The 121,896-nt window shown below is 52.4% G+C and overlaps 1 protein-coding gene and 1 long non-coding RNA gene across 3 annotated transcripts; one reads left to right on the top strand and one right to left on the bottom strand.

Annotated features, from left to right (window-relative positions):
- The first annotated feature begins 3,014 nt into the window (after positions 1-3,014).
- ARMC9 (armadillo repeat containing 9) lies at positions 3,015-109,873 on the top strand. 2 transcript variants are annotated; one of them, XM_037063547.1, is made up of 25 exons: positions 3,015-3,112; positions 6,335-6,422; positions 7,916-8,041; positions 9,528-9,698; positions 11,640-11,795; positions 14,607-14,699; positions 18,295-18,319; positions 23,636-23,793; positions 26,053-26,151; positions 32,357-32,391; positions 33,681-33,792; positions 34,110-34,202; positions 39,934-40,024; positions 41,382-41,505; positions 44,099-44,238; positions 45,499-45,575; positions 46,707-46,781; positions 51,388-51,478; positions 59,799-59,854; positions 83,927-84,031; positions 88,582-88,697; positions 93,710-93,846; positions 97,632-97,758; positions 107,661-107,833; positions 108,984-109,873. In XM_037063547.1, exons 2-25 carry the CDS (start codon positions 6,372-6,374, stop codon positions 109,004-109,006), a joined length of 2,454 nt encoding a protein of 817 aa, XP_036919442.1. In that variant the 5' UTR covers positions 3,015-3,112; positions 6,335-6,371; the 3' UTR covers positions 109,007-109,873. The 2 variants fall into 2 exon arrangements, with proteins under 2 accessions (XP_036919442.1, XP_036919441.1); XM_037063546.1 differs by lacking the exon at positions 108,984-109,873 and having other exon boundaries at positions 107,661-107,987.
- Positions 65,665-77,374, bottom strand: LOC118999159 (uncharacterized). Its single transcript, XR_005069050.1, has 4 exons — positions 77,177-77,374; positions 68,445-68,580; positions 65,950-66,116; positions 65,665-65,741 (listed from the first exon to the last, which is right to left on the bottom strand). It is a non-coding gene; the product is annotated as an uncharacterized LOC118999159 (long non-coding RNA).
- Positions 109,874-121,896: the final 12,023 nt, after the last annotated feature.

The following is a 121,896-nucleotide window of genomic DNA, read 5'->3' as shown; positions in this document are numbered from 1 at the left end:
AGAGTCCCGGCAGAAGGGTACTTGCTTCGAAATGTCTCAGATCCAGATTTGTTCTTCTGGAAGTTCGCTTTCAGGCCTGGGTCTTTTGGTCAACCTCGTTCGGACCTCAGAACTACTGGGGGCTATGATGTGACTCATGTCCCTGGGATGGGATAAGGACAGCACCCAAAGCCCAGTGGAATTCTGGTCTCCCCCGGTTCCAGGCCTCCCTGGGCTGCTGCTGACAGCTCCCTCAGGGGATGTATTCCCCACAGCATGTGTTCTTCTTCCAAGAAATCAAGCAGCTTCCCCCTCCACCTCTATCGTAGACTCTGGGCCAGGAAGACAGATGGATCTGCATCCCCCACGCATCATGAGTTTTGGGCAGTGACCAAAACAAAATTTTCCTGGAAGGAAATTTTTTTTTTCTAAGCAGCATCTTGCAATAGTTCCTCTTTTGACTTGTGCGTCCTATTTCAGTGTGTTCCTCATCCAACCCTCTGATTAAATCCAGACCCTAAGCTCGCTCCGAGACATGCTCTTGGTCTGACATCCCGCTGCAGCAGCTCTGAGACACGCTCATTCCAGCTGGCTGCCAGGTTTGTCTGAGCCGGTCAGCCTTCTAGGCCTTAATGCAGGTGGCCTCCCCCTCTCATCCAACTCAGGAGGCGCTGTTTTCCAGCTCCCACTCTTTAGGGATTTGTACCCTCTTCCTCTGCTTTCATCTCAGCTCTTTGCCCTGCAGTAGAGACGGCGGCCAGGCAGTTAGTCACCTGCCACAGCTGCAAAGATGACTTCATTCAAGGGCTGTGGAACGTTTCTCCGAGACGCATGGCCTCCCACACCCAAGGAGCGCAAGTGCTGGGCCAACGGAGGGCTGTGGGCTGCAGAGGGCTCAGGTTTGGCCTTCCATGAGTGCAGAGAGCTTGGTCGGTTGCTTTCATGTCCAGTGCAAGGCTGGTTAGCCCCCCTGAAGTATTCTGCATATTCCAAGAATTAAATTTAGCACCAAGTCTTTCCCAGCAGCAATGTCATCATAATCCTAGAATGTAAGTGTTGGATTTATGTGGATTCATTAAATGATTCTTTCTACTTTTGCATATGTTCCAAATTCTGGAGAAGTCAAACAAGAACATCCCACTTATAGCCATGGGATGCTTGGCAAGTCTTACAAACTGGGAAGGTTAGGCAGCAAGTTCGGTGTACTGCTCTAAACTCATAAACACACAAAGCAGAGCCAATTTGGGTAGCGCCAGGTGAAGCTTCAGACCTAAGCAGTTTTAAAAAATATATATGTTTATTGATTTGAGAGAGAGGGAGGGAGAGAGAAGCATTGATTGGTTGCCTCCCATACACACCCCCACCAGGGATCAAACCTGCAACCTAGTTATGTGTCCTGACTGGGAATTGAACCCCCAACGTTTTGGTGTATGAGACAATGATCCAACCAATGGAGCCACACTGGCCAGGGAAGGCCTGAGCAGTTTGCCTTTGTGACAAAAGTATTCTTTGTACTCACACCAGGATGAACAGGTTAAGTAACTGAGTGGGCAGTGAGCCTTACCCAGGTAGCATAAGGAAAGGTAGTTCCTTTCAGTAAACCAGTTCCTAGAACAAAAAAGGATTTTTTTTAACCATCACTGTTTTCCACGAGCACAAGGCTCAGATACAGTACAACACTGCTAATCTGTAAAACTGTGAAAACTGTCCACGTTATAGATGTGGTATGAGAATTAAAATAATCTGTGTAATTCCTTATTGCAATGCTTGGCACACACAGTCGCCATATTTTGCAAATATTATACAGGACAATATAATGTTCTGTATGCAAAAAATTAGGCAATCTTTGGGATATAGTTATATCAAAACTTACCTAAAAATAAAAATTAACTGGTTAATTTAAATTAACTGGTTAATTAAATTCTCTACTTTGGCAATGCCAGGCACACAGTGAGTTGACAATAAATGTTAACTTTTATTTGTATTTGTATTTTTATTTATCTTTACAGAGAGGGGAAGGGAGGGAGAAAGAGAGGGAGAGAAACATCAGTGTGTGGTTGCCCCTCGCACATCCCCAAATGGGGACCTGGCCCACAACCCAGGCATGTGCCCTGGCTGGGAATCAACCTGCGACCCTTCAGTTAGCAGGCCGGCACTCAATCCACTGAGCCACACCAGCCAGGGCAAATGTTAACTTTTATTATCATGAACATGAAAATTACTTTCAATACACGTTACCTGCACAGGATGCCTCCTCCTGCTAAATACAGCTCTTCTTTGAAGGCAGTCTCAAAAGGGCTCGGGACTAGGGGCCTGGTGGCCACAGACTATCTTAGGGCTTCTTCAGTAGCAGGCTCACCTACCTTCTCCATGCCCTCTTCCCCGTCTCCACCTTCTCGGATGCATGGACTTGGAAAGACAGAGGCTCCCACAGAGCCTCAGCGTCTGGAAGAGAAGGATTTTCTCCCTCTCTAGCCGCCTCCCCAGCCTCCAACCGAGTTGGGCGACTTCAGTTCAGAAACACCGCGGTGCAAGGAGAGGTAGGACTTGTGTTCGTTTTATTTCTAAAGATCCAAATACCACGTGGGGGTGGGGGGAGAAAGGGTTCCTTTAAAATCCCTGGAAATCGCTGCTGTGGGATGGAACCCTGATGCCTGGAGTTTTAAGGCAGATCTTGGGCAACATTTTTGGTTCTAAAGTGGTCCTGGGTCACTCCAGAAAATGGGAATAACGAATCCCGTCTTTTTCCTTGGGCTACAACTAGCTCCTGGAGCTTAGGCGTTGAGCTGCTCGGGCTCATCCCCAGAGCTGGGAAGAGGGTCGGGAACGGGGCCAAGAGCAATGTCAGTGGAAATGAACGAAGGCAAGACAGTGGAGGGTAGAAGCGAAGACGCTACCGCGCAACGTGCGACCTCCAGCGGACAACTACGCTTTACTTCCTCCCTGAAGAAGGCTCTGCCCGGAGTTCCCAAAGTTCCCGCTTTTCCTCCCAGTATGCTCCGCGCCGGCCGCGTCCCGCCATTGGCTGCTTCTCCCCACGTGATGCCAAGCCGGCGGCAGCGGTTGCCGGGGCGACGACTGGAGAAGTGGCCGCGGGGAGGGGTAGGCGCGGGCCTCAGCAGCCGAGCATCAGGTAAGCACGTCCCACGTCCCTCGGCTGAGCCACCCCCGAGCCCGCCGTCCCCGGGCGGGAGGAGCAGCGGTGGGGCCCGAGGGCCGCGGATATCCTGAGCCCTCGCTTGGAGGAAAACCCCGTTGCGCCAGCCTGGCAGCCGCTGCAGGATGCCTCTGCTTCTCGCCTGCGGTCCAGGGCACTCACTGCGGCGTGGGCCCCAGGCGGCCGCCGGGACCAACCGAGGACAGGCCCAACTTCTTCCCGCCAATAGTTCCTGATCTTTGCTGCAGTGGGCCACACTTGGAGGGATCCTCAAGCCCTCCAGCTCGGTAGTGAAGGCGCGAGCGGGTGGCCCGGGACTTCTCGACCCACCCTCTCTGTTTTGTCCATCAGCTGATCTCCCTTTCCAGACACCCCGGTTAGATCCTGATTTCATCGAATCTAAGCAAAAACAAGATGCTTGCTATGCAAATTCTTCCAGACGCATCCCATAGTCTTATCCGCAGTCACAAACCCTATATATAATATGGAAATTCTGAAGCTGCCACTACAACCCTCCAAAGTGAAGAAGTTTTTTCTAGTTTCCACATAAAGTAGAGCAGCGGTTCTCAAGGTTGAATGTGTATAAAAGTCATCAGGAGAGCTTGTTTAAAATGCTTTGGGGGCATCTTGCCTGCCATTATACTCAGTAAGATTAGGGTGGTGCTAGGAATTCCCATTTGCACAAGCATCGCAGGTGATTCTGATTCAAGCGGTGTGAACTTTGAGTGATACTGTGTAGCAGTTAGATTGGTCTGGATTGAAATTCCCGCGTTGCCACTTACTGGCCGAGTTCTTGGGAGCACTTCTACCTCCCCGAGCCTCATCTGTAAAAGGAGAGCATGAATCATGCTCACCTCTCAGGTTTACTGTGAAAATTACATGTGAACCCCTGTGCACAATGTCTGGCATACATTAAACCCTCAATAAGTGAACCTATTGTAATTTAAGAGTTTAGAGACATTTTTCTAAGAAGGTCAAGGGTCATAGAATACCCGACAGTGGCTCACCTTCCCTGACAGATCACAGCAGAATCCTATTCAAATGATGGTCCCAAAGAGCTTCTCTGAGAAAGTGATGTTTAAGTGCAGGGGTTTGCCAGGTGAAGGAAGAGATGAGAAACTGTCACCCTGCAGTGAGAACAGTATGTGCAAAGGTCCCAAGGGAAGAAGGAGCTTGAGTTCTCAAAAACAAGTTTTCTTTTTCTAGGGCCTTCAAACATGCTATTTCCTCTGCTTGGGCTTCCATTATTTGTTAAATGTCTTGGGTGCCTGTTCTGCCAACTCCGCTAGGTTCTGGAGATACAAAATTCAAATGCAGCTTCCTGTCTTGGTAAACAGGGTGATAAGTATAACCGTATAAGTAGATGTAGGGTGCAGAGGTACCCCAAAGGGGAGAGAATTGCCTTGATGGGGGTAGAAGGGAAGGATTCATGGAAGACTTCCTAAAGGAGGTCAGATCTGAATGCACTTAGTATGATGAATTGAGTTTCCCCAGGAGGTGGGGGGAGTTCACCAATCAGAGGGCTTAGAAAGTGCATGTCATTTGGGGGAGTGACTGGAAGTTCACTACTGGCGGGACCCAACATGGGGCCGTGGTAGAAGGAAGCAGGGAGAGGGACAGCAGGTGGTGGTCTAGAGAAAGGTGAGCCGGGTGGGTGGTCCTCAAACAGTAGCTGTCTTTCTCCTCACACATGTGGATCTGGCAGGCCTGGAGGTGGCAGGTGGGGTCCCTGTCCTCCCTGCTCTTCATTGCTACTTCCAGATCACTGCCCCCCTCCTTTGAAGTACATGCCATGGGCTTTCCCACGGGCCCCCCTCTTTGAGGCAGTCGCCTATGAGGGGCACAGCTGCTTTCCTTAAGGACTGTAGCTCCTGGCTCACTGTCCACCTCTCCACTTCCTCAACTTCTTTTTTGATTTCGGCATCCTGGCCGCACACATTTCTCCATCCTCCTTACTTTTAGGCATCTCTCCCTCCATCCTCCTCATCCGCGCACTGTGTGGTCATGAACTTTTTCTTACTGCACCACCTCCAAGATTTTGATTTGAAGCACCCACCCCCTGCTGACCACCACCTTCTCTCTCCCTCACACTCACTTGAATGTGCCCTCTTGGGAAGGCCTTTGACCTCATAGCTTTTTCACTGGGTGCAGCGCCCTTATGTGCCTCCCCTCCCCCCTTCTTAACGAGGCTTAGCTTCAAAGCTCCATCACTGTTACACTTGTTTTCTCTTTCCCCTGTCTTCTGGAACAACCGCGCTCTGATGAACCTACTCAGACTCGGAATGTGGCTGGAGAAAACTGAAAATCGTGCTGACTTTTTGTCAATGTTTGATATTCTTGCTTGGGGGTAGAGCGAGGGATTAGTGACCATTTATTTACATCAGATTAATTCTAATGCCTGGCCTTCCTTAAAGTAGATGAATTGACCTTATTGTTAACCTCTGTTCTGTTCTAAATACACTTTGTGGTCTTGACAATTACACACGCCGCATCACAGCACATTAGGAAACCCTAAGTACGAAAGTAACCTTCCTCAGTCTCGGCAGCAAGTCTCTCCGACTTTCTCATTCACGCCACCTTCCAGTCCTTGTCCATATCATTGTACGTGTAGAAAGAACCCTGTTACTGATCACGTAGAGGAAAGAACTGCCTTCGACTTTAGCCGCCCTGTTTCCTGGTGCTGCTGTAATAAATTGCCGTGAACATAATGTCTTGAAACAGCACAGGTTTATTATTTTATAGTTCTGGAGGTCAGAAGTCTGACATGGGTCTCGCTGGACACAAGTCAGGGCGTGTGTAGGGCTTGGTCCTTTCTGGAAACTCCAGAGGAGAATCCCCTCTTTGCCTTTTCCAGATTCTAGAAGCTTCCTGCATTCTTTGGCTCCTGGCCCTTCCTCCACTTCCAAAGCCAGCAATGGCTGGCCAAATCTTTCTCCCTGTGCACCACCCCGTCTCTTACCCTCCTGCTCCCCACTTTCTTTGTAAGGACCCCTGGGCTTACAGTGGACCCCCGATGACCCAGGTTACTTTCCCCATGTTAAGGTCCCAGTGGGCAGCCTCAATGCCTTAACTCCCCCTTGCCTTGACAGCTTCCTGGGATGAGGATGGGGCGCCTTCGGAGCCGCTATCCTGCCCAGCACAACTGCCTTTTTGTGATTTCACAGACAGTTAAATGAAAGCTTTTGTTTTGCTCTGTAGAGATTGTTGCTGTGAGAATCAACAGCAACCTTTCAGCATGGGGGATCTCCTGGCTCACGAACCCGAATTACTTGGACTAGTGAAAGAGGTAGGTATGTCACACCCTGGTCACGGAAAAAGACGCTGAAAGCTCGGAAAGCTTGCGTTTGCAATGTGGCCCACTCTGCAGTGCCGCGTTGCGTTAGTTATCTGTGTGGGCCATACAAAATTCTCCATGTGTTTGTATTTTGTTTTCATCACTAAACTGACATCTTACAGCTGTTTTTTTTTTTTTTAAGAACTCTTTTAAAGAGCCCTGGCTGCTGTGGCTCAGTGGATTGAGCACCGGCCTGTGAAACAAAGGGTCACTGGTTCAATTCCCTATCAGGGCATATGCCTGGGTTGCAGGCCAGGTCCCCAGTGGGGGGGTGGCATGTGAGAGGCAACCACACATTGATGTTTCTCTCCCTCTCTCCCCTTCCCCTCTGCTTAAAAATAAGTAAATAATTTTTTTTAAAAACCTCTTAAAGAAAATTGTGAAAGCAACATGTGGTTATGGTAAAAGATCCAAACATCTGGAAGTATAAAACTGAATTTTCCTGCCCCTCCTATAGTGACCACGGCTAATGGCTTAGTGTGTTACGTTTCCAGACTTTGTTCTGTGAATGTTCAAAGCACATCCTTTTGTCTATAGTTAGTTTTACAAAATACGGTGGTGCCATACATGTTGTTCTGTAGCTTGTCTCTTATCTGTCAGTGGTGATGTAGCCTGAACATCTTCCTGTGACCCTAACGCTGTAGTTTTCTCTGAGTGGCAGCATCCCGAGTACTAACTCGTGCCTGTGAATGGACATTTAGGTGTCCATGCTTTTGAAGGACAGGACCCACTCCTGACGCCTTTCAGAGTTCACGGCGTGTAGTGTGCAGTGGGCGTTTGTTGGCAGTATCATGAACGCAGCATTCAGGTTCTGAACGCTGTCCCTGCAGAGGGTTGTGCAAAGGGCCTGGGCTAGTGGCCACAGGCAGGGGAGGCCAAAACAGGGAGGTATGACTGACAGACCAGGAGGCGGCGGAGTGTCATGCACAGCCACACGGAGTGCAGGGTGGGGGACACAGGGGACGGGGGCTCAGTAGTGCTCTCTGCATGAGGACCGCTGATGACACGGCCCATCTTTTAATGACTTCTCTCGGGGACAGGCGTTAGTCTAGTCCCTCTGTTCCCAGTAACAAATTCCCAGAGGTCGACCAGAGCCGAAGCCATCAGGCTGCCTGCCTGCCTGTCACTTACTTTTACAGACTGCCACGCACGTGATTTCTCCCTGTTAACAAGGATAAGGAACCACGGAGCTCACAGTTTCCTTCTGAGAGCGAACTTGGTTCTGTAAAGAAACATATTCTATGTCACTGTCTTTCTAGGCTTTTAGTGTGTGCATGGAGAAGTGAACTCCAAGCTGGGTCCCAAGTTACTTCCACTGAGGCGGCAGCCCCTTAACCCCACCGGAAATCAGGGCCGCTACGGAACCAGCACAGTTGCATCCAAGGCAGTTGCTCTGTGGTTGTTAGAGCAGAGAACTCTGTATGCTTCTGTGTTTTCTTTTATAGTACTTAGATTTCGCTGAATTTGAAGAGACCTCGAAAACATTTTCAAAAGAATGCAAAGTAAAGGGAAAACCTTTATGTAAAACAGCAGGTGGCTCCTTGCGGGACTCCAAGTCGCTGATGATCCAGGTAAGGGTTTCCTTTTTTCCAATCTCTGTTGTAAAAAAAATGCTGCCGTTTGAGAACTTTGGAATCTTTTCTGGGGACCTGGGCACTCTTAGATTTCTCTGTGCCAGGCCGTGGATTAGTAGTGTAGCCTTCAGAGCCCTGCGGCCCTGCTTAAGAAGAGGGTGGTGACAGGTCTTTCACAGACGTTTCTGGGGAAGAAAACAGAGGGGAGACCTGGTGGTCCTTCCACACCAAGACTGACGTGACCCCCGCCCTGGGGCGTTTCAGGTTGTGGATTCCAGTGCCAGGGATGGTGGGGAACAAACCAGAGCCAAACCCCTGCCCTCTGGGGCGGGGCAGGTCCCACCGACGGGGCATGTCCCGGCCTGAGCAGCTCCGTGAACACAATTGGGCTGCAAAGGGCAGGCGTTACACAGTCCTCAGCTCTCAGAGTTAGAAGGACCTTAGAAGTCCTCGCTTCAACCGTTATTTGATGTCACTGTCCCACTTGTAACCTTCTAGCTAAGTTCACCCTGACTACATCCAGTGACAGGAGAACATAGCATTTGCTGAGCCAGCGTATTTCAGCTTTGCATTTCATTATTTCCATAAATTTAATTTGTCTCAATATACCCACTTCCAAGAAAAATTTGAGACTTGTTTTGAGAGGCCCACTGAGTAGATAGAAGTTAGGCCACTGCGACTGCCTGCCTGCCCCTGGTCCCTGGCTTCCTAGTAGCCTGGCACGGGGCACCGCTGAGGGGATTTTTGATGGATCCATTGTCATTCTTGTGAGGCAGCTGACGTGATCACTGCCACCTCCTTTCTCCAAAAGTCTCATTTCGACTACTGCGTGGTGAGCTGGGGAGCTCCCTCCCCTGTTTCCATCCTGTCTCTGTTCGGAAGGCCCCGTCTCTCTCTGGGTGACCGCTTCCCACTGGGCCATCTCAGCTCATTGTGGTTCTAGCAATGGGGCAGATGGCAGCACCGCCGCCCAGCCTGGGTTCGGCAGGTCAGTGTGTGAGCTCCTGCCACAGGGGCACTCGGCACTGTACTGTCAGCAAGCTGCCGACCTAGCAGGTTTGACGTAGCAGCAGCTCTGGGCCGGGCGGTGTTACCTGTTGCAGGCCGAGGGTCAGCAAGCCTGGAGGGCGGCTGCGCGGTGTTCATGCGCCTGTGAGTGCTCTGTCTGCGAGCCTCGGGCTGAGCCTGAGCCCCAGGTTCTATTTCAGGGGCCCTAGATGTCTCGTCGGTTTCCTATAAAGCCCAGGTTTACAATTGCAAAGGGATGGAAAGGCAGGGTGGGTCTGCAGGAACCTCAGCCTACGGAGCTTGAAGCCCCCGGATCTCCGGTTTTCTGTCCCTTGCCTTCGAGAAGGAGGTTTGTTTCCCTCACACCGAAGCCCCGGAGCGATGGGGTCCTCGAGACATCAGGAGGGTTGTGAGAACTCTGCGTGTTGGGGGAACAGGCCCCCTGAGACGGTCGCGTCCGCTGTGTTCTGCGCAGAAGGACCTCCTTGCGGCGTTTGACAGTGGGGACCAGAAGGCGTTCTTCAGCTTGTGGGAGGAGCACCTTCCCAGTTCGCTCCGAGACGGCGATGCCCTCGCCCGCAAGTTGGAATTCTACCTTCACATCCACTTTGCCATCGACCTGCTGAAACGCTCCGCGGGGAGGCCGGTAGGTTCGCCGTGTGGCGCGGGTGGTCCCAGCAGTACGGTGCGGTGCGATGCGGTGCGGTTCGGACGAGTTGGGTGGGGGGTGCTGCTGAGCACTGACTGCTGCAGCCTCGTGGCCGTCTCATCCGCTGGGGAGGGCTCGGGTCTGTGTCCGATGGGCGGTGCTCCACCCCATTCCCAGTGTCTTTTCTAACTTACAGAGTTAACCATTTCTGCATGAGCTATATTGTTTTCCTGAATACCTCAAGTTTTTGAAAACTCAGAATTCATATACATACATATTTTCTAAGAGAACACGTGTGGAGCCCACGTACTAGACCATATATTGGAAGAGAAATTTAGGCATAAACAGTGGGAAAATGTATGCCTCCCTGTGCAAGTCCATTTGAGCGCTGAGTTGAATTTAGCTTCTGCAGTCTTTCCCCGCGCGGGGCTGGAGACGCGCAGCGGGGAGAGGCTTTGAGTGCAGAGCAGATGGCGACAGGGGAGCAGGGCCAAGCTGGCATTTGCCCACGTGCGTTTGGTTAGTGGCTTCTCCATGCCCTGCCTGCCACCCGAGGACCTGAGCTAACTTACTAGACGCTGGGGGGCCGGAGGAGGGCCCAGCAACAGAGGGACCCGCTTTCCAGGGCCTCCTAAGAGCTGTTCCTGGGTAAGAGCTGTTCCTGGGTAAGAGCTGTTCCTGGGCAGCAGCTCTCCGGGCGGTGCTCGCGTGGGCACAGTCGTGGGAGATTCTCATTGTCTTAGCACTGGTTTCTGTATAAAGTGGAAAAGTGAGGCCCTGGCTGGTGGCGCTCAGTGGATTGAGCGCGGGCCTGAGAACCACACAGTCGCGGTTTGATTCCCAGTCAGGGCACACGCCTGGGTTGCAGGCCAGTTCCCAGTAGGGGACCCACGAGGGGCAACCACACATTGATGTTTCTTTCCCTTTCTCCTTCCCTTGTCCTCTAAAGATAAATAAATAAAATCTTTTTTCTAAAAAGTCAGTAAGCATTATATATATATTACATCTGGTGGGCAGAAGAGGACTTCATGAACACAAGTGCAGTGAGAGGCAGTGATTGGAAGAGCAGGCTCCCCAACACTCGAGGCTGCAAGGGTGGCACTGCCGAGGCCAGGGTGGTCTGGGGAGGAAGGCTCCAGATTCAGGGCTGAGGAGGTCTGCGCATCCGACCTGCTCCTGGGGCCCAGGAGGAAGTAGGAACCCTGGGAGGGACTTGTGTCGCCTTGGATTTCACCAGGAATTAGCGCAGCAGGCAAGATCAGTTCTCATATGCCTTAAAAAAAAGATTTTATTTATTTATTTATTTTTAGAGTGAGGGGAAGGGAGGAAGAAAGTGCAAGAGAAACATCAGGCTTCGCATGGGCCCCTAACTGGGGACCTGGCCCGCAACCCAGACATGTGCTCTGCCCAGGAATCGACCTGGCCACCCTTCAGTTCTCAGGCCGGTGCTCAGTCCACTGGGCCATACCAGCCAGGGCCTCAGTCACCTTAATGAAGGAAAAACATGTGATATGGAAATTTCAACTGCAAAAACCTGTTCACTTTAGAAACGTTTCCTAAGAGAATCATGGGACTGCACACAAATATTTAGGACCTCTGAAATATGGAAACGATGCCCATGTGAAATAATGGGGAATTGGTTAAACTGTGACAGACCCACAGTATGAGGTTTTGTGGTGTCATTAACAATGATGTATATGATGAATCAAGGATGTGAGAAATGGTAACAAGATGGAAGACAGCCAAATGAACATGTGTCTGTTCTCGGACATCCCTGACAGTGTCACAAAGGGGTGGGTCGGGGGTGACCGTAGGAGGACGAGACGGCACACTTGCCAGGCCAGGTGGGGAGGCTGCCCGCGACGTGGCTACAGCGAGAGGCTGGGTGGCCTGGGCGTCAAGCAGGGGCCCTCAATGAGTGTCTTTCCTTCCTTGTAGGACAAAGAGGAGCTGGACGGAAGGGTTTCTTATTTCAAAACCTACCTGGAGACCAGAGGGGCAGCGCTGAGCCAGACCACCGAGTTCCTCCCGTTCTATGCCCTGCCTTTTGTCCCCAACCCAGCGGTGCACCCCTCCTTCAGGGAGCTCTTCCAGGTCAGTGACAGCCTGTGACCCCGTGCCACACCCACACAGCAGTGGGCCTTGTTTGCACCGGTGGTTTCTGAATGAAGCGGCAAAAAACTGAAAATGGGCCTCTGTTACAGTTTAAGACTATTTGGATAACTTGCTTTCACAAACTTTTCTTGTGCCGTAAAATGTGATTTGTTTTGCTTCACCAAGACTTGTTAATCCAGACCCACATAATTCTTTTTAATATACAACGTCTTAAGTCATTTCGTGTGAACATGTTCAGTATTGCAAGGATAATTTATTCAGTATATTGGCAATCAGTCACCTAAAATACAACTAGCGTATTTTGCACAATTGCTGGCCATGTATATTTTATTGATAATTTGTATTAAAATTCTCATTTACTTGGCATATATTTGGCTACCTGATTTGTACTGTTATTTCCACCAGACGGTTTGCCTATATCTCTTTTGTTATTCTTTATTATTTTTTAAAGATAACTTTTATTTTTTAACATATCTTTTTTAAAAGATTTATTTATTTTTACACAGAGGGGAAGGGAGGGAGAAAGAGAAGGAGAGAAACATCAATGTGTGGTTGCCTCTCATGCGACCCCTACTGGGGACCTGGCCCAGAACCCAGGCGTGTCCGCTAACCTGGTATCGAACGGGAGACCCTTTGATTCGCAGGCATGCACATAAAATCTTTAAAGAAAAAAAAGGGGGGGTATGGTAGGTGTTCTCAGAGCACAGGGAAGACCTGTGTTGGTGCACGAGCAGCGTGGCTGCAGCCTCGCTCACCGTGAGGTGGAGCCGGCAGCCAGGGAAGGAGGCAGGGGCGCAGCCGAGGCTGCAGCTGCGTTCAGGAATTGAGAGAGTGTCGGCGTTCATGGAGGCGGCTTATTCCATTTCTTCTCTTTGGCTACTTTCCACATGCGTTCTTTTGATGGTCGTCATAGCTACTTCAGTGTGTATGCATCATAACATCTAAAGCTCAATGTCTTCCTTCTTTTCCTGACCATTACAAGGATCTAGAATGCATTAACCTTGTTCATCCAATTTATGTGCTATTATGGTCCAGTGTTTTAGTTAGTCACTTCAATGCCACAAATTAGAATGTTTTGCTGTTTTATGCATTCGGTGTGCTGAGGACCTTCTGTCTGGGATCACTTCCTGCCCCGCCTTCCATACCTTCCTTTAAATCTCCTTTGGCCACAGATCCCTCCCTTCAGTTCTGGTTTGTCTGAACTGCCTCTGCCATGCTCTCGGACAGAGTGGGGCACAGCAGGCTCGGTCTCTCCTGTCCGGCTCACAGGAGGTGCCATCACTGTTCTGTCTCCCAGCTCCCGCCACTGCCACTTCGGAGTGGGCCCCCAGCCTGACTGCCGCCTTCTTCTCTCGCCTTTAGGATCGGGTCATTTCTCTTCAGTGTCCAGGGACACCCGGGTGTTTGTTTGGCTTTGTTTCTTAGTCTGTGTTGATTTGTGGTGGCCAACATCGCTGCCCTTCCCTGAGACTTTTCCCGTGGAGTCAAGTACAGAGAGCCTGACTGTGTGTTGGTTTTCCGCGGCTGCCGCAACGGAGGACCGCAGACACCTCGTCTTAAACCAAGAGAACTGTGTTGCCTCTCAGCGCAGGAGGCCAGAAGTTGGGAACCTGGGCCTCTGCCAGCTGGCTGTGCTCCCTGAAGCCTCCAGGGAAGGACCCTTCCTCCCCTGTTCCAGCTTCTGGAAGCTTCTAGTGTCGCTTGGCTTGTGGCGGCGTGATGCCACAATGCCAGTCTCTGATCTGTCTTCACATGGTGTCTCCTCCGTGTGTGTGTCTGAAACTGCCTTCTCCTTACAAAGACACTGTTCGTGTTGCCTGAAGAGCCCTCCCTTCTCCAGAACAACCTCTTCTGAACTAATCCCATCTGCTAGGACCCTGTCCCCAGCAACCTCACATTCTGGGATGGGGACCTCAGCATACCTATTCAGGGGACACAGTCCAACCCATAACACACATCGTAAATAAAATTATCATGCTGTGTCAGGGAATTACAGAGTCTTTTTAAAATACCAGACTTTGCTTATCTGGCAGTATGTTTTCAAAAGTCTGGGAAGACCCTGGGTAGGCTGGGTGGGGTGGGAGGCGAGGGCGAGGCTGCAGAGCCGGCGGGGGAGGGGAGGGCTGTGAGCTGTGGGGCGGGGTGAGCAGACAGGAATGTTTCGTGTGAACAGCTTCAGTTCAGTGGAACTTCTTCATCCAGGTGGCACGTACCTTCGTGTGAAGACTCTCAGGGAAATGCCCTGAGAAGGGTTGTTGTTTGTCACCCTTTCTTCTCTTACCACTTACGTCATTACTCTTCCTTCTCCATGAGCCTCATTGGAGACAAATTCTTTCTTTTTGAGGGACAACTCAAACTAATGTACCCCTAATTCTTGGCATGGTGGAGTCTTTGAGGCGCTGTCCTTTTTCCTCACCTAGGTGGGGTCCATTGAAGTGGGTCTCTCCAGGAGACCGTCGGTGATTTAGTGACCGTCGTGTGTGCCTGCCAGCAGCGTGCGTGCCTCAGCTGGCCTGAATTCTTCTTGGAATTCGGCCTAATAAGGTTACTTGTCATGCCTGTGTTTAAGTCACACGCAATATTCAAATCACGCACAGGGTTCTTTTTTCCTGTGCATGAAAGAACTCTGTTTCCTTTTCCTGCCGTGAATAAACTGGTCAGTTGTCCTGCATTTCACCACACCAGCCCACTGCCAACGTGTCCTGCTTATATAACCCTAAAGGCACAATTTGATGATGCTGTTGACATTTTGTGATTGAGCTTTTATTTTACTTTCCTTGTTTTCTTCAGGACTCTTGGGCTCCAGAATTGAAGCTGAAGTTGGAAAAGTTTCTGGCTTTAGTTTTTAAAGCCGGCAACACACCGAAGCTTTTAACATTATGTGTATCCTTTGGAAGCTGATGGAGACGGCCGTGGTTAGAGTACCATGCCGGCCCAGACTGCCCCCAAACGGGCAGCTGGGAATGCCGCTTTCAGATGCCCTCGCGGTGCAGAGCACCAGTGGGGGGACGCGCCGAGGCCCGCAGGGCTTGGCCTCTGTGCCATTGCATCTCTGAGACTGGCTGGGGTCTTCGTTTGTGTCACATGTTAGAAGCTTGGTTAGGAGAAAAAAAGTACCTATCTTTTTGGAGGAGAATTCCTTGGAATAACTGTCCCTTCTTAGTAAAAGATGTTCAACCACTTTTAAGGCCTTTAGGCCCAGGCATTTGGATCAAATGACTTGTTGTTCAAATTGGGCCTTTTTAAAAGACAGCTTTATTGAGGTGTAAGTTGCATACCATGAAAATGTACGCGTTAATGATTTTTAGCAAGTGCCTGGAGTTGTACAGCATCTACCTCCACACTCGAGTTCTAGGCGGGATGCTTCTGAGAGTAGATGGGGCATTGGCTGGACTGGAAGGGGGGGCAGCAGTCCCCCACGCCTGGGGGCTGGTTTCTCTGAGCCTGTCGGTCTTCAAGGACGCTTCTCTCCTTTTATTCTGAACAAGAATGGATCAGTTATTTTTTTAAAGATTTTTATTTATCTATTTTTAGACAAAGGGGAAGGGTGGGAGTAATGGAGAGAAACATCAGTGTGTGGTTGCTTCTGGTGTGCCCCCAACTGGGGATTGGGCCTACAGCCCAGGCATGTGCCCTGACTGGGAATCGAACCAGCAACCCTTTGGTTCCAAGGTTGGTGCTCCAGCCACTGAGCCACACCAGCCAGGGCTGTATCAAAAGTTATTTCATAACAAGAATATAACATTTGGAATTGTAACGTGGGTACTTGTTCTGATTTAGTGAACAATTTAGGCCACTTTGCTGTCTAATACCTGCTTCCTCTCTAACTCCGAAGCACAGGACTCCCTTTTCCTGACTGACCTCTTTGTCCCCGTGATCCCGTGACCTGTGTCTTCTCCAGCTTCTGTAGCCTCCAGAGACTCAGTTGCCCGCACTCAGTCCCTGAGCCTCTCCCGAGATGGGCCGGAGCCGGGGCCGGGCTCGGCTGCCGCTCCTCTGTCCGCCTTCATAACCCTAGGGTTTGGTTCAGGCCCTGCCTCTGCTCCCGCACCGTGACGTCTGCGTGGCCGATCTGTTTTCCTCTCCAAGCTCCGTGCAAAGTGACAGTTGTCAGTGAGATGAGGACTTCTCCAGCCTGGCTCACGGTTATTTTCATATTCTTTTAAAAAGCATTTCTCAGCGTGAACGTAATGGTGCTGACGTGTTAAGATTCTAAAAGAAGTTGCTTACCTACTAAATCATATTTTGTTAATAGTAGCACCTGTTTCATAGGAGCAATAGGAGGGTTGAGTTAACACATCAAACTTGCTTACACATCCATCACACTGTAAGTGCTTGACAGCTGTTAGCACTGTAAATGTTTGCAAATACTTGTCACCTCCCATCCTATTCAGCCTGCTTTGAAGCAAGCACAGTTAAATATAGCAGGTAACTGCAAACATTTCTTTCTTTTCCGTGTCCCATGGAAACACTGGCAGTTCGGGCCAACACGTACTGAAATGAGTGCCGTGCTAGGAATTAGGGATCCAACGGCAAGGCCAAGACCTCCTTCTCTTGGCCAGGTTGGAGGTTTTATTTAAATTTTTTAAATTTCATCTTTATTGTATTTTTTCTACTATCATTTAGTCCCCTTGTGCTTCCTCCCCCAAGTTGGAGTTTTAAACAGAATTTAAATTTTTTTAAATTTATTTTTATGGTGGGGGCACGGAAGAGAAGGAGAGAAACATCAGTGTGTGGTTGTCTCCCATGCACCCCCTCCTGGGGACCTGACCCACAACCCTGGCATGTGCCTGGACAGGAAATTGAACCGGTGACCCTTTGGTTTGAGGCCAGTGCCCTAACCACGGAGCCACACCAGCCAGGGCCCAAGTTGGAGCTTTAATCAATAAAGTGGAGTCTATGACACAGACAAGGGGCAGGAGCCCCAGGCAGAGGGAACGGCTGGTGCAGAAGCACTGAGCCTGGAGGTCTGGGAAGCTGGATTCACTGTTGCTGGAGAGCAGAGGCCGGGCGGGGCCTGTGGGTGAAGGGTGCCCTCAGAAGGTTTTCAGGAGAATAACATGCTCACGTCACATTAGAAAGAATCACTCTTTTTCATTCCTGATTGTAAAATCGATCATATTCCCTATAGAAGATTTAGAAAGCACAGAAATGCATTTGCACACATACACCCCCCCCCAAAGGATGCAGTGTTCACGATAAAAAGGGTAAATGCCCGCATATATGTATGTAGTTTTCAGTATTTTTACCAGATGGAGAGAGCATTTCTCTAATATCATTAAATATTCTTTTTGCAGGGGTGTCTAACCCATGGGCTGTATGCAGCTCAAGACGGCTGTGACTGCAGCCCGACACAAAATCTTAAATTTACTTAAAACCCTTTTTTTTGCTCATCAGTTTTTGTTAGTGTTTGTGTATTTACTGTGTGGCCAAGACACCTCTTACTCTTCCAGTGTGGCCCAGAGATGCCCCAAGGTTGGACACCCCCTAGCTATATACCTGAGAGAAATGAAACACATCAGGAGGCCACTGTGCCCGGAGGTTCGCTGCTGCAGCAGTGTTCAGAATGGCAGACAGCGCAAAGAGCCCAGCATCCGCCGACTGATGGGAGGATGAACAAAACTCGGTGTAGCCACAGTGGAGCGTTCTTTGGCTATAAAAAGTGAAGGAATCACTGACACACGTGGCAACCTGTTTGAACCTTGAAAACACTGTGTCAGGTGAAAGAAGCCAGTCACAACAGGCTGCGTATTGTTTGATTCTGTTTGTGTGAAGGGCCCAGAGGAGGGCAGTTGTGGGGACAGTAGATCAGCACTTGCCTAGGGCCTGGGACAGGGAGAATGGCGGTCAGTGCTAATGGTTGCGGTGCTTTTTGGGGGTGACGGAAGTGTCTCGCTGGTCATTGTGGTGACGGCTGCACAACTCTGAGTGTACGGAAGACCAGTGAAATGTACCCTTCAAATGGGTGAATTATACAGTATGTGCATTACATCTCAGTAAAGCTGTCACCAAATAAATTAGGAAAACCCTCACACAGCCGGCTCCAGGGGTCTGTGATCGCCGTGGCTGCGCTATGCAGGTTCCATCCCAATCCCAGCTTCCTTAGGGTGACGCTCTAGGGCTGAAGGTGCGAGTCAAAGGGTATGAGTTCAGATTTGCATTTTTAGTAGAATGTCTCGGTAGAGTGGGGAAGGTCTTTGGAAGGGAGCATGGAGGCCAGTGGGGGCTGCTGAAATAGGACATGACTTGGACGCACACAGAAGAAACTGAGGTGGGGAGGAGAGGGTTTATTTGAGAGCGAGCCATCCAAGTACCGAGAAGTCCGTAACGGTCCTGTAACTGCCCTAGCCATTTAGAGCGGAATTAAGAAGCGGCCTTCGCTGTCCTGAGGGTCCTTTCTCCGACTGGCCACAGAAGGTCAGCACCCTGAGGACTGCATCTCGAGTACCCATTTTCCTGAACTTTCTTCTCACCCCAGAAGGAGAACGGACAAAATCACAAAGGTGAATCATCTAGATTAAACATTTTTTAAGATTTTATTTTATTTATTTTTAAAGCGGGGGAAGGGAGGGAGAACAAGAGGGAGAGAAACCTCCTATGAGAGAGAAACATCAGTTGGTTGCCTCTCACGCGCCCAGACCAGGGACAGAACCTGCAACCCAGACATGTACCCTGACTGGGAATCGAACCAGTGACCTTTCATTTTGTGGGAGATGCTCCAACCAACTGAGCTGCCCCGGTCAGGGCTGGATTAAAATTTTTTAAATATCAGCTTTGCCACCTGAAGTTTTAAGTACCGAGATGGAGAGAATTCCACAGACTTAGAAAAGGAGGCCTTTAGCTGTCTAAATATTTGTGAAGTGTTTTGCAATCATTTTTATCTGAGATTCCTTGAGGCCCACTTCTCAGGAAGGCTGGTATTTTTTAGCTCCGTCTTGCATGTCAGGTACCTGAGATGGGCAGAAGGATGCGGGTTCAAGCACTGTGCCAATGTAACTGCAGCAACACAGTTAGGGCCCTGCAGGGTGTGTGTGGGGGGGGGATTGTTTTGGTGTCTTTATTTTCGCCTCGAACTCACCTTGAACTAGTCTGATAGCAGCATGGAGTGCCCATGCTTTATAAAGCATTTTTGTTTTTTACTACAAAGTAGGAATTCCACTCTTAACTTTTGTAGCAAAAAATGGTGACTTTCCATGACTAGTCATTTTTACCGGAGCTGTTCATTTTGCAGAATGGTGAGAAAAACTGTAGGTAACGTGACATTGGCCAGAATCGGAGGGCTTTGCCCGAGCTTCTTTGACATTTCATTACGAAAACCACTGAAATGATCCGGCCCATCAGGTGCTGGAAGGCGGATGCTTCAGGCTGCGCCTGGGCACCGCTGGCACCGTCCGCAGCTCCCAGCAGGCGGAGTTTCACGACGTGAAATAGCTCGTTTGCCCTTTCCACAGCAGAGGAATGCGAGCGAGGTTGCAAAACTCCCTGCCGTTTTTCTTCATGTTTCTTCTTCGAGAGTTAAAGTTTTCTAAAACAAAGGACACATTGCTACACGAGTTAGCTCTTTGCTTTCCAGGGAGCTGACAAATGACCGATGCTTTAGTAGCTTCAGATGAGAAGAGTTTAAATGTTCGTGTTTGTCCCCAGGAGCCTTGCAGGTCCCAGCCCAGCGGTTCTGGACTCTAGCTCTGCTGCTCTGCCACCCCTTTGGGAGCTCAGAGGGGACAGACCCTGCCAACCCGTCACAGAGGGGCCCTGTTCCCTTGCCTGAGCACAGAGGAGCAGGGGCCAGATGGGGCCTCCCGAGGTTGAGGTGGAATGGGCCCAGGGCCGCCAGGCTGCAGCCTCGGACTGCCTTGGGGCAGCTGTGCCCCCAGCACAGTTCTGTTCCAGGACAGGTCCCAGCCAGGGTCTCTAGCTCCTCAGGCCTGCCCCCTGCCGTGCAGGTACAGTTTCTGCAGCAGCTAGCTCCCCGTGGCTCCCTCACACCAGCCGGCATCTCCCCTCCTGATGGGGAGGAGTGTCAAAGACTGCTGGCTCATTCTGACACTCCAACCCCACCCACACCCTCTGGGTCCCAGAGAACTGCCTTAGTTCTGGACACAGTCTGCTCAGTCCCTGCTCAGATTTGGGATTTCCACTGTCTGGCCCTGGGGGAGGGGTGGCGGTGAGAAACTGCTTCCCGCTTCCTAAGTTTCCCCAGCCCTGCCACCTGCATGCTCTGCAGTGTTGGAGGCCAGCTTTCTGCCCAAACAGTTATGTTTCTGAGAAGTGGCTCAGTTTTGCAGAGAAAATGAGCATGGAATGGAGAGCACCAATAGAAGAGCCTGTGTTTTTCTACAAATCTTTCACATGGAATTTCAGCAAGGAGACCGGGGTTTTCCAAGCGTATTTAAGCTTGATTTTAATTGCGTTTTCTCGGGATAGCCCAGCAGAGCTGAGTCTGGGAGGCACAGTGTTTCTGTGGCTGGATTCATCCTGAGAAGCAGTGCAGGCGACTGGAGACCAGCTCCGCAGAGCACGTGGGCCCTGGGGCTCGGAGCTGGGCCCGGCCAGAGTCAGGACAGCCAGCGATCACCACTCTGTCCCCTCCTCCCGAGCCACCACTGCAGTGCCCACAAGGCACAGGCGTGCCGCCAACTTAAGTTAATTCTAGACTCAGATGGTTTTTTGTAATCCAATGTGTGGGTAATATTGTTATTCTGCATGTCTTGATAAGAAAGTTTCACCGATAAAGCGAGACTTCCAGAAGCTTTCGAAGAAGTCAGGAAGAATTCTTGGAGTGGGGAATTCTCAAAAGGAGTTGCTATACATTAAAAATGGTGTTTAGAATAAAAGCTTAGGTTGGCAGTACAGCATATCGGATCATCTTTTTCACCTAGCCATCTAAAAAAAGATACAGGAGTAGTATTTTTTAGCCTTTCTGACATCAATTGATTGGGCCCCTTCAGAAAATGAACAATGGCTCATGTTTCTAGAGTTCAGGGCCCTAAAAGGTACTTTCTAAAATGATGACCTACATCTGTGGTTGTAAGTCATAAACTTCTTCATCAGTATTTGTGGATTAGCAAAATAACAAGTTGATTTGTATCCGAATATGCAGAAGGAAGCGTGCATTCTGTTGTGACGAGTGGTTAATTTTAGATTTTTACATGAGGTTAGAAAAACAGTCCTGTATTTAAAAAATGTATCATTTTGTCTTGAGCAGCCAACTGGTCTATAAAACAAAATATCACTACTCTTAAAGAAAAAAAGAAAGAAAGCAACACACCCGAGTGGAAGGGGATGTTGACAAAGGGGCTTGGCTGCTGGGCGGCGGGAAGCCCCTCAGCACCTTCGTTAGCTCAGTTCACGCCGGAACAACAGGAACACTGTCTGTGACCTTGACTGGCATTCTTTCAGTGTGTCTGTCTGTTGCTTGTTTAAAAGTTGGGGTGCAGTTCTCTGGACTTTGGAAATACGAAGAATCTCAGTGATCTCCCCTGGCACCACTGAGGCAGTCAGTACAAGAACGCAGACTGAGCTGTCCCCGTTACGGTCGAGAGCTCGCGTGGCCAGGCATCGCGGCCTAGATTTCCGTGTCTCGTAACCCTCGCGACAGCGCCAGAGTCCTGGTGAATGCTCCAGAATAAGGTCGGGGTGCAGAGCTGTGCCTGTGACTCAGGCACAGCCCACAGTAGTGCCTGGCCCTGCTTCTTGCCAGCCGCAGTGTGCGCCGGGCGATGTCTCCAGGCAGCAGGCCATTTGCTAAATGGCATAGTGGAAGTGGCCATAAGCCTGTCGGCCTGTGGCCGCCTGCCCTCCCTGCAGGCTGCTGGCCGTCGGACCTCCTTTCCCTCCGGCGTGCCAGGCTTTTCAGCGGTCCCCAGTCCGGGTCCCAGTCCCAAAGCAACAGTTCCACAAAGTAGTCCCTTATGTGAGTTCTTCACTGTGCTGTGAGTGTCTGAGTTCATGCATTCCCCCGCACGGGGGACTACTATGATGACACGCATTTGCGAGGTCATTTGATCCCGCTACGGGGTTTCGGCACTTCATTCCGTATCTGCCGCTTGGTACGTGCTGAGAAAGTTCACACAAGTACTCTAACACCTGTTACCACAAAATGGGATCATCAGTATCCTGTGGGCTCTTCACTGTTGGAGGGTCTGGGTTATATAATTTTGAATTTTGTGCATATGAAAAGCTTTCATATTATTTAGGGTGGGGAGAAGGTAAGGGGGCTCCTTCTCCCTAGTAATATTTAAGGAGACACTTGATAAATGAACTCCAGGGCTGTTCCTCAGAAGTTCAAGTACTAAATGTGAATTTGTGCTCGATGACTTCTCAGAGTTGTCTTGCAATACTGAGATTTGATGGATGCTAAATAACAATAATAATTGTTATCATGTGATATTTGGAGTTTTAAGAGTTAATATATTTAACTTCTGCACATCAGTAAAAAACTAAAAGCCATTGAAATACCATTTGAATGTGAGTGACCACCCCAGCTAGTTAGGATGGCGGCTCAGACTTGCTTGTGTCCGAGCTGCTGGGCGGGTGGGTTCGCTGACAAATACAGACACTCAGGCCCCATCCACTGTCCCCAGAATCTGTCTGTGCAGATTCTGATGGATTTCACAGTTTGCTCACCACTGCTCTAGGATATGGCCTTTCTGCCACTTTTTCAAGTTGACTACTTGCATAGAAATGCATTTAGTTTTGTGATTGAAAGCTTGTGAGGGAATTTGTCTTTATTTTCTTAATGATTGTCTTTTCAATATTCAGATGGTATCTTAGTGTTTTATTTCAAATTTAGTGGACAGGGCCCCTATTTTAAACAAATGGTTTAAAAGGTTTTAAACAAAACCTTTACCTCTTTCCATGAAAGGAAATAATAATTACAGTTGCCATCCGTGGACCCCCTGCTGTGGGCTGGCATTGTGTTCATCTGAAGTAACCCTTTGAGATTATCATCATTCCCCCATTTTACAGGTTGAGGGGTGAGAGCGGAGAAGTTAAATATCTTGCCTCAGTTTACCCAGCAAGAAAGTGATAGAGTGGGGATTCGAGTCCGGGTCTTTATAATTTTAAAATCTCTCTCTGTATACGTGAAATGCATCCTGAAACAAAGACTTCTAATGTCACACAGAGTCTGGATTGGGACAATAATGAGTTAACTCGGGTTTCTCCCCTCCCAAACCAGCATCCCAGGGAAGGGGGGCAGGAATGGGGCAAGGGAGCGTGGGCATCCCTGGAGATCTGCTTTTCCCGCTGCTTTTCCCACTGCGGCTGCGCCCAGTGTGGGGGAGGAACCCTAGAACCTCCCAAGGCTGCCTGCTCTCAGTGGGTGGCCTGTGCTTTGTCGAACTGGAAGAATGAGCACCCGGAATGTTCTGGATTCTAGTTTTCTCCAGCGTCAGCCAAGCAATGCTAACCTTTACTCAAAGTGAAGAATTTTCTTGCAGTTATGGATTGTCCCCCAAACCACCTCACAGGGCAGAATCAGAGAAAAAGACTCAGGTTTGGTTCAACCATTTTGAGCTTATTGTAGAGAGAGAGAAGAGCTGAAAGAAATTGCATGGGGTTCGGCCCAGGAAATAGATCTTGTTAGGAGAACCAGAGATGATTCAGTTGAACCACCAGAGACAAGAAGGAAAAATCAGTTGATTGCAAAGCACTGTGTAACTAAATGTGGCATGAAATAGAAGCATTAAACACAGTGTCAAGTTCATTGTTATAGAAAAATACGATAGCATGCATGGTACCCCCTTGAGAAGAATGTGATTGTGTTTTACTTTACGGGGTTGTTCATTGTTTTAACTTATATATGAATGCCTTCCTAGAAATGCTGCAGCGCCTCCACCAGCAGCTGGTGGAGGCCGAGCGCAGGTCCATGACGTACCTGAAGCGGTACAACAAGATCCAGGCGGACTACCACAACCTCATCGGCGTCACAGCGGAGCTGGTGGACTCTCTGGAGGCCACGGTCAGCGGCAAGATGGTGAGGAGGCTCCCCAGCTGTCCATGTCTTTTCGAGATAAAGATGCATCACGGCCATGGACCGTGTTGGTACCGATTCCCGGCCTCCCCGGCTATGCCCCTGCCCTGCTCTTCACAAACCAACACGCACACAGGAGCCACGCTATTTATCGTGCGGCTCGCAGTATTTTATACCTTCTTCCCAACACGCTGTCTCCGTGTCTTTATTTCTCTGCCTGATTCTTAATGTCAGCAAAGAATAAATTGGCATCAGGAAAAAACTATGTAGTGGCATAAAAATGAGGGAGCATACCCTGGTGGTAGATAGGAAAGCTGTAGATTTTCTCTTTGTTTAATTTTTTAAATTATTGACTTGAGAAAGTGAGAGAAACATCAATGTGTTGTTCTACTTATGGATGCACTCATTGGTTGCTTGTATGTGCCGTGACCGGGGATCGATCCTGCGACCTTTGTGTATTGAGATGATGCTCTAAGCAACTGAGCTACCTGGCCAGGCCCTAGATTTTCATCTATTGATTTTGTATGCAGCTCTCTTCCCAAAAGCTTGTTAATCTGATAGGTTCTTTTGATCGATCTCCTGTGTTCCGGATTGGCAGTCAGGTTTTCCAATAATGACATTTCTGGTCTGCGGTTTTCACTGTTGGCCGTGACATTTCATTCTACACGTGCTGGCTGAGCCTGCGAGACGTCGTTAAAGGGTGTGGTCGTGGGCGTCTGTGGCCCGTCTCTGCCTCTATGGGGAATGACTAGTGTTCTATGTGACAAACAGTACAAAGTATAATAAAATCTCTTTGTGGAAACATAATTTTTAAAAATGGATGTAATTGGATTTACATTTTAAAAATGTAATCCAGTTTTTAAAGTGGACGGATTGGGCTACAACATGGAGGGCCTTGCGGTCGTTGAAATGGAGGGGCAGGCAAGGCTGGGGGAAAGAAAAGCTCGTGTTCATCGGCTGCCTTCTTTCTCACTAAAAACACCTGCCATCCCCCCGGTGGGCGTCTGCAGCCAGGCCTGACCAGGCGCCAGGTGTGGCGCGCTGACCAGAGGTGGTGTGTGAGCTCCACGGTGGGGGTGGCAGGCAGAGGCCCGCAGACCTACCGGCAGGGCCAGGTGGGCCTCAGGTGTCAGAGAGAGAGAGAGAGATGGGGCAGAGATGGGACTCCAGCTGGCTTGTTTTCAGTGTAACAGAAATACATGCTCACGGTGACAAATTGGAACAATTCAGAGGAGACAACAAGGAGCAAACGCCGCCTCCCACACGCAGTGCCTTGTTCTCCCTTCTTTATCGATAGTCGAGGTTAACGTCTCCTCCTGTATCAATTCTGGGGCATTTCTGTGCGCAGGCCTGTGTGTGCACCCAGAAACCCATGTGCGTGCAGCTCGTGTGCTTACTTGGGCGCCTGCGACCCACCGCTCTTCTGAAACTTGCTAGTTCTCTTCCCATGTGTCTCGGAGATCTCCCCACACCCACCTCACTCTTCGTGATGTTGGGCCGCACCCCACAGTGAGGGTGAGCGGCGATTTGTCAGTGCTCCAGTGATGGGCATTTAGACTCGTTTGCTATAGCAACAACGTGGCCACAAACATTCCTGTATCTGCTGTGTACTTTGGAACACGGGGGAGAGAAGGCCCCAGAGCGGAATCAGTAGGTCAAAGGCCATGGGCACTGATGGGCACCCCAAGGCGTTTCCCCCGACGCCGCGGTGCCTGCCCACCCTTGCCAGTCCCAGTGCCGGTCTCTCCACACTCTGCCAGCACAGACCGATTGTCCCGTGAGATCTCTGCCCATTGGGCAAGCGAAGCTTAGTGTTCTGCCTGCTCCAGCCTGCATGTCTTCACTGTGGAGGAGGCGAGTGTTTCCCTGTGTTGGCTGCCTGTTTGTATTTTGTTCTGCCGTCCGTTGTTTGTATTTTTCCCTCAGTCACCTGTCCCAAGTGAGAAGGCAGCACAGTCCCTTGTGAGAGAAGCAGCTCTGGAAGCCAAAGGAGGAAGCAGTGTCAGGAGTGAGGGGTTGGTCCAAAGTCCCAAAAGCCACAGAAAACTCTAGAAAACTTGTAGGACTGAAAAGTGTCCAAGGTTGTTAACGTTGAGAAGGGCATTGGTGGCGCTGTAGCTCCTGAGGCTCCTACATTAAAGCCAGGTGTCATCCCCGGCCCTTGCGGAGAGCCCTTTGAGAGACAGCCGTGACCCCCGGTGCCTCCGCGGTGTCTGCACGAGTCCCCGTCTTTCACCGGCTGCCCTCCTGTCCTCTTTGCAGATCACTCCCGAGTACCTGCAGAGCATCTGCGTCCGCCTCTTCAGTAACCAGATGCGGCAGAGCCTGGCGCACAGTGTGGACTTCACGAGGCCAGGGACGGTGAGGCTCGGCGCCCCTCCCTGGTCTGCACCCCCGCCCCCTTAAAATAACCAAACTGGGAAACTGAAAGAGCAGCAGAAAATAACATTCAGGAGTCTGCGCTCAGCTGTTTGGGGGGGTCTAAGAACCCCCAGAGGAAAAGAAAGCTGTTTTAAAGCAGTGGGAAGACAGGCCCTGGGGGAGAGCGGGTACTCTGCCCCACCCACTGCTGGTACCCAGCAGCTCTTCGCAACTTTTTGCTTGGGGTAATCGAAGACACAGAAAAGCCCAAAAAATAACACAAAGGACACTTTGTATACCCTTTAGCCAGATTCAACCATTGGCAGTTTATTCTGTTTGTTTATTTTCTCTCTACACGTAATCTGGTTTCTGAACCATTTGAGGACAAATTACTGAAGGATTTGTTTCTAGGAATAAATTCTTTAGTGCAGAGTACATTTCTTTTTCTTTTTGCTTTTATTTACTTATTTTTAGAAGAGGAGAAGGGAGGGAGAGAAACACCAGTCAGCTACCTCCCTCATGAGCCCTGACTGGGGACTGAACCTGCAACCCAGGCAGATGCCCTGACCAGGAATCAAACCGGGTGACCTTTTGCCTTGCGGGATGGCACCCAGCTACCCGAGCCACACCCATCAGGGCGAGAGTTTCTTTCTCAACAGGAATATTACCTTCTATAACCATATGATATCAACGTCAGTAAATTGAATACCGATTCAGTGTTCTTACACAAGCTGTTCATTTTCCAGCTGTGTGAGTTGAGCCGTTCCTGTCCCTTACGGGGTCCTCCCTGGTTTTTAAATGTCCAGAAAGTGCACAGAGACATCCGGGCTTCAGAAGAGGGACCTCGTGATCATGCCAGGATGAGGGGCTTTGAGCCACACCCCGAGGACTGGCTGAGTGAAGTGGGTTTCGGGCAGAGCGTGCTTACCACCAAAGTTGATGGCTGTTCAGCAGTCACAGCCTAGCAGGGTCTGTGTCCCCGTGGACCACCTTTTCTTCCCTGCCTCCCACGTAGTTGTTATTTTTTTAAAGATTTTATTTATTTCTCATTAGAGAGGGGGGAAGGGAGGGAGGAAGAGAGGGAGAGAAACATCCATGTGCTAGAGAAACACTGGTCAGTTGCCTCTTGCACATCTCTAACTGGGAATCTGGCCGGCAACCCAGGCTTATGCCCTGACTGGGAATTGAACTGGTGACCTTTGGGTTGGTGGGTGACACTCAATCCACTGAGCCACACCAGCCAGGGCCCTGCCTTCCATTTACTTGTTAATTCAGCAAATGCTCAGTTTATTCCAGGTTTGTGTTATCAAATCCCACCCTTTCTCGAATGTACAAGAATCCCGTATTTCCACTTTCCGACAGTGGAATGAGGCTTCCAGAGTGTCTAAAACTCCTGTCATGTTGATGAGAGCAGTTTAGAAGGGAGATGGGCACAGCATCGCTGACCTCTTCCCCGTCAGAAGCTAATAGTTGTCCACAGCTGGTCCTGCTGTCCTTCCCTGTCACAGCTGCAACGGTGTGGGTGCTCAGCCTCAGAGCCCAGTGGGTCAGACGAGCTCTGTCAGGCAGGTGGACTGCCTGTCACTGCCCTACCCTCAGGTTTCTTACAGTCTTCCCCAGATCATCTGATCGACATGCTTTTATCTCACCAGGAATCTGGCGATAAGCAGTAAGAGGAGAAACTTCTTCCTCTGGGCACAAGAGGAAGCAAAACACAAACCCCTTCCCTCCCTCGCACTCACCCTGTCTCATCCTCCTCCCTCGGGGACCCCGTCCACTGCGGTTCCGGCATTTCCCGCCAGCCCTTTAGAAGTTATGTACAGTCGAGGCTTTATCACACACAGTGTTTCTGCAGCTGCCTCTTAACAGCAGCTTTTAAGTCTTCCATATTCTTCTAGCATGTTCTTTATCTCCCAGAGTTTTAAGGTGGAAGAGTATGGTACATTGAACCATTATTCTAGCAGAGTATAGGTAGCTTATTTTAATTTTTTGCTGTTTCTAGCTGCGCAACATACATCTTTTTTAAAAAGGGATTTGAGAGAGGGGAAGGGAGAAAGAGAAACATCGATTTGTTATTCCACTGATTTATTCATTCATTGGTGATTCCTGTGTGTGCCCTGACCGGAAGATGAACCTGCAACCCTGGTGTATCGGGGCACTCCAACCCACTGGGCTGCCCAGCCGGGGCCAGCATGCCCCTCTGTACCCTGCAAATAGCATTTGAAAGCCTCTTGCTCTGGCTCTCTCTTACCAGCCCTGTGTCTGCATTGGGCAAGCACAAATGCGGGAACAGTTTGAAGGTGGAGATCTGCGCGTAGCCCCCTGGGCGGATCCCAGGCCCCCCGCATGGCACTTCTGGGTTTGTGGATTTATCAGATGGGTGAATTTCCATGTTAGTGCATCCTTATTTGGAAAAACGGCCCATTTGGGAATTCGCTCTGCCTTTAACTACTCTGCATGGACTGCATTGGAAACACAAGTTGAAATGCTCCCAGGTGTGACAGCATTAGCTCTCCCAAAGGCCCAGGGCACATGGACCCTTGAGGGCACCCACTCTGGGACAGCCACCTTTGTTCGCAGTGAAAACCGGCAGGGGCTGGGAGCGGTGGGGCGGCCCTCTTCCAGGACCGCCTGGTGCACTTGTTCCGGAAACCTGATGCATTTGCTCCACTGAGACCGATTCTTCCCGGAGCTTCCTGTTGTGGGGGCCGTGGCTTCTGCTTGAAAGCCAGCATCTTCAGCCCTAGGATTCCCCTGCGTGTGGCTTTCTGAAGTCTTGGCCAGGGGCCTGCCCTCTGCGTGCGTTGACTGCAGTGCAAGGCAGCCTTTCTGGGTCCCGTGCGTGCTGTGCGGTGTGTGCCGTGTGCTGCGTGGAGGAGCAGAGGTTCCCAGTTCCTGCTGCACCTCACTCACCAATGCCTGGCATGTGCCTGGACTGACCCTGGTGAGAGGGGCTCCAGCACCTTTGATCTCAGCCAGCTGGTAGGACGTAATTGGCAGAGGGTGACAGTGCCTTTAACTCAGGCCTGTCCCTGACTTCCAAGCCCAGATTTACGGGCCTTCTCCTAAATCAGGCTAGATCCGGGCTCATCTCTTCCTCCAACCAGGTGGTCTCCCCACCCCCTCCCGTATTTCCTGTATCGTGAATGACTGACTGTGCAGCGACTGCCTGGGAGTCGCCGAGGCCCTTCCCTCTGCACCCCCCTCTCCGGGCGCTCTGGGGGTCATCGGGGTCTGGGCAGTCTCCCTCTCCCTCTCCCATTGGCTTAATGTTTGCTCAGGCTTTCTCTCTGTCCTGGCTTACAGCAGCATTTCTCACCTGGTCTCTGCCTCAAAGCTCTCGCCTTTCTGATTGCTGACTCACCAGGGAGCGGGCGTTTCTGGATGTGTCTTATTTATTTATGCCCTCGTGTGTCAGGAAGGATGTAGCTACCTGCGGGCATCTGATCGTGTTGCTCCTTTGCTCAGTACAATAGCTGTCATTGCTTCAGATCCAACATGCCTGGTGTGGACTCCAGAGTATTTCAGGGTCTGATGCCCAGCTGTTCCTCCAGGCCCAGCGCTGGTCACAGAAACCCCAAGAAGCTCCAGCACCCCCCAGCCCCTGGCACTTCCCTGAGTATGGGCCTTGCTACGCACTTTGCCCAGCTCCCAGCTCCCAGAGCCAAGAAGCAGGTGCCCTCGGTGACCAGTGAGAGGCTCCTGCCCCAAGAAGCTTCTGTAGAATTTAGGAGTACATTCGGACACTTGAGCACTCTCCTCCTCCTACCGAGCTACATCTCCAAATCTCAGCTGCAGTTTTCCACCCCAGCCATCCTCTCCCCCACACACAACCCTGCACTTTGTGCTGTGAGTTGCCCTCCTCGTGACAGCGGTGGCCGTAGCAACCTCCCTTCTCCACCTGGCGGGATGCTTCTCTGGTTCTCCGCTTCCCATGCTGCTTCAGTCCCTGCCTAAGGCACACTTCCTCACGACTCCCACTGGGTTCCTTAACCTGCCTCGGGAATCATTCCTGTAGTCTGGGTCGTCCGTGACCTTGCAGGGGTAGCCCCCCACTAGTAAACCCTGCTGTGACTTACTCACAGCCTGGATTGGCCACATCTTAGCACTGTGCAAGGTTGAGCTGAATCCTCCAACCCCTGCTGAGGTCCCAAGAGCTGTTGAGAGCTTGACAGCAATAGTCACTACTGCTCACACCAGTAGCTCCCAACAGCTCACAGCGAAGGAAGCTCTGCCAGTCAGTTTGGTGGCCACAGAGGTGTGGGGGTCGTTTTACATCAGGGAGCTCACAGGCAAGCGTGGCACCACTGGCTGTGATGTTTGAGGGCCAGCCTTTCAAGTCTGTCTCTTTTTGGTTTATTGTTTGAGTGTTCTTGGACTGTGAGCAATCAGAATGACATTTTTTAAAGATTTTATTTATTTATTTTTAGAGAGAGGGGAGGGAGAAAGAAAGGGAGAGAAACATCAATGTGTGGTTGCCTCTCACATGGCCCCCACTGGGGACCTGGCCGGCAACCCAGGCATGTGCCCTGCCTGGGAATCGATCCAGTGACCCTTTGGTTTGCAGCCTGTGCTCAATCCACTGAGCTACACCAGCCTGGGCCAGAATGGTATTTGAATTTTCTTTAAAAAAGATAGGTTAAAAAAAGAGAACATTTCTTAACTATGACAAAAGGAGAATGCTGATGCATTTTATTTGTGGAACTGTGAATTGGCCAATATCACTACATTGGAATATTTCTTCTTATGTATATATCATGCTAATACTTGGTCCTTTTACTGGGTTAGATGAGCAGTGTAGTAGATATTCCAAACTTACTTTCTGAATTCCTTGCTATTTAAACTGACAACAGGAATAGGTAATTCCTTCAATAAAAAAAAATTGAGGGTTAAAAAAGTACAAAAACATACACGATCAGGAGCCATGTAAAGCAGGGTTTGATGACTCTACATGGGAGCTGGCCCAGGGGTCCCTGTAAGTGTGTGGAGGGAAGCGGCTGAGAGACGGGCCATCAGCCAAGGCTGGGGTGAAAGTAGGGCCAGGGTCCCAGAGTGCCCACCCATGGAGTCAGTCTTCGTTCACTCATGCACACAGCAAACGTGGTCTGGTGCCCCTGTTCGTCCAGGCACTATCCCAGGTGCTGGGGACACGTGGGCGGTACATCTCCAGCTGGGTGGAACTCTGCATCTGCTGAAAGAGAAAGACACAGAAACACTTGCCAAATAACCCCACAGCACTATGCTAAGCACGGGCAGTGGCCATGCAGGGTCTGGCTGGCGTCCGGGGCCCTCAGACGGCTGAGATTTCCTCTCTTCTCTACTTACGTGTCCTTCTCTGGAGTTCTTTGAAACCTACTTCGAACACTGTCTCCTTTTACCTGTGGATAATTCAATGCGCATCTCACCCTGGCTGGTGTAGCTCAGTGGATTGAGCGCAGGCCTGGGAAGCACACCATCGCGGTTCGATTCCCAGTCAGGGCACATGCCTGGGTTGCAGGCCAGTTCCCAGCAGGGGACGAATGAGAGGCAGCCATACATTGATATTTCTCTCTCTCCTTCCCTTCCCCTCTAAGATAAATAAATAAAATCTTTAAAAAAAATTCAGTGCGCATCTCTACCAGGCAAGGGCTTTAAAAACAAATACACACTAGTTTCTCAGCATCGGGTCCTATCAGTGCAGGCCACGTTCAGATTGCCCTGTTCTTCTCAAAATATCTTTTTACCGGTGGTTTGAGTCAGCCCAAACAAGTGCCACACACAGCATTTGGTTATTTCTACCTTAGTAAATGTTTACAGGGTTTGACTTGGTACGAAGTGCAGCGTGTATTCAAAGATAAAATCTCAATAAAGAACAGGATAATTAAGTGATTTTCATTGCTATGTCTCCCCGCTCTCTCCACCAGGCAGCTTTAAGTGGCTCTGGGAGTCTGGTCGGAGAACCCGCCTGCTTTTTTATAGATCGTTCCCTGGAGTGGTGTCGCTACAAACCCAGGGCGGGTGGCTCGGGAGATGCGTCTGTCGTGTATTGGTTAACTTCGGTCGGGCTAATTTTTAAATCCTGTATGACTATGGTTGAGAATCCTGGTGGACCCAAAGCTTCGCACGTCTGGCGATTTGGGGCTGTCACCGGGATGTAGGGTCGATGCGCTGCTGCTCGTGTCTGACATGCTCTGTTTCCTTCCGCTCCCTCGCCCCGCCCTTCCAGGCGTCGACCATGCTGAGGGCCTCCCTGGCACCTGTGTAAGTAATTGCTCTTGGAACCGGTTTTTGTGGAGAGCCGCTGTGGGTGGGACTGGAGCTCACGGTAACGTTCACACACGTCCACCCGAGCGCCGGCCTGGAGGGGTGCCTTCGGGTAGCTAAGCTCTGAGTGGACAGTGAAGGGGATACCAAGAATCATAAGCGATAGTGTTGACCTAGAAGTGTCTCTGAATGTTCATTCTATCTATTCTGGTGAGGTGGCACCAGGTGGAAAAAGCCGTTGGATAGCTCCTGTCATGTTCTCTAGAAGTCACTTTACTGGCATAAGACAGCCAAGGGTTGCCGAGTCTGAACTTCATGTTCTCAGCCGAGGGGCCGAGGGACAGCTTTGGGTTTGCCCGAGCATCACTACCCCGATTCATTAGGCTGGCACTGTGTGCAGGAACTTCCTCAGGCGTGTGTGTTGCACCAGCAAGGACACCGAGGACCTCCATGTGGCTTCTGGAGGCCCCTGAGCCAGTCCTGGGGGAGGGTGCTGGGCAGTCACTCGGACGCCTGAGATGTGGACGCAGCCTTCCTCCTGCCTCTGTCCTGCCTGCGTCTGCGGGTGGCGGCCGTATAATGTAGTTCTGTGGGCACGCTGCCCGGTAAAAATCCCACCTCTGCCACCCGCTCTGTGGCCTTGAACTCATAAACTTGTCTGTGCCACAGCTTCCTCACGAGTAAAATGAGAACAAGCACAGTAGCCGTATCACAGGACCACAGTGAGGATAAGAACAAGTTACTAAGAACAAAACACGTAGTGTGCTGTCGGGGACGTAAGAGACTCTCTGAGTGTTGGCTGTGTTATTCCCAAGGGGCCTAAGAGGCAGGGCCACTTGCAGAGGGTAAAGGTGGGTCATTGGAGGAGGGGGCGGAGGGGCCTGGACCACAGAAATGGGGGATTGGTGAGCAACTTAGCTGGCAATCGATTTAATTGATAATATTGCCGTTATTAGGGCCCGAGTATGATGGGGCTTATTCCCTCCAACAGGAGCGCCCGGCTGTGTGTGGTGGCATTGTCAGACTCGGCTCCACAAATGGGCCTTGGTTGTTAGAGCAAGCGCTGTTTAGGGTTTAAGTTAAAACATTTTAAAGATACTCATTTATTTATTTTTAGAGAAGGAAGGGAGAGAGAGAAACATGGACATGAGAGAGAGAAATCAAGTGGCCAACTCTCACATACCCCTTACTGGGGGCCTGGCCCGCAACACAGGCATGTGCCCTGAGTAGGAATCGAACTTGCCCTTTGCCCTCTGCTTTCTCTTTGAACCTGTGTTGCTGAGTAGGAAACCAAAGGATGTCCCGTTACTGCCCTCCTTGGATTATGAGAAGCTGAAGAAGGATCTGATTTGGGGGAGCGACCGCTTGAAGGCTTTCTTGCTGCAGGCCCTGCGCTGGGTACGTGTCTTTCTGCTGTGCTGGTTGCTTGGGTGGAACACCCTCTCGCCCAGCTACCAAACCCTTTCTTCCCGCCGCCCGCCACCCCCGAGAGCTGAGGTGAAAACCGCTTCTGACTCCTCATCACCCACACCACCCTTTTACAAGTACGTCATCATTTCCTATTAGTCGACTGGTTGGCTGCTTCCCTCGCTCCCCAGGGCATCCCTCATCCTGTGTGGGTGAATGTGTAGTTGCAGGTCTGCCATTTAGGACACGTCTGCGCCACGAACGTGTCCTCAGCCAGAATTCACTGCTTTCGCTTTTCCCCCTTCCAGCGTTTGACCACGTCCCATCCGGGAGAGCAGAGGGACACCGTGCTGCAAGCCTACATCAGCAGCGACCTCCTGGACTGCCACAGCCACAGCCAGGTCAGGGAGCGGCAGGCCACCAGCAGGGCCATTGCGCGGGAGTGGTCCCAGTGGGCGGGGGGGCTTCCATTCCTCTGCACGAGTCCTTCTGGTGACCAAGTGTTGGCCTCAAGCTCCCCTTAGCACCTGGACCTGCTCTCCAGCCTGGGTGTGGCCCGCCTGTCACTTCTGGGCCCACGAGTCCTCAATAAGGTGGAACTGCCTGATTTTATTCTGGGGCCCTGGTCTGCCATTTTCCCCTTTTCTCAAATTCCCAAATCTCTCCTCCACCCCCGTTTCCCATGCGTCCTGAAACTCATTATGACTTAGGACAAGCGGTGTAGGTGAGCAAATTCCGTGTTTTTTCGTCTGGGCCTGGCCTTAAAATGTGTCTCCAACAACATGTCTGTCTATAGCTCTGGGCCAGAAAGTGGGAAGCGTAGGGGATTCCAGTGAGATGAACTGATTTCAGACTTCTGCCTCCACCTGTTGCAGGGCCTGAGCTGGTCATTCTCCGGAGCCCCCCATCTCTGGGGAGGAGCCTCGGGAGGTTGCTGGGGTGACCCCGTGGGGGCACGTGTGGGGAGCACTGAACCCCGGGCCCAGCACAGAGTGGTCCGCACCTGGTCCCCACCGCCCCACCCTCTCACCTGCCACCAGCACCGGCCTCACTGGCCGGGAGGCAGGTGGAGATCTGCAGCGTGGCTTCTGTGTCAAGAAGACCCTGCATTTCACGGCTGCAGCTAAAGGTTTATTCCACGTGCTCTAAGTATTTCCTCTTCCCATCGTGAAGCTTGGCTGTGCAGCACAGAGTGGGGTGCCAACACCTTTTTGGATTGCTGCTGCAGCAGCACCTGCGAGAGCTAACCTCACACCAGCCTGCTGTGCACATGGGCAGTAGCGTTTGAGTTCTGAGTCGCCAGTTGTGTCTTTGAACATAGTCTCATTGCTCCCAGGAAAGAATAGTGTTTGGTTTGAAAAACAGTCTCTCAAATTCTGGACTTCTTTTTCTGTTTCTGTTTGCAGTGGCATTGAATCTTGAGGCATGGAATTCCAGTTAGCACATTGTCATGACTACAAACTCAAATTCCATACCAATTCTTTCTGAGCTCTCACGTTTCATTGAATCTAAGGTGCACATGCCCATTTCAGCTTCTCCGAAGTCGGACTGTATCTCGCAGTCGATGTTTACGGTCTGGTTTAATTGACAGGGCTTACTTCTTTCTTGGTTTTATATTAAAAACTAGTGAGCCCTCTAGTGAGGGTGTCATAGGCTTTGTGATACTCATTTGTCAAAATGCTGTAATCTCCAGAGCCATTGAAGATGTCATCTCTTCCTCTCGTCATATTTTTAACTGCTGTGGTTTCTTTATTAAGTTTTTTATAAGGAGCGAGCTGGAGTTATTAGGATGTTAGAGCAGAAAGACTCCCTGTGTGACAGAGATGCTGGGTCACCCTGGCACCGAAACACATTGGCCCTTCCAGTCAGGAGACTGGGCTGGCCTGCCGGTCAGCGAGACCGGCCGAGCAGCTCTCAAAGCTGCAGCATCGCCGTGGGGATTGCTCGTCCAAGCGCAGGTCTCCCGGTGCCCCTCAGTTTCCACTCAGTGGGTCGGGTGGAGAATTTGCATCTCCAGTTTGCAGGCGATGCTGGTGCTCCTGGCCCCGGACAACACCTTGAGAATCACTGCTCTGGACCAAAACACCACAGTTGAGTCTGTTGAATTGCAGTGAGTTGAGTCTTCCCTTTTACCAGTCGTTTTGACGTCATGCAGCTACACTGCATGCTACACGTCATACTACACTGAAGGCTGCTGCAGGAGCCGCGACGGCACACTGCCCGCACCAGGCATCACGGATCTCACACAACGTGCGTGTTTACCAGAGGCCTGAGCCTAAAACTCGAGGCTTCATCTCGTGTTCCAGAATCATGTGTTCAGTTGCAAAATGTATCATTCACACAGACGAGCGTAGAAACACATGCGACCAGTTTAAAGAATAGTAATAAAACAAATACCAATGTTTCCAACTTGGAAACTTCTAGAGTGCACGCCCTTTCCTTCCATCAATAGGCAACCACTGTCTTAACTTCTTAAAAACTGTGGTGAAGTACATAAATATATCATCTTGACCGTTTCTAACTACTTAGTTCAGCAGTGTTAGGTATACTCATACCGTTGTGTGACATATTTCTAGAACTTTTTCACCTCGTAAAACCGAAACTGTCCCTGTTTAACAACAGACCCCTTTGCACGCCCCCAACCCTCGTGACCACCCTTCCGCCTGTCTCTCTGAACTTGACCACCCCAGGACCTCATGAACGCAGTGGGGTTGCACAGTGTCTGTCCTTTGGGGGCTGCACTTCCGTAGCTTCTGTGTCATGGCCTGTGTCAGAACGCCTGTCCTTTGTGAGGCCAAGTGACGTTATGTCACGTGTGCGTGCCTCGGGTGGTCAGACATGCTCCCACCAACGGACTCGTGGGCTGCTTCTCCCTCTCGGCGGTTGTGAACCACACTGCACTGGCGGGGGTGTGCACAGCCTGACTTCTGCCTGAGTCAGCCCCACATGTTCTTGATAGTCTCCCCATTTAAGTACGTGCCCTGAGTAAAGAGTGTTTGCTGTGCTCACCTAACAGGAGGAAGGCGCTCTTCCCGTGTTAGGTGGAGACACTTGGGGACGGTGAACTGAGCAGAACCGTTGGGTGCTGATCAGACAGAGATCCCCAGGGCCCCTTGCTGACTACCTCTGCGGACGTTTGCAGTCAAGGTCAAGAGAGGGTCCTGGGAAGCATAGGGCACCTGGCAGGGCTGAGATGTGTATGAGGTGGGACACCGCAAAACCCGGAACTTATTTATAAAAAATGTTTGTTTATTCTTACATGTTTAAATTTTAGTCACCTTCACAGTACTCCCCGTTGGATGCCACACACCTATTGAGATGTTTTTCCCACTGCTCAAAACAGTTTTTGAACTTGTTGATTTTGATGCCTTTAGAGTTTCTGCTGTTTTTAGTTTCCCCTCTTTCATGTCAGCAAAACATTTCCCTTTGAGGACTTTTTTTTTATCTGGGGAAACAAAGTCTCTTGGGGTGAGAACAGATGAGTAGGGAGGGTGGGCATGGCAGTCATGCCATTTTTGGTAAAAAACTGCTGAACACTCAGCACAGTGTGGGTAGGTGCGCTCACCCATCATGGAATGGGCAATCACATTGAAAGAATCTTCAAAAAAATTTTGCTGAAGCAGAACACAGCCTCTCACAACAATGCCAGCTGGCACACTAATACAGACGGGTTTCTAGAACTCTCATCTACTGGGGGAAGCCTATACTACAAGGCACCCACCCTCCAGAAGATAATTCCAGAAGATAGTTTTTTGGGGGGCCCCCCTCATATGGTCGAGGAGAATGGTGAACTGCTCTGAAACTTTGGTTTTGGACATAATGTTGAGTAAAAAGTCAGACAGAAAATAATACATAGGCATGATTTCATTTATTAAAAAAGTCAGGAGAGGCGCTGCCCTTGGGTTGGAAGGGGGCCCGAGGGCCTCGGGGGCTCTGGAGACGTGCTGTCTGGGTCTGGTCCCTGGTTGCCCACGGGCCCCCTTTGGGGAGGCTCCTGGGCTGCACACGCACGGTCCATGCAGGTTTCTGTGCGGGTTTCCGTGCAGGTTTCCGTGCGGGTGTTGCACTTCAGTCAAACCGCCACCTGAATGAAGGCAGTGCAGTGGTGTCAGCGCCTTGGGGCAGAGCCTCCCCTGCGTCACCCTCTTGAGTCAGCCCCACTCTCTTGAGTCAGCCCCGCTCAGTCTGGACCAGTGGCCGGCTGCCTCCCAAACCTTCTCTTCGCCCCATGCCTGCTGATCACCCCGCTCCTGACCCGGTTCCAGGGTCCCCTACTGTTTTCTTTCTCGACTTACTTTCTCGCTGGTGGTTAATAGCTTCTAAGGAAAGGATGGGTGGGGAGTGTGGTTTTTGAGACTGTGTAAGCCAGGAAATATCTTTATCCTTTGTACAGAATTCTGGGTTGTAAAGGATTTTCCTTCAGATTTTTGAAAGTAGCGCCCCATTGTTTTGGGGGTTCCATGTTGCAGCTGAAAAATCTAAGGCCGATCTAATCCCTAGTCCTCTGTGTGTGACCTGCTTCTCCCTCTAGCTGCGTGGTGTCACCCCGTTAAGTGCCCCATCACTGTCTTTCACGGGGTGTATTTTGATCCGCTGCTGGGCACTTCGCGAGCCCTTTTGCCCGACAGTGTGAGTTCTGGGCCTTTTCCGGGGCCACGCTGCTGCTGAGGCCTCTGTTTGCTCTGCTCCCTGTGGCCGGGCCTCTTGAACTAGTTCCCTCATTGCCTTATCTTTTCTCTCATATTTTCCGTATTTTGCTTTTCGCTGCCCTCTCTGGGAGATTTCCTCATCTTTATTTTACCACCATTCTGTCGAATTTTTCATTTCCTTTTTTATAGTATTGTGTTGTTTCATGGGTACAGTTAGCTTCTATCCCTAAAGAGATTAGTGACAGACTTTTGTTGATTTTTAGTTTCTTATCCCTGCAGTCCCATTTCTTCCCGTTTGTCCCCCCCTCCCCCACCATCCTGTTGCTTTGGCCTGTTTTGCATGTTAGGAACTTTCCTTGGGTTTCTGGTGGGCCTTGGTGATCTGTTCGTGGCAAGAGGAAGTCCCGAGTGTGCAGGTAGTGCCTGTAGACAGGCCTTCGCTGAGGGTGGGGGTGGGGGGCACCTGTTAGGAGCGGCTGATTTCAGAATCTGTGGCTCTTGCCCTTGGGCTGGTCGTTTTCCTCCAAGGAGAGTCTTCTCACCTCCCACGGAAAGGCTAAGGGTCTGGGCGCCAGTGTTCTGGGAGCCTGTACGGGAAGAGACTGGGGCACCCCCCATTTTGGTGCAGAAGCCCTGCTCACCTGTGCCTGGTGCCCCCCATCCTGGGATCCTTTGGTTACTCTAACAAGAGGACACCCCAGACCTCTGGTGAGAGGAAGACGGTAGTGTAGGAGCAGCTTCTTTAAGCTAACATTCATTCATTCATTCATTCATTCATTGTTTTTCCCACATTCTGAGCTTTCGAGGGAAAGTGAGTAGATGAAATCACCTCCTCATCGCCTGCACAGTGGTCTTGAGTCTGCCCAGTCTCTCAGACCTTGAGAGTTCGTGTCATCCTTAAAAGTCCATTTACTGTGGTTTCACTGTGGTTTCAGGGCACCAAAGTAGTTGGATCTGTCAGACTAACTGGGAAAATAACAGCAGAGCAGGTAGCATTGCCGCCTTTGTGTCAGTCAGTATTCTAATGCTTTGTATCATTAATTCTTTTTTTTAAAGATTTTATTTATTTATATATCTTTAGAGGGGAAGGAGAGAGGGAGAGAAATATCAATGTATGGTTGCCTTTCGTGCATCCCCTGCTGGGAGTTGGCCTGCAAGGAACCGGCCTGCAACCCAGGCATGTGCCCTGACTGGGAATCGAACCACGATCCTCTGGTTCACAGGCCCGCGCTCAATCCACTGAGCTACACCAGCCAGGGCCACTACTTCTTTTCATTTAAAAGTTTGACTAACTGATATTTATCAGATCTCTGAAAAAGACTCCCTTGGCAGTCAAGATTTCCAGACGAACTGTTTGGTTTTGGCCTGTTTATCTCACCTGTGATAAAGTCACGCGGAGGGAGAGAGCCTCCGCCGGCGTAGGAGCCGCATCCTCTCTCGCCTGATGGTGATGCCCTGGCCCGGCTCCCTTGTGTCCCCACAGAGGACCGTGCTGCAGCTGCTGCGGGGCCGGAGCGACGTGGTGCGCCAGTACACGGCCCGGCTGGTCAACGCCATCGCATCCCTGGCAGAAGGTGAGCGGCTGGCTCTTCTTCAAAGAGAAGGGCTAGGTCTCTTTCATGCCTTTTTTCCTTAAAAAACCGGTGCCCCTCCCCAGGTTTCTTAGAGATGACATATGTTTCCTCCATTTATTCCTGTGTAATGCATGCAAGGTTTTTTCATGTGTGAAAATCGGATGTCATTGTGTGCTGTGGTTTATGTCAGAGAGAATTCTGGCTGTTTGAGGTTTTTTCTGTGAGCCTTCCGGTTTCATTTCGTCAGCTCTCTGGTTTTGTCACGTAGTACTTTTTGGGCTGCTTTCAAATATACACATATATTTTTTACATTTTTTATAATTTTCTGCCCCAGGTAAATTCAGGTTGGTGACACAGTTAAAGCTGATCCCAGCAAGCCTGGCACCATTTCCTCCAAAAGACTATAACCTCTTAGGTCAAGAGGACATAAAAGCCCTGGAGAGATAACATGCCACCATAACCAAGTTCAAGTGGTTTTTCAAAGGGTCACTGTCTTCCACAGTTCCGATTGGTTTGCACTCTTTTTAAATGGGATAAAGCGAGTTTCAAATTGTAACTATCCTGAAGATTTGTCCATTCACTTATCTGAACGTTCCTCCATCCACTTAGCCAACAGTTATCATAAGCCAGGGTATGTGCTAGGGACCAGTCATATAATACTGTGGACATTTATGTGTAGATTCAGTGTCTGTTTCAAAGCCACAAGCCCACACCAGGCCAGAGACAATTCAAGCCGCAGTGTAGGGCTCCAGGTCTGGTCCCAGCCCCTCCAGGCTGCGGGCCTGTCCAGAAGGAACAGGGGCTGTGGCCAGAGAGCACTGTAGGCGGCTGCCTGTCTCATAAAGAGGAACGGGCTCCTCCCCACGGTTCCCCGCCCCCTTCCTCCTCAGGGATTTGACGTGGGGTCCAAGGCTTCAGGTAGGTAAAGGGCAGTGCTCCCCATGACAACACAGGGATGAATTAGAACTCTGCTTTTCTATTATTAGGTGATTACTAAAGCCAACTTGGCAGAAGGAAGATGTTCTAATAAGTTTTCTCCGAACCTAAAATTATACAAACTCTACACAAGTTACATGCAGAGTTTTCACAGGAAGTGGGTTTGGGGCAATGGTTTTCACAGGAAATGGTTCATAGGAAAAAGTAAATCGCTAGGGGCGGGAAAGGTGTGTGGTTGGAGGGTGGAGGGACTGAACAAGAAGGGAAAAGAAGTCAAGAGCGCGGGGCAGGGAGGTAAAAGGGGGAGGAATGCTAATGGAAAAGCACAATTGAAAAAAAAGGAAGGTGGTTTTGGAGCACGACCTTAACACCAGATCCATTCTCTCCCTCTCTCACGGGCCATCTCTGGTCACCTGACTAGGTCGCCTCTACCTCGCCCAGGGCACCAAGGTGCTGCGGGCGCTGGAGGAAAGGCTAAAGGGGGAGGACCAGGACGCCGTCACCCGGGAGAACGTGCTCGGCGCCTTGCAGAAGTTCAGCCTCAGGTGCTGACACGCAGTAGGTCACGGTGGCTTCTGGGAAACCAAACTGGGATTTTTATCAGCCTCGATTTTGTGTTTCTTTCCTCCCAGTCAGAGGCAGGTGATGCTTTCCAGCTAACACCGAGGGCAGGTTGGTGACTCTCTGAGACAGAGCTAGAAAACTCGTCTCCACCCTGCCAAACTGTCCCCCTCCGGCTGTTGCGGAGGGAGAAAACGGTTTTAAAAGAGCCAGTGTCCAGTGCCATCACCTTATGAGCACGACTGTGTCTCAGCCATCCTCAAGGTCTAGAGCTGCACCCAAGAGGGAGGCCGACAGAGGCGCGGCTGAGCCCTGGTGCACAGCACCCATGGGTGTGGGGGCGGAGCTGCGGGAAGTGGGCGTGGCGCCTCCAGGGCCCTGAGCGCGAGTCCCAGCATCACACGCTCTGGTCTAGCTGGAGCCTGCTGTGACCTGGAACTGCCCCCTGCCCCCTGTGAGAAATGTACAACCAGACGCCCCTTCTCGAGCCAGGTCTGGTGTCCGCACAGAGCTTTCTTCTTTTATCAGCAGCTTTATCGAGGTGTGTTTCACATACTACCAGATTCACCCATCCCAAGTGTACAAGTCAGCGATTTTTAGTATGCACGGAATCGCACAACCATCACCCCAGTCCAACTTTAGAACATTCCTGTCCCCACAAAAGGAAACTTCATGCCTATTTACAGCCAGCCCTCCTTCTGACCCCTGGCCCCAGATGAACACTAGTCTACTTTCTGCAGGCTTTCCTGCACTGGATATTCGATACAAGTGGAATCAGATAATGTGTGTTCCTTTGTGGCTGGCTTCTTTCACTCGGCCTAATGACTGTGAGGGCCATCCCTGGTGTATAGCATGTCGGTACTTTGCTCCTTAGTACAGCCTAATGGCGTCCCTGTTCCATTATGAGGAGACCGCACTCTGCTTAGCCATTCGTCAGCTGGTGGACATCTGGGTGGCTTCCACTTTTTGGCTCCGATGCGTAACGCCGCTGTGAGCATTTGCACACGGACGGGTCTGTGTGTGGCCGTGTTGTCCTTCCTCCTGGGCAGACATCTGGGCGTGGAACGTGCTGGTGCTTCCAGCATCCAGAGTCCCTCGTGACCACCTCGCTTTCTCTTTGGCTTCATTAAAACTCTTAGTGCCTCGAGTCCTCAGCCCTTCCTGTCGGCCCGCTTCCGATCACACGTTCTTCCCGTTGAATGTGAGTGACCTGCCAGCCTGCCAAGTCACACAGTCCAAGTGTGAGTGTGTTTGGTGGGGGGAAGCAGCAGGTGTCGAGTTCCTGCGATTTGCCAGGTTCTTGCCAATGAAAATTTCTTTCTCTGACTCTCTGCATTGAAGAGAGCTCTGAATAATCTCCCGTGATTACTTCCTGGGTTCAGACACACATTTCTGTTTGCTTGTAAAGATAACAGCTTGATGCTGACTGTTTGGGAAAATTTTAGGAATTCAGTAGCTGTAGGGGAGTAATAGAGCTGAGACAAGGGGAAGAAGTACTTCTGCCCAGTAATGCAGATATTTACTGCCAGTTTTTTACTTTCCTCCGAACAATCATTGAAGCTCTCTGTTCTGGAATCGGGCTTGATGTTTGGCAGTTTTCCAGGGTCTCTACAAAGAGTGCAGGTCGGGGTTAGGCTTACCGCAAGAGTGCTCTCTTTGCTGTGTTCTAATAAATGCCACTGAGCGCGCCGGTGCGAAGAGCTGTCGTGTGGCGGTCGTGCCGTGACCTGTCCACCAGGAGGCGTGCAGAGGAGACGCGCGGAGCTACTTCCTTGGCTGTGTTTCGATTTTCAGAGAATTCCGGCGACTTCTCCTGGTGATACCAGGCTTAGTCTCACCAGTTCTGAAGGCTGGCGCGGTGACAAGCGCTACGCATGCCGGTGAGGCATTGGGCCTTGTGAGATGTGACACCCGGACTTGGGGTGGACAGCAGTTCTGTGCCAGTCGTGTTACTCAGGTCGTTCAATTGTCCCTACTCTGTGGAGATCTGAGTCAAAATGGCATCCAGCTGGGTTTTTGCTTTGCTTTTACGTTTTTCTCCCTTTTCACACAGCTCCAAGTGTCTAAACTCGATTATAATCCACTGGAGTTTAGTAAAATACTCTTTATCAATGAACTATTTCTGTGGCTCTGTTTCCTGGATTAAGTAGACCAAAAGCTGTCAATAAATACTTTAAATATTCAGAGTAGGAGGCTGCTTACTGCCTTATCTCTCCTTAAACTCTTAATAATATCCTGTGATTAGCCAGGCTCCTGCCAACAAAAATTTTCGGATTCTAACTGTGAATTGAGAAGAACTATGAATAATCCCCCAGGGTTATTACTTCCTCAGGTCGTATAAACACTTCATTTCTGATTGTTATAAAGATAACAGCTTGGTGCTGACTGTTTGGGAAAATTGTAGAAATTCAGTAGCTGCAGTTGAGTAACATCTGAGATGAAAGAGAAAGAATTCGTCGTTGTCCCAGTTGTCTGGGTCTGACAGTGAAGCACCCTCCACGTCAGTGCCTCACGCACTTGGTCCCCTCTGACGCGGTTTCTCGCCAGCTTTCGGTCACCCGAGCTCTCTCCTCCCAGGCGCTCGCTGCAGACAGCCATGATTCAGGACGGCCTCATCTTCTGGCTTATCGACATTCTGAAGGACCCTGATTGCCTGTCCGACTACACGCTGGAGTACTCGGTGGCGTTGCTCATGAACCTCTGCCTCCGGAGTGCAGGTCTCACAGCCCACCAACCCGCAGACCTGGCTCTGGTGTCGGGCGGGCGGGGGGAGGTCCTGACCCTCCAATCGGGGTGCCCCATGAGCCTGATGTGGTTCCCCTCATCTCTGCGATAGAAAACAGGAAACATGAAGCACGTAAACAGGAAGAGCGCTCTCCAACGGGGTATCAAGCTGTGAACCCCTGAAGCCCAGGGAAGAATGGCCTTCGACAGGCCATTGGAAAGAATGTTTCATAGATGTATAGAAACATACATGTACAATCACACACACATATATATAATGTGGCTGTAGCGCCTGCATTGAGAAGAAATTAAGTTCGTTTATGTTCTTCATCTTCATTGCATTTTTGAAAGATAGGCAGTTAAGAATTAGGATCCTTTTTTGTCTGAAGGCAGAGAAGTGTGTTCTCGAGATTGTACAGGATTAAGCTGGTGGCTGACCAGGGAGGTTAGACCATGCGCCCGCCCTGAATCACCCACCTCCCCCAGCCATGGGTGCTTCCAGGGACGTCAGCAGTCATTTATGTTCTTGATCAGCAAAGGCAGTGATGTCACCTTGTCTGCGGGTTCCATCCCATTTAGGGATCTGCTCCCTGTGGGGAACGAAGCTTCTTTAGAAGAGGTGCCCAGTCCAGCCTGTGGCTGGGCTGCCTGAGCGGCCCAGCGTTGGCAGGTCACCCAGATGAGAAGCTCAAGCCTGTTTGTTAGATGCCCCTCACCCTCGGGTGCTCTGTCACCTGAAGCACCTGTTGTTCCCTGAGTGAATGACTGTTTCAATCTTCTTTTTTTAAAACTAGCCTGAGCGCAGTCCTACCTTCAAAGTATCCATTAGATGATAATGGCTACTTTACTCAGGGTCGCCACCACGCTCACCCTGACTGTCGATGGCTCCAGCTGCTGATGGTTCCGCCACGCCACGATGGCCATGCTTGGGGGAGGAGCAGCGTGGCTCCGTGACAGGCCGTGCTCTCACTGGGGAGCAGCTCTGTGCTCGGCCTGAGTAAAGACAGCCCCACCTCCTGTGCACAGGAGGGTGCCGGCCTGGGCCAAGCCACTGCACCCCCAGTGCCCTTTCAAGGGATGCGAATAATCCCCACAGTGTCCCAAGGGAGGAAACTGGGGCCTAGGTTGGTTAGGTGACGCACCCAAGGCCACACAGCTCATAAGCACAGGCACCAAGATTTGTATTCCGTCCCCCTGACTTCAAGCTGTGCTTCTGAGTTTAGACGTGTCATGTTTTGTTTTATTTTCTTAAGGGAAGAACATGTGTGCCAAGGTGGCGGGCCTCGTGCTGAGAGTTCTTTCTGATCTGCTGGGCCACGAAAACCAAGAGGTACTCAGGGCTGCTCACCCTGGGCTTGGGGAGGGCTGGCCCTCGGTATTTACCGCCCTCTCCCTCCTCCATGCATTTGCATTAGCTACTTCCAAGCTTTCATAACTTCTGAATTCTAGAACTTGGAGGCTGGAAGCCTGTCCTCACTCCTGACTTAGAGCACGCTGCTGTCACTGGCCCACGCTAACACATTTTTCTCCCTGTTGCCTATCCCTGCTTCATTCCTCCCGCCGTGGACACTTCTCTCCTGTGTTTACATCTGTGGGCACGTGGGCAGCCTGCAAGTGGATTTACTGTTGCATGTGTATTTAATATGTATAAATAGTTTTGCACTCCAGAGCCCTGTTTTCTTACTTTTTTTCACTGCGTTTTATTTTATTATTTTTTAAAAGATTTTACTTACTTATTTTTACGGAGAGAGGAAGGGAGGGAAAAAGACGGAGAGAAACATCAGTGCGTGGTTGTCTCTTGCCCGCCCCCTGCTGGGGCCCAAACCCACAGTCCAGGCCTATACACTGACTGGGAATTGAACTAGCAACTCTCAGTTTGTAGGACGATATCCAACCCACTGAGCCATATCAGCCGGGGCTTCATTGAGTTTTGGGGATCTTTCTATGTTTTTTGTATGCGTCTCTGTGATGAGCAGCTCTCACCCCTGCAGAACAGCTACTGTTTGCAGCCCCCCCATTTTCCCTGTCCACTCCCCAGGGGCATGTACCTTGGTTGCCCCCAGCTCTGCTGCCACTCGGGTCCTCCGTGGACAGCTCTGCACTTGCTCCCAGAGAATCTCTGCCAGAGTGTCCCTGGCTGCTCAGGCACTCGTCACCGCTGGCTTGCCCCACCTGTCAGTAAGTCAGTCAGAGTCCTGGAAATTGTGCCCCAGGACGGCTTCCGCTGTCACCGGTGTCTGCCCCAACCCTGGTGTGGTTGGGGTTCGCTTTGCGAGGGAATGAAGACTTGGGCTCTGAACTCTTTGTTGTGGCTGTCACTGGGACATGCAAATGGAGATGACTGTCATTTGGAGACACTCGCTGTCCTCGTCGGCCAGGGTGTCTCAAGTGTGCTGTTTGATAATTGAGTTGTACAGTATTTGAGAACTTGCAAATGACTGTTTTCCTTCTCCCCTTAAAGATACAGCCGTACGTGAATGGCACCCTGTACAGCATCCTCTCCATTCCATCCATCCGTGAGGAAGCACGAGCAATGGTAAGAGATGAGCTCAAGATGTGTCTGTGTTAGCTTCTGTCAGTGCCACCGGTCAGGAGCTGTGGCGGCGAGGGCTTCCCGGACGGGGCCCCAGGAAGGGCCTTCAGATGGGATACGAACTCCCCAAAACTGCGTACCACATCCGTGTTTGCAGTTTCTGATGAGACTCTGTGGCTTCCACCTGGTTCTCAGGGGTCCCAGCTCCTTCGGTGATTGAGAACCACAGTGCCAGGCAGTTTCCAGGAGGGTTCTTTTTGGAAAGTTGTAGACTTCCTTGTTTTTCATTTAAACGACTCATTTAGATTTGAGGTTTGGGAAATGCTTATAGATTCCATAGCAGCAGAAGCTTAGCGGGAAAATGGTGAAATGGAGAAAACCACCACTCGGATTCACATCCAGGATTCCTGGGGGAGTGGTGGCCGCGGGAGAACTGGTGCAGTGAGGACACTCTCATCCTGCACGCGCTCTGACAGCAGCCCAGTGGAACGGCAGGGCTGGCGGCCATGGTCACACTGTCCACACTTGGTTTGTTGGCTGAGTGTTTCATGTGTTTACAGTAGTGTCAGAAGTGCGGCACACGCCGAGGGTGACTGGCGTCGCATTCAGAGACGACAGGCGTGTCTAGATCTTATCCCAAACCGCTGAGGTTTTGGCCTCTTTCCCTACCGCACGTGAAGCCAGGGTCACGGTGTGCATGTTCGATGCTGCGGTAAAAGGATTGAACGTATTTCCAGAGGCCAGATTCGGTTTGAGACCAACAAAACGCTCTTCTGCTCGTTGTTCTTTCTTAGAAGAATTGTGAAATCTTCTAACTGGTCATCTACATCACATCGTCGGTTACACCAGGGACAAACACTTCAGAAGCGTTCTATGTGGTCAGTCAACAATGAAAACTGCCGACTGCTTTTAAGTAAAAAAATCTGCTTTCTCAGTACAGAGCAGGGAAAATAGACTTGATTATGGTATTTGTGGACATTTAGGTGGAAGAGTGGAATTGTTAGCCAAGCAGAACACAAGGAACAAAACATGTGGGCTGCAGAGAAAGGAAGGGTGGAGGCCACAGGGACTCGAAAAGCATGCGAGGCAGCGAGGAGGAAAGGCCTGCGAGCAAAGGACGGAGCAGGCCGGCGGGGCCGGGACCAAGCGGGGAGAGGGGACTCGCAGTTGGAGGACCTTAGAGGACGGCTGTCGGCGATCACCCTGGGCAGGGAGAAGGAGGGCAGAGGAAAGGGAAGGAGCGTCGGAGACCAGAGGCCTGTGTGGCCATGCCCAGCGGTCCCCCTCGGCTACAGTTGGAGCCCCAGCAGGAGAGGAGAGACAGATAGTGGGGCTGGGCAAAGGCTGACCTGACAAGGTACCCAGGAATCCCCAAATGACTGGGAACTGAAGTGTTGGCACTCGTAGAGTTTTCTGTTGCTGTGTAACAAGTTATCCCAAAGTCCAAAGCTTAGTGGCTTAAACACTTTTTAATTACTACTCTGTTTCAGCGGGACAGAGTGCAAGAGTGGACTAGTAGGATGGTCCTGGCCAAGAGTCTCGCATTAGTTTTTAGGCAAGACTTCAGCCGGGACAGCCAAGGCTTGAGCAGGGCAGAATCCCTCTCGCAGCGTCTCTTTCTGCACGGCAGTGGGCTTCCCCGAGTGAGCCGTGCCAGAGAGACAGGAAGTGAGCCGGAAGTGAGACAGGAAGGAAGCCGAGGTATCCTTCGTAACCTAGTCCCAGAAGTGCTGTCCGTCACTTGTATTCTGTCATTTACACAGACCAACCCTGTACGGTGGCGGGGAGGCGGGGGGCGGCTGGGTGGGGGGCCTCCAAGCAGGAATTCCAGGAGGCGGGATCCTTGGGGCTGTCTTGGAGGTTGGCTGCCACCCATGTCCAAGTCACCTGGATCTAAGAAGTCATGAGGGGAATAAGGGGCTATTGATCTTTAGACATGTACTAAAAATATGTCCAAATTTTCACTTGTCTTTTCATTATGATGTTTTGGGTTATCTGGTAGCTTTAATTATAGTTGAAAATATGTTCTTATTTTCCTTTATAGTTTCTGACATAAGTTTCTAGACAGCCTCTAAATTATTTTTAATAAGGATTTTATCGATTTATTTTTAAAGAGAGGGGAAGTGATGAAGAAAGAGAGGGAAAGAAACATCCAAGTGTGGTTGCCTCTCATGCGCTCCCTCACTGGAGACCTGGCCCACAACCTAGGCATGTGCCCTGACTGGGAATTCACCGGCAATGCTTCGTTTGGTTCACAGGCCAGCACTCAATCCACTGAGCCACAGTGTGCCAGGGCCAGCTTCTAAGTTATTGAATTACTGACTTTAAGAAGAAAGCTTGGACCACTTAGATAAAAGCCCGAACAGCGGTGGTTGCCCTGTGACATTTTAACGGGCATTAAAATGTCGTGGGCTGGACGTTTTCCTCTGGCCATTGGTGCGGCAGAGATGGGCTCTGCCCTGGAGATGCCCCTTGTAACGTCTTTACTGTGTAGCAGTGAAAAGCTGGAGGCAATGTGAATGTCTGGTAACAGGAACTGCTAATGAAGTTATGGTTCTTTTGCTCAACATAGTAATAGCTATCGAGGATGATGATTAGGAAAAGCAGTATGGAAAACTTTTACTGTGTGGTGAGAGATAAAAGCGGACCATCGTGTTTTAAGATCTCTGTTTTTGCAACTGTGTAAGACATTTGTGTCCTTGTGGAAAATAACAAAGAATACCTGAAAATTATGTCAGTACTGAATGCCATTAGGTCAGTCTCACATAATGGGGGGAAAGGGGAGAAAGATAGGTGAGTGCCCTGAAGCCCATCCGAACTTTAAAAGACGGCCGGGGGCTGGGGCTGGGGGGCAGGTCCAATCTCTAGGCTGCCCACAGCCCACACCACAGCCCACACCACAGCCTCCTGCGCCCAGGGCTGCTGTGTGCCCAGGGCCAGGGTAGTTGTTGGCCATGAAGTTCCGCCCTCACAGGTAAACCCAGCCAACCTCCTGCCCTGGGCTGGAGCAGGCCGATGTCCTGTCAGGTGGGAACGCCCCCAGCATCTCTGGGAGAGCCATGGAGCTCAGTGAGAAGCCACCCAGCCCACGGACTCCTTAGGCTCCTCTGGGGACGCACCTCGGCGGCTTGTACCATGACCCGAGGGCCCCCAGCTCACACCTGTGAAGCCAGAACTCTGCCTCTGCTGCCCCCAAAGGGCTGGATGCCCGTGCCGTCCACCTGTCACATCACCCACTCCCAAATCAGTCTCACATGCTACATTGGATTGGCAGAACCTAAGGCGTGTGCCTGGGGAATTTTTAATTAGGAAATCTTCCCCCAAATGATCCCCCTAATTGCAGAGAAGAGATTTGTGATTCCACCCCACCCCCACTCCTAAGTGACAGCTGAGCTGGTGCTGTATAAAAGAGAACAAGTGAAAATAAAAAGATCTTTCAATATATGAACAAGTGATCATGTACAAAAGTAACCCCTGGGAGGAAAAAAATAGAGGGGAGCCTGAACACAGTATATGTCTCACTCTGCTGGTGAGGGCGGTAAAGACATTGACATTGACTGATCCGTGGTGACCTTGACCTTTGGCCTTTTCGGGTTTATCACACTGTTTCACTAGATATATTCCTCTTCCTCTGGCTCTTACCTTGAGTGGAGATGGGAATTAAGGAAATCAGTTTAGGAGGTCGAGACTGAGGCCAGCTGTTGCCTGTTTGAGAGGACTTAGGAAGGTGTGAAGCATGAGCCAAGACCAGTCATTCATATGGAAAAGCCACTGTTAACAGCTTGGATGGCCCCTAAGTTGGCTGAGACAGAATCTCAGGGGATCTGCAAGGCAGGGCAAACAGTGTTAGCCAGGCTGATGAAGCCTTAGGTATGGCACCTGCCTCTGTGGATCTGTGAAGAGATGGTTCACAAAAGGGACTATGGCCTCCGTCTGCCTGTCTGTCTGGGAGAGCACTGTCCCCCAGCATTTGCCTGGATGCCAAACACGTCGGGTTCTCCCTATGTGCCACTGGTGCCTTGCAAGCTGCTACTCCAGTGCTGGAGCTCAGAGAGAGTGAGTCTGAGTGAGTCTGAGTAAATCTGTGTGCGGAGTCTTTAAGAGGAACTGCTCGGGCCTCCAGGAGTTTGTTCCACTGACTTAATCCCGCTGGTTTCTGCAGCCAGAAGTTATGGGGACTTATCTTCTTGGCACTGGAACCCTGGGCTGGGGGACCTGTGTGTGTCTGGGACTCCCCTTCCTGAGATTCCCCCCCACAAAATTTGTATTCACCACACGTGGATGTGGGCCCATTCTGCACCTCTACCCCTCCTACCAGCCTGGATGGATGTGGTTTCTTTAATTCTGTAGTTGTCAGACTTCATTCAACTCGATTTCTGACAGTTCTGAATGATGGTTGTTGTAGAGTTTAGCTGTAATTTTGATGTGGTATTGTGCGGAGGCAAGCCGTGTTTACCTATGCTGCCAACTCGACTGGAAACCTGAGCAGAGGAATGTTTACTGTGCATATATAAGAAGGTGTTTGGGGAGATTAGCTGAAACTATCCCATAAGTAGTCCTCCCATCCCCAAAACAGAAGTGTGAACCGTTCCTCTCTCCAATGCTTTAGGGTATGGAAGACATCCTTCGCTGCTTCAGCAAAGAAGGCAATGCCGAAATGACCCGCCAGATTGAGTTCATCATCAAGCAGCTCAATTCAGGTTCGTTTAATGCAAGAATCTAGTATCTAAATTCTGAGTCTTTCACCTATGCCAGGAAGACACGCGGGCTGTCTTAGAGGGCTTGTGATATCTTGGAGTTTATTCAAGAGCCCAGGTGCACGTGGAAACAAATGTTCAGCCAGGTAATATAGGCTGCATTGTCCTCAAATCAGCAATCACTTAGCACAGTGTAGGCTTATAGTAAAAAATACTTCAAAATCAATTACAGAGACCCTTCCGTAAATGTAAGTTCTCTATTTGTCGGTCCGCCCCTCCTGATCCTTCCCCCACCTCTGGAGAGTGGCTTCTGGAGTTCTCAGGTGGATCATGAAGACAGATGCCAATCTTTCTAGCACAACTGTGGAAAATGTCTTCCCCTTTCCACAGTCATTCATTCACTCCAGAAAAATTTATGTCGCCACTGACAACGTGAGAGGGTGAGATTGCTCTATCCACCTTCCTCTGTTACCATGACAACCCACATCCTATAATAAGCAGGATAGGCCTGTGAGGGAAGGCCTAGAGGGGACCAGGGTTGGGGGAAACTCAGCTCTTTCTGTGGAGTCCTAACACCTTCATCCTGACTCGCACGCCTGCCAGAGGCACCTGGTGCTGCCAGGGTCCAGGGGCCAAACATGCCACTTACATCTTTCTGCGTGTCCTTCCTCAACACCCAACCGTCCAAGCCACTGAGAGTCCAAGTGCACAAATCCTGTTCAGCACATGAACAAGGTAAAAAGAAAACGAGTCTCTTGATCTCTACTCTGATCCCAAGTCAGCAACTTGACCGAGGCCAAGCAAAAAGGCGATGCCAGGCACTGTTTCCCGGAAGAAGCCTGTAGCTGGCTCTCCCAGCTCGCGGTTCACAGCCTGTGCACACGGGCAGCCCCCCACCCCAATTAAATCAGAACCCTTGGGGGGGGCCCAGGTGTGAAAGGTGTTCAAAGCTTCCAGACAATTCTAGTGTACAGCCTGGGCGGCAACCCCTGCCTCAGACGGATGCAGAAATCAGGAGGCAGCTTGAGGCCCCAACAGGGCCTCCTGACCAACAGGGGGCAGCTAGGACAGAGCTGGGAGGGGAGCAGGTTCAAGAGCTCTGCTCCCTTCAGACTGGGGCTCATTTCCATCTGAACCTCCTTCCTGTGGTTTTTGTGGAGCGAGTAGAATTCATCCCTAATTCAGGCAGGCATGGAATAGAGAGCTTTACTTTCTGCAACAACTTCGATTCTGACCTTGCGCCCCCATTCCGCTGGGTGGACATATTTAGAGAATAAAGTGAAAGAAGCCTTACCCTCAGCCCTGGCTGAGGTCACGCCCTAACCTTCCCTGGGGAGGCAAACCCCAGCTGGGGAAGGTGGGGAAATGCTGGGGAAAGTCATTCCCTGTCTTCTCCATAGTTACCAGCTCTGCTGAGACCTCCCTCCCACGCCAGGGTCCTCTGCAGCCACAGGGTCGCATTTGGGTTGGGACTCTTCCCTGAAGACTGGCTCTGTTTCGTTTATGGAGACTCACTACCCCCACTTCCTGGTCAGTCTTCCCACCTCCTGGCTAAAAAACATCTCTTTCTCTTACGTAAAAAACCGGGCCCTCCCTTGGACCTGACGCCCAGGAATGCGAGGAGGGAGGGTCAGTTTACGTTTCTGTGGGGGGTGTGCTCTGGCAACGGCTGTCCGGGCAGAGCGAAAGCTGTGTGTGCTTGTGTATTCAGGCGAGGCTGGGGAAATACCTGTGTAACTCAGAAAGTCCTGTTGAAATAAAGACTCTCGGAAGTGTTTCTTTTCTATCTCAAGCACCTAGGTTGTTCTCTACCCACAGGACAATGGCAGAACCCAGAGGTAGTTACTCAGGAGTCCGCTGCTTTGAAACAAAATTAGAAAGCCATTGACCCATTGGACGGACGAGCCGACACACTCACACAAATACCATTGCAAGGGCGGCGGCGGCATCACGCCAGAAGGAACCTGCCAGCCCCGGTTGGAACCTGGAGAGTTACCACCCAGCCCAGGCTGCACCCTCAGGGGCACCTTAGCAGCAGAGCAGGAACCAGTGGTAGTTTCCCGTTTAGGATCTGAGACGTGGCATTGCCCCCACCTGCATTTAGGGTCCTGACTCTCTTGTTTTATTTTAGTGTGTTTTTCCAGTCGAGTGTCAAGGTCTTCGAGTACAGAAGTCCCAGTATATTTTAGGAACCTAACCCACAGGTGGGGAAGGACCTCCCTGGTGAAGCCTAGGGGATAACTGCAGCCCTCAGTCAGGGGACCAGCAGTCACTGGCCGGTCACTGAAGAGAGGACGGGAAGACCTGACAGGTCCCTGGGCAGGAGCAAGGCTGAACGGGCCTCACTGCTGGGCCCTCAGGAAGGAAGGAGATGGCGACTCCAGTGCCACGCCTTGCTGGTTTTGGGGGTGAGGGCACCTCGTGGGGGCCACACGTCCTGCAAGCCCAGAGAGGGGAGCCGAGGTTTGTAAGGGACTTCAGTTCACAGGCCTGGATTGTTGCATCCCCCACCCATGAGAACAAATGGCAGAGGCTTTCAGGGTTTCAAAGATGTTACCTTATTGGCCAAGTTTAACCTGCGCAGGGGCGAACTCTCTAAGTGTCCCGAGACACGGTGCCCGCAGGGGCTGCAAACGAGAGTCACGCCCAGCGCTCTCAGCTAAGTCCTTATATAGAGGCAAGCAAGCAAGCGTTGCACAGAAGCAGATGTGGCGGTTAGCTATTGGCTCACAGAGCCCGCATGCGCAGGAACAGGGTCGGGTCTGACTCAACTGAAAGGAAAATTTTGAAACTAAACAGATGGCAATCAACTTACAGGATGTTTGCTAGGGATGCAGGCTCCTTGGGGCTGAGACTGTTTTTCTTGTTCCCAACATTCCCCCATTTTCTTTGGGGGTATGTCAAACCCTTGACTTTTCTTCATTTGGGATGATCAGGGGTCCTAGGACAGGGGCTAGGAAGGAGAGAAGAGTGTCCTGCCACTAGGAGGATGCTCCTGTCCTGGCCCTGGGCCATAGTCTGTCTTTAACAAAATAGCAACACTCTTCTCCTAGGAATATACAGGTCCCCCCTGTTCTTCAATTCAGAGCATTAATGAGGTTTTTTCCTCATTATTTTTCTCCTCCTGTGATTAACTATTAGGAGGGGTTCTGAGGTTCCTTTCTCCTTCTGGAATCATATAAAGGACGATGGACAAAGGTCTCATCTTCTTATAACTACTTCAGGCTGGACATGGTCGTCGTCCTACCTACCCTTGGGTCAGGGGTACCCTGAAAGAGGAGGAGGTGGGTGCAGCACAGAGGGAGTCCTTCCTGCAAGGGGAAGGACCTTACAGGGTCCTGGTCAGTTGGCTGTCACCAGGAAGTCGCAGGCTTGGTGTCCAAAGGCTGGCATTACTGGACCGTTGGCCTTCTGGTCAGGTCATATTCTGGAGGTGACAGATTAAGCAGGTCGTAGGCATACGGCCTATGTAAACAGAAGAACACACAGGTTAATTCACACAATAATTCCCAAACCAGTTGCTATGCCTGTGAGACTGTCTTTTGGGATGACATTCCATTGCAAGGTCCTTCCTGAAATGACATTTAACAGTGGCAATTTGACGGGTCCTTTGCACCTGTAAATTGTACATCTTTGGTGACATCACAAACCAGGTTTCAACTCTTAAATGAAAATAAGACAGTTTTAAGACAGTTAGCTGTGCCGTTCTGATATCTAATACTGAGCATAGTGATTTGCCTAGAACTATAATTTTTCTCCTTAAGATCACCCTCACTGTTATTACAGGGACTACTTTAGGTCCCACTTTTGATTTTGACTGTTCACTTGCATAAACACACCAAGAGCGGCCTGGATCACTTATGATCTTCAAGTCCGCTTTGCTGGAACTCACACAGGGAACCTTCAGATTGACTTCTCAGTCTGCCCCTCAGGGCACAGAAGCAGAGCCACACATCTGCCATCTGGCTTCGCCTGTACCAGTCATTTCACTCAAATCCTTGAGCCTCCATTGTGCCTATAGGTTCCTTTTAGCCATCTTTCAGGAAGGCAACCTTCGTTCCTTCCCCGGAAAGACTGGCACGAACCGCACAACCAACCAACCAAAGTACCAGGTTTTTCTCGTGGGCTTTTGCTAGCTTCACAGGTCAATCCCAGTTCCTCTGAGCTCTCTGGTAATGACCAGAACCCATACATGCCTCCTTCAGGTGTGACATTCCAGTCAAAGTCTTGGTTAACAAAACCACTATTAATGACTGGTCTTATTGGTTTTATGCAAAGAAACCTTACGTTATCATTATTCATTCCTTCAGAATGCCAAATTCTGGAAGGATCAGGTAGGGAGAAAAATGCAAAGCTTGAAGGAAAATCTTTCTCTTTCTAATACCCATCAAGATGCATCTCTATGCCTTATACCTTCTATTACTAATATCACATAATTTCTTTCCAAAACTTTTACATTTCCATTTATTTTTATAACTTCCCACAGACTTTCTACAATATTCATAAACCTTCTATAGCCTTTTTACCTATCCAGATTTATCCATAATTCTCTTTTAATCCCTGTTCCTTTCCCACACTGGGAAGGACTATACTTAAACTCAGTATCTGGCAGCTAAAAGTCCCTAGATTTGCAGGGACATTTTTTCACCTTTCTGAAGCTTAGACCTTGCAAACACCCTATAAATTAGATGGTCAGCCTTGGACCTCAGTTCATGACCTTCAAAACTAGAGCCATTCTTATCAAAACCAGTTACTCAGAGAATCTGACTGCTGCAGGGTCCACACAGCAATAGCACACAGCTAAGCAGGTTTACAGAAGCAAGAAAGCAGGGCTGCTGATAGGGTCATACAATGTTCTTTGTTCTTCTTAGTTACTTAGTTGTTTACTTCTCTTTATCTTAGTGGCTCAGCAGATGGACTCAGTCCCTCTGACTTGTCCGGGCTTGTCTAAACAGGTCTCTTGCTACATCTCCCCCTTTATCTATTCTGAGGATGGGAGGAGGTCTCCTGAAGATTTAGGGGCATTCCTAATTCTAAGCAGTGCCAGCGGCAGCACATCTGTCCAAGATCATCCAGTCTCCTTCTCAGTGAATAATTTTATATCTCTGGCCAGGGCCTCTCCGAGGGGAGTGGGAGTTTCTGAAGCTCTGTGGCAGTCTGGTCTGGGTCTAAGCCAGGTAGGCTGAGGGCTGTAGGTGCCTGTAACCCTGGTCTTTGTTGCCTGCCAGTGGGCTTTTTCTCTTCCCTTTCAGATACGGATATAGAACAAAATCCAAAACACAGAGTTCCGAAATAACACACAGGCATTCTCTTGCACCAGTGTGTCCACTGGTGCCTCACAGAGACATGCTCCTTCAGGCCCAGTCTCATGGCAGAGACATGCTGCTTCGCCTCAGGCTGAAGCACTCGTCAGCCCCAATTGACCCTTCCTGGGTCCCAGGTGGCAAAGGCATTTTCCCCAACTGGCTACAGGAGACCTTTCCTAGGTCTTACAATACAGGTTTCTGATCAGAAATAGAACCACATGTGAGAAATTTGCTCTTTTCCCACGAAACCAGAAAACAAGTAGTTGAGGTTTCCTTTACTCCAGGTTTAAAACTTTCACATCCTTTATACATATTTCTACTTATCTAGATTTATCTATCATTCTTTTTTACTCTTGGTTCCTCTGCTTAGGCAATCTGATGGCTCTCTGGTCCCGGGAGGTATCTGGTTTCCTGAAGGACCCACTGCTGGGCCACTCTGCTGCAACATTGTCTAATTGTTTAGACAGGTAGGCTACTGGCCTTTTCCAGGGTTCGTAGTCTTGGCTTTGCGGGCTGGATGAGAGCCCGGTGGCCCCTTGTACTAAGACCTCCTTCCCAGTGGGGGGTCCGACTGGGACGGTGACTACTGAGTGTTCGCCCTGGTGTCTACTATAAAGTCAGTGTCCTGGCCCCCGACTTTTACTCTGACTATGGGCTCCTGGGGACCAAGCACAATGGAGCCCGGTCCTCCTCAGTCTTGGCTGAATCCGGCGAGGGCTAATACACTGGGGGCTGGCGCCGGCGGGACTGCCTGACTGTTAGATGGCTCCTCCCGCCGCTTACGGGCTAGACAGTCTCACTTAAGCACACTGATCTTTGTCTATTCATCGCCCTTGGCCCTTTTGTGGCCCCCGTTTTCCTTTGGGAGGAGGCTTCTGGGCGGCAATCAGGATCTTGGCAACCTCCTTCACCCTGCCTACCTTTGGGTCATCCCTATTTACATAAACTTTCTGGGCTATCTCCAATAGCTTGCTCTTATTCTCTCCCTCAAATCCTTCTATCTTCTGAAGCTTCTTTCTAATATCTGAGGCTGCCTAAGTTACAAAGGCTACGTTTACTAATCTTCTATTTTCCTCTGCCTCGGGGTCAAGGGGTGTATATACTCTATATGCTTCCACAAGCCCCTCCAGGAACACTGCTGGGGATTCTTCTCCACCCTGGATGACTTCACTGACCTTACTAAAGTTGGTAGGCTTTCCCGCAGCTTCCCCGAGCGCCCCCATCCAGCCTGGCGACACTGGAGGAGCATGCCCCTTCCCCCGGTAGCACCAGGATCCCAGGCCAGGGGCCGAGAAGGGAGATCAGCCCTTGGGGTTTCTCAGAGAACGGGGGACTCCGATGTTTCCAATTACGTAAGTCACTGGTGGAAAGGGCACATAAACCAGACGGGGAGTTGTCCGCGGAGGGGCATCCGGCGCCGGCAGCACTTCCCGGAGAGACAAAATGGCGGCGTCTCCCATCCCTCCAGTAAGGGGGGGTGTCACTCTTGCTCCATAGGTTTTTCACCCACGGAGCCACAAGTACAGTCACTCTTACAAACACACAGACAAACATCCAAACAAATAACACAGTTCCACGAACACATGGACCATCAGACACGCCCAGCACACAAACTGAAACTAAACGTAGCACAGCGCAGTGTGGGGGAAGGAAAACCTAACGTGACTGGTCACAATCCAAATTACCAAAACCAAATTTCAGAGGGCGGCGTACCGCCTCTGAAAGTCCCTGGGTAGGTCACAGGTGGCGTCCCATGTATTACCTCAGGGGTATTTTCTCTGGAGCACCAAAACCAAAAGAGGATCCCCACCAAATACTTATTCAGCCCGAGCCGCCCGTGTCTCCGACCTGAAACTCCGCTGAGGGAGATCTCTCTGGGCCTCCAAATGTTGCATCCACCACCCGCGAGAACAAATGTCAGAGACTTTCAGGGTTTCAAAGATGTTACTTTATTGGCCAAGTTTAACCTGCACAGGGGCGAACTCTCAAAGTGTCCCGAGACACGGTGCCCGCAGGGGCTGCAAACGAGAGTCACGCCCAGCGCTTACAGCTAAGTCCTTATATAGAGGCAAGCAAGCAAGCGTTGCACAGAAGCAGATGTGGCGGTTAGCTATTGGCTTACAGAGCCCGCATGCGCAGGAACAGGGTCGGGTCTGACTCAACTGAAAGGAAAATTTTGAAACTAAACAGATGGCAACCAACTTACAGGATGTTTGCTAGGGACGCAGGCTCCTCGGGGCTGAGACTGTTTTTCTTGTTCCCAACAGGATCGCTCCAGGGACAGGAGTCTGGGCCAGTAGGCTGGCCTCCTGGAATGTCTAAGGGTCTTTTAAAAATGAGTAAATAGGCCCTGGCTGGTGTAGCTCAGTGGATTGCGCGCGGGCCTGCGAACCACAGGATCGAGATTCGATTCCCAGTCAGGGCACATGCTTAGGTTGCAGGACAGTTCCCTGGAGGGGATGCACGAGAAGCAACCATACATTGATGTTTCTTTCCTCTCTCCTTCCCTTCCCCTCTAAAAAGATAAATAAATAAAATATTTAAAAAGCACTCTTTAAAAAAAAATAAAAATAAAAATGAGTAAATAAAAGGTATTTTCATATTTGAAAAAGAAAAGTTGATCACTGATGAGTATCACAGCATCTCTGTTTTGAAAGCTGTTTGCTTGCGAGCCCTTTGCTGAAGGCGGAATGGAGTCGTGGACCGGAAGTGGGTAGAAATTAGGTAATCCAGCTCACAGCGACATCCTCCTGCGCCCTAGGTGGCCTTCCTGCTTGCACAGGTTTCGCGACCGCAGCACGGCCCGCAGTAGACATGGAGGCACATGAGCTCCAGCTGCTACTCGTGGGTTCTGACAGAAACAGAGAAGCCTATTTAAAGTTGCTCGGGGTGATTTCAAACGGTGGCTGAAATGGTACCAGGAACATGATCACTTTGATGTAACCTGAGTGTCATTCAGGTGTTTGCAGGGGCCCAAGGACTTCACTGACCAAACTCATTGAGATTTTTCTTTATAGAAGAACTCCCGGATGGTGTTCTTGAATCTGATGATGATGAAGACGAAGATGATGAAGTAAGTTGGAGGCTCTTGCCACTACGTAGGAAACTTGTGTCGACTTCTGAGTCTCTTTCTGGCCTGGAAAAGTCAGTGCAGAAATGGAGATTTTTCTGCCTGCTACATTTCTCACAATCCTGTGGGTCGGCTGGCGTTCCGCTGGGTGGTTCGCTGCTGGTCCTGCCTGGGGTGTCATGCGGCTGCCTCTTTCCGTGCCACACTGGCCTCGCGCCCTCCCCGGCCTCTCTCCACGTGGCCCCAATTCCCTGGCAGTCCAGCTTGGACTTCCTTGTCACTGGTCGCTGGGCTCCGAGAGGGAGGCAGTGGAAGCTCCCAGTGGCCCCTGGGCACAGCAGCAGCAGGACGTGGCTCTCGCTGCGTTCTGCTCAGGGTGCGTCCAGGATTGTGGGTCAACAGTTGGACTCCACTGCAGGAGGGCTGGGGGAGGGGTCAGGCCTGAAATCCCTCTGCCGCACAGTGAGGGGGGTCTGCAGCTGGCCTGGGATGCCGCGCCATGGCAGTTGCCGTGTGTGGGACGTCGAAAGGTAGCATTTCTCCAACAGGAGCTTTTTGCCTGGAAGGGGCCTGAGCCTCCACCTCTCTGTCTTCGCTGGGTGGGAATGCCGGGCCGAAGCTCCCAGTGAGGATCTGTGGCATGGGTGTGCGGGCTTGGCTCAGAGCCGGCGGGACTAACCACTCGGCTCTGTTAGTTTGCGGTCCCCTCGATACGGGTTTCCCCAGCCGTGCAGAGCCTGCCTGCCTGGTTCTGCAGAGCGTCAGGGTTCGGAAGTAACGTGGGTGCGTCTCGTGAGGTGGTGTAGAGAAGGGTGCTCGTGGGCTGTCAGCGGTGTTCAGACGACAAAATCCTTCAGACCCAGAGGAGCCACACACAGCGTCCTCACTAGTGCTCCGGCAGTAAATGACATTTACTTCTGTCTTGTGGGGAGTGAACGTCTTGTTCTTCGGCGTTGTGGCCTAGCCATTTGAAAGGTGTGTAAAAGCCAGGTTTCTGTTCACTGGTGTCACCAGTTAAGGCAGCCAGGCCATTTCAGAGCCCTCCACCCCGCAGGACAGCTGTGCTGAGACAGGCCTCCCACCTGCCACTTTCTTCTTGGGCTGTAGGTGGCGCCAGTGCGTGTTCTTGCTCTCCTGGCTTTGTGGGACCCGTGCCACTCTGACCTCAGTGGGGGACCCAGGCCAGCGCCCCCTCTAGGTCCCTCCCTCCAGAAAGGTGGGTCAGAGTGCTGCGGAGACCAGCCCCGGGTCACCAGAGAGTTAGTGGCGGTAAAATCTGGTTTTCAGCTGGGGTCACTTTAGTGACGAAAGGCAGCTACCGACAGGCCGTGAGTGGAAGACTGGCCGTGTTCCCGTGAAACTTTATTTGTGGACTGTAAATTGGATTTCGTACTGTTTTGATATGTCACTAATTTTTTTTTCAAACATCTGAAAATATAAAAGGTATTCTTATCGTGCTGGTCTTGCAGAAACAGGCCTCTTGTCCCTGTCACCGGACAGGGGCCTGGCCTGGAGCGGACCTGCCGCGGGCCCACTGCAGTGTGTGGGTTCTCCCCTTGGCGTCAGAGGGAGTTCACAGCACACGTCCAGGGGACTACGCGTGTGTGTTTATTAAAGCTGGGACAGCGACACAGGCAAGGGCTCGGCACGGGAGAAGCGACGGGCTGGCCCAGGCTGGGCTGCCTGAGCTCACTGGGGAGTTGGAGCAGAGGGGCAGTGGGGACGGTCGCAGGGGATCAGCCTGGGAGGCGCTGCCGCTGCCCACTGCTGCCTGAGGGGTTAGGGGACAAGAGCCTGTGGGGAGAGAAGTGGGGGGAGGGGAGAGAGGAAGGGACTGGCAAGGGCTGCTCCCCAGGAGAGGAGCCTGGGCCCTGAGTCCTTTGTCTCGAGGCTTTTGTTGTTGTTCCACTTCTTTATGCATTCCTTGGTTGATTCTTTTATTTTTAACTTTATTGTTGTTCAATTGCAGTTGTCTGCATGTTCTCCCCCACCCCTCCAAACCCCCTCCCTTGCTTCCACCCTCCCCCTTGGTTTTGTCCATGTGTCCTTTATAGTAGTTCCTGAAAACCCTTCTCCCCACTGTCCCCTCCCCCCTCCCCTCTTGCTATTGTTAGATTGTTCATAATTTCAATGTTTCTGGTTATATTTTGCTTGCTTTTTTCTTGTGTTGATTAGACGAGTTTAACTGGAACATCCAGTTAAAGTTAAAGGTGAGATCACATGGTATTTGTCCCTCACCTCCTGGCTTATTTCCCCTATAGCATCATGCTCTCCAGATCCATCCATGTCTTGAGGCTTTTATCTCCCTCTTGCAGGCAGAATCTTAGGGGAGGTCTCAGGGGAGGGTTTCGCAGACTATTCCTCAGTTCTCCAGGTGTGTCCCTTCAGGGTCATGGTCTCCACTGATTGGTCAGTGGCAGGGGCTGGTCAGTCACTGCGGTTGGCTCTGGCACCACCTGGTTTTGCTGCTTTTCTGGGCCTGGAGCTAAAACACAGCTGAGGCCTAGATGTTATCTCCAGGGAAGAAGAGGTTGCCCTGGTCGGGGGGTCCTTGTTTTCCCAGTTTTGCCCCCTGCTCGGCACTGGGGCCTAGTGACCGGCTGCACCTGGCTGGCGGTCGCGTTGCCGTCATGTTCAGGCGTCCGTCTCAGTGCCATTGTGTTCAGGCGTCCCTCTCAGTGCCCTGGTTCCACTTGCCAAGGAACCTTCCCAGCTTCTGACTATCCTTGCAGCCCGAGAGCCGTGTTTTGCCAGTGAGGAGAAGCCAGCTCTCGGACCCAGTCAGCCTCCTGGGCCTGTGATGAGACACCAGCTCTGTGCCCAGCCCTTCAGCACTGTTTTGAATTGTATTTTTAGTCAGTATGTATTAATTTCAATAACTTTTGGTCATTGTGTCAAAAAGTTGCTCTTACGATCTATTTTCCCCCTTCCTGTGTTACCCCTTTGGGGTTTGTTTTGTTGCTATTAACACTTTTATTTTTGTATTACATGGGGAAATTAATTTGGTTCAGCTTTTCTGTTTAATGATAGAAATTCAGCTCTTGTAAATTTCCCTATAGAAGTAATTATAGTCTATAAGTGGAGGAATATGGAGATCTTTTAATTTTCTGGACTTTTTTGCAACTCTGCAGAGGGTAGTGTTTGAAAAGTACTTGTCATGGTAACTCCAGTTTTCAGAAGGTTCCTGGAAGGGGTTTAGTTGGGAAACTATAAGGAAAGGACCTGTCGTCTGGGGCCCTGCCTGGACTCTGTGATGAACCCAGGTCAGCAGACCCTGGACTGTCCCCCTCACCACCTTGACCCTTCACCGCAGAGCACTGGCCGGGTCCACTGGTCTATTGCATGCAGCTTCCACCGAGGGCAGGTGCTACTTTTAAAATTAGAAAGAAAGAAAGTGAAAGATGCTTAGACTAAAGGAAAATTTCCCAAAATCATTTCAGCAAGTAGCCCTGTTGTTGGAATGTGGCTGCCACGCCCCAGGGCAACACCTTCAATGGAGGTGGCACAGTGGTTTTCGGAGCCTCAGAGTCATCTGTCGTGTTGCTCAGCAATATGAACTACTGTTTTCATTTAATATTTAGAACCAAAGCACAGATAGTGGAGCCATTGTTTTCGGTTGGCACTTCGGGCCTCCCGGGATGTACCGGCTGTGCCGGGAGGGGCCAGAGGCCAGGGCGTCCTGCCTGCTCCACCTCACGCGAGCTGGAGCCTGCGCACTCGTGGTCTCGGCCGCCCGTCTAGCTCTACTGGGCACTCTCCAGGGCACCGCCAGGTGCAAGATCTAATGTCTTCTCTCTAATTTCTAAAAATGGAACGACTCATTCTGATTGTTAACACCTAGTTATGACTGAGTAGGCATACATTCATGTGCCAGAATTAAAAAATTTAAACCTGGAGCTAGAAACGTTTCCTTCTGCCTTGTAGATTGTCCAGGATATAACGTCAAATGGAAAAAGGCAGCTGCAAAGTAATGTGCCCAGTACGATTCTGCTTCAGAAAAGGTAAACATATAAACACACATCCTTATGGATTATGAAATACATGTGTGCTTATAAAGCCGTGGAGCGGAAAGGCGCGAAAGCCACTCCCTCGTTGTTGACACTGGAAGCTGCGTCAGTGGGACAGGCGACAGGGAGGGGGAGGTGTGGGTGGGAGGTGAAGCGAGGCTGGCCTGCTGGGCGTGGGTGGGATGGAAAGTGAGAAGTGACAGGGCACAAGGGGCTAGTGGACAGAAGTCAGGTGCTGAGCACTGTTGTCCAGGGGTGTCCACACTTCTGGCGTCTGTGCCACATTGGAAGAAGAGTTGTTTCAGTCCACACATTAAATACATCACAACACTTAGTCACAAAAAAATCTCTCATCATGTTTGAAGTAAACTTACGACTTAGTGGGGGACCACAGTCCCAGCCACCCTGGGTGGCACCCGGCTGTAGGTCGCGCGCCCTTGTTGTACAAACGGGGCAAAGGTGGAGCTGAGTGGCCGAAAGAGCACACGGGGAGGGAGAGGATGGCGCAGTTCTTGTGTGCGGCTCTGTGCTCACATCCGACCACGAGCACGAGAGGAGCTGGGTGGTAGTGAGACAGGGAGTTCTTGTTTTGTTTTAATTTGAGAGGGACCTGAGCTTGTTAAAATGCTGATGGGAAGGATCTGTGCCCTGGCCAGGTGGCTCAGCAGGTTGAAACATCATCCCTACACCAACAGGTTGGGGGTTCATTCCTTGGTTAGGGCACACAGATAGGTTGTAGGTTCAATCCCCAGTCAGGGTGCGTATAAGAGGCAACCCATCGATGTCCCTCTCATATCAATGTATCTGCCTCTCTTTCTCTCTCTAAAATTAATACACGTATCCTCGGGTGAGGATTGAAAAAAAACTCTAGCTTTAAATAAAAATGGTGATGGGAAGGATCCAGGAGAGAGCAGGGGGCTGACTGTTCAAGGCAGGAGGGGAGAGCGAGGGCAGGGTTTTCATTATTTTCTAAATTGCACCCTATACCCTCTTGGCCCACAAGTTCCAAACCCATTTAAACCTCCAGAGAGATAGAACCATCATCACATGAGCTCGGACACACGTGAGAACAGACTCAATGTACAGCTGCAGCCTCGGGATTCGAGCACATCCCGTCTAGTGCAGTGAAGAAACGGAGCATTTAATGCAATATATGTTTGTTTTAACCATAGGCAGCACCTTCCCAAAGGAGCCCTGATCCCAATGTTCTCGCTTCGAAGGGCTCGGGTTTCCTCACTCCCGGTTGAGGCCAGCCTCCTGTGTCAGCCCGTAAGTGGCTCTGCGTGGAGATGAAAGGCCTTCCTGTGCTGTTCCGGAGACTGATTGTAGGACAAATATTCTCCCCTCTTAGCAAAGTAGGATTAAATGCCAGGTGAAATCAGCCGTGGGCATTCACTTGCTGGTGTCCCTGAGGTGACAGTCACATGCTCAGCAGCTTCCTTCTCGCTGACTTCTCATGTCTGAGTCTTTCATGTCTTCACTGGGTGAACATCTGAGGGCCTTGGGACAGCGTTATTCTAGTAGATAGTGAGGAAGGGGTGCAGGAGAAATCTAAGAGGGGCGGTGGTTTTACAATACACTAGTTGGTCTCAAATGATACCTCATTTAACTGGCACATAATACCCTGCAACTGTGCTCTGTTACGTAAGACACAGTGAAGTCAGTTGTTGACATCTGGGAAACAGAGGGAAAGATAGCGTCCATCATATTTCTGGGTTTTATTTGCAGTTTCGCCCTTGGCACAGATCCCTCCCTTCCGGGAGTCAGCGAGCTTTCTGATAAGTCAGGTTCAAGTTTTCCAGCACCTTTTCATATCCATGGCACAGGCAGAGGTAAAGAAAGCAGGTCCTCCGAGCTCCCCTTTTTTAAATCAGTGATCCATCCTTAAAAAATAAGACAAAGATATTATAAACAAATTTTTTCTTTTATATTTTATTTTGGAATGAATGAGTCTTAAATTTTTAAATGGTAACAGTTTCAGAGAAGTTTTTAAGACTCAGGAGAGTTTGTTTTTAATCATAAAAATACTTTGAGAACATGTTACATATAAACTATAAAATAATATAAAATATTTTAATATAAACAACAAACCATGTAAATATGAAAATGAATTGCATGAAATGCTCCATTTCTTCACCGCGCTAGATGAGATGTGCTCCAACCCCGAAGCTGCGGCTACGGTTAGCCCGTTCTCCGTGTCATGTCCGAGCTTCTGTGATGATGTCGAACAGAACGATTAGGGTGCTCTGAGCCTGCTTCTGCAGAGGAAAAAGAAAAACTTCAAGATTTCGAAATGCTCATTACTGGACAATAACGAAGGGTACAAATTACAGCAGATATAACCAAAGATTGCGAGGAACAGCGCAGTGGAATTGTTGAGAAAATGCAGCCAGGAGAACCCAGGAGACATGGGATGTGCAGGCACTCCTGAAATCAGCCGTCACAGCCGGGTCGCCCCCGTCACGTGGCCTCCAGAAAACTTCGCTCCACGTAGGAGACTGAAAAAGACACATCTTGTTGCACTAAAATAATCACGTATGATGTTATATTATACAATTATAATAAACACATAGATGGATTGTGTTATGTGTTGCGCACAATAGTCACATATTGTTGTGAGCGTGGTTTGGCCATCTCAGGCCCTGCACCGGTCTGGAGGCCCCACAGTTCCCCAGACCACACCCTGAGGACCGTGGGTCTCCAGGTTTGTTACATATGATGCTCCTGAATTCGGGTCTGAAACTTTTCTCTTCGTTACATAGCAATGCTGGTTTTTCATCTGTGCCTTGGGGCCGAAGTTTGTCTCATCAGCTCTTCTGCCCCCGCCCCCTGCACCTGGCCCCAGAACGTTGGGGAATCTTCTGAGAAAGGAAGCCGGCCAGGTGCGGGCAGGGGTCTGGCTGGCGGCTGGGTCTGCCATTGACCGCCTCCCCGCCCCCAAACCAAGTGGCTGCAGTAAACTCAGACCCAGTGACCTTCTCATGAGGTCGACTGGACACAGGAAGACTAGACTTTCCTTTCTCTTAATCATGTTTCCTGAAGCATCACTTGTTCCTTTCACAAAGCTCCATATCACTAATTTTCAAGGTCAAACTCAATACGATGCTCTCTTCAGAGGCGTTTGCCATACAAGGCCCTGGGTGGAGACAGTGTCCGCAGAAAGGGCAGCCTCGGGCAGTAGAGCCAAACCTGGCTTCACTGAGGATACTCGACATCAAAGCACTCGGCTTGCCGAGCCCTGCAAGCCCAGGGTGAATGTCAGCCCCCAGTGTATTGTCACAGTGAAGGCACCGTCGTGGTCATCAGCACACTGGCACTGTTGACCCTCGAGCCCCGTGCCTGGCGTGCAGAACCACCTCAACTACCATGCCTCTCCACCTGGCATCCCACTGTGCTCTGGTTCTGGGAAAGCCTGGGCGCCGGAGAGGAGCCCAGGTAAGGATGCAGCCTCAGGTGTTTACAGTGGAGTCTGTTCATAGAAAGTCTGTGGTTCGGCGAGGCAAACAGATCAGAAGACAGCTGTCCCTGAAAAGATACTTAGTTACAGTTCCCAAGAGGCGGGGCAGGCCACATCCTGGGGGCCGTGCAGGGACGCACCAGGGTCAGCCGAGAAGTGGAGGGAGAGGAAGGACAGTGTGGCCAACAGCCTTCGTTGTGGCTTCTGTGGGAGAGGATCGGGCGAGGCGGGGGAGCGGGCTGGGGGTCGGCTGGTGTGAGTGAGTTCAGTGGGCCCTGGGTGACGGCTGCCCCTGGCTGGCTGACGCCTGGTCCTGGGTGGTCAGGGCAGGTGGGCAATGGCCTGGAGCACATGTCTGGTGGCTGGGGCATGGGCCCTGAATCAGCTGGTTGGCCTCTGACACCTGTGCTCCCGAGTGAGTTGTTGACTGTCCCTAAGAACTGGCCAGCCTGGGAGAAGTCCTTCCAGGGTCAGGAAGGCCCCAGAAGTCAGTGTCAGAATAGAGAAAAATGAAAGACCAGGTAATCCACGAGGCTCCCAGAGCCCGGCCTGCCGAACTTTCTGGCCCCACCTCCCTCTTCTCCCAGAAATGGACTCTGCAAGCAGGAAGAAGCTCAGGGACCTTGCGTGGTCTCAGATCTTCCCTGTGGTTTTTCCTTCGTCCTTCATTCACCCCACCATTGCTGCTGCCAGGTTCTCGGTCAGGGACGATCACTGCCACCCTCATATCTGGTCGTGAGATTCACACTGAGCCACTTCATGGTCACTCCAGCTGTTAAAGGCCAAAGCCTCTCCAAAGGAACTTTTGTTTAAAAACTTGGCCAGTCAGAGAGCGTTAGAGTTGTTCAGGTCCAGCTGTTGGGGACAGAGAGGTGGGCTCCCCTGCTGAGGCGCACCAGGAGCCAGGAGTGGGGGCGACACCAGCCAAGGGCAGTTCACTGTGGCCTCAGTGTGGGGCACACAGTGCCGGACAGACGGCGGTCAGCGGGAGACAAGCAGGCAAGGTGGTCTGGAGCCAGACTGCGGAAAATGGAGACGCACTGACCATTTGTGGGCCAGGGCTCGGGCGTGGGGGTGTGAACAGAGCTGCACCTCAGGGAGGCTAATCTGGGGCTAGTGTCCATCGTACCTGAAGATCCGGAAAGCTCAAACGCTCAGCAGTGCTTCCAGTGTGCAGGATCAGGCCAAGAGCTTCCAAGCTTCCTTCCATGGGCTCCTCAGACCCCCTCTGCCAAGAGGGTTCTATCATTTGCCCTGTTTTGTGGCTGAGAAACCAGTTGAGAGAGGTTCAGAAACGCGTCTGAGATTCAAACCCAGGCTGGTGTCAGCCCCGCTTCCTCCGCAGGCAGTGGGGTCGGACCTGGCCGATGGTGGGGAGACGGTCTGCAGGGGCTCCCGGAGGGGAGAATGCGCAGGAATGAGTGTCTGACAGGGCATGTCCTCAGGCACTGACCGCTGGAACCTCGGACCCCGGAGAGCTGGCAGGGGGGCAATGCCTTGGGGATGGGGGGCATGACATGGGCAGGGGGAGACTGATTTTATGTGGGAGGTACACGCCATTATCTGGCTGGAACAGAAGATGGTGGGACCTAGAACCAGCCTGTTTCTCACCAGGCTCCTGTCCAGTGCCCCCCACCATGGTTGAGTGCTTGGCCAGGGCCTCCTTTCTCCTCAGCCACCTTCATGCATAAGCTGTGAGGCAGTTGACCCATCAGGTGCACGTCCAAAGACCCAACCACACGCTTCTCCCCGTGAGTCACTCTGCCGGGCCCCCCTGGGGTCAACTTGCTTGGCCGGGTGCGGAGACGCTTTAATTCCATTACCTAATTGGCAAAGCACCGTCTGTCTGAGGCCTGCACTGCTTGCTGGGCCTTTCCACTATTCAACCATGTCCATAAAAAAAAAAAAGAAGTGTTCCCAATTAAAACTTCTGCTTTCTCCTGGTTCTAAATTCGTTTATTTCTGGAACACGGCTCCTGTGCTCTCAGACCATGACTGGGAGGAACCACCCCACAGGCTGACTCACGGCACCAGCCTCGTTTCCACGGTGGTTTCTATGGGAACAGACCACGGCTGAAAACAAGGTGAGGGCTCCCAGATACCTGGTGATTCTCAGGCATTTACAGACCTTATTTGCACAACATCTGTTTCCATGGAAACAGGTGCAGAAATGGCTGACCAGTGCTCTACAGGAAACTTTTTCTTATCTAATTTTTTACAAATACCAGAGCAGTGCGTGGCTTTTTCCTATTAACACCGATTTTTGGAATAATAGTACTTTCTTGCAGTGGGACATGTATATTTCTAATTTTGACCTAATTGATACATCCTTATACTTATGTGCATTCTGCCCTATTTCACTGTATAATTTTTCTGTGACAAGCTTGTTTTTGCTTACCCAATCACATCATTCACTTGCTGTTCAAAGACGAAACACTTAGTGTCTTGGGTCCGGAAATGTGACTTGGGGGAAAAAAGAGCAGGTGACCCACCATCCCTTCCAACCTCAGAATCCAAGACCTCGGTGTCCCAGGTAGTAAGTGAGACCCTTGCCTGCGTCACCGTGACTGGGTTGTAGGGACTCAGGATTTGTGTCCCTGAGGGTATGTTTTAGTCTGTATCTAAATTCTGTGTGCCACATGTGATGAATGTATAAAACGCTGAGTGTGAGTTCTCTATAAAGCATAGAAATAGGAGCAATTTTCAGTTAATAGTGAACGAAATGAGTGATGCTCATTTTCACAGAAGGACAGAAACTACAAAACAGGCATTCATTAGCAGTTGTGAGTCACGGTGCGTTGAACCTCGGCTGTGGGGCGCTACTAAGGGCAGTCACACGGGTGCGAATCGGATCGATGAAGAAGGGCAAAGCAGAGCGAGTTCGCCTGCAGTGGGAAGACGCAGAAGGAGAATGAGAGCTGACACTGCTCCGTGGCGGGCACTCTCCCGAGCGTCAGTTACGCAACTCAGGCAGCAGCAATCCTGTGCTACTTTTCGGCATTGATTTTGATGTTCTCTTGCGTGATTGATTCATCTTTTTTTTTAGATGCCATTTATTCACACTGCCTTTTATTCTCCACTAGTGAACCGAAGGTGCCACCAGGGCAGGGACAGTGTCCGCTTTGTTCTGCAGGCCTCCCCACTGCGTGGCCATGGCACACTCTGGCTGTTGACGAGGATCCGCAGGGCAGAGGCGCAGGGCAGACTTCGGGGCGGAGCCCTGACCACTTCTCTCCTCGGAGTCTTCCCCCAGAGCCGGGTGAGCAGGCAGATTCGCCCGGTTCAGCTCCGGAGACTTTTCACCAATTGCACACAGCAGTGTAACCGCCTCTCAGCTCATTAGAAGCCCTCAAGTCCTCGCCCTGGTTTTCAAGTTTGTGTCAGTGGAACCACTCAGGTTGAGGTTCTCTGAGTCCTGCTCGGTTGCTTCATGGTTGTGAGCGTACCACTAGCCTTTGCTAACTGATACAAAACCCCCAAATCCTGGTGGCTTCAAAAAGCAACAGCCGTTTCCTCCTGATTCCGTGGGTCTGCTGAGCAGCTCCCTCAGCTGGTTTCACCCCGCCCCACCCGACTCCCCTGGCTGCCTCCAGCTGGGAAGGTCCGAGGGGGCCTCCCACTTGGTCTGGCAGGTGGGCCTCTCCCCTCCTGTGGGTTTGCAGGGCATCTTTCTAGTACCATCCTCACCCAGAGGGCGGAGGCCCCAGAACACTCAGGGCCTCATTTGTGCCACGTCCTACTGGTCAAGGTCCCTACCAGATTGAAGAGGTAAGGAAATAACTCCACCCCCACGTGGGAGGCCGCTCCACTTTGCAGAGGGGCATGTGTGGGGGTGGTTTGTGGCTGTTCCTCCACCGACCAGACTGAGACTCAGCTCAGAGCAAACCCTTTTAGAACAACCTTTGCATACGCAACAAGTAACATTTTGTGGTTTCACACACACACAAAAAAACCCTAAGAAGTAGTTTACAATTGAAGTGAGAGTTCTCGCAATCCAAGTGGACTGTGTTTCCACCTAAGCTTTATTTACCAAGTGGGAAAACCCGCTGCCTATTTCAGCCTGAATCTCATCCTATACTGGTCTTACCAGTGTCTACCCTCAGTCCCTACTTTCAGAAACTGTGTGTTTTTCTAACCTCCAGACAGTAGTGTTGTAAGGAGAAAATGAAGTAGTCGGTATAAAAGCCGAGCAGGGAGCTGGTGCAGAAACTCTGTTCGGTCGGCGGTAGCTTTTCTGTTCCCTCCTGCTGCACCCAAGTCAGTTGAGCTCTGGGACTCACGAGCTTCGCTAAGTGGGTTTTCTGACTCATCAATACAACAAACACTTGTTAAGCGCCCATCGTATTCCGGGGACTGCTCCAGGTCCTCGCTGATTTTTCTGTCTACTTGTTCCACCAGCTCCTGAACGAGGAGTGCAGAACTCTCCCATTGTATTGTAGCTCTGCCCATTTTCCTGTTAGTTCCATCAGTGGTGGAGTTCTTTGTTTTAAGCATGTGGATTTGTCATTGCTGTATCGTCCCCCAGTGTTGGCCCCTCTGTCATTATGAAGTAGCCCCTTGGTCTCCAGGGACATCCAGAGTGCATGCTGCGTGCCAGGTGTCAATGCAGGCGCCCACTCTCCAATGCCGGCTGACCCTGCCTCACAGTGCATTTTTGTTTCCTTCAGCCTGTGCCTCAGAAATTAAAGTGCTTCTCTGAAGATGGGACATAGCTGGAGTCTGCTTTCTTACCCATTCTGACGATCTCTGCCTTCGACTACAATGTTTCTTTAGGGCAGTGACGTTTTTCAAGTTTTATGGAGGTATCATTTACATACCGTGAAGTTCATCTATTTGAAGTGTGTGTTTCAATGCTTGTTAGCACACTGACGCAGCTGCACCGAGAACCCCACAGTTTCATCTGAGAGCATTTCCAGCACTTCAGAATGGCTCCCGTGCCCCTTTGCAGTCAGTCCCCGTCTTCCCCTCCCCACCACGCTCAAGCAGCTAGCAAGCTGTGCTCTGTGTAGATTTACCTCTTCTGACCATTTCACGTAGGATGTAGTCTTTTGCATGTGGTGGCTTCCCCTGAGTATGATGTTTCTGAGGTTTAACGATATTACAGCGTGTACAGTGGTTCGTTTCTTTTTACTGCGAATAGTTCCATTATAAGCATCTGCCACTTTTTGCTTATCCATTCACTGGTCGGAAGGCATTTGCTTTGTTTCCACCTTCTTTGGCTGCTATAAATAACGCATCTCTGAACATCTGTCCACAAGTCTTTGTGTGGCCATCCACCTTCGTTCCTCTGGGTGAAGTACCCAGGAGTGGAATTCTTGGGGGTATGGTGAGGTTATGTTTAACTTTTAAAGAAACAGGCAGACTTTTTTTCCAGAATGGCTGTGCTTATTTTTGTATCCCCACCTGCAGTTAGGAAGGTTCCGATTTCTCTACCTTCCCACCAAAGTCTGTTATTATCTGTCGTTTTAACCGGAGCCGTCCTAGTGGCTGTGAAGAGATTAATGCACTGTTTTGAACATGGAGTTCCCCGAAACTAAGGATGCTGAGCCGGTTTGCATGTGCTCACCAGTCGTATTAGCTTCCTGGGGCTAATGCAACAATGTGCCTCAAACTGGGTGGCTTGCAGCGACGGGAGCTTGCTGTCTCACGGTTCTGGAAGCTGGAAGTCTGACCTTAAGGTGGTCGAGAGCCGTGATCTGTCTGTGCTCTCGGGGAGAGCCTGCTTCATGCCATTCCCTCAGCTCCTGGGGTTGCTGGCCCCCTCCTTGCAGCCATACAGCTCCCCACTCTGCCCCTCTCGGCACGGGGCATTTTTGCCTAGTGTGTCTTTACATCATCTTGTTGTAAGGACACCAGTCATGGTAGATGAACGCTCCGCCCTACTTCATTGTGACCTGATCTTAACTAATGACACCTGCAAAAACCCTTGTTTTCTGTTAAGGTCACATTCTGAGGTGTTGGAGTTAGGACTTCAACACATCTTTCCAACAGACACGGTCCAGGGCACACCACTGGCCATTTGTACCCTGGTGTGAGCCACCTACTCACGCCTTTTGTCCGTTTCTGAAATTGGGTTGTTTGTCTTCTTACTGAGTCGTCAGGGTTCTTCATATGCTCTGTGGGCAAGTCCTTTTTCTGATACATGATTTGTGAATATTTTCCAATGTGTGGCTTGTCTTTTCACTTTCTGAAAGGTGTGTTTTGAAACATGAAAGTGTTTTATTTTGGTGAAGTCTAATTTATCTTTTTTTCCTGTTACAATTTGTGCTGCTGTTGCTGTATCTAAGGATCCTGGCCCAACCCAGAGTTCATCAGCTTTGGCACTAGGGCATTTTGGGCCAATGACTCTTTGGTGCAGGGGCCGTCCCATGCACTGTAGAATGTTTAACAGCATCCCTGGCCTCTGCTCCTTAGATGCCAGTACCCTGCACCCCGCTCCAAAGCTGGAATAACCAAATATGTCTCCAGACATTGCTGAATGCCCCCCGGGAGGCAGAACCAACCCCAGCCGAAAACCAGGGCCTAAGTCAGCCCTGCAGAGATTTGCTCCTGTGTTTCCCTGCAAGAGTTTCATAGCTTTAGCTCTTAACTTCGACCCAGGACGGTTTTCGCATGGGGGTGAGACGAGATCTGAGTTTACCTGTTGGCATGGCGTACCCAGTTGCCCAGCAGCTTCACCGCGTGGTGAAGAGACTGTGCTCTGATCAGGGGATTACTCTGTCGGACGGCACGTGCATGGGAAATTCATCGGCCGTAAAGGTGAGCGTTGGTTTCTCGTCACTCAATCTGTATGTGTGTCTTTATTCTGGGGCCCCATGATCTTAGTTACTGTAACTTTACAGTGGGTTTCGAAATAACGAGTCCGCCAGCCTTGTTCTTGTTCAGAGTGGTCTACCAGTCGCTCACAGTGTGATAGGCGGCCTGGTTGGGCTTCATGCTGCTGTTTGCTCTCCCCTTGCTGTTGACCTCCTCTGTGTGCTGCTCCGCTCATCCTGCCTTCTTTTGTGTTAAACACATATTTTTAATGCACCATGTTAACTACTCATCTTTTTAGCTGTATTTGCCCTTTTCCTTTTTTTTTAAGTCGGTGCTAGGGATCACGTATGCATCCTTTATCACAGTCCACTTCGAGTTGATACTGATTGGTTTCTGGTGAAGCAGAAGACCTTTGCCCCAGCGTGGCTCCGTTTCTCTTCCTCTTTCGTGCTCTCATTGCCATTTACTCTATGCCTATATTTATTATCAAGCCAGTGTCAAAAGTTTTAGCTTTAAACAGTCAGGCGTCTTAAAGAAACTCAAGAAAAGAGAACATCTGTGTACCCAGCCACACGTCCGCCACTCCCCTTGCTCCCCGTCTCTGCCCGTGCGGTGTCACCCTCCGAGGTCACCTCCCGTCAGCCCAAAGCACCACCACCAGCATCTGGTCATTCAGGCCTGTTAACCACAAATCTGGAATTGTCTCCATTTCACCTTCATTTTGAAGGAAACTTTCACCGGAGCCAGGCCTCTTGGTCTATAGGTTTTTCTCCGACACTGTGAGTGTGTCATTCTGGTGTCTTCTGGCTTCCATTGTCCCCACCTGTCATTTTCCACTGTTTCCCTGCTGTTCTCCTGTCACTCAGGTTTTCTCCTTGTCTTTGGCTCCCAGCAGTCTGATGTGCCCGGTGTGGTTTTCTTTGTACTTATCCTTTTTAGGGTTCATGGGGCTTCTTGGGTTTCTATAGTACAATTTTTCACCAAATTTGGGAAGTGTCCATCAATTCTTTACTCGTGTACTTTCTTCTGCCCCTTTCTCTCTTTCTTCTCCCTGCAGTCCAACCACATGTTAGAATTTTGTCTGCCGGCTCTCTGAGGTTCTCTTCATTTCTCTTCAGTGTCCTTTTCTCCATTCCCTGAGCCCGTTGCTTCCTGTCGATCCATCTCCTGATTAACTTATGCGTTTTCTCCCCACCACCGCCCAGCAGAATGCACTGACATCTCCTGCCAGTTACCACCTGCTCAGCTCATGAACCCCGCCCCCTCCTCGGCTCCTTGCCACAGAGCCCGTTTCCCAACTGAGACTTCCTGGTTTTCACTCATTTATAGCATATTTTTCTATTAATTCTTGGGAACATCTTTCTTAACTGTTTAAACATTTCGGTAGTAGGTGCTTTCAAGTCGTTGCTAAATCCAACATCTGGGCCCACACAAAGCTAGTTCTCCTGGCTCCTTTGTTTTTTCTGGGTACCTTTCTGTTTCTTGGCCGTGTCCAGTGATGCCTTTGTTTGAAGAGCAGGGATAGTAGCCCTGATCGGTGTGGTTCAGTTGGTTGGGCATTATCCCACAAAGTAAAAGGTTGCCGGTTCGATTCCTAGTCGGGACACCTGCCTGGGTTCAGGACCCAGTTGGGGGTGTATGAGAGGCAACCAGCTGATGCTTCTCACATCAGTGTTTCTCTTCCTCCCTTCCCTTCTCTCTAAAGATAAATAAATAAAAACTACTTTATTGAAAAAAGAAAGAAAAGCAGACGTAGTAGGTAAGGGAGTGATTCTGGGTTATGCTGTGTCCTCCTGGGCGGTGGGGCTTTGTCTGGTGAGCAGTTAGCTTGCCTGCTGTCTGCGAACACGCTCCCCTCTGCAGTTTGCTGGGGTGGAAGGAGGGAGAAGATGGACCCCCTCCGAAGGCAAAAGGAGGGGAGGGAGGCTGTTCTGTACAGACTTCCAGTAACAGCCAGCCTCTGAGGTTTTTCCCAAGAAACCAGATTCAAATTCCTACTGCCCCCCATTGCTCCCCACTGTGCCCCAGGAGCTTGAGAAACACTGAGAAATTCTTACTTTTCAAATCTGCTTCATCCATGTTCTCGCAGGACATTGAGGTTCGCTCATCGAATGATAGTTTTTCCTTAGGACATTCCTGGCGGCGTGTAAGAAAGTGCCTTTCTTGTGCCAGGGGTGCGTTTGCAGTTCTGGGGGGCAGTTTCTCGTTGGCCTCTACTCAGTCAGGGGTGAGGGGGCACACTTTGTCCCTGAGACCGCCTTTCCGCTGAGCGCCCCCAGCTGAGCACAGTCACGTGACCCCTGTTTAGAAGGAACACCAGGTGTCTCCACGCTGCTGTGAGGGTGGCCTTCGCCCTCCGTGCCCCCAGGGCTCCCAGGGCTCCCAGGGCTCCCACTGCCGGTCCCTCCCGCCCCGCCCCCTGGAGCCTGCCAGTCCCCTCAGACTCCGTGCTGCGTATTTTAAAGAGCCTGGCTCTTCAGAGGGCAGCTTTGCTGTCACCACCTTGCGTCTCGCTCTTTTCACATAGGCTTCACAGTGTCAGCAAGCAAGGTGAGCAGCCAAAGCAACGGGTTAGATCAGAAGGGTCGTTCCTCTGGTTCCCATCACCTGGGCCTTTACCGAGCCAGGCCCGCCTGCCAGAGCGGCCTCCTTCCTCCTCCCCCCACCCCCACCCCCCGCCCGGGTGTTGCTCGTGGGGCAGCTGCTGTCTAGGACAACTTCAGAGCTTCCCGGTGCATCCCCCAAGGACCCAGGACCTGCTCTGTCCCCAGCCCCCAGCCCTGGGCAGGGACACCCAGAGAGGGAAGGGGTTCCACCCCACTAGGGGAGGCCTCTTGGCCATGTGGCGCCCCCCGTCACCCTGGCCCACCCGATCCCTCCCATGCGGAGTGCTTCTCCCTTCGGGTCACAGAGAGGGAGGTTTACAACTCAGTGTTCTAAGGGGTCTCAAATTTAAACTGTGGGTAGCAGCCTTGTGATTATTTCATGTGGAGAACGTACTCGATACTTTCACTTGTCACGTGTAAAGCCCCCTGAATCCATTCTACCCTCCACATTCTTTCTATCTGTAAGAATCTGAGTTTTCAAACGCATTTAGTGGCTCACCTTAGTTTTGTGTTCAGGCCAATGGCTTGGAATCTGGTTTGTCTGGAGTATTATGTATCGAAAGCTTCCAGTTAAGGATCTTGTGTCATAAGATCGCCGAGCTGCGGGGGAAGCCTCGTGTGAGAACATCTACATTCGTCTCACCTCGGGTGCCTTTTTATGAGGCGTTCTTGGTTTCCCGCGGTGACCAAGGTCTGCCTGCCGTAATCCGATGCATGCTGCTAAAGTGCATGCAAACCGGTCATTCGGTCCTGTTCCTTCCAACAATGGCATTTAAAACCCCACCCTACGGAGGTGTTTGTTCTTGAAGTATTTCCTTATTCATCACCTCCTTCCTTCCCTAAGGAGACTTCAAAATGTGTTTTGTTTGGAATTCACAAGCAGCTGGTGGGGGGGCGGGGGTTAGTTAGGGTGGCTGGTGTCGGTTTCACACAGGCCTCTGGGCCCCGGGCATCAACACTCCTGAGTGAGGCGAGAAAGCCCTGCCTGCTCACACTGGGGCCACGAAACTGAAGTGGCTGCCTCTGTCCCAGCTTGAATGCATAAGCTGTAAGTGCCACCAGGCGCACCCGGGATTGCCCTAGCAGAGTTCTGGGTCATCCTTGGGTGTTCTGATCCACTTGGCCAGAGGGATCGGCCGTGTCCCTGGTGGGCCCTGTGCCCACTTGTCCACCTCCCCTTGCGGTTTCCTCCGCCTTCCCATCCACGGAGAGGTTCCCAGGTGTCACTGGAGCGAATAGCATCGAACTGAGCTCCTGCTTCTCTTTGTTACACTGCGCTTTCCAGCCCAGCCGGCTCAGCTCAGTCGGCTGCGGCTCTCGATGTCTCAGAAGCCCTGAGGATGCCTCCATTTACTTCCCACCGATAGTGGCGTTTCTCAGAGAAAGGGTGATGGTGACTTGTTTGCATCTGTACAGTGTATGGCTTTTCAGAATCAGAGAACTGAAGGAGTCCCCCTGTCAGTGAGTCGGAGTTTTAAAGGGCCAGCACAATGGTCTCGTCTGCCGGGCAGAGCCATGGCCTTCCGGGGTCCAGCCTCCAGCCTTCCTTACCCAAGGACCACCCGCTTAGAAATGAGTCTCACGTTCCATTTTCTCACATCTCCGCCTTTAGCATCAACTTGGTATTCTCCAAAGCAGCAAGAGTACCTACCCGCCTGTGTTTCGCCAGGAGAGAAACTGGGGCGGAGTTCGAAGCTTCCCCAGGGGTTCGGAGGCGGCTGTGGTGCGCCGCCCCACCCCCCTCTCCCTCTAGCCCCGCACTCACCCAGCCAAGTGCAGCCCGAGTCAACCTTCACCAAAGGGCTGAATGTATCAGGGACCGAAGGCTGAGCTGGACTGTCTGTTTGCAGGTTAGGGGAGGCCAATTACCAATAAACCTAACTCTAAAGTACTTTTAACTGAAAAAACAAAATGAAATGAAGGTTTGGGTGACTCTCTTACTCGTGTTTGAACGAGTGGGTAAGTCAAGATCTCACGTGTGATTCCCAGGGTGCGTAGGTACCAGCTGCCTGCCCCACTGGGGAGGGTCTCACCCAGGAACTCGTGGTCCAGGGCAAAGAGACGCGCTTGCCGGCCATGACCAAGGCGAGCCCTTGACCATCTGTTTGCACTGCAGTGGGATGTGGGCGTTGGCTTGGCTCCTGCACATCTCAGGCTCTGTCCGGGCAGGGCAGTGCCGCATCACGAGTGCCTCTGTGAAATCGCGCTTCATGCGCCCATTTCCAGCCGGTGCCTCCAAGACTTCGTTCCCCAGAAAAGCACTGAAATACGACCCCACCACCCGGAGTGCCCTGCCACTCACTCCACGAGGAGCCTGCTGCCTTGGTTCCCAGAGCGCAGTCGTTCTCCTGAAATAATCATAGGTGGTACCCACTATTTGATCACCAAGGTGTTGGTATTTTAGTACACCGACTCTGAGCCAAGGCGGCGGACTGGGTCTCAGCTGTCCCAGTGCTGACCTCAGGGAGGGCCTCGGAGATCACGTTACCGCTACGGGTCCCCGAGTGAAATTTCAGGATGGTGGGTACCCAGCGCTTGGCAAAGCTGCCTACATGGGCAAAGGCGCAGGACAAGGCAGCTGCCCTGGTCGGGGAGAATGAGTCAGGGCCAGGGGTCAGGTTGACCTTGCACCTGGTGTTCCGGGGAGGACCTTGGTGGCTGCTCTGTGATTAGACAGAGGAAGGCAGCGGGAAGAGACCAGGGACTCCAGGGTGCCGCTGTGGCCCTCCTCTACCTCTCTACCCCTCGAGCTCAGGCACTGGGGACCCTCAGGCCTCAGAAGACCTGGTCAGCCCACCCTGTGCCTCCACAGAAATGGGCTTCCCTGCAGGGCCCTCAGTGGCCCGGCCCAGCCACAAGGCCAGGCTGCCACAAGGACTGTCTCTTCTCTCAGGCTCGGCTCCCACGGGGGGCAGAATAACAGTGGAAGGGCCTGCACAGCGGCACTGTGAGAGGTGAGATGCAAAGTGCTCCGGGATTCAAGGTGCGCTCCTCAGAGGCTCTGTGCCCAAGAGGACGCCCAGAAACGCTTTCCAGTGTGCTCACACGCGGGTCCCGGCGGCCCAGGCCATTGGTGAGACCAGCTACCCGTCAGGGGATGCTCTGGGTTGGTCTGGAGCCTGCTGGTTTCCATCTGCCTTTAGGGACCACCTAGAATAGGTCAAATCCCCTGTTTATAAGACAGCCCCTCCTGGGTGACGGCACCAGGTACCGACTATCTGGGTCCTAAAAGGAGCCTGGAGAGACAGGGCTGCAGCCCCTCCCCCCTTGGCAAGGTGGGGGTCGGTGCCCAGGGACCGCCCTCCCTGGAGTCGGAGCCTTCACGTCCCTTGGAAACCGACTCATAAATCCAGTTCACAAAAGACAAGGGCATCCAGAATGACTGGAAATTAGTTTGAAAATAAAACAAGGTACTCGTGTTTGCAGAATAGAGCTTTCTCTTCCTGTTGGCAAGCGGAGAAGCCAAATTACAGAGTGTTGAGTGGACCGGGAGTCAGGAGAGGATCAGCTGGATGATCTCAGGGACCGCTGTCGCCAGGGCGTGCTGGCCTGGGTCACCCCTCCACCTCGAGACTGGGCCAGCGCTTGGGCTGCCAGCTTCCTCCTGGGCCCACCGGGGGGCCCCTGCCCCCTTCCCCACTTCCACAGCAGGCCGGCTCCCTGAGTGCATAGGGACACAGTCCTCCCCTAGTGCCTCTGTCAGACAAAGGTCTGGTCTGTTTTGTCCTGACCTTTATCATTTAACCTGCAAAGCACAGTCCCATCTCCAGCGTCCTGACAGGGGGTGGCAAACAGGACACCAGGGTCCCTGATGCTATGAACAGTGCTCAGCTGGCATTTGATCATTACACAAGCGTGTACAATCTCATGTCTGCTAGAATTTTGTTTGTAACTGCTCTCTTTTTACAATTGGAAACTTTTATTTTGGGATCCTTATAGAATCACATGCAATTGTTAGAAGTAATGCAGAAAAACCCTATGTATCCTTCACCCAGTTCCATCCAGTGGTAACAACTTGAAAAACTGTAGCGTAATTTCCCGGTCAGGATGCCAACATCGATACATTCAGGACCTAGACGATTCCTGTCATCATAAGCATCTTTGTGGCCACACCCACTTTCTCCTTACCCTCTGGCACCCCCTCCTCTCTTCTCCATTTACAAAGTTTTGCCACATCAAGCATGCTACAGACGTGGCCGTGACCAGCGCGGCTCAGTGGGTCGGGCACCGTGCCTCAAAGCCAAAGGCACCTGCTCTGGCGCGGTTCAATTCCTGGTCAGGGCACACGCCTGGCTTGTGGGTTCAGTCCCCAGTTGGGGCTCGTGGGAGGGGCAGTTGATCAATGTTTTCTCTGCTATCAATGTTTCTCTCTCTCTTTCTCTCCCTCCCCCTCTCTTTAAAAATAAATAAACTTTTTTTTTTAAAGAATGTTGCCCTGGCTGGTGTGGCTCAGTGGATTGAGCATAGGCTGCAAACCAAAGGGTCACTGGTTCGATTCCCAGTCAGGACATATGCTTGGGTTGCAGACCAGGTCCGCAGTAGTGGGCACCTGAGAGGCAACCACACACTGATGTTTCTCTCCCTCTCTTCTTCCTTCTCTTCCTCTCTCTCAAAAAATAAATAAAATATTTTTTAAAGTAAAAAGAGAATGTTGTATAAGTGGAGTAGTGCATAACTGTCAAGGATTGGCCTTTTCCACACAGTGCTGCCCCGCAGATTCGTCCAGGTTCGCGTGTGTCCAGAGTCCATGGTGTGACCCACCACCTTGTTTAACCATCCTCCCCTGGAAGGACAGCGGTCACCCCCAGTTCTGGATAGTGCGAAGAAAGTGGCTGGAAACGCCCGTGTGCAGTTCCCTGCGCTCTGGGACAGAGGCCCCCGCACCCCTGCTGGGTGGTTCAGCGTTGTCTGCACTGCTTCCTACGAAACGGCCGCCCTCTCCTCCTAAGTGGCCGTAGCACATGTGTCTTCCCACCAACGATGTGCCGGTGATCCAGACTCTGCGTCCTCACGGCGTTCGGTGTTGTCTCTGGCTTTCATTTCAGCCATTCTGGCGGGTGCAGGGCGGTCTCTCACTGTGGGTAGAGTTTGATTTCGCTCTGGCCGAGGCCCCGTGGCCTTGCCAGACTCAGTTATTCGTTCGGGGAACTTGCAGGGAGGGGCGGGGCCCTGGGCCTGCACAGGCGGTCGTATCATCCGCAAACGGACACAGCAGTTCCTCCCTTTCTGAGCTGAAGGCTTTGTATTTCCCTTGTTCGCCTTATGGCTCCAGCTAGAACTTTCCACACTCTGTGGAAAAAGAACCACGAGTTCAATTTCCTTAACAGTCGCAGGACCACTCAAGTTATCTGCTCCACACTGAGGGCTTGTGAAGAGGCGTGTGTGCAGGGTGGTCCATGGTGACCCCTTACGCTCCGTCCGCCATCTGCGGGGTCTCCAGTGACAGTTCCTGCTTCGTCACCCCCACCGGTCGTGTATTGGCTCCTCTCCATTTCCTTGTCAGTCGGGCTACAGACTTGGCGGCTTTGTTCATCTTTTAAAAGAAACGGCTTGTCATTTCACAAATCTCTATTTTTTTTTAATTTTCAATGATTTCTGCTCTTTCCTTTATTATTTCTTTCCTTTGGCTTGCTTCGGGTTTACTTTGTTATTTTTTCTGCATTCTCGAGACCTCCCATTTTTTAATCCGTCTCAGTGCGGTTCGAAGCTGCTCGCCGAGGTGTTCCTCCACTGGCTGCTCTGAACCCCGTGCCTGACAGCCAGCATCTCTGTCACCTGATGGCGTCCTCGGGCATCTCTCTGCTTTCTGTTTGGGAGCTCCCTGGTCCCTGGTGTGTGGAGTGGCTTTTGGTTTCCACCCGGCTATCTTGTATGTCACGTTAGGAGAGCCTGTTTTGCTTCCTTCCGACACTGCCCTGGCGGGGGAAGCCAGCCTTCCTCATCCCTGCCAGGCTCGGGCAGAGTGCAGGTTCTCCACTCGGCCTCCATCGACACCCAGGGGGGGTGGGAGGGGGCGGAGACTCCTCGGTTCCGCAGGGCAGGTGGGGGTTCTGGGTCCCTCCTAGCCCTCCACCTCCCCAGCCAGGAGGTAGGAATGCCCCATTGCCACGCCCCACGTGCTCCCCCAGCCACCATGGGAATGTGATGACCAGTGGTGGAAACCTCAGATCTCCACTAAAGGGGGTCGTCTCATTACTGCCAAATGGGGGTACCAGTCCAGACTCTCCGCATGGTCTCCACTGTCACCTCAGGGTGGGGCGCCAGCAAGGACGAAATGCCCCCTCCTTCCTTGGCCTCTCGGTTGTCACCCCAGTGGGGATGTTGGGCACCTCATTGCAGCCTGGTGAGGGCAGAAGTCTGGCAACCCAGGCCCTCCCTGGTGTGGTTGGGGGAAGGGAGACAGTGTTTTCTGTGGCGTTTGGTTATTTCCCAGAAGTTCTGTCTTGCTAGGTTCCCCCTTTCCTGGTCCTCTGGCTAGAAGGAGCAGGCTTTGGGGCGCAGTGGGGGGCATTTATTTTTGTTTTTGTTTTTTGCCTTCCCAGTTAATATTCCTGGGTTGCTGGCTTTTTCAGCTGTGAGTCTGAAATCTGTAAGGCAAGCGGGAGAACGTTCCACCTTTCCTTCCTGGGTCCCAAGGCCCTTGGCCGTTCGCCTCCTCCCCAGTTCTCAGGGTCTCTCACGCTCATACGCAGTGTCAGTGTCGGGGGTTGCACTTGGCGGGGAGAACAGGGAACAGCGCATCCAGGCCACCTTCCCCAAAGCAAAACCGCTCTCCTCTCTGCTGAGTCTTCTCGCTTACTGCCCGCCAGCCACTTGAGAAGTGCGAGCAGACACCAGACAGTTCCGTTTCCCTGGAAGGCCTGCGCATGTGACGTTGCTTCATAGCGATTTGTAGTCTGACCGATATGGCCGTTCACACGGTACCTTGACCTCATGGAGAGAGAAGTTCTGGGACTTGTGGTGAGGCGGGACTGTTGGGGGTCCTGTGGACCCTCTTCACCGCCGTGGCCGTGGAAGCACTCGCAGACACCCGGCGTCCTGACCAGTGGGCTGGCGTCCGCCCTCCGTCCTCACAGGGACATGTGAGCAGCGGGCAGGCGTCCCAGAGACCCTTTGAAATGCCGCCCCACGCGTTGCTGTGGCTGGACTAAGGCCCTCGTTCGCAGCAGGCACCCGCTTGGGGCACCCGCCGTCTGCGAACTTGAAGCAGGGGGTCCAGAGCAGCCACCCCATGTCTCCTTTGAAACAGGAGGACCGTGACACCATGGAAGCCGATCTGGACAAAGACGAGCTGATCCAGCCCCAGCTTGGAGAACTCTCGGGCGAGAAGCTTCTGACCACGGAGTACTTGGGCGTGAGTACCACGTGGCAGGGTGGGGTCCTGCGGTGGAGAGGAGAGAGGGACCATGGGTAGACAGCGGCTCTGCCGTCGCACACCGGGGTTTGGTCTGGTCTGTGACGATGCCGTGGTTGCTTCCGGGGCCCTGAAGTCCGCAGTGGCCCTAGCTCCCTGCCACAAACAGGCCTGCCGGTGAGCAGAAGAGGGATCGGACTGCAGCCACAGGGCACCCTCCCCACAGCAACCACCTGGCCCAAGTGGTGCGTTGCTCTGTGTGCTCCTCATCTGCGGGGGAGGGGGCCAGGGGGGCAGATGGTGGATGCAGCTCGTTGGCACGCGGCTGATGACCGAAACCACCAGACCGAGGAGGTGGCCCAGCCTAGCGGAGGGCAGAGAGGGAGTAAGGGAAGGGCCGAGGACAGAAGGCTGAGCCAGCGTGTCAGGAGGGGGAGGACAGAAAATGGGCAGTGAGACTTGAGGGGAGGACACAGTGCCACGGAAGACAGAAGGAGGGGCTGTTTCCGGGGCGATGGGGAGTTCGGTCCCGCGTCTGAGTGGCCCGTGGAGTTGTGTGTCTACAACAGGGCCGAAACCTAAGCTCCCAAAGGCCCTGACGCTCAGCCAGCTCTGGGAGCCACCGCTGACCACACACCAGCTGACAGGGACGGCAAGTGGGGAGGGAGCTGCCGTTCCATCCATCTATCGGCCAGGACAGAGGGCGTCAGCCCCGGGGCCTGGAGCGTCTCCTTGATCAGAGAGCCCAGGGGTGAGCTGGCGGATGCCAGAGTGTCAGGTTTCTGAGGGAGAAGCAATTACGAGGCATGAGGACCCATCCAGATGGATGCCCTGGGACGGGCAGACAGCTGAGTGCGAGGGGTGAAGGGCACTGGTGTTAACAGGAGCCCCAGGCATCTCCCAGCGGCTGGGTGACTGGGTCAGTTACACGGACCCTGAGATCTCGAGTGAGGCAGTTGGTGTGGAGCAGAAGGCAGAGGCGGTGACTTGGGAGGGGAAACCATGTGGGTGCAAGTGTCTGAGCCTTTATAAGATGAGCAGAAGCAGAACGCGCCTGTCCGTTCCCATTGCTGCTCCCCACCCCCCGTCCAGGCCCTCATCGCCTCGCCCTGGGCACTGGTCACCTGGCCAGCTGGCCCTGGACCCCAGGCCAGAGCACAGTGTTTGCTGGTGGAACCTGAGGTTGGAGGACAGCCGAAGGCCCAGCCCCGCGGCGCTGTAGGCAGAGGTTTGGGACTTGCTCCTCATGAGCGAGGGAGTCAGGGGGTCCGAGCAGGGGAGTGACTCAGCGACTTCATGCTCTGCTGTGGCCGCCTCTGCTCTCACGCTGGCCGCTTGGTGGAGAATAGGCTGTAGGGCCAGAGTGAACGAAGCAGGGGGACTGAAGGGGTCTGGGGGGGCAGTGACCGCCACGTCCCGTCATGGACAAGGTCTGCTGCCATCTCTGTCCTCGGCATGTCTCCAGGTTCAAAGGCATCAGAGTGACCACGGAGGCTCCGTTCACATTAGGTCAGGTGGGAGGTGCTTGAGAGAGGCTGGACGTGCGGAGACCCCGGGTTCCAGGCTGCTCCGAGGGCCCTGAGCCCCAACAGGCCTCCGCTTCCCTTTGTCCTACAAGCCAGGCTTGGTTTCCTCACCCACTGAAGGGGACAGATGCCACCCTACTGTCGATTAGTTCTTAGGTCTATGAAGTTTGAAGGATGCGGCGTGGCTGACCGGGTTTTCCAAAGGCTGGAACACTCAAATATTTAAGTGATGCACTTCCTCTCCTCCAGAAACGAAGCAGGAGGGTCAGGTCTGGAACAGCAGGGGAAGAGGAGGCAGAGGGCTAGCAACAGACTGAGAAGAACCCTCCTATTCACTGTCCCCCTCCCCCTGAGTTTAGGACTGAGCCCTCTCAGCCCTGTGTGGACAGACCCGAGTGCTCTGAGTGGCATAACGGGGGGGCGAGCGAAGGCATGAGCAGTCCCCCAGCACCCCCGGAACCTGGACTTCGGGAGCCTGCTCTGTGAGGAGGCCCTGCGCCCTAGCTGGGGGCAGCGCGGCAGAGGGAGGTCAGACCAGACAGCCGTGTCGGTGACCGCAGCTCAGTGGGCCTGTTATGCGAACTTCACTAGTGATACAGCGGGAAACAGAACTCCGTTCAGTTCCCATACGGAAAGCCTCATTACATTCCACTTCCTCCGAGAGGGAAGGGGCCTCCCTCCCGCCTTCTCACACCTGTCCTTTTCCCTTCCCACTTCCTTCCGCCCACCCTCCCTCTCTTGGCTGTGCAGGCTGGGCCCTGCCTGCCCACTGCCCGAGCTGGTAGCTGTCCCCCAGCACAGGTGACACCTGTTGATTTTTCCCCCCATAGGAAAGTGGCCTTTTTTTTCTTCTCCCTAACTCAAAGTAGTATATAAACCCAAGTAACTTTTCAGTAGAAATCAAGACATCACAGGTGTAACTCCAATTGAAAAAAGAAATTTAACGTTTTCCTTGGAAATAATCATAGATTCAAAGGGAGTTGAAAAAACAGTGTGGGGCATTCACAAGCACCTTCACCCAGAACCCCTGTGCCCCCAGGGCCGTAGTGGCCGTGGCCTGGCCTACAGACAGGGAAGCCACCAGCCCTCAGATCTCACCGGTGGCACCGCGGTATTAGCGGCTGAAGCAGCTTCCCTAGTCATTACTGTAATACGACCACATCACAGAAACTTGGAAAGTGGAAGAAAAATTGTTCTCAGCCTTGTCACCCCACATGACCGCTGTGTGTCGCCCCACATGACCTCTGCATGTCCCCCCACATGACCACCGCGTGTCCCCCCACATGACCGCTACGTGTCACCCGGAGTCCTTCTGCTCTCTGTGCGTGCTGTTAGCATGACCAAAAGCAGCCTTTGTGTGCAGGGTTGTAAGTCAACTTTTATTTAACGTTTTAAATAAACATTTTCTTTATAGCCTCGTCTTTATCATGGCAGATGGCTATATAATACTTCAAATGAATATGCCATATTTTACTTAATTCTTCCCCTGTTACTGGTACAGCTAGATTGTTCCAGTTTTGCTCTATAATAACTTTGTCACAAGCCTTTGTTTATTTAACATTCTCCGTATTTTGCACTATTTTTATGAGAATTGACACTCAAGGATATGAACATTTTTACAACTCTTTTTTAAAATTTATTTATTTATAGAGAGAGAGGAAGGGAGGGAGAGAGGGAGAGAAACATCAATGTGATTGTCTGTCACATGCCCCCCCCCCCCCCGGGACCTGGCTCACAACCCAGGCATGTGCCCTGACTGGGAATCAAACCTGTGACCTTTTGGTTCATGGGCCAGCACTCAGTCCACTGAGCCACACCAGCCAGGGCTTCAACTCTTGATATAAAACGCCCAGTTACTTTCCAAAAGATCTGTCTCAAACTTCCATGCCACTAACGCCTCAAACCATTGCTAGTAGTGGGGGGGGGGGGTATCACTTCTTTAATTGTCACTTATTGAATGATTTCTTCTTGGTAATTATTTGTGTTGAAAACTCAAAAAGAGCCCAGAGGTTTTGGCTAGAAATTAGGGATAAAGATTTACTTGAGGGTCTTGGGGCTTGCAAACCAGAAACACAGCTAGGCAAGACCCAGAGTATTGGGAAGAAGAAAGAAAGAACCAGGGTTCTCACAGTGGAAAGTACATTCCTGAGAAGAGCCAGCCCTGCAGGCGTAGCCCCTGGATTGGTCAGAGATGGTAACACTGTGGGTGACTGATGGTCTGGGTACTGGATGTCAGGTGGTCTGGGTGCTGAACATTCCTCCCCAGCCCTTCGGGGGCAGTCAGAGGGTTATCTGGCCGTCTGATGCAGACCCAGGCACTGACGCAGGACTGTAAAGTTCCAGAGTTTAAGTTCGCAGGCTAATTAAAGCACGAACAGAGTCGTTTCCTGAGGCCTCAACCTACTTGGTTTTAGTAATTCAGAACTTGACTATGGCAACTCCATTGTATGGAGTCTGTTCTTCACTCGTAAGGTTGACCATTTTTCTGTTTTTTGGTGGTGTTTCCTGTTTTATAACTTAGCTGTTTGAATCCTTTGCCCAATTATCTGTTTAGTCATTTACCTATTAAGTTGTAAGAGCTCCTTACTTAATGCACATTTGAGCCTTTAATCGGTTAAATTTACTGCAAATATTTCTTGTTAGTATGCCATTTACCTGTTAATTTGGCTTACTTTTAATATACTGTATATGTGGAAATGTTGATTTTTCATGAAACTAAATCTCTTTTCCCCCTCACTTTGAAAAGTCAGTACTCTGCAGAGATGTGATATCACTACGTTTAACTGTTTTCGGACTTTTTTCCCATGGTTTGGTTTTCTAAAATGGTTTGGTTTTTTGTACCACTAAATCGTCTAATATGCAAACCTGAGGGGAAATTTTTAGTCATCCGTGGCATGATCCCCCCTCATTTATTTGCAAAGTCCCGTGTTACTGTAGACTAATTTATTAAACGTAGTAAGCTCTACTTCCAGGTCAGCTCTCAAGGTGCTCTCTCCAGCCTCTTTTCCTCTTTCTTCCCCCCAGATCATGACCAACACAGGAAAGATGAGGCACAAGGGGCTGCCCAGCACACAGTGGGGCAGCGACGAGCCCCTGCGCCGGCCTGTCACCCCCGGCGGCCACAGGAGCGGGTACCCTGTGTAAGTCCCGGCGAACGGAGGCGGGGGTTACTTTCTTAAGCTTCATTTTAATTAACTGCAGTGTAAGATGTATGTATATGAAATTTCAAAATAAAATGTTCCTATGGAAAAGCATTTATCTCTTTATTGTTTACCTTCTGGGGATTTTCGAAGGGGGCTTGAATCTCCCACTCCTCCCCCTCCCAGGTTTTTTTTCCCTCAAAAGGGGAGTAGTTGGATTTCAGGGTCCCCGGGGCCACTTCCGCTCATCCTCCAGGAGAAGCCCAGTGTGGGCCAATGTAGTTTCAAAGGGAGGGACCCCCAGGAGTAGCAGGTCTGCCCCACAAGGACAGTGGCTGTTTCTTTTCTGCAGCCTGTCACTGCAGCATGAGGCTCTTTGTCCAGATCGAGTGTCACAGGTTAAGACACCAAATCAACTTACATTTAGATGGACTTTTTAAAGATTTTATTTATTTATTTTAGAGAAAGGGAGAACGAAAAGAGAAACATCAATGAGTGACTGCCTCTCACATGCCCCCTGCTGGGGACTTGGCCCAAAACCCAGGCATGTGTCCTGACTGGGAATCGAACCAGTGACCCTTTGGTTCACAGGGTGGCACTCAAGTCTACTGAGCCACACCAGCCAGGGCTCGATGGATTTTTAAGGCAACTATAAGCATTTTTAGCTGCCAAGCCTTATTCATTCTTCATAGCCTTGCTCTTACCCTGTTTACATAAACAAAACTTTAGTCTGGTTACCCAGAGCGTCTGGTCTCCCTAGGGACCCAAGGGCCTAGACAGACGCCTGCATACTCTGGGGGAGCACCAGGCTGGGCAGTCCAGCATGAGCTGGAGAGAAGTGTCTTCTGTGGCCCCTTTTCCTGTCTAGAGAGAATGCTGGAGAGAAACAGGTACAAACAGGGGCTTAGAGAGAGCAAGCAAAAAGACCTGCGTTTATTCATTCGGCATGTACCGGCCATAAAATATTTCCAATGAATACGCTCTATTTTACTTAGAAATCCCCTAGACCTGGGCATTTTGGTTGTTTCCAGTTTTAGTCTGCAGTGATTTGTAACGAACATCCAGGCACAGGAGACAGGGCAAAACACAGGAAAGGCCTGCTCTCATGGAGTTCCGCGCACGGTGCCACGGACGCCCAGCCCCCGTGGACGCCCAGCCCCCGCGGACGCCCAGCCCCCACGCCCAGTTCTCGCCGAGCGCCGTTGCCCATCTGGCACCTGACCTGTCATTGCAGGGCCCACGCCATGGATCGGCCATCTGAGATCCGTTTGATTCGGTTTCAAAACTAATCGTTGTGTCCTTCCTATGTCAAGGTTTTTATTTTTAACTAGTAATGTACTAGCTGATAGAACACCTTTTTCTCTTAAACTGACAACTAGTGTTTTTTAGCCTACAGAAAAGTTGAAAGAGTACTACAATGAAGAACTTCCAGCTGTTAACATTTTCCACCTTTGCACACGCGGCTCTCTTGCACACTCACTCTTTTTCTATGGGCGTAATATACATGTGTACATTTTTCTGCTGAACTGTTTGAAAAAAAAGGTTGCAGACTTTCAGCACCCATCTCCTAAGACTAAGAACATCCTGTACTTAACAATAGTATCACACCTAAGAAAGGTAACATTAATTTAATAATATTGTACGGTATGTCAAGAGTCCCTAATTGTCCACAGAATGTCATTTATACCTGAGGAGTTTGGTGGATTTTTTAAAAATTCTTGCCTAAGGGTACAATTACAGATTTTAGAGAGAGAGGAAGGGAGAGAGAAACATTGATGTGAGAGAAACATCGATCAGTTGCTTCCCGTGCACACCCCAACGGGGACCAGACCTGCAACCCAGGCATGTGCCCCGACTGGGGATCAAACCTGCGACCTTCTGGTTCACAGGATGACCGCCCAGCCCACGGAGCCACACCTGCCAGGGCTGTGGGGGTTTCAATGCAGGGTACAGCCAAGTGTCAGCTGCTAGTAAGTCCCGTTTATAAACATAACATCTTTTTAAATGAGAGAAGTTACAGGAACTAGTAAAATTCATGTTGGTTGACATGGGAAAGAGGACACCAAATCATCAATTTTAAAAATTATTTTTAAAGTATCTTTTAAAATTATCAACACCCTGGCTTCACAGAGAGGCAAAAATGACATAGGGTATTGTAATCCAAGAGAAGTGTAGATGGAGTCTAATAAACACAAGATCTAACTAATGGGTACAGTTAATTCTGGAGTCACGTGTGCCACTTTGGTAGAGGAAGACGAGGATGCTCTTCCACCCCTGGGGAGCGTGCGTGACTGTCCCCTGACTGGAAGTGGTCACCACGAGGAGCGTGAGACCTCGTTGTCCTGAAAGGTGGGCCTTCCCACTGGAACAGAGCAAGTGCCCGCGCCCCCACCCACCCCCAGCTCCCTCCGCTGGGTGCATTCAACAAGCAGGTGGACCAGTCTGTGCTGGAGGATGTGCTGACCGTGGGGGATGCGAACTGAGGGGATTCCTGCCTCAGCAGCCCCAGTGGGGGAGAGAGAGAGAGATGAACGATAGGTGTGATGGGGTCAGGAGGGGCTGGCAGAGGGAACATTCCAGAGCCTTAGGTCAGCCAATAGACTGCCCGCACACACCAGCCCTTCCCAGAGCACCGTGTTGCTGGGACGCTGGCAACCTGCGCTACACACGCTTTCCAGATCCTGATCTTTGTGGAAGCAATGATCCTACTTCTCTATACTGAGAAGAAATCAGAACTTCGCAGATATGTGTGAAAGGGTATTACTTATAAAATGAAAATACTCTAAATGTCCAAAGCAGGAGGCTGATTACATAAATGAAAGTCACACAAAACAACATTGAAAATGATGTTTTAGAAGGATAATGCATGGGAAGAGCTAAGTGAAAAAGCAAATTAAGAATAATGTGGATCACCTGAAACCTATGTAATTTTGTTAACCAATGTCACCCCAATAAATTCAATTTAAAAAAATAAAGGAAAAAATAGCGTGGATCCTGCCTACTGGCCTCTTATAGTGATCCCCCGTATTTTAAAAGATATTAAGTGGTAACAATGGTGATGCCTAGGTATTGGGAGGGCAGGCCATGCTCTAGACTCTCCATGTTTTCCTAATTTTTCACGATAAGCACAGGCTTTTTAATCAAGGAAAAAAAGGTGAAAATAAAAACAAACACAGTGGTCCCTGTACAGTGACGGACCCTCCCTCCCTCATCCCCACCTCAGGTGCATGCCTCCCCTGCCCCCTCCTGACCTCCCGTTTCAGCCTGTTTTCTTCAGGCCCCAGCCCCCGTCCTCTGTGCATTCCAGAACCCCTTCTCCCCTCCCGGTCCAAACTTTGCCCCATCATTTAACGCTTCTTGCTCCACCTCCAGCCTCCCCTCCTACTGCCTCCCGGCATCTCCTGCCTCCCTTACCTCTGGCTACTTCCCTGGCTACTTCCCTGGCTGTCCTCTCCCACTGGGGTCTGGCAATGACTTCAGCAAATCACTGCTGTCCAAACCACAGTGGCCTTCCTGCTCTGATCTTTACTCTGCATCTCTCCCAGTTGCCACTGCAGACACCCTCCCCCGGTAGTTCTCCCCTCTCCGAGTCCCGCCACCACTGTGGGCTGGTCCCCTCCCTGACCTGTCACCCCTCTTCCTCCTAAATGCCCCGTTCTGCAGGCCCAGTTCCAGTCCTCGTCCCCTCCTGCTTGTTCCCTGGTTTCCGTGACACACTGCTGACACCACATCTCCAACTGTAGCCCAGACTTGTCCCCCAGCACTCCCCCTTTAGCATTTCCTGGGTGAACAGCACCGTGCTCTGGGGCCCTGATTCAGGGAAGGGTGTTAATGCCCCCCGACGCCCGAGCCAGAATCCAGCCCGTGGGCCGAGGAGCCCTCTGTCCCCCACGTGCTTTCCCAGCCCTGGCCCTTCTCTCTGCCCCAGGCCCAGGAGGGCCTCCCAGTGATCCCCCTGCCTCGGCCCACCCTCCGAGGGCCCACCCTCCACAGATCCCACTCCATCCACTGAGCTACACCAGCCAGGGTCTTAAATATTTTTGTACAAATGCAGCCCAAGTAATTCTTTGGCCTCTTCACCTTGCTCATGGCATCACCTCTGCTGGGAAGTTATCCCTCTTTGGGCTTCAGGCAAGCCCTGGTCAGCGTTTAGGACTAGCTGAGTGACTCAGACACACACACACACACACACACAGAGTGCCTCCTGTCCTCTCAGGGCGGTTGCCTTCACTACTGGCACTGACATTCAAGAACAGCCATTTCATAGGGCCCACTTCTAGGACAGGTGGGCATAGGCTTGCTGGGATGCGCCCCCACAAGGGGCCTGCGTCCCTGCTGGAGCAGGTGGCTAGTGTCTTCTTGTCGAGGGGACTGAACGTGGTGTTGCCGAGTGCACAGGGCTGACCCAGAGCACCCTGCCTGCCTCGCTGTGACGTGCTCGCCCAGGCCCCACCCCTCCTGCCTGGCCTGGGGTCTGGTGCAATGAAACACCCACCACATGCCTGCTGGGTGAATGGGTCTCTGCCAGCCACCTCTCCCCACCCAGGTGCCGAGTGAGGCCACGCCTGCGCCACGTGGGTAGAGGCCCAGAAAGCTCTTCCCCGCCCTGTGTCTGCCTGACTCCTGGAGTCATGGCTGACGTGACAAGCCCTGTCTTTCCTGACCAGACTCATCGCTCCACTAATCTGCTTCACCCTTGGAGGAGAAAAGCCAGACTGTGCCTTAAACTGGTCGAAATGTCACGCCCTGTGTCACCCAAAGCCAAAAGATAGCATTGCCCCTTGGAAAGATGCTGAGTCGATTATCACTATAAATGTATAAGAGCTAATTCGAGCGAGGTGAGGGTGCTTCCTACTCTGCCTCAAAAAGCTAAAATATCTGCCAGCACCAGTTTGGCAAACGAATTCCGGGTCCTTCCACTTCCTGCGTGTGCCGGTGACGCTGCAAGGCGGTCAGCAGTCCAGTGTGCCTGGCTCTCCACAATGACCACGGTTTTCTTTGTGCTCCTCCAGGCTGGAAGACCAACCCGTTTCTCCCCAGCTGTCACGACACGCCAGAAATGGCTGCCCTCCGTCCCTGCTGAGGGCCCACCTTCCAGTCTGCAGGTGGGGGGAGCCTGCTGCTTCGGAGCCCCGCATTTCGACTTCGAGTAAGAACACTGGCAGCGTGTGGGGGCAGCCGGGGGGCTGATTTCTAGAATGTAATGAAGCAGCCACAGGTCCAGACCCACAAAGGCTGGGCCTCGCACCTGCTTCTGGGGGCCTTGGAGCTCCACCCCATGTCCGAGGCTGTGGGCCTGCGGTCCCACCGCCCGACCTGCCCATGGCAATTCCTCCAGACCCCCGAGTATCAGAGCGCTGCGTCCACCTCTCACGTTTGCAAGCTCGTTGGGCCAGATTTCCGACTGGGGAAAGCCTTGTGTAATCTGAGGCTTCCGAGTAGGAACCTCAAGACAGTTTAGATCTACGACCAAGGCGGGTCCCTCTCGCTCTGAGCTGAGGGCTCGGGAGCAAGAACCACCGTGCGGCTGGTTTCCAGACCCGCCCCTGAGCACCCAGTCAAGTTCACCAGAGACCAGTGTGGGGTAAAAGTGCTCTTCAGACGCCAGGGAAAATACAAGCATTGCCTCAGAGACACACAAAGAATTTCTTATTTTCAAGAGGAAATTAAAAGGATATGAGCAAACTAGATAAGACTCGAATCTCCATTCAAATAGGAAGAACAACAAAGGAGCAGGTCCAATTCCAGGACTGAGGACATCTGAGCACTTTGACCGTCTGCTCACTATTGGACCCAGATGCTTCTGAGCCCAGGTCTGAGCAGCAGGCCAGCCGGTCACAGAGTGAGAAGAAGGCCAGGCTGTATGGGGCTTGGATCAGGGTGTCCCGGAGCTGAGTGCCTTTGCAGGTCCTGCCAATCTGGTCCTCTGTTATTTTACCTGTTTTCTGTTAGAGCTGTAAACTCGATCACGCTGTGAGCTTGAACACACCTTCACTCAGAGGCGATTGGCTCCATCTGTCCAAAGGTTTCTGCCACCAGGGTACACGTGGCAGGCGGTATAACACCTCTCGCCAGTTCGACCTAACACCACTGAGTTTCTGGAGGTCCAGTCCGTAGGCCTGGGAAGTTGCATTTAGAGTAACTTGTTTATCTGTAACATCCTAGTGTTACCAAAATGACCACCAGGCTGGCCCTGTCTTACACCAGCTGTGAGTGTGTCCTACCCATTGGACAGATGTGGCGTTGGAGGCTGTCCTGGACAGTGGGGGCTGAGTGGCCGCTGAGGTTGCGTTGGGCTGTGTTGACATTATTGTTGTTTTGAAGAACGACTGATATTAGCCCTGTCAAGGTGAAGGCCCTGGCACATTCTGGTTCCTCAGATAAAGGCAGTGGGCACCCACCGGGGCCTCGGCCCTGGCAATCACCAGCTGTCCCATGTCTCTGCCTGGGGAGGCCGCAGCTGCTCACCAGCCCCTTCAGGTGGATGACGTGGAGCCAGAGCAGCTGTGCTTCCCGAGGCCCACGGCAGTGCACCTGTCCGCCTGCTCTGAATGCCACCGGGACCATACTCTTTGCGTTCCATCCTCCGCCCACTCCCATTTTCTCAGGATGAACCCTCTGCCCAGCAACTCCCCTGCCTTGACGGACCCCTGTCTGCCCCCACCTGACAGACTAGACTGCCAGCCAGGCTGCTGCCAGCCTTTCAGCCTCGGGGCGGTGCTGGATTTCCCCTTTGAAATCCTTTCACTTAACAGAATTTCTTCCCTAGGGGAAGCCAAAAGCCTCCAGGGCACTAACTCCATGTCTGGTGTGTCTGGTGATGATTCTGCTCTTCCTGCTGCCCCGTTTCAGGCTGGCCCAGCACAGCCACCCACCCAGGACCCTTGTCCCTGGACTAGGGTCTGCTCCTGGCAGGTCTCGCCATCTCTTCCTCTGGCCACCCAGCCTCTGCGTGCAGAGGGGTAGCAGATAGGCTGAGGTGCTCGGGAGGCTGTGCGCAGATGGGCTGGGAGACTGGGGCTGGGCTCACCGATCCCGGGGCGATGAGTGAGGGGAGGAAGAGGGCGGCATGAGCTGTGGGCCACCCTGATCCTGGGTGTCTCCCATTTTGTCCCGTCCCTGTCGGGAGCCTGACCCGACTTCCTCCTGGCCCTCCCGTCCATGTGGTCCTGCATCTCCAGCCCTTTTTTCCATGTCTCTAGTCATGCTCTCCTTGTCACCCCAGCCCATTCTGGCCTTGCCCAGCCCCTCCCCACAGGTCCCCTCCAATGTGACTGGCCACTGAGCCTGGCCCCCTGGTCTTCACCCACACATGGAATTAATGCCCCATCCCAAGACCCCGAGTAGGAGCCCACCACCATGACCTGCTCATGGGTTTGCTCAGAAGCCCTCTTCACACCTGTGCCTTCAGTCAACACACAGGTAAAACTCCCAGTGAGGACCCTGGGGGTCCTCAAGCCTCGGGATCAGTGGAACGCAGGCCTGACTCAGCCTCACGGTGCCCAAAGGAAACTGCTCCCAAGGGGAGAAGCCAAGAATGTGGCCTGAGGGAAGCTATTCTCATTTCCCCAAGAACCAAGACAACCTTGGATATCGACATCACATGCCAGTCAGTGCACTTGGGTTCAAAGGCCCAGCCGAGCCCCGTGGGAAATGAACAGACAGGAAAACAGTGCTTTATCCCAGGAAGCCTGGGGGCACGCAGGTGGCTGCCTTCTCCCCACAGCTCCAGCTGCGCTGGGTCCGTTGTCCTGCGGTGAGACCTGTGACTGTCTGCAGGGCAACCGGCAGTGGGAGGAAGGGCAACTGCTGCTCAGCAGATGAACCACGCCCCGCCCCCCCCCCCCAGAGCTCCACAGGGGAGCTCAGCTTGGTCCCTCCTCCCTCCAACGGGAAAGGGGGCTGGTGGGGGTGGGGTGGCCTTCCCAGCCACTAAGAAAGCCCCTAGTCCTGGAGGGCCGCCTGCCCCGGAGTGCCATCTTGTGACACCAGTGACTGTAGCCCAGCGCTGTTGGTGGCTCTACTCAGTTAGGATCTCACACACCTGGGTCCGGTCTCCTGGCCTTCGGAGCCCGCTGTGGGGAGAGCTCGGGCAGGCTGGCCGGGTGTGCGTGGAGGAGTGCTTTGGAGACATGGAAAGTCTACTTCCAGGCCCAGCTCTCGGCGGACACACTCCAGCAAACAGAGCCGCCCACTGGGTTTCCCTCCAGAAACAGAGTCCTCATTTGGGTCAGAAGGGGCTTATCTGGGGGTCAGAGCTGCACCCCTTGCTGCAGGTTTGAGGCGACAAACCTGCTGGAGACACTCTTATATTTAAGATAAAGCTGAGGCCACACTGCTAATACCAATCACACTGGTGATTTGTAAAGACGCAGAAGGCACTAAGGAAGCAGCGAATCCAGACTTGGTCACAGCAGGCCCCTCTGGCTGTGGAAAGAGGAGAGAGGTGGGGCCAGTCCTCCATCCCCAGGCCCAAGGGGAGCTCCTTGCCAGATTCAGCCAAAAAAAAAACAGGACACCAAGGTGAATCTGCATTTCAGAAAAACACCAATAATTTTTCAATGTGTCTTTGTGCTCCTTTGCGGTGGTGCCAAGCAGAGGCCCAAGGAGACAGTCCCGTGTTGTGCTGGCTTTTCCCGGAGACGCAGAGGGGGCCTGGGGAGGCGAGGGGGCTGACGGTCCGCGAGTTCCTGGGCCGCGTGTGTTCCGGCAGCACACCCACTGCCCCCGCCCAGGCTGTAAGTGCTGTGCATCAAGGGGCCACCTAGAAAGTTCCGGGGCTGTGCAAGTGGACAGGTCCCCATCCGTCACCACAGGGGCCCGTCAGGGGCTGGCCTGGGCTCATGCTTTTCTAGGCTTTACAGCCCAGCTCGGGAAAGAGCCTCCTCCAAGAGCTTCCTGAACAGAGGCTGACTGAGCTCTCTCTCCTCCCAGCCTCCGGGGATGCCAAGCCGGGAGAGTGGTCACCAGGACATCGGGGAGAGCCTCGCCTGCCGCCCTCGGCGGCCCCTACCCAGCCAAGGGAGATGCCCTGGGCCCCGGGCAGTGGAGCAACCACCAGGTAGGGATGGGAGGTGTCCTGAGGAGGCGCCTCTGAGGCCCAGCCTCTGACGACGGAAGAAAAGGGGCATTTGTCTGGGGCCTGAAGCGAGGTGCCCAGACACCCAGGGGAATGCGGCCACCACGCCTGGTAACGTCAGAGCAGAGGGGTCCCGCCACCAGAGAACCCTCTGTCCTCAGACTGGAAGGAGAGGAAGCTCATAAACATGCCCAAGGGACGAGTTGTAAGAACTGTCAGGTGGACACGTTCGGGGCGATGTGTGACTCAGTAACGTGAGGAAAGCGTCCCGTCTCGGCTACTTGCCCAGGAGAGGGTGCGGTGGAGGGGAGAAAGATGGAGACAAGGCCAGTGAGATGGACTGGCAGCTTCCTCACACAGAATTTGAAGCCCCACCCCTATGGGGAAAAACAGGAGGTGTTTTCTCTTCCTCTGCACCAAACGAGCACAGACCAGACCTTGATGGGTCACTCTGGGGCCTTGTAGAACCTGGAAAGGCCCTTTCAGGGAGAGGAGCCTCAGACCCAGCCCGTCTCTGGAGCTCTAGGCACCCAGCTGCCCCCACCCCCTCCTCCTGGCCATGCAGAGTCCGGCAGGCTGAATATTCTGAGTCCGGGAGGCCAACCTACTGCGCTAACGCACTGGGCTGGCGGCACGTAGAACGGGACCACGCCCTCGAAGTCTCTGAGTGAGAGGCTTTGTGTCGTGGTGACTGGTCAGGCCTCCTGTGCCCACGTGTTTCTAGACTGGGGAAGTGCTTCTGTCGGTGTGCCCACTGATGGCAGGGGCCTTAGGGAGCTGGATCTGACCCTGGAGGACCCGGGCCTGAAGCCACCTCTGCGCCCTGCAGATGTTCCCCAGCATCAGGGGTGTAGAGGGGTCAGGGAGCCCAACCTGCTGGCCCTCCCCTTACTGGGCCTTCCTGCCCGTCCTGCAGCCCCACTGGTGGGACCCCACAGGAACAGGAATTTCTGCTGAGTTCCAGAAGCTGAGGGAACACCCAGAGCTGCCACTGCCACCGAGAATAGGCAGAGACCCAGCAGAACGTCACCTGCGGCGGAGAAAGTCAGAGGAAGGGGCAGGGGGAAAAGGAGGGGTGGGAAGGGCTGGAGGCCCTCCCCTTGGACAGCAGAACCAGGAGGGGCTGAGCAGGACGGACCCTGCCTGGAATATTCCCTCCTCTTTGCCGGGCTGCTGCACGTCTCGGCTAACTAGTTCTTCCTCTTGTCTGACCCCAAAGTCCAGTCACACAGCTGCATTCCGGGGCCTCAGAGCCCACTGTGTGGTCAGGTGACCCACGACCAGTTCCAGCATCCTCAAAGACGGGCTACGTGCAGGACGCTTGTCACAGTGTTTTCTTGCCCAGCCTAGAGTGGGCTCTTAACATATTTGTTGGATGAATCAGTGGAAGGAAGGGTGAGACAGTAGCTCTCAGCACAGCTTGGGTGGATGACATTTGTCCCTCAGCGTCCCCCCAACTCCTGTCTCTCTGTTTCTAGGGTGAGGACAGCCTCGCCCCAGGAGACAGTTGGGCCGGTGGGGGTGGCGGGGGTGGCTGCTCAGAGCTGCAGGTTTGGGTGAATGGCAAATGGAAGGGTTGCTCTCATGCCTTAGCCCTGACTTGGCAGTGGTTTAAAAGCAACTGCGGTCCTGGCTGGCGTAGCTCAGTGGATTGAGCACGGGCCTGCAAACCACATGATCGTGGTTCGATTCCCAGTCAGGGCACATGCCTGGGTTGCGGGCCAGTTCCCAGCAGGGGACCCACGAGAGGCAACCATACATTGATACTTCTCTCCTTCCCTTCCCCTCTAAAAGATAAATAAAATCTTTTTAAAAACACCTAAAAAAAAAAGCGACTGCAGCCCCAGCCCCACTCTGGCAGCTCCCAGCACTGGACTCACTGTAGTAGAATTGATACAGGGTGCAGCCAAGGGGGGGGGGGCCAGAAAAGATTTGGAATGGTGTCCAGAACTCAAAGTGTACAGGAATATTGGAGGAAATATTAAGATGTCCTCACCCCCCCCCCCCTCCAAGGTGTCAGTTAGGGGAAGGGAAGAATGGAGCAGGGCCATTGAGAGCTGTTTTGCATAGCAACAGTTTTGCAGCTAACCTCTGGAATGGTCATTTAACATATCTATAACCTTTAACTGGTTTCATAGATATGTTAAAGAGCTGTGGCCAAGTTTTGGGTGAGGGAGAAGTGAGTGGCTACCCAGGCTGGAACTGGGGCTGCTTCTCGGAGAGAGTGCCTGCGAGAGAGTCATGTGGCTTTAGCAGAGTGAGGACCCCCTCTTGGCCAGATGAGGGGGAGAGCCACGCTATTTAGAAAGATGTAGACCCCTGTAGCCATTAGGAGGGAGAGCCATGCAGTTTCAGCAGAGTGCAGACCCCCTCTTGGCCAGGTGGAAGAGAAAACCACGCAACTTTGCCAGAATGGAGATCCCTGCGGCCAGGTGAAGAAGAAAGACGCGGCTTTGGTAGAAGAGGCCCACACGGCTTTGGCGTGCTCCCTTTGGCTGAGTAGCCTGGAAAGCAGGAGAGACTTTGACTAGAACTTGGTACAAAGAACTCTTGCCAGTGGAAGGTGCCGCATGACTTTGGATTAATTGGAGATCCTGCCTGGACAGGCAGGCGACACAGCTCACGTGCCAGCGGCCTGGGAGAAAAACGGACGTGTGCTCTTTTCCTGATTTACGGTACCCGGAGTTGGGACAGTGGGAGAAGGGAGCTGTGTGTGTGTGTGTAGGTGTATACCCTTAAAGACTTTAATATTTTAAGGAAGGCATTAGGCCTGAATAGCATTAAATAAACATTTTGTTTCCTTTTCACAAATCTCTGGCATTGAGAGATGTGTTTCCAATTGGCGGCGGACAGAAGAGCCCTATAGATATTAGTGTATCGTCCTTGGGAGGGGCCCCTGTTTTCTGTAGCAGTTTTTGGCACCCCTCGGTGGGCCAAGTATTGCCCCCCCCTCAGACCCTTTGTTCGGCAACAGAATTGCCTTCCTGGAAGCCAGGGAGTGACAGGTTCAGACCCACCATCCCACTGCCTCCCCACCCTCCCTGTGGCCAAGTTTTCCTTTTTTAAATTAATCTATTTATTTATTTTTAGAGAGAGGGGAAGGGAAGGAGAAAGAGAGGGGGAGAAACATCAATATGTGGTTGCCTCTTACATGTGCCCCCATCTGGGGACCTGGCCTGCAACCCAGGCATGTGCCCTGACTGGGAATCGAACTGGTGACCCTTTAGTTTGCAAACCCACACTCAATCCACTAAGCTACACCAGCCAAAGCTGCTTTTTTTTTCTTTTCTTTTTCTTTTTAAAATTTGCTTCTTAGACTACTTACCATTGAGTAGCTGGGGAACAATACTGTTAACCAGACTTTTAAAAAAAATTTTTTAAGCATTTCACTGAAAAGAGCGAAGGTGCTCTCTCATGAAATCTGTCAGTCCAGACCACAAGGGCCCCTGCACCTTGGAACATGCAGGGGTTGGTTTCCAGCTGTCGCCTGTGGGGAGGTAGTGGACCACACTGCCTGGGACAGTCGCGTGGGCTGGCCCAGCACCCCTCAGCCCGCCTGCTGTCTGCTGAGGTCCTGCTTGGCGAGGCGCTGGCGTGTGGATTGGAGCCCAGCTGGACAGGAAAGGCCTTTGCCTGGATGCTCCCCCCAGGTGGCCTGAGGTCAGGCAAGGGGTGGACTTCCCAGGTCCAGTCTTGGGTCAGGATCAGGAGCAAACAGTGTCAAAGACCCTGACCTGCCACCGACAGGAAATGACTCTTCTGCAAGTATTTCAGCTTTTAAAAAATGAGATATATATAAAAAATATATCTGCATATGTGCTTTGTCCCCCTCACATCTGTCCCAAGAGGATGTGTGGCAGTTCACGATGACGAATGCATGGTGCTTCCAGCCAGAGGAAACTGCAGCCCAGGAGGCCAGGAAATGGGGCTGGGAGAGCTGCACACCTACACGTGTGAGCCTCACGCCAGGTTTTCCTGCTTCACGCTGTGTTCTCTCCCCAGCTCCCCACCCCCTTCCCTGCCCTGGGCTTTGTTACTGCGGAGGAAACACCCTCAGCAATGACCCAGGCAGACAGCAGAGGCCCTGGGGGCGGGGGGTGGGGGTGGGGCCCTGAGGACCTTCATTTGTACCTCAATGCAGAGGGAGCATGCAGAGGGAAGGATCACAGGAGCCTCTGCCCTGGGGATGATGACTCAGGCATTCCAGACACCAGTGGAGATTCAGTATCTTCCGGTGCAGACTTTTACTGCTCTTCCCTGCTCTTCCCGTGCAGGGCAATGTTCTGTTGAGGAGCAGACGTCCTACCCGTGGGCTGGGCCTTTCAGTAAATAGTTACCTATCGTTCAGGACACCTCCCAATTTGCACATATGTTGAAGCTGACCTTTCTATCTAGTACCCAGCACCATGTGTTTCTGCAGCAAATTGCTTTGTCTAAGTCACAGGGCACTGCCGACCTGAACTTCCTTTTCACCTGCTCTGCCCCAATCTGGCCTCATCTCCTGCCAAACCATCGCCATTTCCTGGCTGAGGCTCCTGGCTGCCCAGGCCGCTGAGCTCACCGTGCTGGGGGGTGGGGAGCCCAGAGGCTGCTTGGGGCCAGGCGGACCCTTCCCAACAGCCATCCCCCACCGTGCCTCACAGTGTCCTTCCCTGAAGGCCCCGACACCATCTTCCCTGCAGAGTTTAATGACAGTGGTTGGCCTCTTTGATCAACACTGCCCCTTCCACAGCAGCCCCTGCGTGGTTTGGAGAACCTCACGGGGTGGGGGTGGGGTGGGGGGTCGGGGGAGGGATTCTGCCAGGCCAGCAAGGGGTAGCTGCCTGGTTCCCTGAGAAGGCCACTTCCTCCAGTGCTAATGGGAGGGGCCAGCCAGAGGAGGCCCCTCTGCGAGGGTGCGCTTTCCCCCGAAGCAGCTCTACCCCTGCCAACAAAGGTCATGTTCTCGGGCAGAAACGAGGCTGGCTTTTTTTTTTTTAAGATTTTATTTATTTATCTTTAGAGGGGGAGGGGGAGGGAAGGAGAGAGGGAGAGAAATATCAATGTATGGTTGCCTCTCGTGAGTCCCCTGCTGGGAACTGGCCCGCAACCCAGGCATGTGCCCTGACTGGGAATCGAACCTCGAGCCTTTGGTTCACAGGCCCGCGCTCAATCCACTGAGCCATACCAGCCAGGGCAGGAGGCTGGCTTTTAAGGTGTGTTAGGGTTCTCCAGAGAAATAGAACCAACAGGATGTGTATGTGTGTGTCTGTGTGTGTGTGTAGAGAGAGAGAGAATTTTATTTTAAGGAGCTGGCTCACATGATTATAGCTTTGACAAGTCCAAAATTTGCAGGGTGGGCCAGCAGGCTGGAGCCTCAGGGAAGGGTTGAAGTTCTAGTCCAAAGGCAATCTGGGGGCAGAACTCCTACCTGATCAGGGGAAGTCAGTCTTTTTCTACTGAGGCCTGCAGCTGATTGGATGAGGCCCACCCACGTAATGGAGGGCAATCTGCTTTATTTCTAAAGTCCACCTGTTAAATGGCAATCTCACCCACAAACCCAGTCAGAATAACATTCAAACAACCATCTGGGCACCACAGCCCAGCCACACTGACGTGTAACCCTAACCCACACGGAAGGGTTTTGACACACTCCACCAAACTGCGCTGCTGAGGGATGGGGCCCTTTCCTGGTCACCCTGGGGCTGGGAGCCTACGGATGCCTGAGCCCTGCTGTGTGGGTCTTCCTCTTCCTTCACTTCTTGTCAGCTCAGCTCAGCTGCCCCTAGCCCTGCAACTTGACCTTACTGCCCATCAGCTTCAAGGCGCCATGCTGAATCTGCGTGGCTAAGCCCTCGGACCCTGGCCTCCCCATCCTGTGACCATGTGATGGGACACCCCCAGGCAGCCTGAGGCTCACCCTCCACCCTCACCACTGCCTGGAGTCGTTTTTACTAATTTCTCTCAGGTGTTCCTTTTTGAAATGTAGTATGGCTACCTTTTCAAAAGGTCACGTGGTCTTTTTTATATTATGTATATTTCACCACAACTTAAAAATAATTAACTGCTATAAGAATGATTTAGCCCTGGCTGGTGTAGTTCAGTGGATTGAGCACAGGCCTGCGAACCACTCAATCGCAGTTCAATTCCCAGTCAGGGCACATGCCTGGGTTGCAGGCCAGTTCCCAGCAGGGGACCCACAAGAGGCAACCATACATTGATATTTCTCGCCTTCTCTCCTTCCCTTCCCCTCTAAAGATAAATAAATAAAATCTTTAAAAATTTTTTTCAAAAAAAATAATGATTTAAAAAATTAAGATTAAAACAGAAAAAATTATTTGAATCAATGCTGGGTAAGAAAGCATCAGTGATGCGACCCTCGTCACTCTGTTAGAGTCTTTGTTTCCTCACCCAAAAGTCCCCTTTGTGAATTTCCTGATGTTGTCGGTGGGAATCGGCCGTTCCACGGGATCACGGGGGAGGCGTCCCGAGGACCCACACACGGGAGATTGCGGTGTGGCCGGGTTTGTTCAGGCAGCGATAGAAGCCGCCCACTGGGTTTTCTGTCTCCCATTCCCTTCCGTCCCGCCGTGGAACACATCCAGCTGTGTCCTCTGCGGGGCTAAGACAAAGCCGGTGTCCAGAGTCCCTGCTTCGTATTAAAGCTGAGTCTTTGGGAGCCGCACAGTCCGCTGTGGGCCCTGGTGGCTGCTGGGCCACCTGGTCTAGTTCTCCCAGGTGAGAGAGCTCACAAACCACAGGTGAGTGCAGGTCACGAGTGAGAGACAGACAGACAGACAGACCGAGGGCTTCTTTGTTCCCCTGGGATCATACAGTGTGCATTTGGGCTGGACCAGGTGCTTTTTCAAAATAACCAGAGAAATTCCCAAGCTCTCGTGGGCTTTTCAATGGGTCCGCCCCCTAGTTAGACTGACAGGCCTTTCTGGTCAAGCACCATCCCCCGTGCCCCCCAACAATTCATTACTGGAGCGGGGGGATGAGTGTTAATCCACTTGTCACTGTGGTCCCTGGGGTGTGTAGCTTCCTGGTGAAGCAGACAGGCTCATATTTTCTGGTTCATTAAGCTCCATATTGAATTCCCTTTGCCCCCCTTTCTTATTAATATTAGCTAGCTAGCTGCACAGTAACCCAAGAGCAGGAATTCGATCTGGTCGATCTTCGGTCCCCCGTGCCCCACAGAGTTCTCGGTGCGCACGGGCATTATCAGTGAGGGAAGGGAGCGCGAACCGTTAGGGGCGAGGCACAGTGAATTGCAACACGTGGGGCGTGTGAATGGCCCACGGCCATTGTAGGTAACACGGTGGAGGCTACTCAGACCCGTGGGGACAGATGAGCGAGGCTCAGAAAGTGGAGCAGCCAGGATGGCAGGACCACGGCTGTGTGAGAACACCCACGGGTGGAGAAGTGTTCGGGGCAGTGGCCCGAGGGATAGGGCTGACTCTCCCCACCTTTTCAGCCTGACTTCCCGCCTAGAGTGTGGGAAGTCGTTTCCTAGATTTGAATTTGGAGTCTTTGAGATACTTGTTTTATTTCTCTAATTCTTAAAGCAATATATTCTCAATGTAAAAAGTAAAAGGGAGGCATGTAGTGATATAGGAATGAATCAAGTAGGAAATTTCGGTTTTCCCCACATCCCACCACCAGAGCCATAACCCCCATTTTGGGTGGTTATGGGGGTTACCTCGCTGAGTCGTCACAGCTGTCCTGCAGAGGTTGTACAGGGAGGGAAACGGAGGATCCTGAATGTCAGTGGGCTTGGCTCCTGGTCCGGTACCAGTTAGCAGCAGAACTGGACTGAGAGCCTGGACCCTCCAGGCAACTGCCCGCTCCTGGCCACCAAACCCCACACTTCCCACCGTCTCCAATGTCACACCCCAGCACACGTGCACATATGCACACTCCCACCACCCGCTGGACAGCCCTGCATCCTGCCATCACCTCCGCTACCGAGCGTGCGCCAGCTGGCTGCAGCTCCAGCCTGAGGCACCCACTTAGGCAGGGGTCCTGCCATTTCCAGAGCACCTGCTGTGTGCCTGATGATGCTGATTCAATGGTGACAACTACCCTGGGTGACAACAGCCTGGGACTCTAGCCTTGAGGCTTAGAGTCAGGAAAATGGTTACACAGATAGAAGGGGCCCCAAGAAGTCTAGTGGGACAAAGAGGTGGGCGTGTGTGTACAGGCCAATGACAGGGAGCAAATGACAGGCTGGGTGGGGAAGTCACACCCCAAACCCCAGCCACAGTGCTGGGAGGTCGCAGGGCCAGGACCCCACTCCCAAGACCTCTTGCCTAACAGGGCTGAGTTGCGGCTGCTGCAGGCTACAGGGAAGGAGGACGCGAGTGCCACAACATGCCTGCTGCACACACCGAGGATCAGCCCCTCGGGCTGGGACCCAGAGGGTGTCTGCGGACGGCTGGGGTGAAGGTCCCACTGGGTTCAGACCTGGGCCTCGCTACCGGCTGGTTGTGTGTGCGGCGTTGGGAAAGTTCACAAATGTGGAGCCCCCGTTTCTGCATCTGAGAAAGGGGGTGATGATGCCTGCCTCGCAGGATCATCTAGGGGTTAAAGGTCGCCTCCACAGTGAGGCCTTCCTGGTCGCCCCACCTGAAATGTGTCCCCTGTTGCTCCTGTAACAGATCACCACAGTGTGGTGACCTGGACGACACACCTTTGTCATCTCCCCATTCTGTGGGTTAGAAGCCCGACCCCAATCTCCCTGGGCCAGTTTCAAGGTGTCCGAAGGACAGGTTCCTTTTTGGATTCTTGAGAGATTCCCTCTTCTGCCTCTTCTGGCTCCAGAGGTGAAACCAGAAAAGCCAGCGTTTCTGCTGCCTGTCACCTACCAGTCCCAGCAAGCAGAGACCGGGACTGAATCTTTGTGGCGCTTTATTCGGACGACAGGCACAGTGGATTCACACCCCGATGGACCCCTGAAGGACCGTATTACATTTCCTTCCAAGCCAGCTTTTGTATAACAGAGAACAAAGTGCAGTGCGGGGTTTTGAAATTCAGGGAAAATTGGATTAAAAAACTGCAGCTGTTCTCACCCTGGGCAGTTAGCTGTCCCCGGCGGGCAGGCGGGTGGGAGGGGGGTCTTCTGTCCCACCTTGGAACACAACGGCTCAGTGTCTCCAGCTGAGCCCCAGCTGTGGTCTTTAGCGGGGCCCCAGCAGGCCAGCTGTCTCTCCCAGGAGTCGGGTAGGCCGCACCAGCAGATCCTGAACCGAGAGCTTTAACATAGGCATCACCTCCTAGGCTTAACTGGGTACCTTAAACTAAAATTTTCCGACTCCTGAGTCCCCTATCAGAGGCTGCCTGCTGCTTTGCTCGGAGGTCGGGGGAGACGGGGTTGGGGGAGTGAGGGTCCCCCCATCTGCAAAGCCAGCATCTCTGTCCCTTTCTTCCTGGCCCTACCCATTCCTCTGACTCTTCTTCAGCCTTAACCCACTTTTAGGACCCCTGTGGTTGGGGCCCCACCCCCCAAATCCAGGTAATCTCCCTGTTTCAAAGTCAGCAGATGTGCAACCTCAGTTCCTGTTTGTCACGTGAAGTGCCAGGGAGGAGGACCTGGACGGGGACCTGGACAGCTTTGCCCCCTTTCCTGCCATCACACCTTCCCAAGCCATCCTAACCCTTCAGTCCCCATGAGCTCGCCTCCCCCTTCCCTGCTTATCTCCTCCTTAGCACGAATCTCTCTCTTCTCTCCACCCCTAGAATGGGAGCTCCTTGGGGACAGGGACTTAAGCCTCTGGGTGTCCTGCTCTACCTGTCTCCACCCCAGCTCCCTGCCCACCTGGCTTCTGTCTGTGTTCAGAAGGGGGTCCTCCTGTGATGCCCAGCCACACAGTAGCTGTGACCCTAGATTGCACGTTTTGTTCTAGGGAATTCTTATCAGCCTTTACCTGCAAGCCCCAGACCTCTGACACCCTGCAGACCCTGGACCTGAACCCACCCAAGGCCAAGACCTCAGCTCTGGCCCCTCAGTTCTCCTCCTGCGGCCCCCAGCAGGCCAGCCACCCTGACTCCATGACGTCCTCCATGAGGGGCCTGCAGAGTAAGTCCACTTGGAGGGAAGGGCTGTGGGCTTCCCCTGACCACAGGACCAGGGCCCTGGCCAGTCTTCCCTGGCCCTAGGAGCTGGCTCCTCACTGCTTTCCCCATTTCTGGAACTGCCTTTGGCCTCAGGAACTCACACACAGGCTAGTGGAGTTGGACCCTGCAGGTGGTGCCCCTCAGAGATAAGGAGCCCCTCTGTGGGGCCTGCTGTGATGTTTCCCCAAACCAAAGTGGCCTGGTAGGGCCCAGCCTCTTTGCAGGCAGGCCGGTGGGAGGTGCGGCCAGAGGGACTGAGGGACTGTCCCTGGGGGGGTCCCCCTCCTGCCCTTTTGCTCACTGTGAAGACTTCTCCTTTCTCTGTCCCCTTCCTGCTGGCTGGTCACCCTCCTCCACTTCCCCACGGATCCTGGAACTTTCCACACACCTTTGTTAAAAATAAGGGGAACAAAAGAGAAGTAGAACAAAAGAACATCCTGCGGAGTCCATCAGTCACACTCAGGATATGCGCATTTCTGTGACTGCACTGCCCCAGCCCCCCCAGCTCCCTTCCTGATGTGGCCCTGGGCACTCTGGCCACCTGGGGACCCCCTGGACTGGAAGTGTGGCTCACAGCCATGGCTAGGACTGGGACGCCTCTCTGCTGGGAAACACAGCAAGGCCCCAGCCCCAAGTACCCCACCCTTGGGGCAGGCCTCCAGCGTCCTCCCCCGGGCCAGCCCTGCAGGAAAGGCCAGCCCCTCTCTAACCTGCCCCGGGGCTAGGCTGCTCCAGCAGGAGCCCAGCTGGCTCTGGGGGCAGCACTTTGCAGACGACCAGCTGGCCCGGCGCCTGCCAATAGCGCAGCGGGTCCCAGGCCGGTTTGGCGGGCTCAGCGAGCCTCGAATCTAAGTCCTGCGGCCTCCACGAACACAGGAGCGCTCGCCGGCAAAAGTCACTGACACCCCACACCAAGCAGCCCGCTTCCAGTGATGACAGTGTGTGGCCAAACAAGCCACGTGCCCTGGCCACAGAGCAGGTGACCCCGGGGAGGGAGGGTCCTCTGCATTTTGTTCGCCCAGAGCCGGTTGAAGGGGGATTGTGAGGAACAGAGGGGCTCTGTGCGGAGCCGGCTTCGGCACTGGCAGCCCTCTCTGGCTCTGCTTCTCCAGGCAGCCGCTCTCAGAGGAAGTGAGAAGGGTTTCTCCCCCAGCACCACCGTCCCTCTGCAAGAGGACCCGCCAGCTTCCCGTTCTTGGCCAGCCAGTAGTCGCAGGTGACAGATGTGAAGTGACCGTTGTCTGTGAGCAACCCCCTCCCCCCGCCCCGCCGTGGCCTGGGGAACCGAGGAGAGGACGGCCCTTCAGACAACCCCAGAGCAGGCCTGCTGCCACTGCCATGACCCAGGCTCCTCGTCCACTCCTGGCTTGGCCAGACGTCCTGCCAGTGTCCCTCCCTGCCAGTGTCCCTCCCTGAGGGCTCGCAGGCCTGTTGCCGGGTAGACAGCATGAGCCAGATCAGGGCTGGCCCCTGTGGGCCTGGGACCCAGGCAGCTCCACCAGGGCCCGGCTGAGGCCTCTGCAGGAACCGGCTCTCCTTACTCGGACCAACTGTGAGGACACAGCAGTGATTTAAAGAAGAACTCATCCTCAAGCCATACCCCTGAGTGGCAGGCTTGATATTTTCTTCCTCTTTTAAAATCTGGTAAGAATATGGTTTGTTCCCACATATGGCTCAGGACGTGGCTGACCCAGAGCCGCCCTGTGCTTCTGTGCACCAGGTTCAAGGCCCAGAGGCCAGTCCGCCGCAGCCTGCTTCTTCACCTCTGTTACGACCGGGGCCACAGCTCCCTGGCAAAACGACAGGTTCCCGCTGTGGGGGGCCTATGCGCGCCTCGTGCTGAGGTGACATCCCAGCCCGAGTCTTAGGACAGAGGAAGGACACTGGTCTGCAGAGCCACCAAAATGGTGCATCCAAAATGGCACCCAAGCTAATAGCAGCGTCTGACCTCTCCTGGAATGGAAATATTGGAATAAATTATCAAGTGTTTAGAGGGCACTTGTGTGTGTGTGTGTGTGTGTGACTGTAATCACGAGTGCACTCTGTTCACGCCGGCCAGGCCTTGTGTGGAGACGTTGTTGCCCCACTGGACATCAGGAAAGGAAAAACTTGCAGCATTCACTGGCCTTCCGACCGCTCGGGAACAGGCAAGAGGCCAGCCAGCCCTGGAGATGACCACACACTAGTCACAGGCTGGTGCCCTGGGTGACTGTCCCGGGGTCCTTGGCACATCAGCACTTCACAGCCGTGGGGCTGGCACTCAGGAAACGCGAGAGCCCCTCTCCGAACCTGGGGAAGCAGCTGTGCGGCTCCTCTGACACCTCGGGACCACCAGCCCCCAGGTGCCCTGGACTCCTGGCTCGTCCCCTGGGGGAGAAAGAGGAACCACAAAGGCTTATCTCCAGGGTGGTGGGTGTGAGTGGAGACGGGGGTCCCTGAAGTGAACTCACTTCGGGCTGAACTGTTGAAAAGGCAGGGGAATGCAGTGGAAAAAAGCCTTTCCCGTTCTCTGCAGTAAACCCTCCCCCTTCGGATTCCTTGGATGCCACCGGCTGGCACAGCCTTTCCCCTGCATCGCCCCTGCCGCGGCGTGGGAGCGGCCCGACTCCAACATGCAGGGCAGTGGGCGGCATCTCCACATTGCCCAGTGTCTTCCCGGAGTGCAGGCTGTTTCCTGCCTCCAGCCTTCAGATGAGCTAAAGTCTGATTTAGAAATGTCTGGCTATTTCAGGGGGGAAAATAGACTGTCTTTTACAGATGAGGGGAATATCTTACTAGGGGTCAAACTGAACCGAGCTCATCAGGAGCGGCCGGGGTGCCTCTCCCAGGGAAGGTGAATAGTGCCGGGCGTGCGAGCCACACCTGGTGAGTCCTGCTGCAGACGCACACTGGGCACCCAAGGATGACAGCCAGAAAGAGGCTTTGTAAAGTGCCAGCAACTTAGTCACGAGTGCCCCAGCTATCTGCTGGTCTCACTGAGTTGGCTGTGGTTGGATTCGAACAAGATCTGAGAGGAGAGAGGCAATCAACTGCAGGTTTCTCCTGCTTTGGGAAAATAGAGCTTTTTGCACTGGCTGGTGTGGCTCAGCGGACTGAGTGCTGGCCTGCAAACCAAAGGGTTGCCGGTGCGATTCCCAGTCAGGGCACATGCTTGGGTCATGGGCTGAGTCTCCAGTAGGGGGCGCACAAAAGGCAACCTTTACATTCTCCCTTAGGTTTCTCTGATACCCGAGGACACGTCTTGCTAACAGATGCACAGAATAAATCGAGGTAAAGCCCCGGTGCTCACAGACGCAGTTGGAAGCCGTGGCAGCCGGATGCTGGGACGCTGGGTGTGGGACCTGGGGAAGGAGGGTGGCGGGGCTACTCTGTAGCTGCTGCCTCCATAAGGGCTCCCTGCTGGACGCTCAGCGCCTTTTTCCCTATTTGCCTTTTTTTGCAACAGGGAAAATCCTCTTTGGATTTCTTCTGATAGTGAAAGCAGATACGGGGATAGGACTTCTGTAAAATTGAACTTGGAAAAGCAGGGGATTCCAGTACACAAATAAACCAAACCACTTCCCAGTTCACCTGGATATCTTCCCATCCAGCCCCTAGGATTGGCCCATATGCTACCAGGGAGAAGTCCGTGGGGCTTTTGAAAAATGGTGGGCCCTGGCTGGCATGGCTCAGCGGTTTGGGCATTGTCCTGCAAACCAAAAGGTCACCAGTTCAATTCACGGTCTGGGCACAGGCCTGGGTTGCAGACCAGGTCCCTGGTCAAGGGGCATGTGAAACCGATTGAGGTTTCTCTCCCTCTCTTTCTCCTTCCCTTCTCCTGTTTCTAAACATAAATAAATAAAATCTTTTTAAAAAGAAAAAGAAAAATGGCTGGTCTGGAAGACTGGCTCCAGTCTGTCCCTGGAAGCTGACCCCAGCTCTCTGCTCACCTGGCCCCCTGATTTCTCCTGAGTAGGTCTTGATCTCATTTGCTTAATTCACAGCAGGTGGAAATGTCTGGCAACAGCATAAATGATGGCCCTGAGTGGGTATATAATAGTCGGGTGGAGGTGTGAAATCCAGTCCGCTGCCAGGGGTCACTCAGAAAGGTGGGAGAGATTTGGCCTAAATCAAAAGAGCTAAATAAGCCCTGGCTGGTGTGGTTCAGTGGATTGATGGCCGGCCTGCAAACCAAAGGATTGCCAATTGACAGTCAGGGCACATGCCTGGGTTGCAGGCCAGGTCCCCAATAGGGGGCGCTCAAGAGGCAACCACACATTGATGTTTCTTTCTCCCTTCCCGTCTCTAAAAATAAATACATAAAATCTTTTTTAAAAAGAGCTAAATAAAAAACAGTCCTGGTTGGTGTGGCTCAGTGGGTTGAGCAGTAGCCTACAAACCAAAGGGTTGTCAGTTCAATTCCTGGTCAGGGCACATGGCTGGGTTTTGGGCCAAGTCCCCACTGGGGGGGCATGAGAGGCAACCACACATTGATGTTTATCTCCCTCTCTTCCTCTCTCCCTTCTCTTCTGTCTAAAAATAAATAAATAACATCTCTTAAAAAATAAAAATAGAAAAAAAACACAAATAAATAAAAATGATACCAAAAAATCCCTGACAAAATATTAAGCTTTCTCATAAAAACAAGCTGTGACCCTGTACCTGTATGACCCACCTCGCCTGGCCAAACCCTAATCCCAGCCCCGAGACCAACAACATTTTTATTACAAAGAACAGGCAGCCAGCGTACAGGCCAGAATTTACTGGTTTGATATTTTTTAAATACTGCATTAAAATATTATTTATCTTGGCTACTAAGTTGGGGGCACCCCCTTTCTTTTTGTGTACAATGCTCCCCAAGCCGCCTCCTGTCCCCACCTGGGCTCTGGGGGCCGCTCCTGGTCCCTCCAGTGTGCCCACATGCGGAGGGGTGCAGGGGGTTGGGTCTGCCCATCCTCACCTCCCCGGACACTGTCAGCAGTAAGTTGTGCTATGGACTCCGTTCGCTTCTGCATGTACACCGCCCCCAAAACGTGGCAGCTAAAGACAGCTGACTAGCTTAACAATTCTGTGGCTCGGCTGCAGAGCCAGGATTAGACGGGCAGAGCCGTTGGGCTCGGCCGGACCCCAGCTTGCGTCAGCTGGCAGAAGGCAGTCAAGGCCCTTGTTCACGGTGGGCAGTGGCTGTTGGTTGGGTCCTGGGCTCTTCCCCTTGGGGTCACCCTTCTGCTGCCCAGACTCTACCCACTTGCTTGGGCTCATCCACACGGTGGTCTCAGAGCTCCTGCTACAGTGGGAGAGGTCAAGCCCAAGTGCTACTCAAATTCCTACTCGCATGTTTACTGCTCTCCCACTGGCCAAAGCAGGCCCCATGGCCAAGGCCAGCGTCTGTGTGGAAGGACGAGGCTGCAGGGAAGCTGAGCAAACCTGGGCGTGGCCGGAGCAGCCTACCATATGGAAGGTGCCCAGCACTCCCCTCACATGTCAGAACCACATCTCTCAGGGTTGTTTTCCCACTGTGGGTAACCACCCCACCTCAGTTCACTCCAGCAAACATCCCACGGCGCTGTGCTACCCTGGGATGGGCAGTGTCAAGATTTTGTTAAGTTAATATTTGTCAGGCGGAGCCCTGGGTGAGAGATTGCAGGAACAGTGCAACAGAGAAGTTGGTTACTCACATCCGGAAGGAGCCACGGCTCGCCTCGAGGGACCGCAACGGGAGGTGGAGGCCTGGCAGCACAGTGCCAGCAGCAGGACCTGGGCACGCACCTTGAGGAGGGCTGCTGCTCTGAGGCCAAGTTGGTCAACTCCAACCAGGGAGAGCTGGGATTTTGTTGCTCTGTGGTGGTCTTATCTAAGGGGCGCACAGGGGAAGCACTGCCAAGAGGTGGGGGGCACAATGACAGGGCCTTGGGGAAGTCACGCCAGAGACTGACGCTTGTTCTGACTCCCGGGGCTATTGCACCTCGGGAGGGCCGGCGTCGGTCAAGGCCCCACAGGCCACGTAAAGTGGGTGTTGCTGCCACAGCATCAGAAGCACTTCAGCTAAACTCTCAACAGGAGACACAGTTTCCCAGGCCCTTGAGTCGCTCTCCATCTTCTAGAGAGAATTTCTGCCCTTTGCAGATGCCGTTCCTGGCACAGCTCCAGTGCCAGGTTGGAAGGGTGGGGACAGTCACCATGGTCACCAGAGCTGGAGGAGATGGAGGAGAGATGAGCTTCCTGAAAGCGGCGCCCCTCCAGTGTCGGGCCTGAGGTCAGCCTGGCCAGGAAAAGCTGAGGTGATGAGTTGGATGCTGAAGGCACTGAGGTCATGGGAGGTCCTGGAGAAGGAAGAGGGGCAAGTTGGTGGCATGGGCTCTAAGAGGGGGCGCTGGAGCAGAGCCAGGGAGCCCGGGGCCACCAGGCCCTCCTCTGGAACTGGAGCAGGAGCAGGGTGTGCTGAGCCAGCGGATGCCTGCACGTTCAGGTGCTGAACACAGCTATTACCGAAACTCAAATTATATAAACTCACAATGAAATAAATCCTATTAGAAACAAAGGTAAGGCCCTGGCTCAGTTGGTTAGAGCATCGTCCCCGTACACCAAGATTGTGGGTTTGATCCCCAGTCAGGGCACATACAAGAATCAACCAATGAGTGCATGGATGAGTGGAACAATAAATCGATGTTTCTCTCTCTCCCTTCCTCTCTCTAAAGATCAACAAAAATTTAAGGGAAAAAACCCCTAAAGGTAATGAATACTCAAAACTTGTTCCTTTCTAATTGTTTTATTATGTAGACCATTGTCTGGGTCCTGGAGGTCGCCTACCTCTGCTGCATCTGAGAGGAGGGCGCGCGGTAATGACGCTGCCATGCGTCTCTCCCCACCTCTGCGCTCCATCGCGTCGCTTCGGTGGCCTGAAATTGGACGCACTGCGGGTCTTTACACCACGGACACTGGCAAACTGGCTTTGCCCCTTGTCCCCCACCAAAGCCGGATATTAAACTCTTCCTAGCCCACCCCGGGGCAGAGGAGTATGCGAGGAGGTACAGGCTGAGGCGGAAGGTTGGGTTCGTGGGCCGGGAGCCATGCTGGGGACAGTGCAGGCCCCCTTCAGAGGGTGCCATGGGCAGTGGATCAGCAGCGGTTCTGGAAGGCTCTGCCCACTCTGTTTCTACACATTCTCAGACTCTGGTGTTGGCCTACAGCACCAGCATCATTTTGCTTCTGGCTGTCACCTTACAGGAACCTGGCTGTGGCCCTCCTCCCCATGGCACGATGATGGTCTAACAGCGTGTCTCTTGCACACCTTCCCACTTGGAACACTGCTGCTCACATCTCCACTCTCTCTGTGTGCAACAGAAACACCGGCCCGTGTGCTGACGGCAGGTGGCTCTGCTCCTGACCGCCAGTCACTGCTCCTGCCAGTGACCTCCTGGTCCAGAGGAGCAGGGCCTGGCTTTGCCGGGGACCACGGGCCTCCTCGCGGAAGGCAGGGCATGGAGCTTCAATGGATAAAGTGTCCGGCCCCAAGACAAGAAGAATGGGGGCAGAGGAGGCTGGAGCCACCGGAAACCAATATAATGTGTGTCAACTGCACTTTTTTTTTAAAAAAGGAGCCAGGGCATAAAGTGAGGACACCACCACCATCCCTGGGTGGCGACACTGAGGCTGGCTGCCAGTGGCCACGTGTCCATCTGCAGGAGAACACCAGGCACCATCCAGGAAGAGGCAGAGGTGGCGGCCACCCAGTCTCTGGTGGCTTTTGTCTCCAGCAACGCTGGCCCTTTTCTGCTTATCTGTGCCACCAATCCTTGCCTGTTATTATTATCCTCACCCAAGGATATGTTTTTATTGATTTTTAAGCATTACTTTTTCATTTATTTTTAAGGTTTTATTCACTTGTAGACGAAGGGGAAGGGAGGAAGAAAGGGACAGAGACATCAATGTGTGAGAGATACATGGATGAGATACATCAATCAGTTGCCTCTCACACGCCCCCAACTGGGGACCTGACCCGAAACCCATGCATGTGCCCTGACCGGGAATCAAACCGGTGACCTTTTGGGTTGAAAGTGGGCATTCAATCCACCGAGCTATACCAGCCAGGGCCATTTTTATTGGTTTGAGAAAGAGGAAGGCAGGGAAAGAGAGAGAAAGAGAGGCAGACAGACAGACACTGATGTGAAAAAGAAGCACTGATCAGTTGCCTACTGTACTCGCCCTGACTGTGGATCGAACCCGCACCTTAGGTATGTGCCCTAACCAGAAAGCAAAACGGAGACCTTGTAGTGTACAGGGATGATGCTCCAACCAACTGACCCACCCAGCCAGGACCTTCTTATTCCTTTTTCAATGATTCTTCAGGTTGGGTGCCACTAGTGATCCAAATACTTGAAACTAAAAGAGTGACCCTCGTCACCTAGTCTCGGGGGTTATGTGTCAAATGGCCCCCCGCCTTCCTTCAAACCCCCCTGAAGTTAGTAGCTGGGATGAAACATCTGTAACCCCGGTTTGGAAATGTTTCATGGTGTGGCCACCCCCCTCCCCGGCCAGGGGCCCTGCCCTCAGCCCCAGGGCCTCCCAGGGAGACAGCATCCAGCCGGGTCCCTTCGGTTTCTTTGCAGCAAACATGTCGCTCACAAAATTCCAGACCACTGCACCCTCCGTTCCTGTGAGAACCACTTTCCACCTTCCTTGTTGTTTCCAAATGCCGAGGTTTCCTTCTGTGACAGGTGTGAATGACAACTAGCAAGGGACAAGCAAGGGGACCAAGAGGCCAGGTGGCTGGGGAGTAGGTGGGACTGGTGGTGATGCCACTGTGCCACTGTCACGGTTCCTGAGGGACCAGACTGTCACAAGCATCTGTTTGCAATATAGTCTTTCCCCTAAGTCAACGGGGCCACTGCTCGGCTGGCTGCCTGCTGAGCAGCCCGGCGCCAAGGAGCAGACCAGAGCCACACACGGTAACTGTGCTGTTCACTCAGCTTTTATGGAATGCAGGGTCACTCAAAGTAGACCATCAACGTACATGACTATCCTACTCACACGCTAACCGTCTAAGAGGAATATAACACACACACAGAGCAATCAGTGGGGGATAACGAACCCGAGTCCCACAGTCTCTGTCTGCAGCTCTGGGAGTCAGCACGGTGGGCACGGGAGTTGTCAGTGTCCTGAAGGGAAGGACCTCAGGAGCCAGGTGGGCAGCAGGGTAGGCGAAGTCCTCAGTCCAGCAGGCAGAGCCCCTGGCGGCTGATGCCGAGGGAGGTCAGTGTGGCGGGGAGCAGCACTCTGGTATGTGGAGCCCGGCTGTCTCCGCCATGGTCTGGAGCTGCCTCAGTTACACCTTGAGAGTGGTGCACTCCACCCTTCTGGGTCCTTTCCATAAATGTCTTGGCACCTATGATGCCAACTGTGGGATTTGCTCAGGAGCTTATGGGTGGTACACGTCTGTTCTGCTCAACACCCCTGCTGGCCAGTGTGGAATTTCCCCAGGATCCCGGCTGTGAGTGGTCCCACTGACACTGCTCCTCTGACCACGTGTGCAGATATCATAGGTGTGGCTCCTTGACACACATCTCTGCTCTGGCCACGTGGGCAGACCTGTCTCCTTGCCACAAGCGTTTACTCTGACTCAGGAAATTTTCCTCTTGAACTGAAGTGTCATGGCCAACTGACAGCTATTTCAGTTAGCATAAGTGACTCCACTTTGTTTCATGTACTTTATGGTCTTCGCCATAAAACGCCATTTTACTGGTCCTGCTCTCCACACAGACCCACTCCACCGCCTCAGAAAGTGTGGATCAAGATTCCTGTGAGGATTCTAAGGTCACCATAAGGCAGGAGCAGCAGCAGGCCAAGCAAACTGGACTGAAAAGTTCAAGGTCGTGGTTGCAATTAAACACAACTTCTCAGAAACAGTCTGGCCCAGGGCTAAAATACACGGAAGCTTACTGCTGGAATGTAAGCCTCCAGAACAGTTGCCTGTGAGAGGACAGCAGGCACTGGAATGCCCCGCTGCCTCCGTGCCCAACCTGGAACAGCTCTGGCCTTGCCCCCTCTGCGCCCCAGAGCAGGCCTCCCAACACTGGGCTCCAGGTCCACCCCCGACCTCACTCAGGATGCCCAGATGGTCCGCTTCCGTTACAGCACCAAATCCAGGAACAGTTTTTCCTCCTTTGTTGGTCCGTCAGCATCTGTAGTCAGAGGCTGGCCACACCTGCAGTGACCTTCCCACGTTCAGGAAAGATCCCGGGTCCCATTCTCCAGAACCCTGGGTCCCCTGGCTCTGAAAGTGCTGCCCACCCGCTCCTGCCCCTCCTCCCACCCCGGCACTGGTGCATTCCTCCTCTCTCATCTTCGGGGCTGCTCCAGGGGATGATGGCTCAAGAAGAGGGAAGGGCCCCGGGCACCAGGGAGGGACTCTCCTGCCCTGGAGACCAGAAGGTCAGCGAAGAGAGAAGGGGAGGGGCCTCCTAGCTCCATAAACCTTAGGGAGCCAGATGGCACCCTCGGGCTAAGGCCAGCCTCAGGGCAAGAGCAAACTGTGCTGCAGACCTGTCGTTCGCAACTGGGCCAGCATGGCTCCGGTCACAAATCCCAGACAGCGGAAGTTTCCAAGAAGAAATGACTCCGGCAGGGTCTCCCTCCCTGTGTAGACGGGGAGAACGGCATGGGGTGGGGGTTGGGAGAAGATGTCGCTCTGGAGGGGGGTGGAGGGCCCCTGAGGACGCGGCCTCCCTGGAAGTAGAGGAGCTCCGGCCAGGGGCCCACTCTCCTGCAGGAGGCCTAAGGCGGTTTGGAGGGTTTCCTGTCCATGGGGAGCAGGGTGGGAAGGGGGGCCCGGCTGTCACCGTCCTGCTGGAACCTTCCTTGGTCAAGCGAGGGTGGGTGTGGGGCTTCGCCTTCACAAAGCGGGCTTAGCTGACAGGGTCCCAGGATCGATCAGGATACGCTCGTGGGCGGCCCAGTCCCCCAAGGCCAGCCTCACAGCTTCATTCCTTCTGTGGTGCAAAGCCTGAGACCCCAAGTGTGGCTGGGAGACCCCACACCTTCCTGCAGTCCACATAGTGGACTCTGGGCACACCTGGAGTGTGGGGTGAGGAAGAGCCACCCCCAGCCTCCCTCTCAGCACGCTCCCCAGTCACTGCCTGTCATTCCCCTCCCCCACAGCTGAGGGATGCCCTCCCAGGGACTGGCGCCGATTGGGCCTCCAGGGGACAGGGACACAGCCCTGACACGTGTATCACAAGTGTCTGCATTGTCACTTTCTGGACAAGGGCCTCCCGGGTTCTGAGACCCCACCCTGTACCAGGGACGCAAGAGCAGCAGCCAGGCAGTGAAGCGGTGATAGACATGGGGGCTGAGCTGGCGGAGGATGGAGGCCTGCAGGGCCCTGGGGAGGCCTTAGTCCCAGGAGACACGGGGTTGGGCTGCTTTGGGCTCCAGCTGTTTGGCAAACATGTGCCTTGGCCTCTGCCTGCCCTTTCCCATGCACCCCCACTTGGTGGGGACACCTCTGCTGGGACACCAGGAGACTTTTGCTGCCCTCTGTGTCACCACGCAGGCACTCTGCAGGTCCTTGCTGGCGAGCTCCCAGAAGGCAGCAGTGCTGAGGCTGCTCTCCACATGGCCCTGTCCGGGTGGACACATGCTCAAACCTGAGTGTGCAGGAGTCGCCTGGGCAGGGCAGGGCCAGGGCCTGGCACCTGCCTGTCTGTGAGCGGCCCCACACACCCTGAGCACCAGGCTTTGGGCTCCATCCTGAGCTCCCCACACTCTGGAGCAACCTAGGCTCTGCCTTCCCTGCAAACCACGAACTTCCTCCAAGAGCCACAGTCTTGTTCTTCTTTTTTAAGATTTAATTTGCCTTTTAAAGATAGGAAAAGGGAGGGAGAAAGAGATGGAGAGAAAAATCAATTGGTTGCCTCTGACATGAGCCCCAACCAGGGGGACCAGGCCTGCAACCCAGGCATGTGCGCTGACAAGGAATCGAACCGACGACCTTTCGCTTTGTGGAATGATGCTCAACCCACAGAGCCATGTTGGTCAGGGCTCTTCTTCTGTTTACCAGCCCAACTGTGGCACCATTGCCAACGCTCACAAGCTCTGACCCAGCCACCGCAGGACACTCTCAGACAAGTCATTTCTCCCTGACTCCCAGGCAATGGCTCTGTTCCCAGTCACCTCAGCCCTGCTAGGGGGAAGGGAGGAGTCCAGCTTGGTGAGAAAGGGGTGGAGCTGGGCCACCTGAGCCTTCTGGAAGGACCACCTCAAACTTTCAAAGGCTTGGGTCCAAAAGGGCCTGTCTCCCTGCCATCATATTTTTTTAAATATTTTATTTATTTATCTTTAGAGGGGAAGGGAAGGAGAGAGGGAGAGAAATATCAATGTATGGTTGCCTCTGCCCAGGACACACAACGTATCGTGTGTCCCCTGCCGGGAACTGGCCTACAACTCAGGCATGTGCCCTGACTGGGAATCGACCTGCCATCATATTTTGATGTCCCCCAGCCTGTTTGGTGGTGGCTACCCCCAACTTCTAGGTGCCCCCCCTCCTACCAGCCCATGAGGGAAGGCTGCTTGGGAACCAGAGGAGTCATAAAACTAATGGCATCAGTCAGGAGTCTTTGGTCATGGGTGACAGAAAACCACCAACAAAAAGTCACTGGTGCCTGCAGCTGAGTGCAGGGAGGCAGAGCGGCCCTAGCTCTGGCTCGGGGCTGGGCCGTCTTCCTCACGCTGCTGTGCCGCGCTCCCACCGCACACGCAGCAGCTCGAAACAGCTCAGACTTCCTCTCCCGCACTTCTGTACGTTAGAAGCCCGGGTTGGCTCAGCTAGTTTCCCCACTCAGAATTTCACAAGGTCCAACTCAAGCTGTTGGCCGGCCAGCTGCATTCTTATGGCAAGGCTGGGGTGAAATCCAGTTCCTCCTGGTCCCAGGCCTGACACCCCCGTCTCCTCACTGGCTGTTAGCTGGAGGTCGCCCTTAGCTCCCAGAGGCCTCCCTTGGGTCTCTGAGCCACAAGTGGGTCCCCGTATTTCAGAACCAGTAAAGATGGGTCAAACCATACTCATGCCTGCCATCTCTCTGACTCTCCTTTCACTACATCTTGGCTGCTTCCAGCCAGAGAAGGTTCTCTGCTTTCAAAGGCTCCTGTGATAGACGGGGTCCACCCGGACACTCAGACCGACCACCCTCTGCACCTGCATTCTTTCTGACAGCGACCTAACACAGCCACAGGTCCTGGGGGTGAGGGCACAGACACCTTCCTGGGAGGGGCACCACTTGGCCAACTGCAGGGCCCCTAGAACCAGGCTCCGGGCCTGCTGGCCACCAGTTTCTGTTTTGCTCTATGTGTTTCCTTCTCTCCCACTGCAGAGACAGGTGCTGTGGGTGCATGTGTTGCCACAGTTCCCCAGGGTGTCCAGAGTCGCATCCTCAAAAGCTCCACGACCAGACAGCAAAGGAGTGTCTCTCTCCAAGTTCCTCTTTGAAACTCCCCAGGGCAAAGCCCTGGTGGGCCCAGTGCAGGTCACAGGCCCACCCCTTGTCAGAGTGGGAGGGGCATAAGGCACAGTGACGGGCCCACCCTGAGACTAGAGAAGGGAGGGGTGCCAGATACAAAACCCATTTGGGGACCCCTGTCCTGGGCACCTGCTCAGCCACCCACTGCGTGCTCACTGGAATTCTGCAAGGTCAGCTCCACTACTGACCAGTGGGCTGACCTTTCTCTGGGCCTCAGTTGCCTCCTCAGGAAAATGGGAATAATAAAACCCACGCCTGGCCAGTCTACTTAGGCTGCTGGGGAAGTAGACAGGAAGGTATGTGAGAAGAGTCTTTTTTTAAGATTTTATTTATTTTTAGAGAAAGGGGAAGGGAGGGAGAGAGAGGGAGAGAAACATCAATGTGTGGTTGCTTCTCACACACCCCTCACTGAGGACCTGGCCTGCAACCCATACATGTGCCCTGACTGGGAATCGAACTGGTGACCCTTTGGCTCACAGGCTGGTGCTCAATCCACTGAGCCACACCAGCCAGGGCAAGAGCCTTTTTTTTT

This window comes from Sturnira hondurensis, unplaced genomic scaffold (assembly GCF_014824575.4).
Source record: "Sturnira hondurensis isolate 20B ecotype Veracruz unplaced genomic scaffold, ASM1482457v3 Scaffold0014615, whole genome shotgun sequence".
Lineage (NCBI taxonomy): Eukaryota > Metazoa > Chordata > Mammalia > Chiroptera > Phyllostomidae > Sturnira > Sturnira hondurensis.
Note: the sequence above shows the minus strand (reverse complement) of the source record. Positions and strands in the feature narration are given on the sequence as shown.

Coding starts and splice junctions, on each gene's coding strand:
- ARMC9 (XM_037063546.1), top strand. CDS start 6,372: ATGGGGGATCTCCTGGCTCACGAACCCGAATTACTTGGACTAGTGAAA. Junction 34,203..39,933: donor ACTGCCACAGCCACAGCCAG/GTCAGGGAGCGG, acceptor GTGTCCCCACAG/AGGACCGTGCTGCAGCTGCT. Junction 41,506..44,098: donor TTGCAGAAGTTCAGCCTCAG/GTGCTGACACGC, acceptor CTCTCCTCCCAG/GCGCTCGCTGCAGACAGCCA.